The sequence below is a fragment of the Rhipicephalus sanguineus genome, chromosome 1 (genome assembly GCF_013339695.2).
Source record: "Rhipicephalus sanguineus isolate Rsan-2018 chromosome 1, BIME_Rsan_1.4, whole genome shotgun sequence".
Classification (NCBI taxonomy): domain Eukaryota; kingdom Metazoa; phylum Arthropoda; class Arachnida; order Ixodida; family Ixodidae; genus Rhipicephalus; species Rhipicephalus sanguineus.
In genome coordinates, this window is record NC_051176.1 from 144,389,205 (window position 1) to 144,511,100 (window position 121,896).

The 121,896-nt window shown below is 46.0% G+C and overlaps 2 protein-coding genes across 2 annotated transcripts; one reads left to right on the forward strand and one right to left on the reverse strand.

Annotated features, from left to right (window-relative positions):
- Positions 1-15,080: 15,080 nt before the first annotated feature.
- LOC119399494 (uncharacterized) lies at positions 15,081-49,511 on the reverse strand. Its single transcript, XM_037666300.2, has 7 exons — positions 49,315-49,511; positions 48,805-48,970; positions 43,851-43,948; positions 33,082-33,153; positions 31,220-31,286; positions 26,984-27,043; positions 15,081-15,226 (listed from the first exon to the last, which is right to left on the reverse strand). The coding sequence occupies exons 1-7, from the start codon at positions 49,471-49,473 to the stop codon at positions 15,123-15,125; spliced, it is 726 nt and encodes a 241-aa protein (XP_037522228.1). The 5' UTR covers positions 49,474-49,511; the 3' UTR covers positions 15,081-15,122.
- Positions 49,512-49,776: 265 nt separating this feature from the next.
- Positions 49,777-115,857, forward strand: LOC119399505 (serine/threonine-protein phosphatase 1 regulatory subunit 10). Its single transcript, XM_037666311.2, has 11 exons — positions 49,777-49,797; positions 49,927-50,149; positions 50,697-50,768; positions 93,680-93,777; positions 103,889-104,078; positions 104,630-105,968; positions 107,317-107,563; positions 108,411-108,486; positions 109,284-109,719; positions 114,640-114,915; positions 115,410-115,857. The coding sequence occupies exons 3-11, from the start codon at positions 50,766-50,768 to the stop codon at positions 115,529-115,531; spliced, it is 2,787 nt and encodes a 928-aa protein (XP_037522239.1). The 5' UTR covers positions 49,777-49,797; positions 49,927-50,149; positions 50,697-50,765; the 3' UTR covers positions 115,532-115,857.
- Positions 115,858-121,896: the final 6,039 nt, after the last annotated feature.

Sequence of the window (121,896 nt, forward strand, 5' to 3'; positions counted from 1 at the left end):
TATGAAAAGTGGATGTGTATGGTGTGCTGAAGTAGCCAATAATTCACGCGGCTTATATGAGTGACCGCAACAACTTGATTCGGTCCGCAATAAACGCGAGTAAACTCAGCGTCGAAAATTTATATATGCAACAGTGAGGACATGCGTGGGTGAACAGGTATGTACGTATGTTAGTGATCTTGCTTGATTGTTTGGTCACTTGCTTGACGACTGACATAGGAAGTGGGAGGAAAAACAGGAAAGTGCTCTCGCGGGAGCTCTTTCGGTCCCTTCAATCTCTATCTTCCTATGATAGCCGTCAGGCTGCCGACCAAACATGCTGCAAAGACAGTTATAATAGTTTACTTTATATTTCGAAAGTCCAGAATTTCGAAAACGCCGAAAAAACAAAAACGTATAGAAAACGCCTTAACTTGGTATTGTCAAAACGTCTTTTAAAGACGTCAACTAGCGGGACATTAGCACAGCTATCAGACGTCGAAAAGACGTCTACGGCTACGGGAATGTCTTGACCAAGACGTCTATTAGCCCTTTTTGGTAGCCGTTCAGACGTCTTTTAGACGGCAAAATAGCTTCTTTTGTGTTACATGGGAGACAAGCGCGCGTACGTCTGCGCCCAGCCGAATCTTTGTTTAATCGTTTTTTTTTTTTTTTAGTTTTGTCAGTGCCATGACACTCGGCACTTAGCCACTCCCCTGTGCCGCGTACTACAATGCGTGCGGCGCCTTTCGCACACATGCTGATGCCGCTATAAAGTCATTATCGAAGTTCGTCTTGTGTGATGCTTCGTTACGAAGTCTGAAGAATGCAAGAATGGCGGGTTGCTTTGCCTCTCGTGGCTTCCACACTTCGGCGGTTTGAATGATCTCGTGAATGCATTACATGCAATGTGATTGCCTTATATGCAAATAAGATTCTAACAGATATATGGCACCAACGGTACCGATGCTGAATTTAACAGAACAAGCATTCACCTAACAGACGCTATCTTGGCGTACGTCTGTTTTTCTTTTACTCAAAGAGTCTTTAAAATCATTATTTGATAGTTAGCAGAAGTTATTTCTTACTGTCCTTCTTTTCCATCCCGTACATTACATATGTCTCTATAGTGTTTTCTTTTTCTGCCGGTCTGCTTACTGCAATATGCCTTTAACGTGCTGCCAGTGCAAGCTCTCTGCTTTATTCCAAGTTAATAATAATATCTGGGGTTTAACGTCCCAAAACCACGATATGATTATGAGAGACGCCGTAGTGGAGAGCTCCGGAAATTTCGACCACCTGGGGTTCTTTAACGTGCACCTAAATCTAAGCACACGGGCCTCAAACATTTTCGTCTCCATCGAAAATGCAGCCGCCGCGGCCGGGATTCGATCCCGCGACCTTCGGGTCAGCAGTCGAGTGCCATAACCACTAGACCACCGTGGCGGGGCGCTTTATTCCAAGTTTTAACTGTCTGCGTCATTTCTGCTTCCGTTCTTCTTCAAGTGGAATATAAGTTTATACTTATATTCCATGCAGTTGAATTTACTGTTATGTAAAGGTGATGTTGAGAACAAATATATAATAATCCGGGCGCGCCTGGAGTATACAGTAACGATAATTCTGCTTGCTGCTAAGTAAATTAGCAAATTTGAGTTTGCATTATAATAACGGTAAATTATTAGGCGCCAGATTAATACGGTGGCAAAGATATTCGAGAAACACTGTTATACCATATGCTCCATTTTTCTCATGAGCGTCCCAAAGAGTCGTTTTACGCCATTTTCCATAGGCACTGAATTTAATTGTCGTATCCATAGGCGTGCGCAGGGTTCCCCATCAGGAGGGTCGTGCGAAGGTCCATCGCAGCGCCCCCCCTCCTCCTACTAAGTCAATGTATGGGGCAGATTTCGGCCCCCCCCCCCTTTCTTAGGTGACTAGAAGGATCAATGTACGGGGCAGATTTTGCGCCCCCTCTTTGCGCCCCGATTTGCGCCAGTCCTCTGCGGCCCGATATTGCGCCAGTCCTCTCTCGTGTGTTTGGGGTTGGGGGGGGGGGGGGTAGATGGAGAGAGAGAGAGAAACATTTTAATGAAAAGCTGGAGATATTTGCCTGGCTATTCGGCTGACATGCTACTCCAGGTGCTGAGTGACGATTATGATATATACACTGATAAACGAATAACACATACAGCCACACAAGTTTACAAAGTTTCGTTCAGGCTCGTGGTGGGTTTGATTGGCACGCCCAGCCTATGTGGTAAGTGTCGCCACCTCGCCTCACAATTGGCGCTATCCGGACCCTTACAAGGGTCCGGATAGCGCCGGTGCTCCTTCTTGTAGTAATCGGTGATGTCTTTGAATGAAAATGGATGAGAGCCAGAGCGATAGCAATCTGCTCCGCGTGTGTTGCGCGCTGTAGGTTTTGAAAGTGAGCCCGCTTACTGTTTTTGTGTTGCGTACGACTGCGGCCATATACCACCCCCCGTGGTGTGGGCCGGCAACGTCCGTAACACACGTGCTGTTGGTGACCAAAGTGTCGCTGCAACGCTTCCACGCGCGCCTCGCGACGACCGCTGCAGTGTGGTCTTCTCTGGACATGTTGCGGGGACGGGGTCGGACCCGGAGGGCGCGTCTCCAGGGCTCTGGCACTCTCACCCTTTCCTCAGTGTGGTAGTTGTGTTTGATGTGCAGCCGGTCCAAGAGGCGGCGACCGGAATGGGTCTGTGCAAGACGCGTGTATTGGTTGACGAGGTGGGCTTCTCGAAGCTCCCGGAATTAAGGTGTTCACCACGCCTAGGGCCAGAAGTCTCTGGTTGGACGTGTTGATCGGGAGGTCGAGAGCCCGCTTGATGACCTCCAGTTGGTCATCATCATGTCTGCGCAGGTGCAAGGAGTGGGCCGAGTAGAGAATTCTACTCGTTACAAAAGTGTGGGCACCACTCTGGCCAAACTTCGCACTGTGGGAGACCAGGTGGGCCGTATGGTCCGCCGAGTCACCAACAAGCGGGGCGGATTACGAAGTGCTCAAGGTCATGACGCGCGCTGACGAAAGGACGCATCTTCTTGCCCCCTTCTCATCCCCTTCCCTGCGTACTTTTCAGCGCGCTCACTAGTACGAAAGGAGAGAGAAAAGGCTTGAAGAGTGCGACAAATCCCTGTAATTCCGCTCGTACTTGAGGGATTACAAAAGTTTTTCCGGAAGTCGATTTGTGAGGCAATAAGCTCTTTTAATGAAGCCATTCGACGATTACTTAGAAAAGTGTTGCAGCAGTAGCGCAGGCAGAAACTTTTTTCGGGGGGGGGGGGGGGGGGGGAGGGGCCACGCCCTTGATCCGACATGGAGTCCAGGCAGGTAAGTGTGATCGAGTGTCGTTTTGTGCTCTGTGTCCCACGGGAGAAAAAAAAAATTCGATGGGGGGGGGGGGGGGTGTACGGGCCCGGTGTGCCACCCCCTGGCTACGCCATTGTGTTGCAGGGCCCCTTTCATGGGCAAAACAGGGTGTTGACCCTGCCGGTGGTGGCTTGACGTGCTCTTCTAGGAAAGAGGGATGCAAAGGAAGCCAGCGAGATCCTAGAGGCAAGGTCCGATGCAATCCGCCCTAAGTATCTCTGCAAAAATGTTCCAAGAGCCGGGTGAATTCATGACAGTAAAAGGTGCTCACGAAATCCAAATACCGCACACCTGCGGACGATCAGAGATGGGTCATCTACAAAGTACGCGTCCTAAGGTGGACCTTGCTGAACACTGCTGGTGAAGTAGGTGGTGAATTTTGGTGAAGTAGGTGTTTTTACCAAAATAAATAATGAAAATAGATGTTTTTCTAGTCATGGTTTTCAGCAAGTGCCCCCCCCCCCCCCCTCTCCGGGCCTGGCTGGAAGACAGGGCATAGCTTTAACCTAAACAATGCGACGACGTTGTCTCGGGAACGAAGGTTGGGGAAAAGAAAACGCTTGGAATTGTGGCTCATTCGACGCGACCCCTAACGCACGTTTACAAGGACGTACGTGACTAAAAAAAAATATGACTGGGTCGACCTCCGCACCTGCACATGTGGGGAAACGTCTATATCATCTTGCTTAAAATTGTTCGGAGTAATAATAAGTCGGTGTAAACCTTTTACTATCAGTATCTCTGCCAGACGAGCGGGGAGCAACAAAGTACAGAAGGATCAGCTCGCGAGGTTTGGCGCCGTCGCACCGTCAGTACAATGCGCAACAGCCGGCAGAAAAAAACGTTGGGCAGATGCACCTGGATGTGCCTGGAGGAGCAGACAGCCGCCGTTCCGGCATTTTGAGTGACAGGAGTCAGCTGGCTTTGGCCCACCGTTACTTTTTCTGTGCAAGTTAGTTTTCCGGTGTTTTTTCTTTGGCCACAAATCAAAGCTTTGATTCAGCGTAAACGGTCGGAAAAAGATGGAGAGGCGGGGGGGGGGGGGGGGGGGGACTGCGAAAATAAAAATACAGTACATTCTTGTGTGAAAAAAAAAAACGCAATCTGGTGAGCTCCGAATAAAAAAAAAATCATATTACAGCGAAACTGTCTTAGTCTACCCAGTGCCGTCGTTGTAGTCGTAGTAATAGTAGTAATAGTAGTAAGAAGCGTCACGCAGGTCACGTGTCCTGAGGTGCGAGAGTGAGGCTCGGAGGAAAGGGCTGCGCATCACCGAGAGGCGAGACGCTCGCTCGGAGGGGGAGAACGTCGTTGTACGCTCGCTCGGCCGGATCCCCGGGGAGAGGGATTGAGAGGAGGATAACCAATGGCGTTTGCGGAAAGTGGGTCAACCGGAGAGTCGGCGCTCAGTGGGTGTGACGCACGCAGTGCTGCATCGTCTGTTCTCGCACACCGTACACGGCATTACGAGTTGCCGCCGCGGTGGAACGAAACGATAGCAGCGCGGTAAGCATGTCATGGACAGCAGCAACGCTGCTTGCGTTCCAGCCACGGAGGAAGAAATATTTCCAGCACAGCTGGGCGAGTGCGCGGGAGGAATGGGCCATGGCCCCACCAGAACGCTACCGTAGCGTTCAAGCGCAGCCGTGAATGAGCATTTCGTCGGGCGAGGTACACATGGCTTAACCGGAAGGACAAAGAAACAACAAATAAATTCTTAGTAAAAACTTAGAACAAAATGTAAATGCCTGACTAAAGGAGCAACAGCTTCGCTGTCTGACGGTTTTCACGGCGTGGAATTTTCCATCGTGTAAGAAATGAGACACAAAAGAAAAAATAGCAAAAAATGAAAGGCACAATATTAATTATTACGCTGCAAAATTACCAGCATGTACAAGAATAACAAGTTGGTTTTGGCTGTTTTCAGTGAAGAGATATTTTTCACAGAAACCATGTTTATTCAACCGGTACTGCTAGGGCAAATTCATTAACGTGCACAGTTACCACAACAAAGTGTCTATATAGGTATAGAGTGCATAGTTAGTACCCTTACATTAGGCTCCCCCAGAGTTGCAATTACAACTGGTTTGTGACACATTCCTTTCAGGCGCAGAACAGCTGTGGTGGTTGCATTCAAGTAAGCACTGCATCGACCTGTTAGGTAAGATTCTACCACTGGCTTTCCAAAGCTATTGATTGTGAATGCGTTTCTATAAGATATACTCGACCAGTAGCTCTAAACCTGCAACCTCCACATTACAAATGCAGTGGTCCATCAATAGGGTATATTCAAAATGTGAAACACCATCTATCCATATGGCTTTAATCAACAATGCAGCACAGCACAATCCATCATATCTTAGATATGGTAAAGCAAAACGAAGCTGCTTAATGGATGTGGTGGTGACTGTCTTTCCCCTCACTTCCCTAGCAGTCGACATACATGTGTATGTAACCCATAGTCAAAAGTGGACAACTTGCAGATGACGTTCTGTGGCAACAAAGTGAAACTTAAGCAGCATTGACACCGATGACTGACAGAGGTTGCGTGATAAGCTATAACTGGTGACTAAGGAGCTACTAAAGGGTCACGGTGACCGATGCATATCAGCAAGTGCGACCTGCCTGTTGCTGCACCATAGTGACTCACAACTGCTGATATTCACATCTACTTGCACATACATGGCCATGTAAGCAATTCGTCGTTATGTTCTAACATTATGCTTCTGAACCACAGACTTGATTCACCAACTTTGCGACTCCAGACGTGGAACTAGTCAATAGGCCACTGATACTGAGCATTTGATGAAATAGGTCCCTTTCTGACCAACTTGGTCATGCCATGTCCATCAGTTACTGATGTGAATGCCACCGTACAGAAGGTAAAGCGCACTGAGGTGTAAGAGTGCTCCTGAAGATAGTCTCACATTTTTAATCCATGCTAACTTAAAGTATGAGGAAGAGAACACTTCCTTGCTACAGCAATATAAAACAAAATAGACTACTGAGTGTAAAACTTCGTGGTTAACAAGGACAAATGTCGTAATTTTTAAATGCGAAGCATTTCTTAGCGAACCTCTGGCACTTTGAGCGTTTCTATCTACGTATCTATCTATCTATCTATCTAGCCGCCTACGTCTGGGTGCTCTCATGATCGCCTCCTTAACTTGGTGTAGACCAAAATTTGCATGAGAGCGTAAGAGGATTTGGCGAATATGACTGCCGGGTCATGACATAAGTAACGTTAAAATCTTGTCGCGTACGTCGTCAAACCCTTTCCACTAGACAAGTGTGGCACATACCCGTTTACCACGGGCCGCGGTGTACGGGTATGCGCCACAGGTGATTGACAGTTTATGTCTACCCAGGAACTGCGAGAACAGACATTGGTAACTTAAATGCTAGAGAGTTAAGTAAAACCCACATCGGCAGCGTTGACTCAACGAATTGAAATAATGAAAATTAGGATCCCAGCAGGAATCGAACCCAAGTATTCTGCGTGGCAATCAGGTTTTCTACCACTGAGCCACGCCAGGTCTATAAATTGGTTTGGAAAAACAGCCTACGCAGGCGTAATATCGGTGCAACGTCAATTGTGGTTGTGGTGCTGGCTATCTGATTTTACAAGAAAGCAATAAACACTACATTATACTCCTACGATGTGTACTCCTACGATACGGGCGTCATATCAGATTGACGTCTGTAGTTCCAGTGTTGGCTCCGATTTTATAGCAGTCTAATAAACATTACGTTTGTATTCCTATGGTTCAGGAAGCTATATTGAAGCATTGCTCGACCCCGGAGGAATACATTAAAGAAAGTTACATATGATATCCACATCACCACATCGTAAAGTGCACTTCGTCCACCAGAACGATGAAGTGTCCTCTTCATTTCTTAAGAGGCTGGGCGATGGCCTCATGCTGACCGAGGATGATGTCAGATTGATTGACAGCCATTTGTAGACTAGGCTACGTAGGCCACATACGCCTAGGTAGTCTACGAATAGGACAAACACCATCCACTGATGTTGGTCTACGTAGCACTATCCAGGCCTACCAGCCTCGACGGCCTATGCCTCACCAACGCGAAAGGTGGCTTCAGGTTCCGATATGTGGCGGGATCTGTCGACAGACAATTTGTCGACGAAATGACCGAGGCATCTGCGAATTCCAACAGCTCTACAATACCACATACTTCAATACAGATGGACCCCTCTTCACCACGATCACAACCGGATCCTATAACAAGTCATGACCAGCTGCCGGTGCTCACTGATCACGCTGATGATGCCCTTGTTCAAGAACTGTCAAGAACACTTTGCACACATGCACACGGGTTCGTGAAACGCGCGTGCGTTCTCGGGACACGTATAAGCGCTACATATCAGCTTACCGCTTCTGGTGTTGGTAATACCCACGTTGTCATTGGCAGCGTTACGCAACCGTAAACAACTGCTTATATAACACATATGCAGCTCTTCAACATATATATGTGTGCGTATAAAATATATACAAATCTTTAGCGTCATTTTGTAACGTGTCGCTCAGTAAAATAAGTTACGCCACAGTCACCTACCAGCCGCATGCTTCGCATAAGATCTACTCCCACGGTACGTGGGATCTGCCGAATTTTTTACATGGTTGTTGAAGCAGGAGCTTTAAAATGTGCAAAAGAAAAGTTTGTCTTGCTCCACCCATATGAGCACGCCGAAAATGTGGGTGTGAAAACAAACTACGTCATCTTCGGTACCTTTGGCGGAGCCGCGCTGCACTCCGACGGAAGGTTCCTGCCGCTCACTGTTCTGAACTGCGAGCACGCTATATATTTATGTACCCAAGGCTCAAGTAAGTATAGAGCCACTACAAGCTCTGCAGCAGGATTAAAATATCTGCGATAATGACAAACAGCCAAGCGCGATGTGAACAAGCGTCTCGTATCTTCAGCCGTGGCCTCCGTGACTAACTCTGCCTGCGCGCCGTTGCCAGTGGCCCCGCTTTAACAATGCTGCTTTCTCAGACCGCGTTCGCTCAGCATCTCATGCCTTGTGGCCGCAGCCACTGTTTTTTTTTTTACAGCGAAAGCTGTTATGAGGTCACAACAAGGGCTGTTTTTGGCGCCATAGTTGTCCGCCGCCGGTGTCCGTAACCACTATCGCTCAAAACAAGAAAAAAAATTCCACGATGGAACGAGGTTCGAACCTGGGCCCTTCTGCGTGGGAGCCCAGTATTCTACCACAGAGCCACGCCGGTGCTTGAAAATGCTTTGCATAAAGACCGCATACAGGTTTCATGTCGGGAAGTGTCATGGTCTCATAGGTGGAAAACACGACACAGGAACGTTGCGGATCACGAAAAATCTTTATAACTGAAAAGCGTAAATATGAAGAACCCCAGTATCCAACAAGGCATGCAAAACAGCTATAAAACTCCCTTAAAGGGGCCCTGCGACACAATTTGAGCATGTCTTTTTCATCGGTTCTTCTGGTACTGTGGAATGCACCGATATTGTTGCGCAAGTGGCAACGCCGAAATCGAAGCGGTTATAATTTTAATTCACGGGATAAACTACCTTGATTTCGCACTATGGTGACACACATCGGCTATTTCTGTTACAGGAAGTGACGTGATATCATGTGACAGTGACGACAAAGACCGTTCGTTTTTGATTGGCTTGACGCGACACGTGACGTGCAATATTCATATGGTGGAAGCTTATTACGGAGGCCTAAGAGGAACAAAACCCCTTTTTATGCTTTCTCAGAAACAAATGATTCCCGTTTCTAACTGACATATTTTCAAAACAACGAACACGACGCTAGATGCGCTGTGGAATGGTAATCAAACGATACTCTTCCGCGTTTTGTCTTTTGCGGCATCAAGCGACACCGGCCACACCGGCACCTGCGAAACACGCAACGCTCAGTTCGACACGATGCTGTCAACGAAAAAAAAATCTAAACGCTTACCGGCCGACGCCTTCCGCGTCATCGGGCGTTAGCGTTTCGTCTGGGCCCATGGATCCATCCTCGCGTTGCGCGGGGCTCAGCGACGCACTTTCATTTTGCAATGGCGTGCACGACATGCAAGCAATCACTTCGTCACAAGAGCTCGCGCTCGAGGTCTGTTAGGTTTTCCAGACTCATTTTGAGCACTACACGACAAATCATGGGAGCGTCTGCTAACTGGCGCACGTGGTCTGCCGTAAGCATGGTAACAACGCCGTCAAAAAGAGCGGTAGTAATGTACTGTGTGAAGGCCACCATGAGGTGACATTTCCGGTATGTCTTTATAAGACGCGCGCGGTGATTGGAACCGGTCTTTGACGTCAGCGGGAGAGTGAAATCCGAAAAAAACGTTTCTCGTCGTCGTCTGCTTGAGTTTTGAACTTTGAGGACTAATAACTTCACTTCTCGTGTACCAATTTGCATAATTCTTTTTGCGTTCGTCTCGGCATTCATAACTACACGCATCTGCGGTGCTAAATAAGGCAGTCGCAAAAGTGTCGCAGGGCCCCTTTAAGCAGCCATGTACAAAAAACTAATAGTCATATTTACAGTTCGTCACAAGCACGTTGCCTTGACGTAGCTGCTGCTTCGGGGTCACGTCGTACGGCTCGTCGCGTCAGCGATGTTCGCAGCGTCGCTGGTGTACGTCCATAAGCTTTACCGCCGATGTAGCTCAGGAACGACGTCGAAGTCAGCTCTCCGCAGCGGCTGTACCACTTGTCCCCTCTGGTGCGAGGCCTACGGGGCGTAGCCGTAGGAAGCCTGGCGTGTCCTCACGGGGATGACGTCGTCGTGCCTGGGCTCTGCTCCTGGCCGTGCTCCCGCAGCTCACAGGACGTTGCTGCGAAGGCTGGGGTGCGTCCTTGCCAGGTGCACTGCTAGCCGTCTCGGGTCGCACGTCATGCCGCCGCTGCCGCTCGACCACGCCTCTCCTTGTTTCAAGGGCGCTCTGTCCTCTGCCGGCCACGTCGCCTCTCGTGCTTTTGTTTGTTTGCAGCCTTTGCATATTGGCACCTTGCTTGCTTCTTCTTCCTCAGGTTCTTTTCTTAATTCCGTCTTCATTATGTATTCTTCTTTTTCTTTCTTTCTCCTATATTTCTTCATCTGCGTCACACAACGTGAATTCCGTAACTAGGCGTCACACAATGCGAATTGCGCAACGAGTGGGTTGTTGAATGCTTCCAACCCATTACAAAGAGCTCTGCCATAATTCTTCATCGTCATCAGCCACTGCATCAGCAAAGTGCACATAATGCCTTACAGGTGTTTAGCAAGTACCACGGTTCTCCGCAGAATGATGAAAAATTGCATAGTGGCTGCTTCCCTACTTCACAAAAATTATGCTGATTTATAGCGTGGTGCACTTGTATTGGTTGCCAAGGAAGCCCATAAAGCCGCCATGATCCATTTCCTCAGGGTCTGAATAAAGTTCTTTCCTTCTCTCTCTCTCTCTTTCTCACGTTAACGTATGTTATATAGCGTGGTGGGAGAGTGAAATAGTGACCGGGCGTCGCACAATGCGAATTACGTAACCAGTGGGTCGTTTAAAGCTTCCAACCCATTACAAAAGGCTCAGTCATAACTCCTCATCGTCGTCAGCCGTCGCATCAAGAAACTGCACATAATGCCTTACAGATGGTACCTCAATTCTCCGCAGAATGATGAGTAATGTCGTGGTGGGTGCTTCCCAACTTCACAAAAGTTATGATTTGTGGCGTAGTGGGTACGTTGCTAGTGTACTTGTATTAGTAGCCACAAGAGAGTTTATAAAGGGCTCTAGAAATGCTGCTCTTCGAGCTTTCGCTGTGTCTGTGCTGCGTTTTCCGCACAGGCCTGGCGTTTTTTTTGCTAAAAAATGCTATTTGTGTTCGCTTTTGAGGACTCTCACATCGGTTTTAGAATTCAGCATGGGTCAATGTAATTTTTTTAAAGGAGTACTGACACGATTTAGACATCGAAAAAGGGACATTTTTCATTCCCTTGGTATGTAGTGTTAACGCTCGCACCACACTGGAGTCGGAAAACACGTCTAAAATATTTTACTTTGATTTTAAAGTTTTTGTCACTGAGCATCTGCAAGCCAGCCCCACCGCAATGGACATTATCCCGACGAGTCAAGACAGTTCCACTGAGTTTGCGGACTGTGCGTCCTACATGCAGCCTAAATCACAGAAATCACTGTCGGGGTCACTGGACGACAATTCACTCATCGTTGCTAACGTGCATCACGAACAGATGACAGATCTGCCGCTAGTACGTCGCGTGTTGCTGTCCCCCCCCCCCCCCCCCCCCCCCCCCAAGAAAAGGCGCGCGTTGCGCAATAAACAGTTTCAAAACGTACATAGTCGTTTGCGTCCCATTTCTAAGGAGCTTCGCTCTTCGGTTGTATTCGTACACGGAAATGCTGATTTTTTAAAGTAGCGGTATTAAAAATATATTGGATGCATTCCCAGGCACCACAATACTCTCTTTAGGGTTCCTGATACCAGTGTTTTTATCTAAAGCAATAATCCAAAAATATTTAAAATCCATGTCAGTACTCCTTAAAGGGACACTAAAGGCAAATAACAATTTATGTCAGAGTGAAAGCCCAATGTATGACAACTTCTAAAACGGCAATATTATCAACAGCAGTGCACTACCTACCGAGAAATTAAGCTAAATGCAGCTAAATGTATCACATGATGAGCGCCACGAGTGGGACATTTTCGAAGTGATCCCGATGACGTATGGAAGTCGGCCTACAATAAATCACTAGTAATCAAACTAGCAGCAGTAAAAAAAGAACATTCCGAGCATCAAAAGACGTAATAAAATGCTGTTTGTTCGTTTCCGCTTGATTCATGGAAAACAAAACCTCCGTGGCGTTGCCATGGGAAACGGCGCGCGTGGTTCAAAGGTTCCGTTTTCGCCGAACTGCGCCTCGCCCGTCTCAGTGGTAGTTTCGGGATCGCGTACTGCCGTGCGTGTTTTGCGCGCTCGTGAAAGTCGCTCTGACAGAATGTTCGACAAAATGCCGCATGCGTGTGATATTGCCGGATGCCGAATGGTGCACAACGCCAGTGCTGCAGCAAGGAAACCGGCGTGTTTTTTCACTGGGTGCCGCGGAATGAACCCTTACGCTCGAAGTGGCTTAGTGTCATGCCATTGCGCCAGTGTGCTAAACAGTCAAAACCTCTGCGTGTGTGCTCGCTGCACTTTCGTACTGAGGATTACGAGACCAACCGCAACTTGGTGAAGGCTTTGAATGTGCCCATCCGACCAAGTCTTTGCCGCAGCGCCCGTTGTTGCTACTGTGGGTCCCGCTACTTCCGCTCGGCTGCTACTAGTGTCGGTGGCCGCGCAGTAAAAGCGGGCAACGTTGGGCACGGCAGCAATGACGTATGAAAGTCGTATTTTCAGGCGGGAGATTTGAAGCGCGCTAACGCGATGCGGACCACTAAAAACGTGATTTTATTTCAAAATAAGCACTTCCTTGGCACAAAAGCAGCACTATGAGGTTTCTGGACCGCTATTTCAACAATCAACGTCGACTTAATATTTGCCTTTAGTGTCCCTTTAACAGTGTGCTTTTCTGGGCCAGTCTTCTTGTGCTTGCATTTGAAACTTGCTGGAACCCTTCACTTGTCATCATTTTTTAAAAAAAAGGTGCTTCAGCTTCCTTTTAAGGGACCTAAGGCATAACATAAAAGGGGGAGAATTGACATTTTTTCCAATTTCTTGTAAAAATAATACAATAAAAACAATAACAAATAAGCAATAAGATCGAAGAATACAGTTTAGTTATACTATTTTTTTACAAATACAAAACAGCATGATGAAGCTAAGCTCACTATCTGTACGAAAACACCAAACAGCAACACATGTGCATATGCTGCGCCTCTGCATGTGTCCCTGCACTGAAAAAGAAAGCTGTCGACGAGTATGGGTAGGATGTGCTGCTTGGGCAGCACTGGGGAAATGCCAACCGCCAGTGCCTTCTAAAATGCATTTGCAGATTTCGGATAGTACAAAATGTGAACACCTGCTGGTGAATGCAAGGAGCTGCGGTATGTCTACTAGTCTGAGCTGTGCTAGCAATTCTGGAGAATTTCGTGCATGGGATGCTTCATAGCATTCCATCTGTCGAGAAGAAATCAAAGTGCTGTGCCCAATTCATACACAGTGCACGAGAAGTAGACATTTTCGCTTAAGTGCTACCTTAGAGCATGTACCGGACGTATTGCTTAAGTGATACTACCAAGCTGCAGTGGCACACTGTTGTGATAAGTGTCCATTTGCCTAATGCCCAGCAACTCACATCTGCCGTTACTGTACAATAATGTATTGAGCTAATTAACCTAATAAAAGAATAAGCAAACACTGACAAAGTTGGACCAGTTCACATTGTTCAGACGTTGAGTTTTTGGGCTACTGGACACAATGATGTTTATATGGCAAGCACACATTTCTGGGCAGTGGCCATCTGTAAATTGAGTGATCGCGTCTCCTTGACCTTTGTGTTCACAAGAAAGAACATTGTTGATAGGGATAGACAAACGTAGCCACCAGTTTGATATTTATTTACAAACAGCATCGCAAGTGGCAACAGACCTTTGAACACAATTTTCCATATATGTTCCCCTAACTTCATGCTGTAACTGACTGCCTGTGCCACGTTAGTCAATTTTGTTTTACCTGCCCTCTCAGCAAAGTGTTCTGCAACAGCTTATGCATGTGCCACTTCAATACTATAAATTCCATTAAAGGGTTACCGACACAAATATTTTCAGTTGTTTTATTGCGTCAAATGAAAGACCGCGTCCTCAAGAGCCTAGAAAATGTACTGGTAAGCGCGAGTGCACCTTGAAAAATTACATGTTTTTGAAAGCTAATTTCGGTTCCTACTGCACCCCAACAGGGTGTGAGCATCTTGTTATATGCTCGCACAAGATATTGCGATGTTTCCGCGGCCGCTAGCTGTGTGGCTCCATTGGCGATGCAAAAGCATGGCAGTTCTTAAAAAAAGTTTTAAAAAAGATACAGCAGTGCCAACGTTTGTAGGGATTTGGGTGTATTTTTGCTCCAGCTTTCTATATGTTTGGGCATGCACTACCGGCAAGCTGAGACACAGCATACTGTCAGCAAACAAGAGTGCATTTTCTGTAACTATTCACGTAAAGCAAGATGGGTAGCCTGAACACACAGAAGAAACAGGCGAGGCTGGCCAGATGACAGTGTAACAGAATGTGAAGAGCTGCGACTGGTACTACCCAGCCGATTTTGTCACTCACCACGAGGTTGCAGCACGCATTTGAAGTGCGAGCATTGCTTAGGGGTCAGAAAAATGATTCAAAACTGTAGGTAACCATGTGAAATGTGATCTTGGGAGCAGGACAGTTGCTAATACAACAAATACTCTTACATGATGGCACCAAGTTAGTTACACTTAAGAATTTCACCATGTGCTTTGTGAGAACAATCATGTGAAGGAAGTGATTTAATTTAATAATGCAAATGACAGAGAAGAAAAATGGCCACGTAAGTAAATGAAAGTGCATGAGAGATGAATTGTTTTAGTGAGAGAAAACTATTCCACAAGTAGACCATACAAAGAAGCTATCTATCAGCGTATTCTATGAATAAACATTTGCTAGGCTTTATGCAAAGAATAAATAAGTAGCGATCTCAGAACTAAAGTGAAAGGCATACAGGAGACTATGTATGACCTTTATTACAACTATGCGAAACTAAGAGTGCCCTTTACTCTGGCAGATTGGCCCCAACTTCTTCCTTGGTATCCCGAAGCTGTGGGTAGTAGTCCTTGTAGTCATAATGCCTAAATGGCACTTGGTAGCTGATCAAGCCTAAAGGCATGGATAGAAAAAGCAATAAAGCTTATGTTAGAAATGTAATTAAGATACGAGGATGCAACCAAAATAAGAATATGCTATCACACCCATGTTGTGGATTTGCTGAAGCAATCTTGCACCTACAAATTTCCTTGTCACCCCATCCAACTCTCTGCCACATTTTAATGTATTGCAATATTACTTTTTTCTAAACATTACTGAAATTCCCACTTCGAAGTCTCCCTTCGAAATCCTTCCCAACTAAAGCCATTAAGCATGCATCGGGTGACCCATGACCGCTGTGCCCAATTTTAAGGCTCCCAGTATCATCATGAACTTGCTCTGCCATCTATAACATAGTCTAAGGCGTAAATTTTCTGAGCATATATTTGTTTTTTGCTAAGTGACAGTGACTTTCAATGAGCACAGCACACTTTGTAATCATTAGGATGACAGGCACTTTTATCACTAGGCCCTTGTGTGAATGTTGGTCATGCGACTCTGTTGCATCCTCAAATGATCGCTTGGGTGCTAGTATTAGCAGTAGTGCGAGGACAATGTTAGATTATGGGATGTGAGTCATCTAAAACCAGAATTTTTTTGCCTGAGCTAACAAAATGCCCTTAAAAATACTTATATATGTATGCGGTAAGAACACCGGGAATTAGATTTACAGCATTTACTAGAGTGGAAAATATATGAAGTCTTGCTTAATGAAAGTTGAAACCAGCAACTAGCCCAAAATAATGCCTATATGTTTGCACGTCTTCCCACTAGGCTTGTGCGAATAGTAAATTTTAGGTCCGAAGTGAATTCGAAGCGAATAGTGATTTGGTCGAATACTTTCGAAGCGAATCCGAATAGTATATTGCCAATTCACCCCGTCCCCGGTTCGGACAGCGACCACCCGAAATTGAAGATTTTATCGCTCGGCAGCGTCTACCACCCAGGCGTCAGTCGCGTTCACCATCACCACGGTCGCCATCCTATTCGGGCAACAGGAGTCGGATGCCGCAAGGACGATCTCCGAGCCCTCACCTGGAAAACTGACGCCAGCGACCTTTCGAGGCGAGGCCGCTGATTATCGACGTGATGAAGACCTCGACCTCCAATCGACGAGACATCGGACCGACGGAAATTCGACGACACATGTATCCCAGCCTGGCGACATTTCAATGGACATACCTGTGCTTATCGACGGTCGGAATGTAACTGCTCTAGTAGATACTGGCGCTGACTACTCGATTATTAGCGGAAAATTGGCCAGCCTACTGAAGAAAGTTATCATGCCTTGGACAGGGTCCCACGTACGCACTGCTGGAGGACATGTTGTCACGCCGCTTGGTGTGTGCACTGCGAGGCTACAAATACGAAGTTCCACGTTTTTGGTCAGCTCCCTCGTGCTACGCGAATGCTCCCGCGAATTAATTCTCGGAATGGACTTTCTTCGGGAATACGGTGCCATAATCGACCTACGCAGACGCTGCATTTCCTTTTCTACAGTCAAGGCTACGTCAAAGGACACCTGCCGCCGTACAGCCGCCCTTCGTGTTTCCGACGACAGTGTGACATACCACCTCGTGCAAGTATCATGATTCAGGTGTCTTCCGAAGGAACAAGTGATGGTGAAACACTGGCAGAGTGCAACGTCTCCCTGTTGCTGGCGCTTGGAATTTCTGTGGCACGAGGCATCGTTGACATTAGGAACGGTCAAGCCGAGGTCATGATCACGAATTTCACAAATGAGCATCGTCACCTGTTCCGTGGCACTGCCGTCGCCTACGCTGAAGCCTTGGAGGACGTCATTGAGTGTTTTACGTGTGAAGACAGTAGCCGCGAAGGACAAGCCGTAACAGATGTTGACATCAACAACGCACTGTCAGAAGAGCACAAGAAGGCCTTGCGAGAGCTGTTACTTGAATTCAGGACGTGCTTTGCTCAATCCTCTAAAGTGAGTCAGACGCCAATCACGCAGCACAGGATAATCACTTACGATGACGCAAGACCTATCCACCAACAGCCATACCGTGTCTCGCAGAAAGAACGCGCAGCCATTAAGGAGCAAGTCAAGGAAATGATCGACGATGGCGTTATCCAGCCTTCGAACAGTCCGTGGTCATCACCCGTCGTCCTGGTCAAGAAGAAGGATGGTACGCTTCGCTTCTGTGTCGATTACAGAAAGCTCAACAACGTCACAAAAAAAGACGTTTATCCGCTGCCGCGTATTGATGACTCTCTTGACCGGCTACGGCGAGCGAAGTATTTTTCTTCCCTTGATTTGAAGAGTGGCTATTGGCAAATCGAGGTTGACGAACGCGACCGTGAAAAAACAGCCTTTGTCACGCCGGATGGCCTCTATGAATTTCGAGTGCTCCCGTTTGGTCTCTGCTCTGCGCCAGCTACCTTCCAACGCATGATGGACACTGTGTTAGCCGACTTAAAGTGGCAAAGCTGCCTTGTCTACTTAGATGACGTGGTCGTATTTTCAGCCAGCTTCTCCGAACATCTGAAGCGACTACGACAAGTACTCGAGGCAATCCGGTCGGCTAACCTTACGTTAAAGCCACAGAAATGCCACTTTGGCTACGAAGAACTGAAGTTCCTTGGGCATCTTGTGAGCGCGGAAGGCGTTCGTCCTGACCCCGAGAAAACCACCGCTGTAGCAGCCTTCCCGACTCCTGCCGATAAGAAAAGTGTTCGGCGGTTCCTTGGGCTATGTGCATACTACCGGCGCTTTATAGGCAATTTTTCGAAAATTGCCGAACCACTTACTCGACTCACTAGAGCCGACACACCATTCGTTTGGAGCTCTGAACAAGAAACTGCATTCACCGAGCTTCGCCATCGCCTGGCATCACCTCCTGTTCTTGGGCACTTCGACGAGGAAGCCGAAACAGAAATTCACACCGACGCCAGTAACATCGGTCTGGGCGCGGTACTCGTGCAGCGGCAGGAGGGAGTTGAAAGAGTCATCGCTTACGCAAGTCGCACCCTATCACGCCCTGAGTCCAACTACAGTACCACGGAGAAGGAGTGCCTTGCCGTCGTATGGGCACTTGCTAAATTTCGACCGTACCTCTATGGCCGCCCATTCAAGATAGTGACGGATCATCACTCGCTGTGCTGGCTCGCGAACTTACGAGACCCTTCCGGACGACTAGCACGGTGGAGCTTACGTCTGCAGGAGTACGACGTCACTATCGTGTATAAGTCAGGTCACGCACACGAAGATGCAGACACGTTATCACGCGCGCCAGTTGAACCTCCCGCTCAACACCTCGAAGATGACTGCCCTTTTCTTGGAGCCGTAAGCATAACAGACTTAGCTACACGGCAGCGAGCAGACGCTGGATTGCGACCTATAATGGAACATCTAGAAGGCCGCAACGTATCTCTGCCCCCGAATATCGCCCGCGGATTGTCATCCTTTTGTTTGCGACAGGGCGTGTTGTACAAGAAGAACGCTGCTGCCAGCAACAAAACTTATCTATTGGTCGTTCCAGCAGGGCTTCGTGACGAAATTCTATTTGCCTGCCACGACGAACCTTCATCTGGCCACCTGGGCATCACCCGAACCCTCGCTAGGGTACGCAAGTCATATTACTGGCCGAAACTTGCCGCTTGCGTTAAACAATACGTTCAAGCCTGCCGCGAATGCCAGCGCCGAAAGTCCCCATCTGTTAAGCCTGCGGGGTTACTTAACCCTATCCAGCCACCCAGAACACCCTTCGATCAAGTCGGCATGGACCTCCTGGGCCCGTTTCCCTTGTCGTCTTCGGGAAACAAGTGGATAATCGTCGCTACAGATTATTTAACCCGCTACGCTGAAACGAAGGCTCTTCCCAAAGGCACAGCTTCCGAAGTCGCTCAGTTTTTCACAGAGAGCGTTGTACTACGCCACGGCGCTCCATCCTGCGTCATCACAGACCGAGGAACGGCGTTTACGGCAAGGCTCCTTGAGCAGGTTTTTCAGCTAAGTTGCACCACGCATCGCAAGACAACAGCCTATCACCCACAGACAAACGGACTGACCGAAAGGCTGAACAAAACGATAACTGATATGCTGTCTATGTACATAGACGTACAGCACAAGACGTGGGATGAGGTGCTGCCTTACGTAACATTCGCGTACAATACCGCTACGCAAGAGACCACACGCTTCACGCCGTTTCGTCTCCTATACGGTCGTGATGTTCAAACGATGTTGGATGCAATGCTCCCCTGCGACATTGACAACATCGACAATCTTGACGAAGATGCTGAGTGTTTTGTGCAACGAGCCGAGGAAGCACGCCAACTGGCCCGCGTGAACATCAAGAAACAACAGGACGTCGACACACGGCGCTACAACCTCCGCCACAGACAAGTCGATTACCAACCGGGTGACCAAGTGTTGGTATGGACCCCCGTGCGCCGCAAAGGTCTTTCTGAAAAGCTTCTCAGTCGGTATTTCGGCCCTTACAAAGTGCTACGACGAGTGAGCGACGTCAACTACGAAGTCCTTCCGGACGGAAGCCAATCACCACGACGCCGACAGCCACGACCCGAGATTGTGCACGTGGTGCGGTTAAAACCATACAACACATTGTGACATTGATGACATTAGGTTTTCGTTTATGTTTACCGTGAATGCTTCGTTGAGCATCGAGGCGATGCTCCTTCGGGAGGAGGGGCAATGCCACGCGCTTAATATGCCAGCGAGAAAGAGGCAGACGAAGACGCAGTAGCTCTCGCGCCAGTGCCTTTGTTTTGGCTGTGCTGTGCCGACCCCGTTCGGGACTTGGGGCCTTGTATCGCCGCCTTGTGCATGTCGCCTTTGTATTAAACGTGACAATATGTTACATATTATAAAGAAAAATGAGCATATTTGTCCTGACCGCACTAACCTGCACAATATTTTTAAATTTGAAACAAGGCATATGCAAATGTCATTCTTTTTGGTTCAAAGGAAAGTGGAAGCAACTTTGAGTAGTAGCAGGATTTGACTTTCGGTAGAATGCAAGTGATAACCTGTAAAATACATTTCGTTTTAAAATTTACTATACTTAGAGCATATAAGCCGGTATAACAAGATTTTAAACTTAAAAAATGATGAATCAATGTGAGGGTAATACAGTAAAACCTCTTTTATGCTAAATCGGTTATTTCGAAATCCCGCTTAATTCGATGGATTTCTGAGGTCCCGTATTTTCAATGTAAATTTGAGTGGATAATTTGAAGCGGCGGTCAGTACCAGTCCGGTTAATTCGAAAACTTTAGGTGCCTTGTGCCAATTCTTGATCCCGATTTAGCCGCAAATCCGCAGAAACGATGGTCCTTAGGAGCCACAAGGCAATGCAATGTAGCGATACTAATGAGTGACAAGTTCAGCACCCCAGCCTCGCTGCTGCCAGAGCAAGAAAAAAAAGCGGTCTCGTGGCCAGATGAAATGTGCACATGCGGAAAAGAAGCCGTGCTTCACTACAAGACAGCAATAACACATGAGCAGCATGACGCATGCTTCTGGCAACGTCAGCGCGTCATGATTTACCCATTCTTTTTGGGGAAATAGAGCAATTAATAAAGGACGGTCCGACGGATTTCGCGATGCATACGGAACTCCGACAGGCGGTTGTTCCGGCAATTTGCGCACTTGCACTGCTGGTGGAGTACTTGCGAGCAATGCCTGCTTCGAAGACGAAGTTCGAAAACTTCAATGATCATCTTTTCCACCCAGAACACATAGCTAATTCCGTCACACTAGTCATTATTAAATTCTTTATTTTACCAGAAAGAATGGGCGAATGGTCGCATCATGACGCGCTGATGCTGCGAGGAGCAGGTGACATGCCGCCTGCGTGTCACCATTGTGTTGCAGTGAAGTACGTCTTTTCCACAGGCGCACATTTCAGTTGACCACGAGAAAATTTTAGGAGGTTTCCCCTTTTTTTTTCTTGCGCTGGTAGCAGTGAGGCCCACCGTTTCCCCGGTTTAGCGGCAAAATTGGGACTGGGTATTGCTGGAAAACATAACCCTTGGAGCCACAAAACTAGCAGGCACAACAAACGACCACCTTTGATTACTTTCAGTAATTCAAAGTTCCTTGCATCCCGGCATTTTGTTTGGTTAATTCGAGAACCCACTTAAATAGAAGATTTTTCACAGTCCCAGTCATAGGCGTGCGCAGGGTTCCTCATCAGGGGGGGGGGGGGGCGAAGGCGGGCGACGGTTCATCGCAGCCCCCCCCCCTATTAAGTCAATGTATGGGGTACACTTTGCGCCCTCCCCCCCTCTTCGGTGACTAGGGGGGCGCCCCCCCCCCCCCCCGCGCACGCCTATGGTCCCAGTGACTTTGAATTAACAAGGTTTTACTGTATGTTCATTTAATCTTGAAGTGTGGCTTCGCGGCTGTGCGGATTTCCCTGGATAGGTGTATTCACGGTATAGCACCCCTCCACTGCAGTGAAACCACCTTTACACGGGGTTACATGCGGTTTATATTCACGGTATAGCACCCCTCCACTGCAGTGAAACCACCTTTACAGGAGGTTACATGCGGTTTATATATGCCTATTCGTCCATTCTAATATTTCACGATTTCCTAGAATTTAAATTCGTGTAGAAGCGAATTCAAATACTGTAATATTCGTTTGAATATTCGAAGTGCTCAAATTTTCGCACAAGCCTACTTCCCACGTGAACTCTGATTTTGCAGGTTAACCATTTTTGCATCTTACGACAGTTTATGAGACAGACAGTAGAGCAGAAATGACAAATTTTATACACCTGAACAGGTGCAGCCACACCAAGTTTCTTGAAGTGGTTGCATTTGTTGGAAACACTACGCCCAAGGTGTTTTCCAAGCTACAGATGGCAACACACTAAAGTTTCTTCTTTGGATGACCACACATGACGTGAAAATCAGGATATCCCTTAAAGGCACCGACAACTACCCAGAATATGAAATGAGTTGACTCTACTGATGTAAAGATTGTCCGTTGCACTGACTCAAACCAACCCTGTTTTTTGCGTGAGAGATGGATTTATATTTTTATTTCTTAATTGAAAGTCGCGAAAAATGACACTGTGGCGCCTCTGGCGGCAAAAACATGAATGATCCGATGAAGACGGCCACGTGACCGTTGATTGCTACACGCGGTCGACGATTTTTTTGTTAGTATTGAAATATTGTTCGTTTCTTTATATTAAAAAGTATTACTCCATAATAATGTACATATAGGCCTGCGTTAGTAGTATGCATTAAAGTGGCGCTGCCTTCGCGTGACGTAATGATCCCATGCTCGTCAGCGCGTCTTGAGCAACTTTTCAGCATGCTCATGCAACCGTGCACGCAGTTTCCAGGTCGCTAAGATTTTGGAGCGACATAGTTTTGCTACCTACACTTCGTCTCAAAAATGACGCGCGCTGCTACTCGGTGCGGCCGTGCGTATGCACAGTTACGTTTTCGATTACTTGGCTTGGCTCGTGTATCGAGAGAGTAACGACGCCGGGACAAGCCATCCATGACACAGGCGCAGGCAACCTTGGGCGCAGGCGCACACAACACTGTACAAATACCGGGAAGGTGTATAAAGCCACACATCTCATTGTAACAGCTTGATATTTCCAAAAATGGTTGGAAAGCTCAAAATAAAGGTGGTTAAGCCTAGTTACAGTAACTCCTGCAAAAGCAGAACAACGACAGCTTTCACAAGGGCTAGCGGCATCGCTATCAATTCTCAGCGTTGCTGGAGCAAGCCTCCATGCGTGTTTGGAGCCTTCCAGATCGAAAAATACTGCTTATAAAATAACTACGTGCGTTTCGGATAAACCACTGCAGCTACAAACGCTACGAAGGGTGAGCTTCCTGTCTCGCTGTAAAAAAATGGATCGAGAAAAATCAGTTGTCGGTCCCTTTAAGTGTCCAGTTCAAATCTATGAGTTCAGATTCGGTAATGTGCGAAATTGTGACAACAGGCTAGGAAAGGTTAGTTCCGACAATGGAGACCAAGTACCAGCCAAGACATTCACCAGCTGTTCAGCAGCAAGTTTTTTTTCCTGTCCTTTGATGGTTGGCTAATTTGATGTGCCCATTGAGACACTGTAAAAATGTTAGCAATATTATCTATCTAATTTACAGTTTTTCTTTGGCATATACTGGGGATCTGCTACTCTTGAGGTCAGCAGAATGCAATTTTTTGCCCATTATCTGTGGCACCAATTCAAAGGAAGCAGTTACCACTAAATAGAAAAAAATAGTGTACCATGCACAGCTTATGAGCTAGAACACTGAAGCTTTCAATGGCTGCAGGAAACTGGAGTCAAGACATCTCTGTACATTACAGCATACAGTCAAGCATACATACAACAGTCCCACTTAGAGTGAAGTTTCAGCTACTACAAACAGTTTTGCAAGTCCCTGAGAGGACTGTCCACTCGAACGAATTTCAGGGCAGCAATGTCTCAACAAGTTGGAAGAACGGTGCCTCTACAATGCATGCCACACAATGCAGCCAATGAGTGCAGCACAGCAATTCCACTTTTTCCTTGCCATTTTTTTTTATGCTTCCACAGTGCTTACATCGAACAAGCATGACTACATAGTGCCCCATTGTAGTGTATGTGTGTGTCTTATTGCTGATGGTTCTTAATGCTAATAAAACTCAAATCCTGGATAACTACTCAGCAGATCACAAGAATTATTCAATGGAAAACCTCACAGACATTCCTGTATCAAATACGACTGTTAAACTACAGCTACTTGACATCCATGTCACCAGTAAGTAAAAGATCCCGAACAGCACTGGTTGAAACAAAAGATGAATTTATCAGTCAAGCGCATGGAGCATGTTCCCAGGGTTCTAGAAGCCAGTGAAATGCTGCATGCATCATGGAAAAAGCTCAACCTACAGGAGTAAAGAGCTGCCTTTGCGAAGCATTTCCTTTTGCTCTGAGAATGTCTACAAAGGCTTACTAAGCCTTGCAAGCAAACATGGGAAGATGTCCTTGTTACTGATGGTGCTTCAGAAAGTATTGTTATGGCATTCGGTGAAAGGTATGAGAAGTTATGGAAGCAGGGGCCCCAAGTGATGGCAAGGACGGCCAGGAACCACCTAGCTTCCAACTGTGCCCCCAATCCAGTCTCAACATCGCCTCCCTAAACTTAACAACTTGCTGAAGACTTCTGCAAATGACAGAACTTTCAGTAGATTGATAAAGTTGGAGAATAATATTGTTGGGTTGGAATAATATTGGGTTTACACTGCTGAATGTCAATTTCCACCAATCAAAGTAACACGCATCATTTTTGAAGTGAAGTTTCTTTAGCTAGCCTCCCAGGTTTGATGTGGCTACTGTTGTTGGCTGCTGCTGTGTTGGTCAGAATCTCAATGGCCTTTGCTCACATAAAAATTATTTGTGTACGGAATGCAAGTAGCAGCAAAGAAGCGTATGTGTGCAGCCCTCAGTATGCTAACCATCAAAACAGAGGAAGTAAGTGCATCTCCGTTCTGTATCAACCCCAGAAAAAATACTTTCACACAAAACCGGAACACTACACCAACCTCGTTCACTCTAAGACAAAATAGAGTATTTTGGGAGTGTTTCTGCCACACAACAACAATCGTCATCCACCTCGCGTGCTTTCCTCGCGTTATCACCGCGGTCGCGACACTCTCCGGTCACGAACGGCGCGCGCGTTATCAGCGTGACATAGCATTCTTGACAGGAAAGTGACGAGAGCTGGGTTTTCAAGAAAGGAAACGCGAGCAAGCCAGATGACGATTATTGTTGTGTGGCAGAAATACTCCCCAAATACTCGATTTTGGCTTAGAGTGTAGTGGAATAGCACATTATAGTCAACAAATTCTTTAATTTAGGCCTTTTATATGTACCATTAGGTGTCTGCCCACACATGGCCCAGCCTACAGAATTTTCAAAACTAGATAGATATATGTTGCATTTCTCTGCACATCCACAAGTGAGTACCATTCTTCCCTCAACAGGCAACATACATCACCTCTGTCCTTGTGGCATTGCTGCATAGATGTCAGACAATGCACATGCACCTGGTTTTGGGTTTTGATTTTGTCACAGCTTATGAGTGGTGTAGTGCATAAACAAAGATTATGAGAAATAAAAGTAGTGACCTTTGTTATGAACAGAGCATGACATTATGGATTACACTGGACGAAAGTAAACAAGACTGTAGACACTGTGATTAGTTGTACAGAATTTAATTAATGACTTTAAGATAGCTTTTGCTTCACAGATTGCGACAGATGCATTGGATCTCCGTAATTTTGAAATAAAGCGTCTTTTCTGCACTTTGTTCAGTTTACAATCTATGTAAGGTTTTGAGAGCAAGTCCATTCGTACTAAACTTCTTAATAGTAAACACACTGAAGAATGACTTAATTTATTTTCTTTATTTTAACAGCATATCATTGTAAACATTTCCAGAACTTTTCAGCAAAGGTCATTTTTCACTCATTATATATTACATTGCCTCAGAACATGTGCTTTTTAATTCATGCCATTGCAGAGTGCATTTATTTAGCTTGCAATTTACATATGCCATGTTATTATAGCCTTGACGGTATACATTCAATAAAAAATTCTCACTACTACCTTCAAAAAAGGGCTATCTTTTTTAAAGGGGTCATGAAGCACCCCTTGGGCTTGTTGAAAAAACACATCCTGTGGAAAGCTGACACGGCTATGAACTGCTCTGCCAAATATTACAGCCGTGCGCGCCGCGTAAAGGCCACAAGCAGAGCTCGAAGTTGCCGTTTCCCCAGGCACCCTCTTTTCAAACAGAGGCCGGTTCTCACTCTCGTCGGTGGGCGCCGGGGCGTCTGCACGTTGACGTCGCGGATCTGCCAGTTTACGTCGCAAGAGACATAGAATGCTTAGTGGCCGATAGCCGACGTAATTCGAGAGTGGCGTTCGATCAGATGCGCTTCTTGCCACAGGGTGCCGCCACTTGCCGGCGCCGCACTCCTCAGTACATGGTAGCCGCACTCGAGCACGCGAATCACAGCGGGAGAGCGATTGCGTTTCATGACGCGTGCTGACGTAACTTCTTTCCCCCGTGACATCCCTCCCTATGTAGCTTCCAGTGCGCTCGTCGGCACGAGAAAAGAGAGAAAGCGCTGAGAGCGTGCGCCAAACCCCCGTAACTCCGCTCATTCTTGACGGATTCGAGAAATTTTTGCGGCAATCGATTCGGGAGGCAGTAAACTCCGATACTGAGGTCATTAGATCATTACTTGGAAAAGTGGTTCATGACCCCTTTAAGGGATAAAGAGATGACAAATAAACATGTTAAACTCTCACTATATCCCCATTCTAAAGAGGTAGATTGCTACCTTAAGGTTATACGTGCACATTTCGTTTCCATAACCCAATACACTTGCAGAAAGCTGCCAGTAGCAATAGCCACTAATGGCAATACTGATTCTCTGTAACCCATGTTTATAAGTTGTAGTGAAAGAGCTTTGGAGGCACATAAAATGTGACAATCACCACTGTAAGACCTGGCACATCTAATGGGTTGAGGCATGTGCAGCTCTCTTTTCAGCATTTCGAAAACCAATATGAATGCACAGTACGGAGCCTGCACATCCAAAATGAGGCCCATTCAGAATAAAAGGAATATGAGTAGCTCTTAAATGAGTTTGTACAAAACAGAAAAAAAAAGGGATTAGTGACTAAGTAGAAACGTATTAGCACATTTTAGTAAGCAATGGTCACCAATACAATCAACTTTCACTTTGATACAGAGATGCTCACCTAAATCTTTAGCTTTCAGGATGGCCAGATCAAGCTGGAACTGTTTCTCTCTGCACAAACCTGCATGAAAACAGATTTTAATGCATACCTGCCAAGTTTGGAGAAACGGAATCCGGGAGATCTACTCAACGGGGGGAGGGGGGGGGGGTATTGCGATAGCAATTATATGGACACTGTCAGCAGGATTTTGCGGTTTCCGCTGATCTGTACAGAGTCCAAACCGATAACATCGCTTACGCATCGTCTGTTTCACGTGCGAGTAAAAGTGTGCCAGCGCTAGGGACGAACGCGGTTGAAGCAGAGATGAAACGACCCGGCCGTCACCATCGCGCGAAGGGCACATGCGATAACATCGCTCCGCGTGCGAGGCCTGTCGTTGCTTGCTTACCAGTTATTTTGTCGGGCAAGAGGCAATAAGGGGCGCCGTTGAGACGGGGACGGTCGCAAGCGCTGGCGAACACGCTATCTCGACAGACATCGGTAACAGGTACCCTTTTATGTGCTGGGCTCTCCACTTAAAGCAGTAGTGACACAAAATTTTGAAGGCGAGACAACTTGTGGGATAGATTTGTGTGTACACAAACGCATCATCTACGAAATATTAACGGCTGATATAACCTATAACACATTTAGGATCAATTTTTAAATTGCTTGTAGCGCATCTGTACGCGAAACGTCCTACCTCGCGTCACCGTGACGCATGGGGCAATGCACTGGACGCGCAGGGGGAAAGCTGGATTTCCGGGAGATTTTGCTATGACCCGTACAACCGGGAGAAACGTTCAAAATCCGGGAGACTTGGCAGGTATGTTAATGGGACACAACATTCACAATAAATAAGCACAGATAAATAAACAGTGAGTACATCACCTAAACAAACCACATGTGAATGAGGAAGTATGCACTGTCACAAGTTCTTGTAAGTTCTTACGATACATTATGGCAAATACTTTACACAAATGATATGACCAATTGTCATACAGCAACAACAAAAACATGCTTTTCTACAAGGGTGAAACTAGCTACATCTGATTAACCACTGCTTTACACATCACCAGTCACTTTTTCCAATTCATTTATTTTCTACAAAGTTAATATAATGTAATCCACTTCCAAAAATGATTAAAGAGTTACTGTTGAAGTAAATGATTTGTAGAACACCTTTAAAGCAACGCTAAAGATAAACACTAAATCAGCTAAGACCAATAAAACATTCTTTGAAAATTGTATGGTTAATACCATTCAAATGGTTATTAATGGAAGAGAAAATGATATTCAAAAAGTCATCTCTTGGATTTGGTAATAAAACTATAATGCTGCTACATAAGGAACAAACTAGTCAGCCCACCTTGCCATCTTGCACTGGTACATCAGCGCAAAATCACGGATTTGAAAGCTGCTTCTTACTTTTTTTTTTCTGCGACATTCTCTCAGTAAAAGTTCTTGAAACTTGCCATGTTCAGTCTTTGACTCCTTTAGAACACAATGTAATCCTTCTTAAAAATAACAAATCAAACAGGCTCTAGCAGACTTCCTTAAAATCCATGATGTCACAGACAGCTGGTGTAGGAACTTCATGTGCCTTTTCTGGCTTATTAAACATCTCCTTACCATAAGATCCACCATCTTGCCTCCACAAGGGTATGATTTACTACAAAAGTAAGATAATCTAGCCAATGCTACAAATATCTAGCCAAAGCTCAAGGTAGGGCTAAAAGATAAGCAAGTTTTGCTATAGGGCTTGGCCAGGATTGGGCCCAGCAGCCTGGGGCTCGATTCAGCCTTAGTTGGGCCTGTAGTAAGTGCAAGTATGCTATTCATAATTTCCCATTTGTGACTATTTCTTATCGGCTGTGATTGACACAGCACAATGAGAAATTGACTACACTAACTTATTTTAAAAATTTTGGCGAGAAATTTTCTCTTGTAATATTTTGTCATTTCTGAAACAGGGAAATAGAATAACTGACACAAGTTGGAGTTTAAATGCATACCTGTGTGAACAAATTATTTAACACATTACTGTAGGATGCTCCGACACGAAACAAAGTTAACACCAACATAAAAATTCGCCAACTAAAAAATAGCACTCGCAAAACAGCTGTGGCTTAGTTTCCAAATGTTACTGATTAAGAGTCTGGGAATTGCCCAACGCCGCTTGTTTTACTTTATTGAAGTCATATACTGGCACCAGAAGCATTCGCCAACGCCGTGAACCATGCGGCCATAGCTGACTTTTTCGTAAGATTGGAGTAGAGAGCTCGCAGTGCTTGAAACTAACGCATCCTAAAACAGGGTGGCTAGATGCAGTTGAACTGCATCTAGCCACCCAGGTGGTCACCCTAGACAAAACTGGTCGTCTGCGCTGCGGCTCATGAAGGCTCTATGTGGCTGATGCCATAAAGCCACGTCTCAACGAGATTTTTGCATATAACTTGCACCCATATCTAACAATTTCTTGAGCCATTTGGCAGCTGCAAATAGATTTGCACTGACATGGTTTTAAACCATAACTCTGGTGCTGTGCCCAACAGCCTCTCTTTTCGGGATGACCTCTGCAAAAACTATAACTTCTTTCTTTCATCTTCCAGCTTGTTGCATGGTTTGTGCACTGTTTTTTGCAGGAATCCACATGTTGTTCACAGTGTTGATCGCTGTTTGCATGCTTGAGGTGTTTGTAGGTACAACTCTTTCAAGGAGAAAAAGGCACGAACCTGTACATTAAGTTTCAGCTGCTCTTGTGACATATACTGACACAATAGTTCGTCCATATTACAATTGTTGCTGCACAATTTACACAATCTTTGTTTGTCCAAACAAAACAAACACTTCGAGTAGCTCATGTAGTGACGATCATGTCTACAAACCGTTACATCAATGTTAAACTGCACGTAATGTGTGTCTATACCATACAGCACATTCGCTCAGTATTGCGTAGGGCTGCACAGATTCTGCTGGCTTGCCAAGCTCATGCTGACTGCAAGCAGCAGGATATGTGTCCATGTGATGTTGAGAGTACAAATTGCTTAAACCGAGTTCAGCATATTGAGCCAAAGTATTCTTACCAAAAGCATCAACAAAGCCAATGGTGATGAGCATAATCAGCAGGCTGTGTTCACTATATGTACAGGGTCGTCCACATCTAAGGTGAACACCTCATTAGTATTCAAGGTATCATAGACTATGTTTAGTACATAATTAGAAAAATTATTATTGCGTTTATCGACACTGAGATTAGATATAACAAGCATTTCACTAGAATTCAAGCAGAATAAACGCTCTGGTTTTTCCGGCTTCAATACTAATGAGGTGTTCTAAGTGTGGTCGACCCTGTACACGCTCTGTTTTTTTCACATTAATACAGCCAATCACAACAGCTCTGGGTTGTTGTTTTGCTCACAAACAGCAGTGTTGACAGTTGTGCCAAACTGCCTCGCTCATGAAGGGCGATTTAAATTTTAGATGACGAATACAGTCCGTTCATCCCTGCATTTTTCTTCAACTAAGTTGTTTGTTAGCACAAAACAAGAACTGCTAGAATTATGGGAGGGTATTTTAAGTCTACATAGCCTTAACATTTGTCTTTAGTTTGTCTAAATGGGACATTGCACAGTATAGAGCCATCATCACTTAGGTACGGTAAAAAAAAAGTCTACTCGCAATTTCTGCACACAACTTTATGTCCAATATGTCACAATGCCCCCCCCCCCCCCCCAATTAGTTCTAGCTATATTGAATTTATTACTGGTTAGGTTTAGATACTATCTCTAACACGTAAGCCATGCTGTGCCTTAGCTCTGAGAACTCAACTTGCATGTCGCAAGTTATTGCATGAAGCCTCCTGTTGCCTTTCTCCATATGTGTGATAAGCAGTGGTAAAGCCCAATGCTCTTGGCCACCATATTTGGAGCACTGTTCCTATTGCAGTGGAAGGTTCACTTTAAGCTTGAGAGAAAGAAAAATTAAATTTTCTTGCAATAGATTACAATAGTATCAACAATGTAAAATTACTGCATTTTCGTTGCAATTAAATTTTATATGTACGCATGTACGTACTACCTACATACTTCAGGAGAGAGCTCTGATCATTGATCAACACAAAACAAGCAGCCCTTATGCAAACAACTTACCTGGGGTTCTACAACAAGCACACTTCTACTATATGCTGACAGGGTGCCTCTTAGCACAATTACACAGTGCCTTCTGTATTTACATTATTTGCTCAACAACACTCACCTGTCTTTTGTGGTTGCAGGGTTTCTCCTGTGTGTGGAGAGATGAACTGAGTCAGCAATTTGGTGTTCTGGAAGAGACCACAGATGACAGAAGCAACGAGGATTTAGAACCAAAGAATGTAGTACTTGTCCATACAATAAATTGTCTGAACTTAACCACATTTTGTTAGCACACAAGTTAACAAGGTGGTTTGTTAAACCCTAAACTGGCTTTATTGTTATGCACTTGTGCACTTGTAAATGTCTTGACAACAATTACATCAGAAAATTACACTTTTACACTACATACTAGCAAAGCCACTCCACCATGCGAGGAGGCTTGATGAGCCATAAGATATGCAAAAATGAAGATGGATAGAAATGCCAGTGATGGAAGTGACACTCTGCTTTTTGCAGCAGATTCTGGAGCAGAAAAAATGCTAGTGTGGAGCAGCTATTAGTGTTTTCGGAGCAGATGCCAAAATATTCCAAACTACTCCTGTAGTTTGAAGCATCCTTTAAGCATCTCATAAATATTATTATTTAATGTTAATATTTCTTATTAAGCATATTGCACATACAATAACCACTGCAGATTGCTAGAAACAAATAATTAAGCAGATGGATGGTCATTGAACACTAACGAAGATGAGCTACATATATTTAAAATACTAGTACTTGTGGCAGAAACAATATAAAAATAAAAGCGATAAAGCTGAGCACCAAATTATAAAAGTAGCCCCAATGACATGCAACTATCACCAAAACAGCATGAGATGAAAACAATACGTTATTTTCATGTTGCAGCAATATAGCCAGCATTGAAAATAAATAAAAAAAACACAGCTAAATGAGCTATACACTTAAAATGCCAGTTCTTGCGGCATAAATGAGGTCAAAGCTGATAAAGTAGTAAATTTCATCAGTCACACATCAAAGTCGTCACAGCAGAAGTTAGTAATCAGTACGATATCGAACTAGCGTCACATACATTTCACCAAAATAGACTGCTTGCCAGGTACAATTATACAGCCAAATCAGATATATAGTATAGTGCAGGCCCCTAGCCAGGGGGAGGGGCCTAGGAGCACCCCCCCCCCCGAAATTCTGGTGAAGCATGTGTTTTTACCAAAAATATATAATAAAAATAGGTGTCTTTCTCAAAAAGTCGAGTTTGTCTCAGCAAGTGCCCCCCCCGAAAAAAATTCCTGGCTACGGGCCTGGTATAGTGCCAGTACTTGTGGCATGTCAGTATGCTAGTACGCAGCTAGTATGCAAGCTGCATACTAGCATATTAGGATGACAGTAGTATACAGCTTGTTATTAGTTTTGTTTAGGCTCACTGGATAGTCACATGGTTAAAGTTCATTGTTTTCAGTTTCCCAACGCCATTTCGGAGCAGGTTCGGAGCAGTTACTAACAAATATTACACATCGGAGCGGCACTTCCATCATTGCAATGCTACCTTTAAGTTGCTGCACTATGTTGCTGTGATGTTGTGGATAACAATGGGGCGCCCTGTTCAGCCCCAAATAATTTTCAAATTGTAGAAATGAGCCACATTCTATTCTATGAGGTCTTAGAGAAAACTTTCCAAATTTAGAGAACGTTTACTGTGCTACTATGGTCTACGAGAAACAATTAAAAATCTGTGACGTTGCAGTTATGTACTAACACAGGCGTTTCAGCACAAAAAGACGCATCTTTGGCATCGTTTCTGTTAAACAACTTCATACCACAGATTTAAGGAAAATAATGTTTAAAAGAATGCACTGTCAGTTTAAACTGATTTATCATTTTCCTTCAGTTACCCTTTGAGCTCCAAGATTAGAGCCACATAACAAATGCAACAAATCTAACGAAAGGTTTAGTTTAGCAACTTACAGTGTGGTGAATGACAAGGTATTCATCTCTGCATATAGGGCAGGGGCTGCCTGTGGCGATCATGCCCTTTTTCTGAAAAGTGAAGTACATAAGTACACAGCTGGAATACACAAGCCAACATTAGTCATTTTAAGCTCCTACTTCATTATTTCACACAATCTCAACACTTATCCCAAGAAAATTGACTGTTAGCCCACCAGCACCTTCAGGTTGGCATGTGTTTAAAGGGGTGGTGCCATCAAATTTGAGGCTTGTGCATTCTTTATTGCAAACGTTTCTTATTGCTCAAGGAAGTACGATACACGCTCCAAGATTGATGTGTTCTTATTGGATCATTTGGTATCGCCTCATTTATACGAACGACTTTTGGTTTCAGTTTCTGCGTGCAGAGTTGGACAGTGACGTCACTATGTAGGAAGCTACAACGCGAGGGCCCACAAAACTGTGACGCACGCAGTGCTGGATCATCTACTCTCGCACACACACACACACTAGCAACCGTCTGGATGCCTTCAAAACTCGCCAATATTCTTTAATAGAGAATTTTAGTGAGTGAATGAATTCCTGTATATGCAGAGATCTTTGCGGAGCACTGGGTTACTGGCGACTGGCGAAAAAAATGTTTAAATAGGCAACGCATTCGGAACTGCATCGCTGCCGAGTATTTGCACCCCCAGAGAAGCAGAATGCATTAGATTTCTGCAACAATTCTGTGCTTGCCCGGTTCGTCTTAGCGCTGCCAGGTGGCCCCACCTATCCAGTCTCGCATTTACGGCTACGGTAACCCAGTACACTAAAGCGAAGATTCATACGAAAAAAATAATAAACTCTCCAGCCACTTATAGTCCAAAGGTGCTAAAATTAAAAATTTTTTTTTAAGAACTATAAACTGACCCGACGTTTCAGGACCAATTCGGTCCCTTCCTCAGGGGCGACTGTTCGGCCGGCTCCGAAACTAGCGACATTTTTTTTTTGGTGGTGTCCCCCTCTCCATCGTCCTTCTTTCCGCCGTTCTTGTTGCTGAGGTCGACACTGAGATCGATGCTGAGATCGACACGGAAGGCAGCCACACAAAAAGACAGTTCTGGCATATCCTGGCATATCCAAACAACACCTGAAAATGTTAACTGCTCAACTAGAACCTTACCGAGTGTGTACGTGCACGGTCTACAGAACCAGTGGAAAAGACACCTCAGTAACAAGAACGGCGGAAAGACAGACGATGGAGAGGGGGACACCACCAAAAAAAAAAAAAAAGTCGCTAGCTTCGGAGCCAGCTGAACAGTCACCCCTGAGGAAGGGACCGAATTGGTCCCGAAACGTCGGGGCAGTTTATAGTTCTTAAAAAAAATTTTTAAAAATTTTACCAACTTTGGACTATAAGTGGCTGGAGAGTTTATTATTTTTTCGTATGAATTTTCACCCAGCCAGACAGATCTCTGTCGAATATGTTCACATTTAAAGTAAAGATGTGTGACCTTCGCAGGTTTGCGTGACGATGCAACTTTGCAGAATGCGAGAAAGTTTGGCTACTTTAGCAACAGAAAAAATAGGTAGGTTCGCAGCCAATGCTCTCTTGGCTTGGCTGGTGCAGTGGAGCTGTGGGTCATCGCTCATGACACGTCACTCTAATATGGTTCGACTTCACTAAAACTTTCGTTACGCTTCCTACACAGCGACGTCGGTGTGAGTCGCGCTATCAATGGGTCTCCATTGCGAGAATGAGCATTTAAACACACCTTGGAAGCGAATTAAAATATATTCAAAATGTTTGCTGCATCCAACACTTCGTGCAGTGTGTCCTTGCATACAGAAGAAGCCTCCAGCAGGCTTTTTATACAGGGTGTCTGCCGAGTTGACATTTCTAAATTCCCCGAGTTTTGCAGGTTTTCCCTGAGTGTTTTTGCGAAAATTCCCTGAGTGAAACAGAACTTTGTTTTATGTCAAGATGGGTAAAGACCATATCGCTTGGTGATGTCACTCCCTAATACGCACGTTAAAAAATAAAAACGACTTAATCCCATTTGAATAGTACATAGAACAGTTAAACCTCAATATAGCGAAGTTGGTAAAAGCGGCAACTCCCTTTGTTATATCGAAACTTCGTTAAACTGAAATTCGACCTTTCATGCAAGGCATAGTTACTGAAGGATTAATCTTAAACTGAAAATGCCACAAGAATGCTCGACTAATATAGCAACATGAAACAACTTTTTATTTTTTTGCGTGAAAAAAAATCAATTTTGTTGAGCCTGAGATGCAGCAATCACAGTTAGATGCCTTGCCAGAGTGTCACATGTAAAGAAGAAACAAATGCAGGTTTAATGCACTGTGGAATGGCGCTTGTTCTGCTGCTGCGGGTTCTTGTCAAATCCTCATGCGTTGCCCAGAGCAATGCAACGCCTTTGCTATCATGTTGCCCAAACGAACCATTTGCTCTCCACGAACGCACAACATCGAAAACCATCCCACGTTAGAAAAAAGTCAGTTTCACCGCGAGAGCAAAATAGTAAATCCAATAGCAACAAAGAGGAGTTGTATATGAATATAGGCTAGCAGCTCACTCCTCCAGGAAACGCAGCCGCTGCACTAAGAGAAGTGCCCTACGGCTCAGGGGCGGATTCAGGTACATAATATAATGGGGGGGGGGGGTACAAAGGCTGAAGCCACCGCTCAGCAGTGCATTTTGGTGGGTCACGCATATTTACAACAGCCCAGAGGGGATTATGGCGGTGCCTAAAAAGTAGGCTTGTGCGAATAGTAAATTTTAGGTCCGAAGTGAATTCGAAGCGAATAGTGATTTGGTCGAATACTTTCGAAGCGAATCCGAATAGTATATGTTACATATTATAAAGAAAAATGAGCATATTTGTCATGACCTAACTAACCAGCGCAATATTTTTAAAGCTGAAACAAGGCATATGCATATGTCATTCTTTTTGGTTCAAAGGGAAGTGGAAGCAACTTTGAGTAGTAGCAGGATTTGACTTTCGGTAGAATGCAAGCGATGACCTGTAAAATATGTTATGTTTTAAAGTTTACTATAGTACTTAGAGCATATAAGCCAGTACATATAACAAGCTTTAAACTTTAAAAATGATGAATCGATGTGAAGGTAATACAGTTAAACCTCATTAATTCAAACTCAGTTATTTCGAAATCCCACATAATTAGAAGGATTTCTGCGGCCCTGTATTTTGCAATGTAAATTTGAGGGGATAATTTGAAGCGGCGGTCAGTACCAGCCCGGTTAACTCGAAAACATTGGGTGCTTGTGCTAATTCCCCGATCCCGATTTAGCCGCAAATCCGCAGAAACGATGGCCTTTGGGAGCCACAAGGCAATGCAATGTAGCGATACTAATGAGTGACAAGTGAAGCATCTCAGCCTCGCTGCTGCCAGCGCAGGAAAAAAACAAAACAAAAGGCGGTCTCGTGGTATGCTGAAATGTGCGCCTGCGGAAAAGACGTGCTTTACTGCAACACAGCGGTGACATGCGGGCAGCATGACGCATGCTTCTCTCAACACCAGCGCGTCATGATTTACCCATTCTTTCTGGGAAAATAGAGAAATTAATAAAGGGCGGTCTGACGGAATTCGCGATGTACGCGAACCTCCGATTGGCGGTTGTTCCGGCAATTTGCGCATTTGCACTGCTGGCGGAGTACTTGCCTACAACGCCTACTTCGAAAACTCAGTTCGAAAACTTCAATGATCATCTTTTCCACCCAGAACACATAGCTAATTCCGTCACACTAGTCATTATTAAATTCTTTATTTTACCAGAAAGAATGGGCGAATGGTCGCATCATGACGCGCTGACGTTGTGAGGAGCAGGTGACATGCCGCCTGCGTGTCACCATTGTGTTGCAGTGAAGTACGTCTTTTCCACAGGCGCACATTTCAGTTGACCACGAGAAAATTTTAGGAGGTTTCCCCTTTTTTTTTTTTCTTGCGCTGGTAGCAGTGAGGCCCACCGTTTCCCCGGTTTAGCGGCAAAATTGGGACTGGGTATTGATGGAAAACGTAACCCTTGGAGCCACAAAACTAGCAGGCACAGCAAACGACCACCTTTGATTACTTTCAGTAATTCAAAGTTCCTTGCATCCCGGCATTTTGTTTGGTTAATTCGAGAACCCACTTAAATAGAAGATTTTTCACAGTCCCAGTCATAGGGGTGCGCAGGGTTTCTCATCAGGGGGGGGGGGGGGGCGAAGGCGGGCGACGGTTCATCGCAGCCCCCCCCCCCCTATTAAGTCAATGTATGGGGTACACTTTGCGCCCTCCCCCCCTCTTCGGTGATTCGGTGCCTATGGTCCCAGTGACTTTGAATTAACGAGGTTTTACTGTATGTTCATTTAATCTTGAAGTGTGGCTTCGCGGCAGTGCGGATTTCCCCTGGATAGGTGTATTCACGGTATAGCACCCCTCCACTGCAGTGAAACCCCCTTTACAGGAGGTTACATGCGGTTTATATATGCCTATTCGTCCATTCTAATATTTCACGATTTCCTAGAATTTAAATTCGTGTAGAAGCGAATTCGAATACTGTAATATTCGTTTGAATATTCGAAGTGCTCAAATTTTCGCACAAGCCTACTTCCCACGAAATGAACTCTGATTTTGCAGGTTAACCATTTGTGCATCTTACGACAGTTTATGAGACAGACAGTAGAGCAGAAATGACAAATTTTATACACCTGAACAGGTGCAGCCACACCAAGTTTCTTGAAGTGGTTACATTTGTTCGAAAACTTTAGGTGCCATGTGCCAATTCTTGATCCCGATTTAGCCGCAAATCCGCAGAAACGATGGTCCTTAGGAGCCACAAGGCAATGCAATGTAGCGATACTAATGAGTGACAAGTTCAGCACCCCAGCCTCGCTGCTGCCAGAGCAAGAAAAAAAAGCGGTCTCGTGGCCAGCTGAAATGTGCACATGCGGAAAAGAAGCCGTGCTTCACTACAAGACAGCGGTAACACATGAGCAGCATGACGCATGCTTCTGGCAACGTCAGCGCGTCATGATTTACCCATTCTTTTTGGGGAAATAGAGCAATTAATAAAGGACGGTCTGACGGAATTCGCGATGTATGCGGAACTCCGACAGGCGGTTGTTCCGGCAATTTGCGCACTTGCACTGCTGGTGGAGTACTTGCGAGCAATGCCTGCTTCGAAGACGAAGCTCGAAAACTTCAATGATCATCTTTTCCACCCAGAACACATCGCGAATTCCGTCACACTGGTCATTATTAAATTCATTATTTTACCAGAAAGAATGGGCGAATGGTCGCATCATGACGCGCTGACGCTGCGAGGAGCAGGTGGCATGCTGCCCGCGTGTCACCACTGTGTTGCAGCGAAGCATAACTTTTTTTCCGCAGCCGCGCATTTCAGTTGATTACGAGACCGTTTTTTTTTTCCTCTTTCTTTTTTTTTGCGCTGGCAGCAGCGAAGCCCGCCGTTTCGCCGGTTTAGCTGCAAAATTGGGACCAGGTATTGCTGGAAGACATAACCCTTGCAGCCGCAAACTAGCCAAAACAGCAAACGACCACCTCTGATTACTTCCAGTAATTCAAAGTTCCTTGCATCCCGCTTTTTGTATGTTTGGTTAACTCGAAAACCCGCTTAATTAGATTTTTCAGTCCCAGTGACTGAATTAACGAGGTTTTACTGTATGTTATTTAACCTTGAAGTGGGGCTTCGCGGCAGCGCGCATTTCTCCTGGAAAGGTGTATTCACGGTATAGCACACCTTCACTGCAGTGAAACCACCTTTACAGGGGGTTATATGCGGTTTACATATGTCTATTCGTTCATTTCGAATACTTCGAAATTCCCTAGAATTTAAATTCGTTTCGAAGCGAATTCGAATACTGTAATATTCGTTCGAATATTCGAAGTGCTCGAATATTCGCACAAGCCTATTAAAAAGCCTTCGTTTTAAATGTGCATAGGGAAACAGGAAAGAGTAGAGCCATGAGAGAGGTAGAGCGCAGGGACAAGATTCTCTTTACCCCTTTTGGGCAGTGGCAGGCAAAGCAACCTGACAAAGGGGGCAAACTCAACAGGCAGCCTGACAAAGGAGGTGAACGACAGGCACTGAAGGGAAGGGGCGGGGGCTGGCTTAGGGGAGGGGGGGGGGGGCGATCGCCGCTACCCCCCCCCTTGGGATCCACCACTGCTATGGCTTCAACGAAAGTTTTGCAATTAGAGCACAACACCTACAAAGGTATGAGCCGTCTTCTGATCCCCACTAGAGATACCGCGGCGCACGCGACCACGCCCGCTGGTACAAAGTACGCACTTCCTGTTGGACTCACGCAGCCCCCCCCCCCTTGCCAACGCGCCGGCTCCTATCTACATGTGCCCATTGCGCGAATGAGAGGGTCGGCTCATTTCTTCTCTGCTTAAGCCCCGTTAGCCCCACCCCCCCACCTTGCCAACACGCCGGCTCCTATCTACATGTGCCCATCGCGCGAATGAGAGGGTCGGCTCGTTTCTTCTCTGCTTAAAGGGGTACTGACACCCTTTTTTGAAGGCGAGTTTACTCTGCCATACAAATCTCCTTTATGCAGAGACGGCTCTGAGTAAGTGTGAAGCTCAGCAAACGATGATAAGATATTTTATTTCGATAATAAAATCAAGTTTTCCATGGCGCACCTACCGACATCGACACTAGCTTGACGTCAGGCTACAGTACTAATTCTGGTGACTTCACGCAGCAGTCTGGCTAGTTGTGATGACGACGGGTACCAAAACTTCCAAGATGGCCGCTTGTGCGTCACCAAAACATTCAAAATGGCCGCTTGTGCGTCACCAACGGAGCCACGGTGCGGAGTGGCCGTGGAAACGTCACCATATATTGTGCGAGCACGTGATGAGAAGCACATACCGTGTTGTGACGTCAGGGTACAGTAGGAACCGAAACTAGCATTTAAAAGCATACTGTAATTACTTTTTTCAGGGTGCACTTGCGCTTAGCACTACCTTTTCTAGGCTTTTGAGCGCTTGGCTTTTCATTTGACGCTAAAAAACGACAACTGTAAACTTTGGTGTCAGTACCCCTTAAGCCCCGTTCGTCGGCAGCGCTCGCGCACTTTCACTCGCACATGGATCATATGACGCGCGGGGGGATGTAATCGCTATTTGGACTTGATAAGGAGGATCATGGCGAAGGCAAAAAATTCGCGTAGGAGTGCCTATATAATTGCCATCGCAAAAAAAAAAAGCAATGTAGCTGCGGGCTAAGATCGCATGAAAGCACGGCACCAGCCTGAATTACGGCACATCCGATCATGGTGGAAACGTTACTGTTTTCCGACATCGCGCGCAGGATCGAGCAAGTGGGACCCGTGCCGGTGTCGCGAATTTCGGTCGCCGCTATGCCTTGGCTCTGAAAAGTTTTGTAATTCGGCTTTGTAGCAAACATCCACGTGCTGTGGCTTGTAAGTGCGAGCTGCAGCCCCCCAAAATATCAGTCGACTGCCTAAAACTTGTTTCAGCAGTGCCCTTATCGGGTAAAAAAGAAAGAAAAAAGCTTTCACTTGCTGTGAATGGGCCCGTTAATTACGCTAGCTCTCGCCTGGAAATTTATTCTATTCTTCACGGAGTCCTAAATAGCATCTTTGTAACTCGGGATGAGAGCGAGTTAGCTCTCCGATAACAGCCAACAAGCGTCGTCTTTTTTCTCGCCGATCGGGATGGCTTGCCAGGTACCAGCCTTGTCGAAGACATCCGCTTCCTGAATGATCGCGATCGCTTACAAGATAACTCAAGCTCGTTACATCTACTGCTACCGCTTCTATAACTAATCATGCTTGTTACTTGACATGCGGCGATAACAAAAACACCATACCGGGCGCTAACGCACAGCACGCGCGAGAAAGATTACAGAACTACACCGCGTTGTCACGGAACACCCTGACAACATTGCGCGATACGATGTGTCGTGGTTCGCGGTTCCCGCATGCCACGCATTAGCCGGATTCTCTCCCACTTCACCGCTCCAAAGGCAATCACAGCATCGAGGTGCGCCACTTCCCCGCAGCCGCAGCGGCCGTTTGATTTGAAAAATGCGTTCACAAAATATCGAGCCAGCGCCAGCGCGACTTTCGTCGCCTTTCAATAAAGTTAGTGTGGATTTTCCCTGATGGGAGCACAATTTCCCTGAGCTTTCCCTGAGAATTTCCAGACTACCCAAAATCCCCGAGAATTCCCGGTTTTCCCGGTCGGTAGACACCCCGTAATAGCGTCAAAATTTTGTGTCACCTCCCCTTTAACGAACCTGTTAATATGTAAGGGTGTCATTTATAAAGTTCCGTTATCTTGTGGCGTAGCATAAACAAGACAAACTGTGCACTGTATTAATATGCATTGGAAGAAACATTTCAACTTGTTAAGAGACATCCCTGTTGTGATTATACTGTATGCAGTACTATGAAGGAAAGAAGGGGAATTTTAAGGGCTCGTTTTTCTTTGTTAGACACAATATTAATGAGAACTAACAGACAATAATGCCAAGGAAAGTACAGGAGATGTTATTTGCAATAATTGGAATATAAATGTGAAGAAAGTAAAGTGGACGAATAGATAACTTGACGCCGGCAGGGACCGAACCTGCAACTTTCGAATAACGCATCCGATGCTCTACTACTGAGCTACGGCGACAGTCACCTCCTCGTCCACTTTATAGGGTATATATGTGCATTTAAACCTAGGAGTGTTAGTCAGCGCCGATCGCAGCCATAGCGGCGAGTGTGGAACACTTTTTCTGCCTTTGGCGTCACGTAGCACATGATCTTTTTACGAGCTGGCAACTGACCAATAATCCCTCGCATACTACCTGAAGACATCAAGTCTGCCAGAACGAGACCCTTGCTATGAATGAAGGAAAGAAGATGGCTTTTTTAAGTGGTTGTTTTGCTTCGTTAGACACAATATTAATGAAAACTAAGAGACAATAATGCCAAGGAAAGTACAGGAGATGTTATTTGTAGTAATTGGAATATAAATGTGAAGAAAGTAAAGTGGACGAAAAGATAACGTGCCGCCGGCAGGGACCGGTCCCTGCCGGCAGCAAGTTATCTTTTCGTCCACTTTATGTAGTTCCCTCTCTTTGTCCGTGTGTCAGTCTGCGCTAGAAAAAGTTATTACGTTGTCTGTTAGTTCTCATTAATACTGTATACTGTGACATTTGAAGCTCCATTCTTGTGTCATCAGAATGTCTTGACACATTTTACATCTTGTGGTAAGCAACAATGCAAACGGAAAACGAGGGTCACAGTGCACAGTCCTGTCAATTTTAGTTGTACCCTTGCAACCCAAAAGCTTTGAACGTGTTACATACTAGCAATGGTACATTAATGTATTTTCATAGTAAATGTCTTGTTTAACGAAAATGTGCAAGAAACAATGAAAAGTCAATGACAGCAGGGTTATTCTTTTGATTTCATTGCAGCTTTGCGGGTGGCTTTGGTCAAGGTGGGTTATTTGAATTACCTGTTGCTGCCACAAAATGCCAGAGAGTGGGCTAATACATGCAGCCGAGTCCACATTTAACCAAGATATAAAATTATTTCCTACATTAAACAGTTGAAACACCCCTTTGGAAACCCCATACCAAACTATAGCACTGTCCTATGTGTATCTCCATTTTCGGCGGAGGTGAAAATGCTTGAGGCCCGTGTAATTAGATTTAGGTGGCCGAAATTTCCGGAGCCCTCCGCTATGGCGTCCCACATAATCATATCGTGGTTTTGGGACGTTAAACCCAAACAATTATTATTATTATCTGATGTGTATCTTCAACTCTCATTACATTTAACACATTAAAAGCTGTGTCACTACAAGTACACTCACCTAACTGGCCTATTATTACTTGGGTCATTTGGAAATAGTCATGTTAACGAATTAGCAGTGTTTCAGAAGACTATTATACAGGGTAATGGACAGTAAGGGCTGTGCAAGCCATGAAAGAAAGTGAGCATGGTGCATGCCTCAATATATAGACAATTCAATCAGCAGGGATTTTATTTATGCTCCGTAATGATTGAGTTGCCTTAGTAAGCTTTACTGCAACACCGTTGCACAAGGCAGCAAGAAATACTATTAGCACAACTAACTGCCATGCAGTGAAGCAGAGTGAAGCATAATGCATTTCCAGCGCTTAAAAGAAATAGAAAAAGACAAAAAACAGAGACAAATTCTAAAGAACAGCATAAACGCTGCTCTTGAACTGATCTAATTACAAAGAAGGAACAGGTTTTAATACTTACTGATCACATGCAAACAGATGCCGGAACAGGAACTGTGGCGCATGCATGATGCCACTCATCCATAAATGCATAGCAAACAAGTTTTTAAAAAGATTATCCGTATCTTTTGTTGACAGTGCGATGGAGGCTGTGGTAAGACAATTTTATTTTTTGATGAAAAAACCTTGTGAACTAAATGGTATTTTTCATCCTTACATCGCCGAAGAACTTGTGTGCTGCGAAAAATTCGCGTGCATTGTCACTGCTTACAATTTTCAGCTAAATGACTGGCTCCCGCTATTGCCTTAACCTGCACACAGTGCTCTGTCAATCGGTCTTTAATGCAATGACTGGTATGGCCAATGTAGCATTTCCCAGGTGAGAGGGGGATGCAATAAACGACCCTTGTATTGCTGGTTTCACAATTAATGTGGTGGAGTTGAACATCGCTGTAGACCAACTATATACATTCAGCTAGTCACTACATGACAGCCGATGGTTTCCTGCACTACTCACTATGCATGTACGCCGCGTTTTTGCCGGTGGAAATTGGCCCTTGAAATTTCTTCGGTACATGGTCCACACCGGGTCATCACCATAGGTGTCCTTGTAGGCTGCAAATAAATGTTCACAGCTACTTAATAATCTTCAAGACAAGCGATACCTCTGGCATGAGTGAAACAATCGCAGAAAAGGACTTAAGTTTAAGCTAAATTTATAAGCACCATGATTAATACTTTTGATGCAAGTTGTAGATTAGGTGGCCTAAGCGCCGTTTCACCCCACTTCAAAGTTAATTCATGCATAAAATTTAGAAGGCGAGGGCACACATGATGACGCAATTGCCATTCGTGTGCTGAATTTCACTGTAACCGTGATTGACTGTTCATTCTTAAATAAAACGTTATGTCCATATTCATGAGTGAAATGCTTCTAAAAACACTAAAGTAAAAAAGCCAAAATAATGCGGCAGGTATAACTTCAGGATTAATTTTGCTTTATTCTTTTTCCTTTCTTATTGTTATAATAAATGAAGTACTTATCTACTTGAATTTGCTTTATTCTTTTCCTTTCTTATTGTTATAATAAATGAAGTACTTATCTACTTGAATTTGCTTTATTCTTTTCCTTTGTTACTGTTATAATAAATGAAGTACTTATCTACTTGCATTCGAATTAGGTTTGCAAAAGGTATGGCTACTGCCATTATACTTATGTTTTAAAACTATATCTGGTTTGTAAAAGCTCCTGCTTTGCTTTGGAAGCTTTTCTAAGGCTTAAGTGGAACTTTTTTTTTTTATGAAATGGGCATTTCATAACTTCGGTGTGTAGTGCAAAATGAATTGGAAAAGCCCTGGTCCAATGTATTCCGAAAGGTAGGGGAACAGCTGATAATCCCAATCAGCCATCACTACTATCCACAGCACCACCACATACTGCCTACATGAGCAACTGCAGTGGGTCTGTAAAGTGGCCGTGAAGAAATAATAAAATCTGTCAAGATCGGCAAAGTATTATTTCAAAAAATATACTGCTTAATTTCAGGATAATAGCATCCTTATCTGACTATAAAGTCAAGGTGAAAGCTAGGTTCTTTCAATACTGTGCTGCCACCCCAGTGCCAACGTAAGTCAGTGTAACACTGTCACTCTGCGAAAGTTTCATACGACCTGAATGAAATCCAACAGATAGTGAAGCCAAGGAAGGTACAGGGGACATTAACTGTATTGTTTCAACTGTTTTGTAGTAATTATGACATAGGTGTGAAGAAAGTAAGGTACACAAAAAGACAACTTGCGAGGGCTTACTGGTCAGCTGTCCACTCATTAAAAAGATCCCGTGCTACATGCCGCCAGCTGGGTAAAAATAAAGTGTTCCACACCCACCGTCATGGCTACAAGCAGCGCCAACCAACACTCCCAGGTTTGCGTGCGCATAAATAGTAGAGCTGTGCGAATAGCAAAATTTCGGGTGCGAAGCGAATTCGAATATTGAGGTGTGAGTGCGAATTGAATCGAATATTTTTCGAATATTTCTCGAATATTTCTATAATGTTTTTCGAATACTTCGAAGTGAAATTGCAGAAAAAAAAGTTAGAGAGGATTCCTAAGCATATTCTTATGAGATAGCAACATGAAAGCGTTTCATTTCGCCAGGTTGAAGCACTGGCGGGGTGGTGTTTCATAGTTGTCTTATCAAGAATGAGGCAATGTAGAGGTCGAATTCTATTTATGTACATGATTTGGTGCAACCAAAGTGTTGCCGACAACCTTTACACGTGATAGGCAAAGATGCCATTTCCTCAGCCTCTCCTCTTTGAACTTCTGTGGAAGCCCAACTGATGTGGCGGTCAAGGGTGTGCTCCCTTCAAGTCCGGAGTTCCAAATCTGCCTCGTAGACGTCGATATATAAGAACATCTGAAATTTTGGATGCTAAAAAGCTTCGGCGTCCGATTTTTTGGACTTCCTGCCCAAATTTCAGGCCCAAAAATGTATTAATTGAGCCCCCAACTCTGCCACATCTTTCATCTCCATGTTGGAACCAGCGTTCTCTTGAGGTCATGCATTTGCGACCGTAGCGGAGCTTAAAAGAGCTTTGCCGCAATATCAGGGTGTGATGAGGTGAAGCATATTGAAAAATCTAGGGACCACTTCCAATCGGATGTTCACTGTGTCTTGGCAAAGTTCGACCACAACGGAGCTGGAAAGACAGCTTTGCCGCAATACGGGGGTGTGATGAGGCGAAGCATATTGAAATTCTAGGGATTACTTCCAATCGGACGTTGACTGTGTCTTGGCAAAGTTCGACCGTAACGGAGCGTGAAAGGCAGCTTTGCCGCAATACGAGAGTGTAATGAGGTGAAGCATATTGAAAATTTGAAGGGGTCACTTTCAATTGGACGTTGACTGTATTTGTTTTTGGGAAGTTCGAATAGTAAAATTCCAATGCGAATCGAATCGAATAGCAAACACTATTCGAAAAATATTCGAAATTTCGAATATTCGCACACCCCTAATAAATAGCCGATAAAGTGGACAAGGAGACAACTGCCGCTGTAGCTCAATAGGTAGGGCATCAAGAGCATTATCCAAAGGTTGCAGGTTCGGTCTGCGCCAGCGGAAAGTTGTCATTTCGTTCACTTTACTTTCTTCACAGCTATATCATAATTACTACAATACACTTAAAACAATACAATTAACACCCCCTATATCTTCCTTGGCTTCATTATCTGTTGGTTTTCATTACGGTTGTATCAAACAAAGAAACAAGCCCTCAAAATTCTCTTCTTTCATTCTGCAAAAGTTTGATACTTCATAAGGTCAACTTTTGGCCTTCATATAACACCACATGGCCTCTCTATACCAATAAATCATTAAAGGGGCCCTGCAACACTTTTCCAAGTAGCCATGGAATGGCTTCACTAAAGGAGCTTATTGCCTCACAAATCGACCACCACAAAAGTTTTGAGAACCCGTCCAGTACGAGCAGAGTTACGAAGATTTGTCGCACGCTGTAATTGCTTTCTCTCTTCTCTCGTCCCGACGAAAGCGCTGGAAGCTAAGCAGGGAGGGATGGTACGGGAGAAGTAGCTACGTCACGTGTGCCTCGTGATCTTGAGCACCTTTTATTATTTTTTTTTCTTCGAATGCACAACATACTTTCAGTGTTATTGCGCGGGGGCAAGTGGCGGCCTCCCACGGAGGCCGCAGTAACTACCGAGCGCGCCATGTTCAAATCAGCCAATGGCACAGAACTTGAGTCAATGACGCAGTAATTTTGAGTAAATAACATCATTTTTCAAGAGAAGAGGAAGCGATTTTTAGCCAACTTTGAGAATTTATTGTAAAGCCACGCTGCGTGCTGCGCTATACTGTTTGGCTCGCGTGCTCTCAGGAGCCTCGACTACCAATCGGCAGCGTTTTCTGACCATGCTGAAAAAGTGTTGCAGGGCCCCTTTAACTAAAACGCACTAGTGTGGAGGCCTCACCGCCACCTGTCTTTCTTTTCTGCATGTTTTCTAAGGCTTACCAAGCCCCTAAATTCTCATAGCAAGAGTAGCTCGTTTTTCACTGTGAAAGGGTAACTTACCAATAAAGCTTAATTTTCTCTGTAGTGTCCGTTTAAGAAGCGAACGTTCAGTGCATTTTGTCGAGCGCATAAAGACACAAGCCTTCATGCAACTGTCTAAAGTATATTCACATTAATTCTTCCCTTTCCTGATGAAAATGCAACTTCTTTTGAGAAAAAGGTGGAGCATGTAAAATATTTAAAGCCAAGACTGCACTTGCTTTCTTTCTCAGTGCAGAAGGCCACGAAGGAAAATCTTATACTCTCCCTTGATGGCAGCACCAGCAACAACATGTCTTGCTATTTGGTCCTATAATGGCTGTTGCAAATAACGATTGCTGGGTTTTTTACATGCCAAAACGACAATATGATTATGATGCCTGCCATTGTTGGGAACTTTGGAATAATTTCGACCACCTGGAGTTCTTACCTAACTTTAAGTACAGCCCCGTCCACATCTGTGTAGAGCGTACATGCTGCCGGCATTGTTGACGGGGGTGACACCTTACGGTGGTTGTGGGGTCTGACGTGGTTTGCCCAGGAGCATGCGCGGCCTAATAGACATGCAGACCTGCTATGCACGAGTGGCAACATTGAAAAGTGTCCTTGTTTAACCGAATATGCAGTCAACCACAGGGGGCTAGCAGCATGTAGATGCCAAAGAATGAAGCATTTGGGCTGATAATACGCACCTGACTCTTTCAGAACAAACGATGCGTGCTTTCTGGCTGTTAAAAGATACGCGGTCACGTGAAAGAGTGATAACCTTGGGTAATGTGCACAGCCAGCAAAACAAAGGCCCTTACCAACATAATTTCTGGTTTAGAGCAATGTGCGAGATCTGCATGTTTATTAGGCCGTGCATGCTCCTGAGCACACCACGTCAGAGTCGGCAACTGCCGCAAGATGCCGCCCGTGGGGCAAAGCCGGCTGCTCGCGCGCTCTACACAGGCATGGACGGGGCTGTAGATGGGCGTTTCCGCACTTCGCCCCCATCGAAACGCGGCCGACTTGGCTGCTAAGTCACCGCGGCGGGTAAACCTCTCGGATACTAACTGTGAGAAAGAAAATATCAAAATGTTTTAAGCCTATGTCACTTTCCGGGTGAAACTTAACTAAGGCCCCTTTATCAGCGTCAGGGATAACAGGGCTTTAGAATAGGGTACGGAAGCTATTTTTCGAAGCATTATTCCTGACTTAGGGCTGTCCCTTTCGCCCATGCTATTTTTCGAAAATAGCGTGGGTACCCAAGTAACCCATGGTCTGGGCACGCAATACGAAAACTCTTATCATCGTTTAAGCAGCGCTTGCTTACCATGGTAAAGAAGCGCTGCTTTAGGCAGCTTTCCGTTTAGAGCCATGCAAGAGCGCTACCAGAAATGTAACCGTACAGGCACAAACCTTTGCTTTCTAGATACTCGATGCTTATTTCAGGTGGGTGAATCGTCACTTTTTTTACGTTCAGCTTGGCATCTGCGCCAGCCTTTTCAGTATCATCTGCGGCCTCTTCATTCTGCATATCCTCCTCAGAAGAACGGCAAACTGAAGTCGACAACCCTCTGCAGCTCTGTCAAAACAATTGAACAATACAAAATGCAATAAACATTCCACTATAACCACAAGAAGAGTTTATTTTTGAATGCGCATTAAGTTTTCGGTAACTGACATTGTAACTGAACTTCAACGAAGTTGGTTTCCTTTACGTGGGATGCCTTCCCCTCGCAGCAAAGACATCGCATGGAAGCACACACACAAAAAGTAAATAACTCTGTATAAAATAAAAAGAAACAGGTTCCGTGTGCTGGCTCAGCGGATTCGCTTTACAGAACCAAGCAGCACGTTACGAAAGTTGGATTCTTGAACGCTCATTACAACACATGCTCAAGTCTTATTCCAAATATGGGTACTAACCTGACGCGAACCCAAGGAACAAGCAGATACATATTTCGGCGATATGGAAGGCTCAAAATTTAAGGATTTCTTTTGGAGTGATTCCGACTGCTTCGGTAGTGAACTCAAGGCAGCACGCAAACTCCTGGCCCAACACGTTTGACGCATGAGCGCAGCCATTTTAAAAGCGGGTTTGTCTTGACATCTTGCTTGGCTTGGCTTTGTCCCATGAGTCAATTGTACGTTGCCCAACGTCGCTAGTAGCTGTTCAATGGTACGTCAAATAACACTATAACGTTTGTCTGCAAAAGGTCAACACATACTTAACCGAAGCTTTGCAAAAATTAAGTATAATACTGATAAGTCTCATTAAGGCTTTGTTTGAAAACGAGAACGAAGAGTGGCTCCTACTGGCTACCATGGCAGTGACCTCGCACCTCGCTCAGCCTCGCTCGCGTAAGCAACCCTGATCACGTGCCACATTCCATTCTTGCGATCGCCGAGGTAGGTGTCGGGTGCATGTTGTACGTCTTCCCGAGATTGTGATGTCCCTTTCGCCCTTGTGTTTGAAGCTGTGACCTTTGCTGGTAAATTCGACGTTTCTTATGTTCCCATCCATGTTTTGTTTTGCAGAGTACCTGCGCCGTTGCCTGAAAGACTGAGGACTTCGAAAATTGACCCAGGAAGAGCTTACGGGATTACCACGAAAAGAAAAAAAATACTGTTCCTTTGAACGACTTGGAGACCCCGGCTCTTCTGAACTAAACACGGTCTTTTTCCTGTTCGCGGGTTGTATAAAGGCAACGCCAGCATTAAACAGATCGCGTATTCATAAATATACCATAAATTATAAAAGGTACGCATCGTTTTATTCTCTCTATGTGTCGTAGGAAATTATGAAAAAAGTGGCATGAACAATTCAACGTTCTGGTGATTATAACGCGATTTAACGCGTGGCAACGTAACGAAATAACGCGTTAAGCCCGCGTGGTGTGCCAGCCTGCAAGCTGTGTGCCCGCGGTGCCAGGTCACGTAATTTTGTGCCTGATACGAAAGAAACCACAGTGCATGCACGCTGCATAAAATGACAGCGTAAATTCTAGTACCTCTAAATAATTGAGCTGGGGACAAAAGCGTGTAAAGCGCTGCGTCACCGAAATACCAAGATGGCTGCCCATGCGGCTGCCGACGCCCTCCTATGCCTTTCGTACAAGATGGCGCGGGCGCGCGCATCATGGCCTCTGAACAGGTCGCTTTCCTAGCGCCTGCGTATGCGGGCTAGTTTGCTAGTGTGTTTCAATATAAGCTACGAAGGGCTTTTGGAAGTATGCGATTTTGCCACGCCGCGTACAAAGCGTTGGTTGGTTCTGCGTGCTAACGTGTCGCTTCCGGCTCTCTTCCAGTATGTGGACTATGTTGCAGAACACCAGCTGATAGACGACTATTCGCGTTTCCTGAGAGCGAAATCTGCGATGGTGAGTGATTTACTACGCTTCTGTTTTCGGCTTCCGCCGCGGCGTTGACCCAAACACTGCGAGGCTCGTGCGAGCTCTTCGAAGCTGGCGTTTAGTGTCGCTGCCCTTATCCTTGTGGGGTGAATTATTTCTGCTTTCTTCTATGCGACGGCAGCCTTGGATCTTGGAATTTTTATGCGTTTGCTGTGCGTTCCCTGTGCCATCCATTACGACATGTTCATTACTACCGCTGCCTATTTTTGTCTCACACACATGACACGCCCAGTCGGGAGGTATGGATTTGGCATTTAAATGTAAGGATAGTAGCACAGGAAGGCATTAAAAGTTCGTAGTATTCACTTAGCATTTGACTCCACAGAATCGGACTGCCTTGCTTAGTTTCATAAATTCAGGCCATGCCTTTACGATCTGGTTCTATTTAAGTGAGGCCCACAGTGTAATGTTTAATGCAGCTTTCATAAGAGCAAACAATATATTTTGCCACTCGGGCATGGGTAGCAGTAAACAATGATTTAGGGGAATTGTTAAGGTTTGATCTTTTTCCTAAATTTCTGATTGCATCATTGACCCGGTAAATTAAATATAACGCTTGGTTTTAGGCTTCCCCATCATGGTTTCTCCAGATTTATGTCAATTTTTCAGCACTGGTAATTGCATTGTATTTTTATATGCTTGTAGCATTCAATGCAGGTGCGAAATGTCGTTTCATACCTCTCTGCTTGGCATCTAATGTTAGTTAACTGCCTTGAAACATTGTGCAGGCAAAATGTTCCACTTAGTCATGGACATTTTATTAGACAGGTCCATTTTTCATGCACTGATGCTTTGCAGTCTGCTGTTACTTAACAGTTTTTTTCCCTTGATGCTTAATTGCTGGCACTTTTTGAGTATGTAACCTGCAGTGGCATTCTAACATTTTTTCAAAGGTTCTCTTAAGCTTAATTTAAGAGCAGCTTATAATGGACACTGCATACATTAGTTTAACACATGCATGACCTTGTGCAACTTCACTTGCAGCTAGCAGTCATAAGGCAGGCTAAAAGAGATACTAAAGGGAAACACAATTTCACTTGTGCTTATCCTTCCAATTTTCTTGCTTCTCTGCTCACCCAAGTCTGCTGGGGCCTGCATAATTAATTACATTCATTATTTTGTCTTAAGTCAGCCAGAGACTTAACATGTGAAGTTTGATCAAATTTTATTAAGATTATGTAACCAAACCTGTGACTTCGCACGGCATTAAGATGCTGGGGTATCTGTGTGAAATTAAAAAATGAAAACGTTTACTTTCCTTCTCCTATACTGAACCTGTGTTTGCAAAATTACAGTTGAGTCCCCAAAAGTATGATTTAACAGTCCAAACTGGTACAGCATTTCAATTTAGTGTGCCCTTCATTCATGTTTATTAACCTGCATAATTAAGAATTGTAAAACTGTGTGAAGGAAACAAGCCCTGCTGAACAGATACACTTTCCATACTTATTTCAGGCCATACCACATGCTGGCATTAGCTACATGCTCTAATAATTCAACACTGTACAACAGGAATTGATGCTATGAGCTGGGCTTTTTTTTTTTTATACAAAACACTGCACTGACTTCTTTGGTGCAGCTCTTTCAATAATTTCCTGTAGGATTGTCGATTTTAATGAGATTGTATTTATGAAAGCCAGGAGGATAATGGTTTGTCTTTAGGCTGTCTATTATTATTCACACATATTGGTTTGCATGCAGTAAAGGACTTGCTTAACCTGTATCATAGCTAGTGCTTTATATTAATAAGTTTTAAAATAACACAGCATTCAGCGTTGAAGTGACATTGTACAGTCGTGAGCAAAATTTTGGAGACCGCAGGAGCGCATGCCAAACTGCATCACTGCGCCTTGTGATGGATTCACGGCTAGCTTCGAGAGTACACTCGCATGCGCAGCCTTTTCTACCTGGCGATCTGCTTGTTCTCTTGCTTCAACCGTGTACAGCGAAACACGGATGAAGCGCAAGGTGTCACTTCCGCAGTTACGTGGAAGTGCCTGAGCGGCAGGCCCGTAGCCAGGAATGTTTTTTTGTGGGAGGGGGGGGGGTTAAAAACACAAATAAAAAACACATATTTTTATTAATTATTTTTGGTAAAAACATGTATTTCACCAAAATTTCGGGGGGGGGGTGGCTACGGGGCCTAGGGCGCCCCTCCCCCTGGCTATGGGCCTGCTGAGCGAGGTATCGTGATGAAAATACCTTGTTTGTAAAATTGAAGTGCCTTCGTAACGATATCATCTCTCAGTGCTTCCCCATCGATTGCGTTAGTGGCACCTTGCCTACTCTCCCACGTTTCCATATGCGCACAGTTGAAACGAGTGAACGAGCGGACTGCCTGGCAGAAAAGAATGCGCATGCACTGTACACGCTCTTGAACTTGGCCGGTAGGCTGCAGCGATGCAGGTTGGCACATGCTCCCGTGGTCTCTAGCATTTTTTGTGACTGTACATGTATTGGTTAATCAATTGGCGAAGGTCTCATGCACTGGCATTACAATCGGAACACTAAGGTGGGCTAGTTGGCTGCAGTCATTGTAAAACATGATTTTATGTTGCCAGTTCAGGTGGGACATATTGGAATGCGCATTACAGACTCCAAACTTCAGACTGACATTTACTGCAAAACAGTATTCAAGTGTGTCCAGACAAAACTAGCACCACTAAAGCATGTTTTGTGATAGATTGGCAGTGTACTCTTATACATAATGAACTGCACATGTCAGCAGGCACGTGAATAATCTTCTATTTGTAGGTAAGTTGCATATACTTCCAGATATTGGTCTCCAAGTTTGGAGTTGGTTGCCTGCGACACACCAAGGAACTTGCATACCATACATGCAGCTTGTAGAACAATTCGTAATAGTACTTGTAGTAACTTCTACAAAAGCATTTTAGGTGTAGTAGTTTTGCAGGTTATTTGCTTTAATGAAGCGCATGTTGGCAGTCACACTGATACATCACCACTACTTGACACAAATGCACTCCTCAATGAATTACCAATCAGTGTCCATATGTTTAGTAGGATTCTTGAGGTATTCTCAGAAACAAGGCATCTTCACACGGGAGATATTGCATTTTTAGGCTTTTTTCTAGCTTCTGGTACCTTTCTGTGCCACTTTTTTTTTTTACAGATATGTCATTGCACTTCTTGCATGTTATTTTTTTAAAGCACAACCTTCCTTAAAGCACATTCAAATTGGGTTGCTGTTTAAACTGAGCAAAGCACATGGCGTGCATGAAGGTTTGACCTATGCAGGGAGGTTCAACTTTGGAAAAGCCAGTATTGTTTGCTGCATTAAAATGTTTTCCTGATATCGTTTCCTTGCAGTCATTTTTGCTCAAGTTTTGAATGCTACTTAGGTTTTTCTTTTAGGCATAACATTATAAATTGCATCTGCGCCACAATTGATTGTATTGTACCACAGTGTGAACTCTTCTGCAGCTCTTTCACTGCATAAATTGCAGAACTAGTGCTTTTCATCTTTTTTTTTTTTTTTCTTTGAAGGAAGCATAGCTGTAATAATGCCTCCCACAATAATGAAAATATTGCCCCAAGTGGAGCAGTGCAATGCATAGTCTTGCAGCATGAGGGAAGGAGAGGCTGGATGTCAACGCATCCTTTTAAACTCTCCTCCATGACAAACATTTTACTCTACAGCACACTCAGTCGCACATACAAGGGTCCTATATACCAGATGCTCAACTGCACGCAGAGGAAATCGGTCAAAAATTTGCATCTGAGCGCAATGTTCCTGTAATGAGGGGTGTGTCACCAGATTATCATTTGGTGTGCAGGTGTCCTACCCCGGTCATCGTTTATCTTGCCTCTTTAGTACTATTAAATTTAATATTGCATATCTGGTTCTTCAGAAAGTGCAGTCCTTAAGGTGTTTCTGAATGGTGCTATTCCAAGTTTGTAACACAATGTATGCAAGATATAAGAACACTGCTTTGATTTTGGCCACTGCCAACTGACTGGCATTCGAGATTGTCATGTTCAGTACCTTGTCTACATGAGGACTGGCGAAGGAGGAAAAAAAAAGCCAACTTTGCATTCATGTGGGACAAAAATCGGCAGGACTGGCCTGCTTTTCCTGGATTTCATTCACCTTTTTTTTTTTTTTGCTAGTTATCCCATTAGTCTGGTTTTGCCACTTAAGGACTACAGATGAAAATTTGAAAAATTTTCATGCCGCTTTAAATAAAAACCCTGGTGTCTGTAAACACTGCTGTCGGTAACTTGCAAAATGTCTTGGATTAGCTGCGGGTACCACATCTTGCCAGCCCTCGTGTTAGGTTCGAAATATGCGCGAATTTCCGCAAGTATTTTTTATTCAACGGCGACGTGGCAGTTCTATAATTCAGGTACTTTGCGAAAGCATTATATGCCCCATGAAGCTGATAAACTGGCGTCCGTTGGCATTCCATCCGATGGCAAGAAAACGCGTGACAAGTGATGGCGTCACATTGATTTGCCGCCCCATGTGAAAATTAAGTTTACCCGCGTTCAAGCTGACTTGGGTCGCTCCCGAAATCGATGCCCGAATAGAGCACATGACCAAAGCACGACCATAGCAGTGCCGGTAATACATTTCAGTGTTACTTGTTTACAGCAAGTATGGAAAACCAGCACTTATAAAAGAAACCTGCTAGTCGGATTTAGTGTGGCCGCCGGGCCACCCGTCTCGCGTGCCCTTAAAGATTAATCGTGTGCAGCACTAGTTGTGTGCAGTTGCGCATAAAAACATACCACGCGGTTTCACGTTACAGCTTTTAAATTTGTATATTGAATTTGATACTGTCATCTCGTAAACGTTAAGGTTTCAAGCCTTTACCTCTGCTTCGGTTAGGCTCCTTCCTCTTGCTTCTCACGTGGCCGAGAATTTCCGCTGTGTCGTCTCTCAAACTTTCGAAACAAGAGAGCTAATGTAGTTGTCAAAGCACTGTTAGCAGTTATCTGAAAGCGTTAGGGTTGCCAAAGCACGGATACCTTGCTGTAAAAGAATTTTGATTATAATGGATTTAACGTCAGTGAGATCGGTTCTGACTGCAGCCCCATATTTTCTTGTTTTTTTTTTTTTTTTTTTTGACAAAGCAGATTTTTATAATTCTATGAAAGTCCGCCTCCTGTCGTTTCCGCACACGAATATGTCGATGCAGAAATACTTTACCGCAACTAAAATGACACTGTTGCAACTAATTAAGTCTCGTTAACTTTTAATTATTGACTTTAGGGCAGTTGTTTATATTACAAAGTTGTAGTGCATGAGAATTTATGGCATAACCATTTTTCTTTTTGAAATCACGAAAGTTGCGTGTAATTCGAGATATTCATCATCGAATTTTAGGGAAGATGTCAAAACTGATCGCGCCTGGCGCGCACGAAACGCGACAACTGTGTTACATCAGACCGGAACTACCTGTTACAAGGAAGCAACGAGCTCCGAATGAAGGCGTGTTGAGGTCGTATCTTTTCTCGAAAAGCGGCAAGTCATCTCACTTGCGCCAGCGGATCGCCTTACCTTTGCGTGTGTATTTGGTGCTTATCTGTTTCTTTCAAGCTGTGCGCAAGAAAACCGCAATATCAACAGTTTCTTTCTCTCTAAAGCTTAAAACTCGAGGGTAGCCACTGTGGCAGTTCTACTTGCAGGCGGCCTGTTTTTCGTGCCTGTTTATACTTTAAGAAACGCATAAGCACTACACATAAAACCGTAAGAATAAGCTGTCTACTTGTGTATTTCAGAATGCTTGCCGATTTTCCTGACCAAATTCTGCTTCAGTGCGCCTTGATTCAAATTTTGTCACTTCCTAGTCGCGTGTAGTTCCGGTCTGACGTAACTGAGAGGCCGCGTTTCTTGCGCACTGGAGGTGGTCAGCTTCGATATCGCCCTTAAATTTCGAAGATCAATATATCATATTGCACGCAACTTTCGCGATTACTAAAAAATGGGTACGTTAAACTTCTCGCGCACTACAACTTTCTAATATAAGCGACTGCCGTAAAGCCAGTGATTAAATGTTAATTAATGAGTTTTTGTTAATTAGTCGTGTCGTGACATTTTAGTTGCAGCAAAGTATTTCCGCGTCGACATAGAGCTCATGTGTAAAAACGACAGGAGCCTGACTGTCATAGAAGTTTAATCAAAACTCTCTGTAAATGCCTACTTTAAGCAATGTCATACCTGCCAAGTCTCCCGGATTACCCGAGAGACTCCCAGATTTTGAACGTTTCTCCCGGTTGTACGGGTCATAGGAAAATCTCCCGGAAATCTAGTTTTGCCCCGCGCGTCCAGTGCATTGCGCGCCCCGTGCGTCACGGTGACGCGAGGTGGGACGTTTCGCGTACAGATGCGCTACACGCAATTTAAAAATTGATCCTAAATGTGTTATAGGTTATATCAGCCGTTAATATTTCGTAGATGATGCGTTTGTGTACACAAAAATCTATCCCACAAGTTATCTCGCCTTCAAAATTTTGTGTCACTACTGCTTTAAGTGGAGAGCCCAGCACTTAAAAGGGTAGCCGTTACCGATGTCTGTCGAGATAGCGTGTTCGCCAGCGTTCGCGACCGTCCCCGTCTCAACGGCGCCCCTTATGGTCCCTTGCCCGACGAAATAACTGGTAAGCAAGCGACGACAGGCCTCGCACGCGGAGCAATGTTATCGCATGTGCTCTTCGCGCGACGGTGACGGCCGGGTCGTTTTATCTCTGCTTCAACCGCGTTCGTCCCTAGCGCTAGCGCGCATTTACTCGCACGTGAAACAGACGATGCGTAAGCGATGTTATCGGTTTGGACTCTGTACAGGTCAGCGGCGACCGCAAAATCCCGCTGACAGTGTCCATATAATTGCTATCGCAGTACCCCCACCCCCCCGTGGTCGGCATACTTCATACCCCCCCCCCCCTGAGTAGATCTCCCGGATTCTGTTTCTCCAAACTTGGCAGGTATGCAATGTTATTTAACAGATGAATACATAGCTTTTATTTCGTTGTCCAGTTGACATTTGATCCTGTGTCGTATTCTCTAGACACTACCACCGCGAGAGCAAAGGTTTGCCTTTCAATATGCTCTTCTCGTGCATCCAACCTTGTCATGGATTCTTATTTATTTCTTTTTCAAATTAACTGCAGTGCAGTAAATTAATATTCGGACAACTTTTCTGAAAGTGCAGGTGCAGCTTCATGCAGGCAGCCTCACGTGTGTGAATTTAACTGCCTGTGAGGATACCATTTATTTTTATGAACAGTGAAATATCTGACCAAGAAGCCTCTTTTGTTTAAATATTTTAATTGATTGGTTTTGAGTATGGTAAGCCAACATTTCCTTTGACGTCTATAAATGTAAACACGTGATTTGAGCAGTAGCATGTTTTTTTTTAGTACTACAGAATTGAATGCAGTTTTGGCATACCTCAAAAACATTCGCATTTCCCGTTGCTCCGGGCAATGTATCCATGTGCCGTGGCATCCTTAATATGTGACCACTAGACAAAAGCTTCGGGCATGCTCGTGGCTGTAATGTGAATTTTAATGGCCTGCCATTTTTATTTTCAAGGGGTTCCTACTGTGGTGCCTATCTTTAATACGCTCAAGGCTGCAATATATGCAGCCTGTCTAAAACTAGTAAGCAGTGGGGTTTTATGTCACTTTGGCTGGCACTGCATTAGCTTGGTGTGACCAGCATGTGAATATTTTTTTGTTAACTATATACATACTTACCGTGTTGTGCATCTGTTCAGAGTTCTCGTGGATGAGTAAACCTGGGGTACTACTGCATATTAAGGCTAGGCCTTTTCTTGCGCGAATGTGTAATTTTTATACTAAAGCCTTAATGTGTGGCATTAAATGTTGCCTCTTTTTTTTATTTTGACCGTACTCGCACACTTTGACCTTCAGTCAAGGTAGTGGTGCTACAACTTAAATGGCGCGGGGTTACTGGTGTATTTTAGCACGTTACATTTCACAATAAATTAAGGGCGTTAAACGATCACTAAAAGATTTTAAAAAATTCGTATTAGTGAGTTACCCTTTCAAAATACCAAAAGAACCAGGCTTACCGCGGGAAGGACTCTTACGTAAACGAGAAAGCGCACTGAAAGAACATGTGGTGGCGATGCCACCTGCAAGTTCCCGCACTAACTCTCTGTGACGTTGCAGATTTTAATGCCGTTTGCTAGGGCCTACAGTTCTTAATCGGTAAAAATGAAGTGCTGTGTCCCTGGAGGGGGCCAGACACTGAGGGGGTCCGCTCTATGCACGGCTGGTGCAGAAGCCTAGCTCCGGTCCCAGCCGCCAATAGTCGTACCGTGTCAACGTCCCCTTCCCGTAGCGCGCGTCATCGCAGCTACGACGGGTTCGGGCGAATAAGGCAACAGGCTAGAACAACAAACAACACTTTATTGCTACGTTAGCAATAACGCGTAAATGTCGCGTAGAGGGATAGTTCGCTCTCGTAGAAAACAAAGGGTAACGCTTACACCTTCGGTCGATGATCGGCTGGCAGGTCTCGGGGCGGTGAGGTGTTACTTCGCAGGTCTGCAGGGCACGAGAGAGCGTCTGCTTGTATGCCCGGTTGTTTTATTCACCTCCCGTCTCCCTCCCCACCACGAGGGTTGTTTCCCTCGCAGGGCGAGTTCCCTTTCCCGCGAGCCGGGAAGCGAGGATTGGCGCGCGGAGTGACGGGGAAGAAGGGGTTGTCCGGCAGGAAAGGGCGACGGTGCTCCTCTCCTAGTGGTCCCTTGGCTACCACCGTCAGTTCGCGATCGCGCCAGCCTTAAGGAAAGGAAATGTGCGCGTGTGCTCTCCCACAACACTTAATGTATGAAGTTCTACGAAATTTTGTTGCCCCTCCACATCTTAAAAAAAAAAAAAAAAAAAGAAACCTCCCCCCAATAAGAAAAACAAAAAAAAAATTGCAGCATATCCTCGGGTGAATGATGAAGAGCTTGGGCGAAGCTCCTGAAGCAATCATGGTCTCGGGATTCGCTTCTCGCTGAGCCCGTTTTGCAGCGGCGTCCTTGGCGCGCATCGTCACGGGATCCGCCTGGCTGTCGCCAAGCGAACGCCCGCCGCTGCGCATCGTCCGTGCTCCGCCAACGATCCGACACGTACGGCGACGATCGAGGAGAATGAGAGAGGCGCTCGCTCCCCGCGCATACCCGCGCAGCAGCCAATCGGACAGCAACGGCACTTCCAGCGCCATCTAGTGTCGATTCACACAAGCGCCATATTGCACACAATTCTATTGGACCAACGCCATCTAGGAAATCGGACGAGAAATGGTGATGACGACACAGATTGTGTACAGCGCCATATAGAATATCGTCCCTGAACTACAGTTTGTATGTACTTCTATGAGACAGCGCCATCTATTGCATCATATGGGAGATCCGCTTACGCCGGACAACGGAGACTTGACAAGGTTAGAGTAACAGGAGCTACACCCCTAAAACTTCGAAATGTGTGACGTCACGCTGACGTGCATGTGCTGTGGCTTAGGCGCGAGATCGTTTAATTCATTGGTCTATTAAACCTGTGATGGTGCAATTTAACGACAGCAGTGTTTTCAAATTACAATTTGTCCGCTTAAATTGATTGTTTCACTTTAGTGTCCCTTTAATGTCGGCCTCACTTTGTTTTAACATAATTTGAAGTTCGGACTCTTAACAAATGCGTTTTTTTTTTTTTTTTTTCAGAACAGCTCGGAAAACGGGACGAAGAGCACACAGCTCTGCGTGCTCTTCGTTCCGTTTTCTGCGCTGTTCTGCCACAATGTTCATGAACCAACTAGCCCACCTTGTTACAACTCTCATGAAATACGCTTCTTTTTTTTTTTCTCGGTGTCGTTGTTGTGATGACATACATCAGAGGCGGGGTGAGGCGTAGTAATTAACGTGTTAACAAAATGAACGTTCTACAATATGTAGGTGCCTCGGGAGCGCAGAAGTCATATCGGGTTTGCAGAGCGCACCTAGCCTCGCCATTGATCGGATGTCGTACATTTCATTGAGCGGCAAGGAGCTCGCGCACCACAGCGTGTGACCTGTGTCTGTCTCCCCCTGCGCGGCATTATATTTTTCATTACTGCTATCGTCGCTTCACATCGGGCACCATTTCGTACCGTAGGCAGATGCCATCGCTGCTCGTAGATAAGCTTGTCCTGTGCCGGGCCAAGCAGCGACTTCAAGCCGTCTGTGACTAGTCGGCAGCGTTGTCATATCGGCAACAGCAGGCCTATACGCGCTGGAGGCCGTCGAGCGGCGTATCCCAGTTGGCGCGGCTGCACGCGCGACCGAGAGTGGCGCTACAGATGCATGAATTTTTCTACGTTAATGTAGTTGTCATGAGTTGAGCTGTTTTTAGTAAATTAGCATGTTCATGCCACGTCTGACACGTCCGCAAAGGTTTGACTGAAGGTATTTTTTTTTCTTTATTTCAGAAACGTTTTTACAACTGTGACAGCACTGCATGTTTCATTGCATTTGATTTTGAGCATCTTTGGAGCAGGACAGACTTGAAATTTGTTTACTTGTAACAACTAAACCACGGCTTAATAGCCTTGTTTGTTCTCTGCACCTTTAGAGGGTGTTTTTAGGCAATTAAAAGGGGGGGGGGTGATCATAACGAACTCGTTTTTACTGAGTAGTTCCTAGCTCCGCTTGAGGTGTAATTTGTCGTTTTTTAGCTTTGAGGATAGTCGTTTATGTTGGTAAATTTGGAAGCAGTGACATTTTGAAGCACGCACCCAATTTTCAAAGAAAATCTAGAAAATTGCGCCAATTCAGTCGTCGAATGTAATGCTCAATCCCGGTAATACCTAAACGGAGTGCACCCCCCTCGTACGTAAGACTGAAACGTCCCGTGGCTAAGTGGGGTGCAGTTTGAATGGTCGCTTGACGCGATGGATGCGTGCCAGGCAAAAGTTAACCAGTAGCAGCTGCGACTGGCCGCGAACTTCAGCTGCAAACTTTGTCAGCCTTTTCGACTCTTGCGTTTCTGTCCCATATGACTGGTGAAAGGGACTTTACCTTTCCCGCGCTTCCACTGCACCTGGTTTATATAGACTGTTTTACGTAAGACATAGGGCTGTTAGACGAATGTTTTATTTTTGTATGTTGTGACGTGAATTGATAAGGTCTGGAAATTCCAAATGCATCAAACCAACAGTTTTCATGCGTATACGTCCACCGTAACACTGTTCGTTTAGTTGTTCAAGTTGCAAAACGGCAAGGTTAACAGCGCAATATGGTGGCACAGAAACCCATCCGTAATATAGTCTATAGTTCCTAGATTTAATGTTCACGTTTGATGAATGCTTAAATTTGGTGCGATTTTTCATGATCATAACGAAATGGCCTTAAAACTCGCGGTTAACGTCAAAGCGTGTGTCTCGCCTACGAAGTCCTGTAAAAGTGCCTTGTTTGCGTAACTTTGAGCTTTGTTGATAAAAAAAAGTATTCCCTAAAAAAACTAAATAAAAAGCGCCCTCTATGTTCCTTAAATACTTCCGTTTTTTTTTTTTTTGTGATCTAATAAATGGGCTTCAATGCTTGCAAATGCAACTGAACTCTTCATTCTACAAATCAGAACGAATAATAGAACACATTTCGCAGTAGTTATTGCCTTTGACTAATTGAAGGTCATGTGGCGTGGCAAGCGGATTGCTTTGGCAAATTCTGCGATCTTTTGACAGTTCTGGGGATGGACTAGCACGGCGTGTCTGGATTTTCTTTTCTCTCTCTCTCTCTCTGCCGTTCATCTATTATACATTCACTAATAGCGAAACATTTAGCTTGTAAACTTCACCCTGTCACAATATTTTAATCGGCTTTCTTGCCGATAGAAAGCCTCTCATGCTTATCATTCCTGTGTAAGTGATACTCCGCTACGTTCATTTCTGCTGTCGTACGGAAGCAGGCCTAATGGCAATTGTGCGAGTACAAAGCCCAGAAAAGCCTTGCAGAAATTGTACATAGGTTACCTGCACTCGCAGTACCTGCCAAGGTTACCATGCAGCACCGTTCATTTCGTGTAGCCCTTGTCAAGCAGCCAGGGCTTTTGCATCGTGCCACTACGTTATTTATGAGCATGGATGACGCTACTGTGCGGGCAGTTCATGCATGCTTTGGCAACCTCACTTTATGTAGGTGCCGTGCACCGGCATTGTTTCCGCCGTGGCATTAAGAAAAATTTCTAGCTTGTTCACCACTGTAACAGTGGAGTGGTTTACGAAATCACTTGTATAAATAGTAAATCTGCGTGATTCCGTCGACCACGCGTTCCCAAGAATACCTATACAGAGTGGCAGTATGTCAGCTGAAATGTGTATGTGCAGAGGCTAAGTGCTTTTGTCATGCATTTTTCCTAAGTACTGGGCTATGGCAGATGCCTCATTACAATTATATAACGACAATGCTCTTTGTTTTTAACAGTGGTTACAGGATGGTAACAAAGTAACATGATTCTCGCCGTATTTAAATGGCCCGAACATGGAGCTATTTTGCTTGTCACATTAAGTGTGTACTGAGCGGCGATAATATCCCAGAAGAAAAAATCAATAGGGATTGTTACTTACTAGAGTATTCTGCGTTTCCATCTAGTTTGAAATGTTCGTCCAAATGTACACCCCTCTCTCGGTGCCCGTACTGGGCGCACGCGAAAAATTCGTGCTCAAGTCGTCGTCATTCGCTTCTCAATCTCGCACACTTTCACTTGAGCCTGCAGCGTGTACAGCGTGCCGGGTGCTGTGTGGTTTTATTGCGCTTGGATTTCACGCAGAAAAGCATGGCGAAACTTTGTAAATTTGATTTGGTGTTATTATGATCATGATTTTTGAAAAAAAATTAGATCAGTTTATAGGACGTGAGTTAACACTAAGTGATTGATATTATAGTACAGTTGAAATTCGATTTAACGAAGTGATGACAGCGCTCAAATGATTTCGTTAAATGGATAATCGAAAGGAATTTTGTGGTCCTTCGAAATCTAAAATTGTAATGTAGCGACACCCGAAAGGCACCACGCATTGTTTTTGCCGTTAACCGACGCCTGCGCGCGAAAAGTTCGCGAGGGCGGCCCCGACATGGTGCCTCCCATGCTGCCCTGACATAGGGGGCTCCACGACAGGCCGATGCAGGCCAGGTAGACGGTCACGGGAAGCTATGACAGGCTACTGATATGCGAAGGCGCAGAGAACGAATACAGTAATTTTGCGAGGAGGCCGAGCGAGAAAGTTTTGGGGAGTTTCGATGTGTGCTATCTGTTGCATAAACCATTAAGCAACGAAAACAATCACCGCCGCCCCTAGCACCACCCGGTGCGTAAGAGCGCTACCGACTGCAGAGTCCCTTGTCCCGTGCATGGGTGCGGCGGCGTTCAGCCTCCTCAAATAAAGCTGGCCCGGTGACTAGGGCGTGCCTAGATCTTTTAACGCGATAGAGTTACAGCACATGCTCGGAAAAAAACCTGTCGCTGTCAAAATTAGAAGAAAATCTTGGCTTGTTTTACTGAACCTTTTCAGTAAATACTTTGTTAAATCTGGTTTGGTAGCCAAGTTAGTTTGTTAATTCGAGTTGATGAAAACACTGAACCCTGTGGGTATTTGCAGGGGAATGGAAGTTTCTTCGTTAAATCGGGTTTCATTATATCGAGTTTGAACGGTAGTACTCTGCGAAGCGATGTCTCGTCAGATGCGTGGTCTTTAGTGTGTGCACTGTGTTCTTCCTCCGGCAGTTCTTTCTTTTACCACAAAGGAAATTTAATTACAAATAATGTTTTAGGAACTGGAGGTAGCTTTTTTTTATAATTTTCTTAATGGCTTAACTTTCGTTATTTTCTGCCAGTGCTTCATATAGAAAGCCCCCCCCCCAATCCCTTCCCATTATCTTCAAGAGTTTACTTTGGATTTGCTTTTATTCCTCTTTGTCGACCGCAAACGTAGAAACCATGTTCTGAAGATTCATCGGGTAGTCCAACAAAACAAGATAAAAAATAAACAGATTGGGAGCAACTGCTGCTTCATCCTGCTGAAATTGAAGGTTATTTATCGAAGATCGTGAAGATCGCCGTTGCTATCCAGTTCTCAGGCTTCGCATTGTGCCGTCACTTGCAGCGGTTACTGTACTTTTCTGCTCAATGCACGACTAGCTTTTCATTGCACTAGCCTTAACATCCGTTGTCGGTCCTTTTAACATGCGCTTTCATCAAGCAACCGCGCATATTTTAGATATTGCTGGCGTTACATTACCTGTTTTCTGTTACATATGTGACCTCTTGTAAGAGGCTAGAGGTTGCGCATATGAATGCGCGCTTCTTCAGGGTGGCTGCGCACGTAATGCTTCGGTGTTTGTGGGAAGGGCCCCTTTGTCCCTTCGCCATAGGACGCAGTTTATTGCGTAACCACCACGCCTTGAAGGATTGGCTATTGCATGTAAATGGCTAAATGGCATGTAAATGATCACAGCAATTGCTGCAGTTAAACCAAAATTTAAATCACTTGTCTTACGAAACCTGTAAGTTCATCAAATATTTTTTTCTGTACGTATACGCAATACTTTAGTACTCTTTTGCTTGATTTGGTAAGGTAACCTCACAGTACCGTTTGCTTCACTTCCCGGATGTATATCCACAAAGTGTACAAGCTGCGAAATACACTTAAGATGAGTGATTCAGACTCCCATCTCCATTATTCCATAGCATAAATATTTGTTGATTTAGGGGTAATGGGTAGGAAACCGGCTTATCATCAATCCCAGCAATCGCCCAAATAGCAAAGGTGCAACTGATAAGAAGCACACCCAACGTCACGTAAAACCCTGCTTTAATAATAATAATAATAATAATAATAATAATAATAATAATAATATCTTTCTAGCACACGTTGCCTCATCTACGAGGCCCTGCACCCGCCCGATGGCGGGTGCAGTGGCGTAGTCAGGATGTTTATTTTGGGGGTGGGTTGGCAGCTACGCTTTTGGGTAATAAATGTGCATGGAACACATCGACTCATCAGGACAACTAATTGAAGAGACCGAGTACATGAAGTTTTTGTGCAAGCTTGTGCGTTTTAGCGTAACGCCAGCTGTTGGAGCACTCGGCGATGCCTCGATTCTTAATAGTTTTTCAACGACACCACCACCTCGATGCTGGCATCATTTGCCAGACACAGCGTTCAGTTACGTTTTTCTAGCCGAGCTATGGGCGTTCGCTACCAGCATTCAAGTGCTGCGCCATTGCTTATAGCGTCAAAATAAAATATCAGCATTTATGGAGCTCCACACTTGCTCAGTTATCTCTGTATACTGTAGACTTGTATGACAGTACATTCAGCCTCGAAAAGGGGAGGTTGTGTATGGCATTTTCTCCTTGGATGAGGCTGGGCGCTTAGTCGTCATAAACCAAAACGCCTTCCATCGTATGGACGCGCAATTTGGTCGTTACTGGTGATTTATTTTTATATTCCACTGTTTTGCATATCACGCCTCATATTTCTGCGGCGGCTCTTGCGCCTGGCAGCGGCGGACGTGAATTGTTAGATGATCAGCCGGTGCGATAATAAACGAAATTTTATTGTTTTTAGAGGTTTTGTAGTTGCCATACTTAAGTAGGGCCAATACTCGATGCGTGACCTCTTGCTTGAAACTGTGTGCCTTGTTTAAACTCGAATCGAATCCCGGCCGCGGCGGCTGCATTTTCGATGGAGGCGAAAATGTATGAGGCCTGTGTACTTAGATTTAGGTGCACGTTAAAGTACCCCAGGTGGTCGAAATTTCCGAAGCCCTCCACTACGGCGTCTCTCATCATCGTATCGTTGTTTTGGGACTTTAAACCCCAGATATTATTATTTTAATTGCTTAAACTTCGAGGAAGTATTTTCAAGATTTGTAGTGAAGTACACAGCTATTCAGTGCGATTCTGCAGTGAGGAGAAACGTGGTACAGGAGACGTTCCTGGAACAGCAATGCATTGCGCGCATATTAAGCTCTTTTCTTGAAACTGGATCTAGGCGCGATATTCTGGCAGAAGTTTAACATTAGTATTGTCTCTCAGTTGTACAACTAATGACATGGCCCCTAGACTAATAAAAACCACCGAGTGAAGCTTGGAATTCGAATTGGCAGTTGTCACGCAATGTTCCGACTTCGCTGCTGTGTTTTGGTGAGCAAAATATTTTATCTCGAATCTTGTTTTTAATTATCTGAGTCGTCGCAAGCACGTGGTATGAGAAAATACTGTGCGCTGTTTTATTACTATTTGGCATGTGTACTGCCTTTGCGGTAGCTGGAATTTTCGTGGGCACGTGTACATGCGCTGCCGAGGTGTCATTGAACTTTGGACCCGGAAAACGACGATAACACGTGTGTTTCTAGCATTGGTTGCGAAAAAGATTGGGGGCCCTCTGCATATCAAGCTTTCACTTTGTAAATTGTTGCTGCTGTCCTTAAAGGTCGACGCGTTCGATCATTAATACACCGTGGGTGCATAACTCAGTGGCGCTCACTGGCGCTTTAGTAGACCGCATAGGACCGTTCGTTCGTGAGTCGTGAAGCATTGCCGATAGTGTGCCAACTTGATTGAATTCGCTGAAAATGCGGACTGTAAAGGCCTGAACACACGTACGCGTTGCGGCGTGTCAGCGCGTGACTTTCTGACGCGGCGTCGCGCCCTCTCTCCCCATAGGGAGAGGGCGCGGCGCCGCGTCAAAAGGTCACGCGTACGCTGCAACGCGTACGTGTGTTCAGGCCTTAACGCCGAATAGTTATATCAGGTTGGGGGAAGCTACAACAAGGTATCGAACACCGAGTCAAGCTGTGTGCAGGGCATGTCATAGTCACTTTTAGACACCAATTCACTGCCCACCGAGAATGCAACCTCGCGCGACATCGCGAGAACCGAGAGTTCATTCTTCATTGCAGTATGCTCACATGTGCATATTAACGTTGCTACGCGAGATGGTCAAACCGTTTGCCTGCTTCGTCCTGGAAAGTTTTCACAAACTCGTAGACAAATAACGTTTCCGTCGTAATGTTCACCTTTTTTTCCGCTAGATTCATGTCTGTTCCCCACAGTGATGGGCGCGCTTTGTCTTTTCGTACGGCGAATTTCGGCTATTTTCATGATCCTTTCGGTCGTTCTGGCGTGACTACAAGTAGCAACTTTAGCAGAGCTGTGCGGTCATCAAAATTTAGGTTTTACGTAAGTTATTGCTGTCTTCCGCGAAAGAACTATAGCAGTGTGAATATTGACGTGCTGGTTTTAGCGTGTACCAGCCCTGAAGGCCCCGTGCATCGTCGTAGGCCTGCAGCGTTTTTGCGAGTGCTTTTCGTATTCGCTGTGTAGTGGCATTCTCCTGACGGCGTAGTGCGAATGCTCGCCGCTAGTGGTTTGTCCTTGCATAATAATACCGCTACCCTTTGGGCCACTAAGCCATCCTAGTGAAAGTAAAGCTCTGATCATCACAGTGCTCAGATGCGTTGGAAATTATAATTGTATTCATGTCTCATTACTTCAGTCGTAACCACACATTTCCAATTCCAGCACATCGTAGTCATGTGTTGGCACTGCCAAACTGCGCCAAGACGCGAACCCTGCTTTATACAGATACAAATGGGGACAAAATAAGCACAATTTGCTTTGAGCTTGCGCTATCGTTTTCGAAGTCCTTCTAATAAAGAGAACACTGCAAGCGCATGGAATCTTATCAGTCCCCCGCGATCGTAGTTCCGTTTTGAGTGGTCGTTGATAGTCTACTGGCGAGTGATTCAGAGTTAATCTCTGGAAGCCAGTGACTTCGCATTGTACAAAGGAAAACCTACGATTAATCAGTTAGCGATAACTAGACCGAACGCAAGTTTCACTGCAAGCGAAAAAAAATGTGCTCGATGGTGGTGAGCAAACAACGTTGTCTTGTCGCCGCGTAACAGCTTTAAATACAGCTTACCTACATAAAGCTTACCGGGATAGGCTACTCCGCCGGGGCAGGGTCACGGGGTGCTCTGGTCTGTTGCGTACCATCAAGCCACCCTGTCTGCCTCCTGGTTTTCCTCCAGTCCCAAGTGACCCAGCTTCCGTTTTTAAGTTGGAAGGCAACTGCGCTTTCGAGTAGCACATTTAAGATAATGCGGTAATTCTTTACCGCAGAGCTTTATTTGAATAGCAGGTGTGCAACCTAATATCGAAATCAACAAGTTTTTATGCCGTAAAGCTACAGGGACGGTGGAGTACCAGTTCAAAGTATTGTTCTTGGTGTTGAATGTGTTTTTGCGCACACTGTTTGTGGGAAGTGTGAATTTTTTAATGAAGAAAGACGGGCTGTACTGCGAAAATACTTCACGCAGTCGTGGTAAAAAGAGTCACTTCAGTTCTAGAGGGGAAAAAAAAGTATTACAGGTCTGGTAAGACATTTTTGGGTACATAATGGGGTTTTAGCGTAATTCATCTCTTATTTCACTCACTACAATACCACAGTGCCTGTGGAATTGAAATAATCGCTCTATCGAATCGAGACCACGACAACTAGTATCCTGTGTGTGCGGAATGCAAAAACGCGCTTTTGCGTAAGTGCACGTCAAACAACGTGTCGAAATGAATCCAGATCGTTCCGCTACCGTAGCATTCGTAGCGGTACAGGAAAAAAAAGGGGGGGGGGGACGCTTAGCAGAGAGTAACACGAAGGGTGCACGGCTTGCATCTTGAGCCGCTCGCTTAAAGCCTCACAGAAAGCATCCTTGAAAAAAAAAATGTACTGATACGCATTATGTTAACTTGTTTTTACGGTAAAGTAGCTGATGCCTTAAGATTGAATGCGTGCTGGGTTATCGCCAATGCGGGGACAGTCGCCTCCTGTCAACCAGTACCTTTAGTCTCTCATGTTTCACGGAATAAAGAATTTTTCAAATTATCTTAGTCTGTTCACCGAAAATTGAACAGCATTAAATGAATTTCACCCTTTCCTGCACATGTGCAGATGTAGATTCTTGTTGCAAAACGTGATTGTACTGTTTTCGCTAGGCTACACGTTTGTACACGTAAGTTTACTGCTGGTAACTGCTCGAAGTGGCTCCAACCAATCGCATCGTACAAGTTTACTGTCATAATTCATATGCCGTGAATGTATCATGCCGAGTAGCGTCAACTCAATAAGCGTTGTCAATGTGGAATTTCCTATGTTTGGCGAGTGATGTATTTATTGAGCAACTCTGATCGGGACATAACATCACAACCGCTGCGATGGCTAGGTTCGTTAGTGCCAGGTGTAGATACAGGCTAGTTGGTATTACGTTGATGTGTCTGCCGCGCATGCGAAGACAACAGGCAGACGTCGTCGTCGGTCTGTGTACCTGTCGTCTTTACATGCGCTGCAGTCACGTTTGCGATTTTGTTGGTGCCGACGCGCGTCTTTCTCTCCAGTCAGCGAGTAGCGTACATCATTTTACTGTATTGTGCACGCCTCAGCTCGCACGCCGTGTACCTCGCAAGAATTTCTTGTATTGTTATGACTAGAGGTGCTTTCGTAGTGCATGTGATTGTCAACGGTTAGTGTCCATGTCTGGCCAAGCTGAGAAGACCCGCGGTTGAGAAGGGCATAGGCGTGCGCACAGGGGGGGCAGGGGGGGGGGGCGCCCCCCTAATCACCTAAGAGGGGGCGCAAAATCTGCCCCGCACACTGACTCTTCTAGTCACCCAAGAGGGGGGGGGGGGCGCAAAATCTGCCCCATTGACTTAGTAGAGTGGAGGGGCGCTGCGACGAACCTTTGCCCCCCCTAATGGGGAACCCTGCGCACGCCTATGGAGAAGGGTTATGATTTTTGATGATCCTTTAGCTCATATCAACAAAACGATGAAACTAAATGTTCTACTTCCCTGGCACGCTCCCCCACTCCCTCCCTCGTACAGTATCAGCAGTACATGCCAAATAAATCATTTAATGTCTTAAAGGTTCGATTAAAATAAAAAAAAAACACTTACAAAAGCCAACAAATTATTTCAAAGTGTTTGCTGCATCCAATCTTTCAAAACGTTTTTCTATAGTTTCTCACTTACAAAATAAAGTTCATTTTCATACACCGAAATGTTTACATCATTTGGGGCGTTTCATGTCCCCAATCAATCATTCTTTTTGTCGAGAGAAGAGCGAGCGATATCTAGCTGACTTTAAAACTTAATTTTAAATTACCTGCCGCGTGTTGCGCTATGTTTTGGCTCGCATATTCGCAGGAGCCGCGGCTGCCGATCGGCAGCATTTTCTGACCTTGTTCAGAAAGTGTTGCAGGGCTCCTCCATATTAACTTAGTGTCACGAAAGCGCAAACCCGAACGCATCTCGATGACCGCGAGCACACTAGCGCGAACGGCGCAGACGGGAGAGCAATCGCATCGCGGCAATCGCCTCAGCGTGCCTCCGAAACTAAGATAACGCGACCTCCGACGTAAAGGCGCGCGGAAAGATGGCGAACACTAAGCGGGCGATGTGTTATCTGGGTTCCCCCGGTCTTTGCGCCTGCCGCAGATTGACATTGCCCCTCATGATAGGGCGCACGGGCCGTTTTTCGCTGAGCCACTAATTACCCCCTGAGGTGGTTCTGGGGAGAAACGCAAAAATGGAGTTCCCACCCTCTCCCTCCATCCTTTATGGCTTACTCGATGATAACTACTGTCTTTGACACCTTTACCGATTAGAATCAACGAGGCCCAAGCAAACGCTCATGTAATGGATGAACTCCCGGCTGTTTGGTGTGGAAACTTCATGGCGATGTCGCCAGCAGTCTCTTTTCTGTCTTGCCATACGTTTTTTTTTTTTTTTTCAGGATAAGGGCTTTTTTTTTTTAATTTGACATATTCTAGTGGAACTCGTTCTTGGCCTAGTGTGTTAAACATACTTGAAATTATAAGGTAGCGCGAAAAAAAAAATACGGTCACATGGAAGGGTTCTAGCTGCGCATGTGTAATTCTCGCATCTCATTCTTGGTTTATGGCACGAATAAACAGTCTGAGTTTGCGCCACCTTTAATTTTAATTTATTATTACGGTTGAAGTAATCCTTTGTAGGGCCTGTTTAAAGAATAATAAAACTGAGAAATAGCCTTCTCAACTTGGGCAATCATGCGCACGTGTTTAAGCCTGCGTCACATTTATTTATATTACGAAAACCTCAGTATATAGCATACCTATACGCAGACGTTATAATAAATTTCTGTGAAACAAAAACGAGATTTATTTTCCGCATCAGTACAGGGTACTACATAAGCTGTTGGCGCTGACAACCAGCTTGAACACGTTGGCGGCTTCTTTTAGGAATGCAGTTGAAATCTTACAAAACGTATCTCTCCTGAACCTTTTTTTCAACGGCGTTCCTTTTCGCGCTTCGTCAGGGGTCAGTCCGACGCTCTGGCTACTTTCGTTATCAATGGGATCAGCCCGCGGCGGAAATGTGGCGTACTCGCATTGATACACCTGACATCAGGGCCACGACTATGTAGCAGCGAAATTACTGACAGGATGACACTACCTCGAAGACGGCGTGTGGCTACTGTGACGCATTCGCCGTAAGAGCAGCGCACTGTCAGACAACGTCCGGTCTTTCCTCTAAAGCACTCACGATTTTTTATTTTTTGCTGAAAAGTGGAACTGGGCATTGCAGCTTATGACCTTCGTTATGGCTGCACGACGGCGCAAGCGGGAGCCGATGGGTGATAACACACACACACACTATAACTATGACCATGTTGCCAATAGCTGAACACACTGGGCACTCGACGGGGGACTCAGGGGCGTAGCCAGAAATTTTTTTCGGGGGGGGGGGGGGGGGGTTCAACCATACTTTATGTAGGTTCGTGCGTGTGTTTGTATGTGTGCGTGTATATATACGCAAGCAAAACTGAAAAATTTCGGGGGGGGGGGGGGGCGTTTCAACCCCCCCCCCCCTGGCTACGCCCCTGGGGGGACTCAACGGAAGAAAGCAGTCGGAAAAGCCAATTCGGCAGGTTTTGGCAACACAGTCGCTATGTGGCCTTCAACTACCGATATGATTGGCAGGAATCTTGTGGCATGGCGGATCCGCCACTTTTCCATTACGTTTTTTTTTTTTTTTGCTCTGTCGTGCTGTTATTAACGCTTGTTTGGACAGATCGCATAAAAAAGTGCGGTAAATTAGGACACTTGGGAAATCTAGGCTTCGTACAGTAATTTTCGAGACTTGCACGTGTGCAGTGCTGTGTCTTTTTGCACCTATGGTCACACACACACACACACACACACACACACAAATTGACATCAGCAGCTCTGAGAGATCTAATGTAACCACGTGGAACGCATCTTCACACGCATTATAAGTGGGAATAGGCATTTAAGAGCATTATTGCGAGCCGTGGTCACATCTTGCGTAATCGGGGTAGGACATTAGACCCGTCGGGCAAGTGCTGCGGTGATCTGAGAGGGGCCATGAATAACACATAGCTGAGCTAGTTGGTACGTATTCATGCTAAAAGACTGCGCGTGCAAACACGGACACAATAGAGAAGTCGGGACACCACAAACGCCGTTTGTGGTGTCCTGACTTCTCTCTTGTGTCCGTGTTTGCACGCGCAGTCTTTTAGCAAGAGAGAGGGCAAAATGTCATTCTTAAAAGAACGTTTGTCCTACTGCTTTATGAGAATGCCAGTGGGCGAAAAAAGTTATGTAAAATTATCAACAGCTGTGCCCTACAAATTAAGCTAAATGTATCACACGATGAGCGCCACTAGCGGGACATTTTGGAAATAATCCCGATGACGTGAAAGTCCGACTACAATTAATCACTCGTAATCAAACTAGCTGCAATAAAAAAAAACCTTCCATGCATCAAGAGACGTAATATAATGCTGCTTGTTCGTTTCTGTTTGATTCATGGAAAAAAGAACCTCTTTGTCGTTGCCATGGGGAACGGCGCGCGTCTTTCGTTTTCACCGAACTGCGCTTCGCCCGGCGCCCGGCTTCGCTCACGCTGTCGCGTCGTAGTGGTCGTTTCGGTATCGCTTACTGCTGCGTGTGTTTTGCGCGCTCGTGAAAGTCGCTCTGACAAAGTTCGACAAAATGCCGGATGCCCGAATGGTGCACGCCGCCGCGCAGTAAAGGCGGGTAACGTTGGGCACGGCAACAGTGACGTGTGTAAGACCGCTTTCAGGCAGGTGATTTGAAGTGCGCTAACGCGATGCGGACCACTATAACATGAGTTTATTTTTCCTTGGCACAAAAGTAGCACTACGAGGTTTGTGGACCACTGTTTTCACAATCAACGTCGACTTAATATTTGCCTTTAGTATCCCTTAAGGGACGGATCGCAAATGTGAATTGAAACCTGACTCAAGTGATTTTACAGCTCACATGGTTTCGCATAGTGGAAAGAAGGCATGATAACGTTCTAATTAAATTTCTACGCATGATACGTCGCTTACCAGTTGCAATTGCACCAAAGGCCACGGATCCCTCTGTTGGCGTGTATCTAAACGACGAAGTTTAGGTTGACAGCAGCAATATAAAATATATCGCCAAGTTACCTTACCTAGCAGATAGACATCAGCTGCTGAAACCACCTTTGCCAACAGTCTGAGTGTACACTAGCTTCTCTTCAGAGCGTTTAATGTTCTCAGTATGCGAAGTTTACGAGGGGGTGCTGAAAAGATCCTGACTTAGTACAAACAAGTGTATAGTCACAGCTTTGAAATTGCACAATCATTCAACGTAATCCCTCCTCAAGCAGATACCTTTTCTACATTGTTCTTTAATCTTTTCTAATGCATTAAAAAAGCACGCGATAGGTCAAACCAGCTTTCGGCGGCATGTTTGACGTGAACAGTGTCGTCAGAATGATGCCTCTTCAAGTTTTTTTTTTTTTTCGAATTCGACAACAGGCGGTAGTTGGAAGGGGCCAGGCTAATTGAATACGAGCGATGGTGAGCAAATTGGAAACCCAAGATCTTCATTTCGCAGCCACAACTTTGGACGTGTGTGAATGCTCATTGTTCACTGTTCAAACATTTCGGCACCCACATTGCTGAAAGCTTGCGCATGTGTAGAATATTTGTGCGGATAGAACCAACATGTTCCCGGCAGATTCCCAGAAACTGGGCTATCTTTCTGGGTGATATTCGCTTATTATCAAGAATTACAGCACAGCTTGTTACCGGATCCCTCGAGGTTGTTGGGCCGCCACTGCGCGGTTCATATTCAATGGTAAATATGTCTTGAAACGAGAGAGCCAGCTTTTGAGTGCACTATAGGAAGGACACTTCTCCCCCTGTTTTTCTGACATTTCAGTCTTAAAGGAGTACTGACACGATTTTGAAGTGCAGCAAAACGGACGTTTTTGGTTTCCTTGGCATGTAGTGTTAACGCTCTCCCCACACCGCATCCGGGAAACACGTATAAATATTTAAAGGGATACTGAACAAAAATTTCAAGAAGCTACGAAAACACTTGCATTCGACTCGGACGACACGACTGTTCCTGTAAACAGCGTTTATTTCACGTAATTTCCAGCAGTTGGCCGTATTTTTAGTGGATTGTGAGAGCGCGGCGGCTGCACGCCAGTGCGCTTGTCGACGGCCGTGACGTCGAATGCTCCAGCAAGAGGGCGGCAACCGGCACGCTCTCTCCTGCCCTGCCACTTCCCTTTCTCCACCTCTCCTCTCAAGAACACCTTCCCGACCGTGAGAACACGTTTTGAGAGAGACGCGCGGCAGCGCGTGGCAGCTTGCGATGTCGATTGGTAAGCGATATTGCAGTGAGCACGGTTGGCGAGTCAGTATCCGCCGAGTTTCGCGTCACTTCCTCTCTAGTTCACGGCGCAGCCGCTAGACGCGCCAATTTGTGAAAAATGCATTAAATTCAATATTTTCTGCTTGTCTCTGGCTGAAATGAAGGTTGTTTCAACAAATTTCAGCACCCAATCTTTCAATTGGGCCATTTATCTCGGCGGCGAAAATATTGTTCAGTATCCCTTTAAGTTTGATTTTAAAGTTTTCATCTCCCAGCATCTGCAAGGCAGCTTCACCGCATGGAGAGCCCTATGACGTTTCAAGTCAGCTCACTTGGTTTGCGAAGTCTGGGCTCTGCATGCAGCCTAAATCACAGAAATCGCTGTCGGAGGCACTGGACGACAGTTCACTCATCATGAACCACGTTCGACTGACAGCAAAGGACAGCAGGTGCATATTTCCTGGGTTGCAGTCTGCCCGTGACGTTACGGGCAGACTTGACACGTCACTATGAAGCCGCCCTCTCGAAACCCAAACCGAAACTGCTGGTTGAAAGAAGCGGTATTAAAAATATATGCAATGCCTCCCCAGGAACCACGACACTCTTTTTAGGGTTCTCGACACCGGTGCTTTCATTTAGAGCAACAACCCGAAAAATTTTAAAATTCATGTCAGTACTCCTTTAATGACCCTTTTAGACTTTCCTGGAGAAACAAATACTTCATGACGCCCGGTAACTTCTACAGGAAATCTGCTTATGCCTCTGCCATCTCACGTTCCGTCTGAAATTGACACTAGTTATGAAAATCGGACACCTCTCATACATGCACAATTACTTAACATGATATCAAGCTTTCATATGGCTCTGCGTTTGTTTCACTTCTAAGCGAAAGGTGACAAAGCCAGGAACTTTTCAGCACCCCCTTGTACGCGCACACACATATACCTCACGAATATATAGCATTTTATTGCGATATCAATTATATAGACACTTTCGGATTATTTTTGCCGTCGCCGTCATGTCTCGGATATGTATATGGCACAAAGAAAAATAAACCAGAAGAAAAAATTCTGAAGCAGCCGGCCGGGGATTCGAACCAACGATTCCTCGCTCCCCAGCGCGCTGCGTTAGACAACTCACCCACGCGCCATGCTTGCGCCATCGAAATAACGGCGAGCTATTTATATACACCATTCACCGCTGGTAGTAGGCAGATCTCAAAGGAGCTTGAACCTGTTTTCTATCACGCCACGCTCCTGCATTTTATGTCAATTTGAAAACTGCCCTTGAGACGCGCGCGACAAAATGGCTCCTTCGAAACGAAAAAAAAAAACACCGGGCACACCTTGCGCCAGACGCCCCCGTGTGGCAGGAGACGCAGAGGGGTCACTCCACGCGCCGCTGTTTAAAAAAAAAAATTTCTAAGAGCGTCTGATTTTTCATTGTCGACAATTCTCGCGCCGCAGTTTAAAAGAAAAAGAAATATCTAAGAGCGTCTGATTCTCCATTGTCAACAACTGTGACTGTTGTTAGTTCACGCTTGTCCTGTGTATACCTGTGCGTTCTTTCCGGGCGTCCTTTATGCTTCAGCGGCACGCTGCAAGTATCGAGCTGCTTGTAATTCCTCGTGTGACATTCCAATTTCTTGCGATCGCATTCATTGCTTCGCCCTTACGGGTGCCTTACGTTACTTCCAATCTGTCCCTGTGTCCAGTCGCTAGGTTATACAAATCCATGATTTATTGGAAATCACTTTCCACAGCCTGCGTTCAGCCTAAACTGATTCAAGTTTATATAATTCCATGATTTATTGGAAATCAGTTTCCACAACCTGCGTTCAGCTTAAACTGATTAAGTTTACGTTGGCAGCTTTTCGATTTACGCCAGTCTAGTCTGCTAAGCTAAGACCAGTAACTCCCTCGCCGCACTATGGGAGAGTTGCACAGGGCTACCGAGCCGTGGCGACACCGTTTCGAGTGGGCGTGTTTTTGAGACAAGCGCAGTGGCGGCACTACAGACCGTAGCAGCACCGCATTCTGGAACTTCGGTGGAGCCCCACGTTGGTTAATAGGGCCGTTTTACCTCATGGTGGGCCGTGCGACTGAGGTGGCATTCTTGAGTGACGATGCAGTACAAGTGCTGCGGCCTGGGGTGTTCGTCGAGCTGCGAAGGCACGAAGCATGTGCGTATGGGTGCGAAGTACTTGTCTTTCGGCGGTTTAGTTGTCCGTGCGCGTTATTTGCGGTGGCGCCGAATTCTGTGCCATGACTGCGGTTAGGGATATACGCCTCCAACCCCTTCTAGAAAAAAAAGCGTTAAGTTAGTAACAACTTCAGGGCTACTTGGTTCATAATTAGAGCCGATGATGAAACATCGCTATTTGAACAAGTAGAACAAAGGAACGAGGACCTTATTTCTGACGTGAGGTAACTAATGAAGTAACGTCGCCGGTACGCCTGTTATGAAATGCTGCACCAGTATTGAATCGTTGGCATGACTTCTACTCTGTGATCGTCTGTCGCGGACCCGACAGCCTCGCAGCGAGCTCGCTCATCCCAGCCATTGGCGGCCGTATTTTCTCCGCGCTACCGACGGCGTCGATAACTCCACTCGTATAATACTTGAAGCACAGCGACAAACATAATAGCTTTATAATGAGCTGTGGAGAGATCGCGATCGGCCATGGATAGGACAGCGAACTACGCCTGCCGGCACTCGGCGATCATGCATAGACAGGCGGCTGCAGACAGCGCGACGTGCTTTTATGACACTCTTTGTGGGCAAGGAAATAGCTTTGCTCACACATATTTACCTTTTTCACAATTTTCTGCGGATATACAGTCGTCACATTAATGTGACCACCATATACTTTCGACGTGGACAAATAAACAATCACAGGTGGCAGCACAGTGCAGTTGAGCGTATGTTAAAGGGGCACTAAAGGCAAATAACGATTTATGTCTGAGTGAAAGCTCAATGTATGACAACTTCTAAAACGGCAATATTATTAACAGCAGTGCCCTACACCAAGAAATTAAGCTAAATGTATCACATGATGAGCGCCACGAGTGCAACATTTTCGAAGTGATCCCGATGACGTATGAGAGTCTGCCTACAATAAATCATTAGTAATCAAACTAGCAGCAATAAAAAAAAACCTTCCGTGCATCAGAAGACTTAATAAAATGGTGCTTGTTCGTTTCCGTTTGATTCATGGAAAAAAAGAACCTCTGTGACGTTGCCATGGGGAACGGCGCGCGTGGTTCAAAGGTTCCGTTTTTGCCGAACTGCGCTTCGCCCGGCGCCCTGCTTCGCTCACGCGGTCGCGTCTCAGTTGTAGTTTCGGGATCACGTACTGCCGTGTGTTTTGCGCGCTCGTGAAAGTCGCTATGACAGAAAGTTCTACAAAATGCCGCATGCATGTGATATTGCCGGATGCCCGAATGGTGCACAACGCCAGTGCTGCAGCTAGGAAACCGATGTGTCTATTCACTGGGTGCCGCGGAATGAACCCTTACGCTCGAAGTGGCTTAGTGTCATGCCATTGTCAAGTTCTCCGTCCACATCCATTGCGGCGATTGCGGCAAGCTTCGATGGCCGTTGTTGCTGCTGTGGGTCCCGCTACTTTTGCTCTGCTGCTACTATACTCTGTTCCAGAAGTTCCGTGCAGCAGAGCCAAGGCTACACGACCCTCGAGTGCAGGTTGTTGCGAAGCGAGATGTAGTGCCCCATATACGTAGCCCGTGGTTTGTCCTCATGACTTTTGCTAGCGGTCTCGTCGGAGGATTTTTACTTGAAGGCTTCTCTGCGTGTTGTAGCTGTGAGTTGTATGACGATTTTGTCGCATTTTCTGTATAAAACAATTTTTGTGGCTCCATGATACTGAAGAAAGTGTTCTTGCTTGTACGTGTTATAACATGCAAATGACGAAAGAAATAACGCTGTTGTGGCTCGTATGTGTTATGTTTTTACTTATAAAGTACGAAGGAATGGTACGACGCTGTCTAAACTTTTATGAGTAGTCCGCACAGCCCGAGCGTCCACAGCGCCGCGGAGGACCCAGTCTTGGGTTGTGATTAGTCCGCGGTGGCAGATTTGGTCACTCCTTAGTCAAAATGGCGGCGCCTGGTTCACCTGTGCGATATCGTGCAAGTATCTCGAAGACGCGCGCTTTTATGGTGCCGAGGAGAATATTTAACCGCTTTCACAATTACAGCTCATCTCACTGCGCAGTTGCACAGTGTCCCGAGACGCTCTTGCCGCTTTCGCTGCAGCGCTCGTCGCTAGCAGACGACAGGGCGCGGAAGGATACTTAGATGTGCTCGCCCTCCTGATTGGTTGAGAAGGCCTGTAGCTTCCACAGTGCTGCACGGAACTTCGGGAACAGGCGGGCAACGTTGGGCACGGCAGCAGTGACGTATGAAAGTCGGATTTCAGGCGGGTGATTTGAAATGCGCTAACGCGATGCGGACCACTAAAACGTGATTTTATTTCAAAATAAGCACTTCCTTGGCATAAAAGTAGCACTACGAGGTTTCTGGATCGCTATTTCAACAATCAACGTCGACTTAATATTTGCCTTTAGTGTCCCTTTAAGGGCGTGCGAGGGCTTCGGAAAACATTGCAGTCGCTGGCATAATGCAGAAACTGAGTGATTTATCCGACGTCCATCATTAGCTTTCGTTTCAAGGGTTGAAGAATTTCCGAAACGGTGTCAACTGTTCGCGTGCCGCCGTGGTAAAAGTGTACCGTGCATGGCAAAATGACTGTTCAAAATCAGCGACGTGGCAAATATGGTGCACCACGGGCCATAGATGACAGAGGTCAACGACGGCTGTGGAGATGCGTTCGGGCGAACAGACGTGCTACCGTTGAGCAACTGACTGCCCAGGTGAACCAAAGGGCTACCAACAGTGTCTCCCAAACTACTGTTCAGCGAACGCTGCTGCGTCTGGGCCTCCGCAACAGACGCCTGGTTCGTGCACCTATGCTGACTGCTGTTCATTGGGCATGAAGGCTGGAATGCACGCCAGTACCGCAACTGGACGTCCAATGAGTGGCGACAGGTGTCGTTTTCCGTTAAGTCACGTTTTATGCTCCATCGGACAGATGGTCGTTGGCGTATACGGCGTGAAACCTCTGAAAGCAAACGCCCTGCAACCATTGCCGGAAGGGTCTAGGCTGGCGCGCAATTTACGCAGCTGGCCACGGCATTGGAGTCGGCATGGTTCAACATCCCAGTGAAGGAACCTAATTGACTTCCTGCACGTCAGCAGTCCGCTCTGCGAAAGGTTGTTATTCTGGATTTTGACAGGTGGTCACATTAATGTGAATGGACTGGGTATAAATGTATTCCGAACGCGCGTATAGTTATGCAGGGCACTTGCATGCTACCAGCACTTGAATGTTGGGTAGTGTTGGCAATCCGACGATGTAACTGCAACATTATCTTAACTTTCAAATGAGTTGTCTACCAATTATTCACTGTTATCCTGAGCTCGTCCTAAATCGCATGGCATGATCAGATATTAGTTAAGATGACAACTGGTATGTCTAAATTGCTACGAACTAAAACGAGTAATGAAACGACGAGCGCCAGAAATGAAAGGGAAAGCCACCTGGAACTACTGCTGGAGATGGATGCCCTTCGCACACTGCGGCCTCTATAGCTCCCGGCTCTGGCTCTATATGCAACAGGCCGGAGTTCCATGGGTAAGTGTGGAGGAAGGAAATATTTTCTTGCCAGAGCTGCATCCGGCTGCCACCAGCGTGACCTGGTATCCATGCGAGGCGCACAGTGCAACCGGCCTTTCCGCGAATTCAGCCGGGAGTAGATCTTCATAGAGTGAGTCGATGTATGCATGTAGTGTGTTACGTGAAGGCAAAAAAGTAGGCTTGAGGACAGCGTCGCATGTAGTGGATATCGCACCACCTTTAATGGGTCATTACCTGTTGGGCGGTAAATGTAGGCTGTGGTGGTATGTGGGCATGCAGTATTACTACTTCATTGCTTGAGCGTCTTCACTGAGGGAGGCGTCTGTGAAGACAGCGTGGTGATGGGCAGGGGCGTCGCGAGCCTGTCGGCGTTCACGTTTTGTGGAAAATGGTGCTAAGGTAGACTGGTGAAAACATTCATGGCTTCATGGTTAAGTGGCTCAACAGTTTGCCGCAAGTGCAACGAAAAATAAACTTGCAAGAGCGCGTGAGATGGGAAGAGCATTCACGAGACGACGGAGTTCGCTCCTTACTGTAACAGGTTTGAACGCGATGCGACGAGTTAATCAGATTCCGGGACCGAGTTTTGTGAAACCATGTTTTGCAAAGGTGTTTGCGCACCATCGGAAGTAAGCGAAGATTGCGACGCAGACTTGATGCATAGGACTACAAAATTAGTTTTGTCCGCAGGAGGAGGTGTTCCGACACCCTTCGTCCAACTTCGATCGACGTGAAGAGAGAGACTTGGCACGCAAAGCTCTTGGACGAAAAAAAAAAGGAGGGGGGGTTGCTTCGAGCTGTTGTGCAAACGTGTCGATCCATTCATTCCACTGTTCCTACAGGTGGCAGACAGCGCGAATTCGACAAGGACAAACGCATAGAACATGAAGGAAATAGCTTGTGTTACGCGTTCAGTTCCTGTGTTTTTGTCGAATTCGCACTGCCCGTCACCGTGGATTCGCACCAACTAGCCCGGTCGAATTAGGGTGTTTTGTTGAATAACGGGATTTTCCTTAACAGCGAGTAGTGGGATTTACCATATTTCTGTGCCACATACCCGTTGTAGGCCGCACAGTGGTATGTGCCACTGTGTGGCCTACAACGGGTATGTGGCACAGAAATAAGGTAAATCCCACTACTCGCCACTGGTCCACTAAAAATGAAGAAGGCAACAGTTAGCCCAACAAATGGCTGCGAAGCTACGGCGGCGAGCCGAAGGCCCCGAGTACGTACACTAAGGAACGCGAAGCGATGACTGCAAAGCGATGGAAGGCCTGCGCCAATGACGACGTGCCCATAGATCTATGAGAGGTGCGAACTCTTGGTTTCAGCGCGAGTTTCTGTATCTGGAGTTTGGACAACCGTCTCGTGTCTGTGACTGTGGCTTAACTCGAATCTCTCTGCGATGAGAATCAACGTAGAAACAACCTAGAAGCAACCTAGAACCTGCATCGCCCAGCGAATGCCTAGAAACAACCTAGAAGAAACTAGATTAGTCTTCAGAATCGTCCAGTTTCGTTGTGTCAAGCCTTGTGCGGCTTAGTGCAAGCTTCGCAATTTTTTTTCGTCTATCCGGCTTAGTCTGCGAGAGACCAGGGGTGTCACTCTAGAGATCAGTCATACGACTTGAAGACAAACATGCACTTAGCTTTAGTATTTCTTTGCTCTGGTTGTTTGAATGAACACATTTTGTGGGACGTTGGCCTTAGCATGAGTTGCAGCCAATATCGACGTTCATTCGTGAATTTAGCAGTAGTGTACTCAAGAAATTGCATGCAGGCTTCTGGCTGGTGTTGCATTAGTCTGTTGGCAAACGCTGGGACCAATGTTGCCCGACAGTCGCCAAATCTGGTTGCTATATTTGCCCCTGCAGTTCCAGCTTCCACAAGTGTCTGTACGGTCCGTTGACATCGGCCTTTTTCAGTGGGCGTATCGTTTGAGGAGATGCTTAAGAGAATTTAATTTACTACAGTAAATTACCTCTCTCGATTACCAAAAGAATCACTCGTTACGCGAGAAGGGACCTGCTGAAACAGAAAATAGAGCGAAAAAGAATAGTTAGGGGAAAGTAAACTCAATTTAGTTCCTAAGAAGTGTAAGATAAAACAAGCCGAGCTTAGGAAACTATTACCACAGTTCCCGTGCGGCCCAAGTACGAAAAAAAAATTGGGGGAGCTACGCGCTAGTGGTGCGCAGGCAGGAAAGAACGGAGCTTCGGGCCTTTCCCTTCTCTCCCTCACATAACTCCTCACTTCCCTTTCCCACCCCTTGCTATACGATGCTATACAAGGCTATGCTACTCTTCACCCTCTTCCCTCACTTCCCTTCCCACCCCTTGCTATATTATACTATACTATACTATACTATACAAGGCTATGCTTTACCCTCTCCCTCATTTCCATCATCCTCGCCCTCACACCACTCCTGTCCCTCAGATCCCTTTCCAATTCCTTGTTATACTATACAAAGCTATGCTATGCTTTACCTTCTCCTCACCCTTCCTTTTCCCACCCCATGCTATACTATACTGCTAACCCTCACGTCCCTTTCCCATCTATTGATATACTATAAAAGGCTATGCTATACTTGACCCTCTCCCATCTTTCCCTTTTTTCTTTCCAACCCTCTTGCTATATTGTACTATGCTATGCTTTACCCTTTTCTCTCTTCACTTCCATTCCCCACCCCCATTGCTATACTATACATGACTATGCTATGCTTCCACTTCGCTTTGCACAGCTGCGCCGAGTTTTGAGCGGTCGCCGGCCACGGCTGGACTCCAGCTTAAACAGCTCCGCTTTTAAAGGAGCACTGACACAAAAGTTTTGCACCTTGTTTTTTTTTTTCTTGTTGTTGCAATAGATAGCTTATGATCCACTTATCACGGCTGCAAACCTCGTTTGCGCGTGTGCGCGACGGTTATTTATTTAGAGACGTTTTTAGAGCGCCCAGTCACAATTTCGGTTTCAAAGAGCACCGAGCTATAGGCAGCACTACTTCCGGAGGACGGGTAACCACAGCTAGCCACGTGAACACGCAAAATTGTGACGTAGCGGCGCGCGAGCGTGGGTGTGGTGGGCGCCGAACCAGGTCAAGTGGCGCCAGCTATGGAGTATTAGAAACAACTAACAAACGCGTAATCTATGTCCTCCGAGCATTCGGGAGCGCCCATCTCGACTCGCTAAGCTTACAGCATCGATTTTTGACTATGGCTCTCAAAAACGGCACCGAATCGGGACGAATACATTGCTGTCGAAGCTTAAGGACATGAATCTAAAGCAGATGGAAGCATCAGTTCGGAACTTACACGTTACAGAGCGCACGGCGCCCACTTGATAGATTCGAAGTGGACGACAACCGCTTTTGGCAGTGCTGCGATGTTTTTCGGAGGCGCGAATGCCTCGCCGGCGAAGCTTGTCGTGCAAGTTGGACAGCTGTCGCGCGTGCGGCGACGGCCGACGTTCTGCGGCACCGCGCCGTTGCGGCAGGCTTGCCGCTAGCGTGAGCGGGCCATAACATCTGCCAACGGGCACGACGAGCGAACAGCGGAAGAGAACACAACTAGCACACGCAAAGCCGCAGGCACGGAGGAAGAAATGGCACAAGCGCAAGGGCACAACCAGCCACCAGCCAACACAAACTCGTGACGTAGGTTTGTTTACACATCCGCCGCGTTGATGTCGGCGTCGCGAAGCGCTCGCATCTCGCACAGTCGCGCGGCATGCACTTTAAAATTGATTTTAAATATGTTCTACGCTATATTGGCCCTTGATATACATAACTTGCAACTACGCCACACCTCGGAACTCTGGGATACGATTTCGCGGCATGCGCCGCCATTACCGAGCACATCGCAGCAGACGACACCGAGTCAAGCTGTGCGGCTCTCGCATTTCCCGTCAACGCTGCACATCGCAAGGGCGATTTGTGCGATATTTGGCTGCTGCACGAGAAGTGTAAATAGTAAAAAAAAAGAGGCGAGACGCGGGGACGTACTGTTTCCCAAACGTGATCACCCGTGAGACCGAACGAAAGAGCTATCCGAGAAGCAGAGCACATGGCTCTGCTTGCACGCGTAACCAGGAAGGACATGCGCGTGTAAGCAGGAAGGACCTCAGACGCTGCACAACGTTTGTGTGTGCGGGTGTCACTTCAAGTTATGCTTCCGAATCTCCTCACCTTTTTGCCGAGTGTATCACCACGGAGTTATGCGCGAGATCAATTTTTGTCCAAACGTGAAGCACCGAATTGAACACAACGATCACGCCTTGGTTTTCGGGAGGCCCTCTTAGCTCTTCGGTGAAACGAACACCGACTGCAGGCGCCAAACATGTTATTGGGCCATGGTTAATGCAGCAATCAGCGACGAAATCTGTGCAAGTTTGAGAACCGCAAAATGCAGGCGGCGAAGAGCGCCGCTGTAGGTGACTCGTGCGAAGTTGTTTCAGCCATTACGTGCGACACCACTGACGACACTGCAGGCTGCATAATACCCTGAACGATTCTCGTTTGTCATAAGCGCAAGGCAAACGATCAAAACACGTGCACTACGCCGAACGATCCGCGCACGAACGTAAACACAGCACGGTCACAGAGACGTATGTGCTCGGTGATGGCGGACGGAAGACAGGAACTGACGTCACTTGCAAGTTATGTATTTCGTAGACGTGTACGGTTCCACATACATCTATTTCACTCATTATCTCGCCTTCGAAATTTTGTGTCAGTGCTCCTTTAAAAAGTTTCATGTCCGTTACGTCACATTGGCATGCAGGCTTGGGGTATCTGCGCAAAAAAAAAAAAAGAAAACCATGGGACTTACGACGTCGACTCCCTTCGCGTACTTGGCCTTACAATACATAGACTGCCCTAGCTCACCCTAACTTCTGAAAATTCGGAAGACCTTAACGCAAGTCACCTCATTCGGCGAATCACCACTCAAAGAAGAGGACTCAGTGAATTCAAAACCATCCAAATAATATAAGCCCTCCTGAAAGCCGGATAACATATGGCACGTCGTATTTCCTCAAGAAAGCTGAAATTGGAAAGCTGAACATCTTCATCAGAAAAGCAATTAAGAGCGCACTAGGACTTCTCAGCATGACCTCAACCACTACACTCTTTAAACTTGGCCTCCATAACATCTGGAAAGAAATGAGTGAAACGTACAGGGCCAGTTAGCTGGAGCTCCTTAAGCTGACTCAAACAGGTAGAGCAGTACTGACGCGATAGCCGGATTACCGCTGCTCCGTTTTCTCGCAACATACATGCAACACACAACAAAGACAAGGCAGGCAAGAATTAGATCACTAAGCAAGAAGTCCTCGGAGGACCCAGACACGGTATATACAGATGCGGCAATGTACATAGGTAGAAAAGCACATGCAATTAGTGACCAAAAACCAAGGTATTGAGCTGGTTCTGCCACCGTACCAACCGAGAATCCAGAAACGGTGAAGGAAGTCGCCATTGTCCTTTGCATTGCCGCACGCATAGACACAGCCATCATCACGAGTGGCCCAGACCGCATGCAGAAATGCACAAAGAAGCCGGATCTCTACCGTAGCAGCCAAGATTCTCAAAGAAATTATGAAGTGACAAGAGTTACCCGACACTTACGTCTTATGGGCGCCTGGCCACGAACACTTGGCAGGAAAAGCAGAAACACGTGCTGTCGCCCGAAAGCAAACCAGCCGGGATTTTCTGCCGCTAGGGCTTCAGAAATCGACGAGGGTGGAGGACGTTCCATTCAACTACTCCGCAATATTGTAGCACTACTGGCTTGAAAGAATACAGTACCCACATCCAAAATTAATCAAGGAAGAAGCTACCGCCATGTACCGGACAGTCTACATACAATACATGGTGTTGGTATAGTGCCTAGAATGTACAGGTATAGTGCCACTATATCCCAGGCACCATAGTGTTGTAATACCCACTCCGCGCGAAAAACGATCAAAACGAAGCTTCAAGACCCCGATGGGCCGGCCAAGAAACGTGGGAGGAATGTTGACGGTTTAGAGCTTGAAGACCGGATGAGTCTGGCGGGCGAGGCACAGGACGCGGCATTAGCCAACGGCTTTCTGGACTGAGAAAGCCGCCCACCTCGGTCGAAAAAAAAAAGCTTTCTGGCTGTTTCTAAAAATAAACGGCTATTCCTTCTCCTGTACCTATGATCGCGAAATTACCCTACAGTTTGGAAGAAATAAGCCTTTCTAAAAATAACCGGCTATTACTTCTCCTGTACCTATGATCGCGAAATTACACATACAGTTTGGAATGAAATAAGCCTTTCTCTTTAGTGTCTGTTAAAAACCGTAGCTTCCGTTACCATCTTCGCCGTAATCTAAATGGATCTCATTTAATGGCTAGACGAGCAGGCTTGTATCGGCGTTCGCTGAGAACTTGTACCGAAATTCTCGCATGACTGCTCTGGCGGTTCGGTACTGGACGGTACTTCTCGGAAGAGATTCGCTTAAAATTAACCCTTGCCGTCACTTCACGCCAAGGATGCCACTAATATTAAGCCGGCGGTGGGAGATGCAAGCGAGTGAGGCGTATCAGCCAACAACTGGTCACGTTGCTCGTCTATTCTGCCACGTCGGCGTCGCTTGGGCGCTCCGTTTGGGCACCGTATTGTTGCAGTGGTGTTCCGGCATTAAGTAGGTGCTGCAGTGCTAATTAAGAAGCAGCCTCTTAGAAAACTCCCTCACATGCTGCCATTATTTATGAAACGAAACAAGCAGCTGCAGTTTCAGTAGAATGAGGTATTTTTCCTTGCCGTGGGGCGACACTAGTTCACTAGAGTAGCTGTCTCCGCCGGTAGCCGTGTGGGCACTCAATAGAGTCTTTTAGCAAGTTACGGAAATACGGTACGCAAATACGGTAAGGCAGTACGGTAGCGTTCCTCCTTTCCTGCTGGTTGTGCTTTGGCCGCTTAACAATCGGGAAAGGAGGAGCGGTACCGTACTGCCTTACCGTATTTGCGTACCGTATTTCCGTAACTTGCTAAAAGACTCTATTGACGGTTTTTTCTTCCCTTGGGCTAACCTGTTCACTTGTACCCAACACTGTGCATATTTTAAATGTAGTAGCAAAGTACGGTGTAGGACTCCAGGTGATACGCGTGCTGACCGAAGCTGGCGTGCGAAAAAAATGCCCTTCGGTTGAAGATGCTATGCAGTTGGTTGGAAATGTTCGTCATAGCGAATTTTTCTTGCTTAAGAATGGAATCCCGTTGTGTTACATGCAATATAAGCGAGGTGTGGCCGACGTCGCGGACTACCAGGGACCATTCTAGCGGAACTTCTCATTGTGAGACATTTTAAGGCGCTATTTTCACACATTGCCGCGTCAGTCAACTGTGATGCCACGAAAGTGGCTTAGACTGGTCTTGGTGAAGCTACATGCAGCCACTCAGTGGTTATGAAATGAGAAAAACGGCCTTTTTTATTCCTGAAAATCACTAGAGTACACAAAATCTGAACCAACGACGTATTTGTAAGTGTGGAAGTCCTAGGGACCCCGGACTAGGGATTCCTCCCATGCTTTTTGTTCTACGTACATAATAAAGATGTTTCTCTCTCTCTTGAAACAACTTCAGGACTTTGTCCCAAAAACGGCGCTTACCCGCCTCAGCTTTCCCACCTCGGCGTCACCCAAGATGCTTCAGTCAAGCTTCTTTGCGACTCCCAGCTCCGGAAAAATGCCAGAATGGTGGTGTGGATCGCAGTGGGGATCGTTGAAGAAATACTCCTCCAATAATGAGCAGTTTTGGCTTCGTTTCCGAGGTGCTAGAGAAAATTTTGCGTCTAGGCAGTCGCGCCGATGTGCACTGTAGGCAAGGGTGTTTCATGCCTCAGACTTTTCATGCCTGCGGTTGCTTACTGCGTATAATATGCTAAAGGTGCTCCTCGTGCTCCGCTTCATATTTAGAGCAGTCATGACATGAATAGCTGTTGCCAACCTGACAACATCTCATCAACGGTGACAGATTGCGAAAACGCCCTGCATTTGCTCTGCGTAGTAGGCATAATTCCTAGAGGTAATAAATGTTATGATTTCAGTGTAACGTGTTTATCGGTTTGCTAAATCATCGAGTGTGCTCTTGCGCAAGAAGTTATCGGACTTTATTTCGAAGGGTTTTGCTTGATTTGAGCACTTAACGTGGTTTCACACGTCGGTGCAAACTGGAGCCACATGCTTTGAAAGGATTGCGTCTACGGTTATGACGTGCATATCATCGACCGCAATTGGTTATAATGATGCGTCCGATCCTTTAAAGGTGTGAATTGCGTAGACGGCAGGATGGACCGATAGATACAGCAAGAACGGCACCGATAGTGGCACGCAACCCGAAGAACGTAGAAACTTCAATAGACCACGAAAAAAAGTAATAGAAAATTACTGCCCTCTACATTAGTTTCGCGAGTTCACGTGCCCCCCGGCGCTCGACCACTGACACGCGCGGCGCCTCCCCTGGCAGAACTCGAAGCGACCACTAGCTCAGAAGTTTCCGCCCATGGTTGCCTCTTCTGTGTACTGCATCTACCACACCGTTAACATAGTAACAGCGTGTAGCCGCACTGCATGGAAAGGGTGAGACAAAACAATGCGCCGAGATGAAAACATTCACCGCTTGATCATCACTTGATCACCGCTTGATCAGTAACTGTACAAGCACGTACAGTACTCGGCGATTTAAACACTATACTGGGAGCGCGTGCTGTCGGTAAGGACGAGAGCGTTCGTGACGCATAGTGACTGCATACGGTAAACAGTCGTTCAGTCTGTGGTTCTCGATGGTGCCGGCGGAGCGCTGCTATCCTTCGTAACGCACAATCGCTAGCTCCAGCCGTTTCGCGCGGCTGGTGTGAGCGCACTGTTCTGAAGCTATGGCAAGTAGTGCTCCGCCAGCGCCACCAAGAACCTCAGACTGAACGGCTAGCTACCGCATGCAGTCACCGTGCGTCACGAGCGCTCTCGCCCTCACCTTCACTGCCAGCAGCCACGCGCTTCGAGTATCGCGTTTCAATCGCCAAGCACTATAACAACTAAGCTGCTTACGAGGGTACACAAACCAGAAGGGAAGCCTTCGCCTCGCGTGTGGATTTTTTTCTGTGCTCGGTGGCCTCGGGCGAGAAAGCATCCAGCGCCCCTGCCGTGTTTTGTACACTGGATGTAAAGAAAAAACATGGCTGATCCCTCCGTCATAGGAATCGGTATAACACGAAAGTGAAACGTGTCTTCACAGAAGTAGTGCGTATTGTTTAATGATGTATGAGAGCTTGTACAGTACGGTTCACTCTTAGAGGGAACACGCCAGCGCGTGGCTGACAGCCTGCGCGGCGCTGACTAGCGGCGAGATTTGTAAATGCGGCGCATGCGCATACACTTGTAAGGGCGGCGCGCGCCCGGCGTCGTCTGCTACTTCTGCGCCCATGCGCCAGGCAATTCCTGGAAAGCGCCGGCAAGCGGTTCCGTTTTTGCGGGGTGCGATTTATCTAGCCGTCGTCACTCTGCATTCAACAGCCAGAAAAACAAATATCCGCATTTGGTTATTGCTGCGCTCTTTCGCAAGGTTTAACTGGACTGGTTTCTATGCTCGCTAAAGCATCATGCGCAGATGCTCCTAAGATCGACTATTTTTTACAACAAGATTATTCTGTTACAACAACACATGCACACAATGAAATAAAGCGTGCACGGAACTTTACCTGACGGTAAAATTGACGGAGACGTCTCGTTGATTATACTTTTGCGACAGAGGATATACGGGGCAAGAACTAGCCACAATACTTTTGAAGGATGCAAAGCTGGTGTGTTGGTGCACGTCCGTACTCTTTTAAATGAAAATAAAATTCAACTTCTGCAAGAAAAACAGCACCGAGAGCTTGCTCAAGCCAGTTATATGTATTTGACACACAGCTACAGCAACTGGCCACTTTCGATAACAGACAAGGCAATTGAAGCATGATGCAGCGAACATATATACTAAGCTTGCCCTTCCAACAATAAAATAAACGCCTATTCAACAAGCGGAAGGCAGAGTTGGTATCACTTGCTTCTAACTTCGAAAACAAAAGCGGTAAGGGTCAGCGCACGCCGAGCGCTGCCGCATGGAAGGAGCAAACGACGCGGGGCACGAACCGCCGCAATGAATCTGTACTCATGCGCAGCATTTACAAATCTCGCCAGCAGTTAGCGCTCCGCGGACAGCCGGCCACACGCTCGCGTGTTCCCTCTAAGAGTGGACCGTACTGTACAATGTCTATTCGTGTTTGGCAGCTATAGCCCCGTTTGACGTGAATGCACCCATGTTGACAGCATATCTCTATCGCGACGACTAACGCCCATGAGCATGATTAAACCGTTGTGGTAGCTGACGGTGTGAACATATATTTGGACACAGCGAATCGTGAATCCCGCTTAAGGATGATATCAACAAGCTCATAATCAACACTGGTACCCGGTATGCACTTCTTCAAAACGTCGTCAATTAAGGAGAGAAACGGCACGGTGTGCGCTTTCTAGTAATGGGTAGCCGACGCCTGTGCTGCGCTTCAGCAACACGGGAGGTCGAGGTTCGTAGCCTGAGCCGCAAACGCGTGCGTCCCGCTGGCCTCTGTCTCGCAGGCGCTGCTCTCGCTCCACCAAGGCACGACATTCACCCGTCGAAATCGCGTCCTTTCTGCAACGCATATTGCAGCAGTTTTGTTAGTGTCGGTGCTCTCGCAATTCAAGCAGTCGGCGGCGTGGTTGGTGCACGTGGAAGCTGCACTACTCCGATGAGCCGACGCACGCTAACACGAAGCCAAAGGCAAAGAACGTAACTGCGTCAAGGGTGCCTCGGCGACGCCAGCGCGGCCAGTCTACCTTTCTGGTATCGAGACGCTTTAACCATGACCTCCGATATCGCGTGCAATCTCAGAGTAAGCGCTAGTAAGTGTCGATCGTGAAGCATTACTTCTTTTCACGTCTCACAGACGGCGGCACCGCCCCGCTCCGCCCGCCGCGAAAGAGAATGTGTGAAAGATATAAGGCGTGTTCGCGCCGTGTCTAGCATATCCCGAGTTAGGTTAGTCGGTAGGGCGTCGGGCGCTTGCCGTCGCGGACGCAACGTCGTGGGTTCGATTCCCAGCGGGGTATCTTTTTCTTGGTTTTTTCTTTCTCACCCGTTGGCGTCCATTTTATAACGTCATATCCGTGACGGATGTACTTGGTGGACCCCGGCATAAAACACTTTCGTGTTAAGAATAGGCACTAAAGTGTAACTTTGTTAACGCGATAGCGTTAGAGAGCTCGTGTCGCAGAAATTCCGGTGTCGGCGTCGGCACCGTTGGTTGTGAGCGAAAAATCGTCCGTGACCGAAAAATCGAGACAAAAGCAAATAAAAACAAACAACAAAAATCTTCGGTTCCACTGAAGATCGAACCCGGGCCGTTCGCGTGGCAAGCAGGTGTCCTCCCACAAAGCCACCATGTAACTTGCAGCTGCTTCGGAAAAAAAGCACTACATAAATGTCATGTAGTGGAAGGAGTCTCCTTAACGCATTTTGTTCGGTAGGTGCATAGGCGAGGCCATCAAACTACGTCGAAAAAGGCCGGAATAGTGCAGCCATCGCCGCTAAAAACACACACGAACTTTCAAACAGCTCTAAAGATGGACAACTATGTCCATCTAGCGGAAAACATTTCAAGCCAATGCCAGTTTTTTAGAGGAGGCGTTGATCAAGAAAACAGCAAACGCTAGGTAATGTACTGCCATCTGTGAGGCATTGTGAGAAATACGTCTCAATCCTTTATGGCCTCCGAGATGGCGGACGCGCGGCGCATATCTTGGAGGCCATGTGACTCTTGCTTTAGGTCAAAAACTTGTACCATTCGCGCGCGCGTGTCTGTGTCTGTGTGCGTGTGTGTGCAACAATACACATTAATAAGTATGCACTTAGTGGTTGAAGTGCGCACTAGGGGCCGGATTTCGCTATCGCGTTCAACTCTTAAAGGCGAAGCTTAAGGGTCCCCCAATTTTTCTAAACAAATTAGTAACGAGCGCTAGGTGACGTAGTTTCCGTGAGAAATGCTTCTGGAGAGCGCCACTGCGCGCTGATGCAGTCGCCAGCGATGTGGCGGTTCCTTTGCGTGAATAAAATACTGTGTATTTACATATCTATGTTTAGACCTCTGCTGAAGGCATCTTTATCGATCATTCTACATAACCCGCAAATTAAAAGAAAAAAAAAAGCAAACGGGGGCTTGAAGAGTTTTGAACTGCGAGGGCCCCTTAAAGTAAAACCTAGATTCAGACGTCACATGGTGTGCTACTACCACTGGCCGTACTGAATTTGTAATACTTTCCACATGTGTAGCCTCTTCGTGTCCTCTTCCGTGCGTGCTTTTGTACTCAAGAGGACTTCTTGTCTACTTCCAGGCTCCCATTGATCCGCTGCAGCTGCTAAAGGCACTGTCTCCTCTGTTGTCGCCGCAAGGTGGCATCCGCAGTTCCGATGAAGTGTCCAGGTTGTCTAGGTGAGGACCTCAGCTTACAGTACTCGCTGGCTGCTACTCCTGTGTAATGACTGCACTACTGGCTGCTCTCTGGAACTTTTGGTTTGTGGGTGGTTCACCGTGGGTGCTGGGATTTTGTTGTCCTTGCATCTATGAAACGCGGGTCTTGTTTTTCCAGGACAGGGAGGGCCCAGCTCGCTCTCCGACCCTGGAGGAAATGGCGCCTGTCCCGCCGGACTGGCGCCTCTGTGTGCGTTTCTCTTCGTTCCCTTCTTTCCTTCCTCTTTTCCCCTTCCCCTTTTCCCTCTATGAGCGCTAGCGTTTTGTGCATCGCCAAGGCGACCTGACAGCCCGAAGCCGTCGGTGGGCAACGACATGTGCGGCGGGCAAGCCAAGAGTAAGGACCCTGCGCATCCACGCCGCTTGCTTGAGGCTGCGCAAGACTTTGGTCGCTCTGCTGCGGCGCCATCGTGCGCGCGTGGGTCTTGGGGGACTGGACTTGTTACTCATGTGCGTTGGGTTGGGTGTGCGTGTAGGGTTTCAGTGCGAAGCTGAGGGTGCCTTGCTCTCGACCCAGCTTAGGCGCGATATGGCAGGGCGGAAGACGAGATTCTGCCTTCGTCTTAGCCGGCCTGCCTACCCTCTCCGAAGCACGAAGACGTTGGGGGGCTTTTGTATGGAGCCCCCCGTTGCATTGGCAGCTGCTCCATATTCACCATCCGATGTTTCTATGAAGACTTTGCAGGTAAGTGGAAGCTGGAGTTTCTCGGGGAATCGACTGTAGCGATGCTGTTTGTGAGTGAAATAACGCTAACTAAAGGAGAACAGCTGCCCTCGGCAGCTTATAGTGTCGCCGAAAGTCAGTCAGTAGTAGGTCTCAGGAACCAAAATTTCGTTTAGTGCATGGCTAATTGCTCATCCTTTCACGCGGGAGATATTGATGTGCGCGGCATGTTTGATTCCTGTAATGGAGAAAAGGAAAACTGTACTTTTGTCTGGTGCCCAATAAATGAACATTCATGGAATTTTGGGCTGTTTCTTTGGAAGCAGTCTCCCATCTCAGCTACACTATCCCCATCCTCCGAGGCCATCGAATTTGGTGGCATATGTTAAGCAACACCTTGGAAATAGACCAACGTGGTCGGTCATTGACTTGTTTTTTATCCAGCGCCCAGGAGTGCAACGCGTTTTAACTGGGCTTCCAACATAATAGCCGACGTTTCTACCAAGTACTGCATGACTGCATTGCAGATCCTGAGCGCCGCAGCACTGCTGCTGGCACCCTGGCGGCGACTGACACCGGCTGTCAGTTCAACAAGCTGCATGTAATGGGTGCTTCGAACGAAAATGACAGGCTTTGGAATCTGTGCCTGTAGATAAAAGGAAATGACGAGAACCAGCGCAGTGAGGCACGTAACCAGAAATTTCTCGCTGGTACCTTTCGTTAACGTTTGTCTGACCAGGCCGATGTTTAGGCAGGCTGTACTGGAATCCTGGGTACATGCCTCTGCGCTGCACTTCTTTTGGCTCATTTGTGGCCAGTCCGATCTCATTGCGCAAAATGAACATGAGTGTAGCGATACGGCTGGTAGTCGTGAATCGCGTGCACGGTCAATAATTGATACAGAAATCGCCAAGTGCGGTGCCATGGCAGCTCTTAAGAGCCGTCGCTGATAATTTCGGCCAAGCTTGGCATATATTAAAATATCGATTCGTCTGAGCTTCAGGTGGAAAGCCTACAAACACTCTGCTTTCTAAACACTGCAAGTCCGTGGTATATTGAATCGGAAATGTGATCTACCACAAGGCTGTGTCGACCCCTATCGCACAGCAGTACCTTAAGTGTACTGGATTCCCCAGAAACGGGGTAACACCAACAGAGCCGCCGCCGAGAGACGAGCTGACCGCGTCTATACTCTGCTGCGACTCCGGTATATATATATATATATATATATATATATATATATATATATATATATATGGTGGGGTGAAATTCAATGGATCCGGTGGAAAACGCGGTAGAAAAACAGGTCGACAAACGTGCGAAACACAAGTTTTATTAACGTTTCGGCAGGGCAGGAGGGCCTGCCTTTCGGCCAAGCTTGGCATATATTAAAATTCACTCTGACGAAGGCAGGCCCTCCTGCCGAAACGTTAGCAAAACTTGTGTTTCGCAGGTTTGTCGACCTGTTTTTCTACCATTATATATATATATATATATAAACCGGCTGCCATTCCTACAGCACTTGTTACAGTCCGCAATCGTCGTTCGAGTGAGCAGCCGAAATACATCATACTTGCGTGCAGCCCTTGTCTTCTTGCATCCCAGCTGTTTACATCTTAATAGTACATGCGAAGGGAGAGGGGCTCGTTAGTCGAGTTGTTACACGAACGATTGGGAGGCTTCACTAATAGGGCTTCGAGCGGGCTTTATATGGCGGTAAACCACGCACGTGTATATGCACAGTTAGGGCCCTTCGCTCAGCCGTCACGCAAGCTAACTCAGCTAAGAGGTTGCCATTACTTACGCCTTTCCGCCAAGCGTGCAACCTTGACGCAAGTTACGCGCTGCAGAAACGGTCCTACGAAGTTTAACTGCGTAAGCCTTTAAAAGCTGTTTTTTTTTCTTTTTTTTTTAAGCGAATGACTGCCAATCCCAACATGACGGAAGCATACCGGCCGACTGGCGCTGCTATGGCTCGATAGCCATGGCCACTTCACCTTTTCGATGGGTCTACTTGGAACGCCTTCGAGCCGTAGCAAGTTGTAAAGTGCTTCTCTGTGTAGAATGCCAAGAAGCCAGCTGTGGCGGCAATGTAAGGTGTTCGTTTTCATGACACCGCACTTACCTCATGGCGGACATCGAGCGAGTTTCCAAAATTTGTCAGCGAGTCTGAAGGGCTACAGAGGACGCGTCGAAATTGCGAGGCAAGCACATAATTGTACAAATGCAATAAAGTTGGGAGGAAAGTAGGGTAGTCGATTACTGCGAAGCAAATTACTTTGGAGCAGTGATTCAGGGGCGTAGCCAGAAATTTTTTTCGGGGGGGGGGGGGGGTTCAGCCATACTTTATGTATGTTCGTGCGTGCGTATGTATGTGTGCGTGTATATATACGCAAGCAAAATAAAAAATTTCGGGGGGGGGTTGAACCCCCCCCCCCTTGGCTACGCCCCTGCAGTGATTGGTAACTGCAATCAGTAATCTCCGTCAATTTTTTATACCCTGCGTCCGTTTACACATGCCCTAAAAGCTTTTCATGCAGCTCTCAGGTTTGTATCCCGTGCTATGCGCGCCAGGTTTCGCCCACTACTTTGAACAGATAAGATATTGTGTGGAACAGATGCTAGGCAAGCGGCTGGCGTGACATGCCTACTGCTTTCCAGTACTTTGATTGCTTTACGCCTGGGTGGAGCATAACACATCATTTCATTGAATGCTTTCACAATAAAATAGCGCTTCTTCACACGGCACTGCTTTAAGAAACTGGTGACCCTTTGTGCATGCACACCTCCCACTTGAGTTATTAGACTAGACCCATGCAAGCTGGTTGAGATGGGCGGCACTGTCTACTGAGAGACCTTGGGCGCCAAATATGTTTGCTACCCGTGTCAGCGGTCGGGGTTAGTTGTGCTGCTGCTCTATTGGCCATTCGCTCCGTAATCTGCGTCGTTAGGGGAATGCCCAGTGAGAAACCGCGATTCCAACTGCATTGCAGAGTCCTGAGGTCTCGCATTGCTGAACAGGACAGTGTGCGATAAGCACTAATCTGATGTTTTTGCTATTGCACCTAAAGCTGGGCTCACAAGCGCTTTGCCATCTCGCCCCCCATCCGAATACGGGCACAGGAGATCAAACTTTGCGACTTCGTGCTTGGTAACCAATGCCTTACCTATTAAGGTACCTCGTCTGGTTATGCGCTATTATCTCAGCCTGTGAACAGCAGATTCTCATCGTGGAGCCTTGCATACCTTAAGCCGCCTTCAAATTTGTGAAGATTAGATTGCTCTCAGCTGACTATCTTGAGCAGCGGGTAACGCTGCATCTGACGGCCAACTGGTGACTCATATAGTGACTTCTCGCAGCCTCTTCGACATTGTACGCAACAAATAAGTGTTGTACGTACTGAATGAAGCGCGTTATGCTTGTGTGCGAAAGCACGCTGGTGCCACTGTATGAAGACGATGCGCTTCGATTTTTTCTCGGCCGCGTACCGCTTGGATCAAGCAGGTCGGGGTTATTTTCACTGCGCCTAAAGGAGCATCTATAGTGCACTGAGACGACTTTACGGGTTATTAAACCGTCGGTCGTGCAGTGGAAGCTGTTTAATTGCGAAGCTAGTCCTGTGCAGGCTTCGTTCTAGGCGCCTCGGTAGCACTACAGCACTGAAAAATTTTCAAACGACAGTGCCGCCCGTGCCTCCTCCTGGATGCTTGACCATTCGGCGTCGTTTCTGTGAGCGTATTTGTTTCAGGGTGTATTAGTACCAGGCTTCAAGCAACCTCAACTTCATCTAGTTTCCCATGGTTCCGCCACGAAATGGCGGAACAACACCGCTGGGCTCGCATAGCCTAGCATTCACGGGACGAAGAAATGAGGCCTCGACGGCGACCAGCTCCAGTACTACCGGTTTACGAGCCGGTGGGATACCTACCTTATGCAGACAACCTAGAGACGGCGTTGTACGTACTCTTTGCAAGAGCATTCGCCTTGACTGCGGGTAGAAGCCGGCGAGGTAAACGCCGCCCCAAGAATTTGCATGACTGGATCAAACGCCTAATGGAACAAGTTTCCTTAATAGTGGTCGAGTCCGGTAGCTGCGGTCGTGCGCCAAGGAACCCCCTGTCTTTTGGGTAAAGTACGTGGAAACGCTACATTCAAAAAATCGCCTACCGTTAATGCGCCTTCGATCGTATGTATCGTGGTTAGCAGGCCGTGGCAGGGAGGTTGCAGAACGTAATGCCAAGTTAAGACCGGGTGATACTTCGCGTGTTTGGTCTCTTTAGACGTGCCCCGCTCCTTGAGCATCGTATGACTGGAAAGTATTGTAATGACAGTGCAGCATATACAAGGCTCCTCGGTAGTTTGAGGAATATTCGTGAACCTGAAGCTGTGTTTACATGAAATGTACAAATCTTAAGTGATTTGATATTCTGCGTGGTTAAGCGATGGTGGCACCCATATGTTGAAGCCGCTGGAGAAGTTTCGTATTGACCCTGGAGAGAGGATACGTCCTTGAACGCGACATAACCACCGGCGTCGACATATTGTAAGCGGCATAGTTCATAGGTAGCTGTCACGAAGATCATAATCCATCGCCAGCAAACGGCATGCTGTGAGAAACGGGCCTCTTGCATTCCGCCTTCATCGAAATGCGGCCGCCGCGGCCGGGATTCGATCCCGCGACGTTCGGGTCAGCAGTCGAGCACCGTAACCACTAGACCACTGTGGCGGGTATGCTTTCAGAGTTCTTTGTAGACGTGCTTGCCGTTTGATCTCGCAGCGAACCCGATCCCGCCCGTCAAACACGTGAAACGCACACATGCGTTTGAGATGCACTGGACAGATAATTTTAGCGTTCTAGTGACTAGCGAGCATTATTAATTTGGCATCTGGAAGATCCTGCCAAAAAAAAAAAATCGAGGTTCGGTAACATTACGGAACTGTGAAGTCTGCAAACGGCATGCGTTCGAGCGTTGCAAGCGGACTAATTCAATGTTTTGGAAGCGGTAGCATAGAATTCAGTCGTTTTGTCATTGTCCAGTGAGTGTCCAGTGAGAGTTGTAAGTGCGAGCTTTCGGAAAACGAAACTATCAATGACTAAAAAATAAAAAGTAAAAAATGGCACAAGCAGTCGGCTTCCTGTAGTCGCCTCATCAAATTCAGTGCAGTGGTTTCCGAGAAAATTTTCTTCGTTTCCATGTCTGAAAGATTAAAGCCCCCATCCGTGCTAAAGCTCTTCAAACGAGAATTCATTGCGCAGGTGAGCGTAACGTGGCGGAGTTACATGCATCGCGCCGCTAGCGGCTTGTCCTTGCTGCGTTCGGGCGTCATGAAGTCGCGTCATGCTCGTCGTCTGAATTGTCCGCCGTGTCAACGCTTTAAGCGAAAACTGTACACAAGAGCTCCGCACCGCTTCGCGACCTGGGCAAGCAGCGAGAAAGGAGCTGCGGGATAATCGGTGAGAGGATAGTACCTGTTGTCATAGCAACGCTTTCCTCCTCGGCTGCAGCGAGAGAAGGGAAGCAGCGACTACGGGGCTGGTTGGAGGGACAGGGGGTGTTTGATTGGCTCACTTCGCTTCGACGGGCTACGGGCATACGAGGCGGAGGAGGCGTGTTGACGTAGTAGCGCTGTCGGGAGGTCGTATGGGGAGGAGGAATGCAGTAGCGATACGGCATTCGCGGCGCGGCCAGGTCGGAGAGGCGCCGCTCCGAAGGCCTTTCGCGCTTGCCGCGTTTCTTTTCCTTTTTTTTCTTTGTATCGGCTTGCACTGCCGTGCCTTGAATGCGGTGCGCGTTTTCGGTATTTCAGTGGCCGCCATCAGGGGAGCAGTTCGGTCGAGGCGAAAATTAGATCGACGTAGTGGGAAGGAGGGGCTCCGACAGCGAGGAGGAGTTGGTTGCTGTTCGGAAAAGAAAGGTCGGCGCAGAGCCGTGCTTCCGCAAGGGTTGCAAAAGATGGCGTCCTTTTCCTTTTCTCCTCCGAGAACCATATCAAAAGAAAGGTGGCGCCATGTTCTGTAGCTCATTAGGGTGCACGGCGCAGCGCCACGGGAACGGGGGTAGGGGAATAAAAAAAGTAGAGGAAGGAGATTTGAACCAACGTTTAGAGCGGGCGTCCAGGGCGCATAGCTGCAAACGCCATCGACCATACAGTGAAGGCTGCTTCCGCTTGCGACTGCCTGCAGCTTATAGGGAGAGGGGGATTTTGCGAGCATTGTGTTTATACGCACGCACGCATGGAGGTGTCGGACGTACCACAGCGGTGGTTCAATGGTTAGAGCTTCTGCCTCTAATGCGGGAGGTAGTGGGTTCGATTTCCAGTGTCACCGGGCACCCCTCGGCATTTCTAATAGGTAGAGAGGTACCACGGCCTGGCGCTCGATGTTGCGGGTACTCTTTTTCTCGGGAAGGTGCTTTCACTCGCCTCCCCCACCGATGCCGAGTCGTGTACCTTATGTGGTGCAGAAATGAGTCTTTCTCATCCTCAAAACACTAATAATGTAGGATCTCTGCTCTCCCGTAGTCGTCTTGAAAAGTTTCAGGACATGGGATTGTTCTGAAAAGTTTCAGGACATTGGATTGAATCTTTAATCACGTTTTATGATCCTTTGCGTAATTTGTTGTTTTCACTTTCAGATATTTCATAAACCTGTTGCCTAAAGTGTGTTTATGCACAAAGTCCCATAGATGTGATATTGGCAGTAATGTAAGTGGGGCTGTGTGAGCGTATCCACTGGGTTTGGTATCAGTAGGTTTTTTGTGTGTATGACCTTTTTTTTTTTCTCCTCCACTTGTCATGCCGACAATGGCACCCAGTGTCAACCTTATTTGGCTCTATGCTTGTGGAGTGAAAAACAAGCACTGCATTTGCAGTGCATGTTCCACAGTAAAGGTGGCCTTGTTTATGTCAGCAATATGAGGCAGATTTAACAGAAACAAAACTTGAGGCCATGCCAACTATATGCAGTGGGTTTAATGAGATGCCATAGAGCATTTTGCATATATATGTGGGATGTAGTGCTAACATAAGATGTAACATGTATATGGTGAGTAGTATTGTGAACTTCTTATACTGGATTTCAATTACATGTCTGATCATACTTGGTCAGACAGAACATGCCTCTTCTCCATAACTGTTGGCTTGGGTACACAACTGGCACCTGTAGCCTAAAGAAATGACATACTTTGTTTAAATATAAGGAAATGTTTATACAAATGCATATGTTGTAATTGTTTTAACAAAAAAGGATGTTTTCTCAGATATTTGCAGTTTTATCTATTTCACGAGAAAAGGGCTCTCATATTGTTAACTTAAAAAAGAAAACTCATTTGTTGTTATTTGATGGCAATGTCCACTGTTCTTGGGTGAGTGATGACTTGTAAACCTTTCGCTGAGCTTAGCTACTGGATTTCTGTGATCTCCAGAGATATGTATTTGCATTTGACTGTGCATAGCAACTTTAGATACATTTACACACAGAAATCAATGTTTATATTAATCAAATATATGTGCTGTTGAGACCCGACAAGTATTCAAAGCCCTAATATATAAAAATACTACCAAGCAGCTTGGCATGATGCATGATAGGTCGTAGCCTTTACTAAATGTCAACCCCCAATATTGGAAAAATGAGCAAATACACTCTTGGCAAATTGTCATTGGTGTTTGATGCAATCAAATCAGTGGATTGGAATTCTTTTATAAGTCTGACAAAAGCTTTAATTTTTGTTTTGAAGCCTAAAGGAAGTTGATGGGTATCACAAAGAAATTAAAATATATATATATAATTGTTTTTGTACATTGTCATTGATATGATGGTGACCTCTTGTTATGTTATAGGGCGTGCTTGTGAAAGCAAGTTTTTAAACTGTCTGTCATGTGCATTTTGCTGTGTGATTGTAAGTGTTCTATTGTATCTGTGGGTTTCCTCATAGCCACAGACATGAAAATAAAGGTTTGTGAACTGAAAAATTTTGTGTTCTTTTCTTTTTAGTGTGTTTCATAAAGATGGCGGCATGAAGTCGTCATTTCACAAGAGTTTGAAGAAAAGCACATTTAAAGCAGCAGCCAGAGTGCAGAATACACACGAGTAGCAGCAAGTGCTGTAGCTAAGTTAAAGAAGTCTAACAACCTCACGTTTTGTGGCCAGTGTACTTTCATAGTATAAGTATAGTTTCATTCATTGTGACTAATATTTTGGGACGTGAAACCCCAGATATTATTATCATTGTGACTAATAGACCACTGTGTTCACCAGTTGAATAAAAATTGTCAGTTTGTGTGTCCATACAAGCTGCCTGGCACGAATCGTGGGCTTCTTAGATTTCATTGTGTGGCCTTGAACGTTAATGCAATTGTGCATGTTATAGTTGAGCATGCCTGGAATGCCTTTTTTTTTCTGCAAAGGCATTGCAGGACAGGCTTCGTAGCTACCTCGCATGACACCATATTGAACTGAAAAAAAGGCACAGAATCTGCTTTGACATATAGCTTATGTAAAAACTATAGGAGTTATGTAGCAAATTGGGCTAGTTGGAACATACTCATGACAGCCAGTACAAACAAGACTAGCGAGGCCTGTGTCATGTACTTTATTCTGTCTCTTGTCTTGTTTGCACTGGATGGGGGTTTTCTGTCGTGTGCAGAGGAATTCAAAAGCTTTTTGAAAGCCTTCATTCATTTGTTTCCACTTCTAGCATCAGAGTAAGGGTAACTGTGTAAGTCATTAGTTGGGCCGCCTATGGCAATTGTTTTTAGTGCTGGTTGATGCCTGCAGAATTACTGACAATTTCAACAGAATAGGAAATACCCAATTGTGTTTTAATGAGTAGGCATCATCTTCATTGTATTCTGGTCCTTGAGTGCGATTAGATCATACAAACAAAAAAGCTAATGCACTGAGAAGGCTCTTTGGCTTAATTATTAGATGCTTGTGTTTGTTGCAAGCATGTCCCTCCTAGAGTGGTTTTCATTTATCGGCTATCCATTCCTCTACCTATGCAGTTGCCCATGGGAGTTCTTGGAACATGGAAAACACAGAATAGCTGTTATTTGACTGCAGCATAGACGCAATGCCTAAGATAGACAAGAAGCAATGCTTCGGTCATGGAGACGAGTGCAGTTTGCACTGTTCTATGGCTGGCTGCATGCATCTTGGTAACAAATACAGTGTTATGTGGTCTCCATGTTCCAAAATGTGGGTGCTTGTGCATATTTTGTAAGTTCATGAAAGAAAACTTGCACCATGCCCCAACTAGAAGCCTCCACTGCCACATATCTTGTAGACCGCGATAAAGCTGAGGGTTACGCATTATTGCACTAATACGTGCACCAGGAGAGTTGAACAAATTGTAATGATATGGCTAGATTGTATTCTAGACTAATTTTTCTCTTTTGTGTACCTGCAGCCTTATGAAAAAGTTTTCACGTAAGCTGGTGAGCCGGTGCATCTACTGCAATGTGCTGCATGCTACCTCGCCAGACATCTTGGAGGTGTTTCTAGAGCTGGATGGTTGGTCTACAATCCACATGTGGCTGCAGGAAGCTAAGACTGCTGAGAACATGCCATTTCTGTGTGAGCTGCTTAAGCTTTGCCAGGTATGAAACTGACGTTGTCATATATAGGTTATTGGAATAGCCTGTTTGAACAGTGCACATTAGTGCACCTAAAAGCTAGGTGAGAATTTGTGTCCATCTTGGTAGGAAGCGCGCAACTTTTACAAAGGACACAAAAGAAGAGACACAAGATGGATCCATACCAACTGGCCCGGTATAATTGTTTATTGAGAATTTGTGATTTGTTTGTCGGACTGCTGGCTGAAAATAGTTGTTTGTTGCTGTTAGAAGAGCAGGTTGTAGGTCCTACTCTTAGTGCCTAGAGTGGTGTTCCTTATGGAATGCACCTCTTCAATGCAAATTCATTGCTAACTACATAGCAGTTGTTAGCGTAGATCTAGTCAGATAGGTTCGAAAACCGAATTCAGGTGGAACATAAATGCACATGGCAAATGCAAAGTGAATGAATAAAGTGAATATGTAATCTAATTGGATGTGTTGCATACTGCACATTTTTAATTTGAGCAAAGGCATTTCTCAACATGCATGGCTCAATGCTCAAATGTAATTTTGTCTGTGCACATCTGTTTCAGATTCTTCCAATGTCACTGGAACGACTCAAAGAAAACAGTAGTCCTAAACTTATCAAGAGCCTGATGAAAAGCAGTGATGAAAATGTGCGTTTAACAGCTGAGAAGGTTGTTAGTGGCTGGATGAAGCTGATCAAGGGCGATTCCAAGGAGGCTGTCAAGCCTGCCCGGGATGCAGATGCCACTGTCAAGAAAAAGAAAAAGTCGTCGTCGGCATCTTCAGACACTTCAAAGGCTGCTCCTGTGAAGAAGGATCGTTCAAAGGGTTCCATAGATGAATCTAGCAGTGAAAGTAGCACTACTACTAGTGGCAAACATGGCCCTTCTAAGAGCTCTTCGTCTGCTGGATCCTCTGAAAAGGAGACCACTTCAGCACTGAAGGAAGTGCCAGCAAAGAAGCCAAAAGTTGCTGATCGTCCTAAAACAGTGAAGACCTTTCAAACACGATTCCGATCCACAGGCCTGGAGGAGGCACCTCTGCCACCACCTGCAAAAGCTGGCACCAAGAAAGTTAGCCGGCCAGCTGTTGACAAAAATGCCGTTCTGTCGGCACGACAAAGGCTTGCTCCAACGGTGCATGCTGAGCGAAGGGTGAAACCCTCAAGCCTTGTGTCCATGGGTGGTGATGGACGTGAAACGGCGGGCCCTGGAATTCGGCTCATTGCACCAAAGCCTGTTCATGTGCTGCATGAGGATGGCGGGTTCATGGATGCCTTGACAGCAGCTCCTGCTCCGTCAACTGCAGCAGCAGTAAGACGCAAGCGCAAGCCATCCGGAGCTGGCACAGCGGCGGGCCCTGGAGGGGCCAAGAATGCTGCTTCCAATTCTCCCACCAGCCCCACACCTGCTACGCCGAAGTTTCAGTTCTACAAGGACACACTGGAGACAGCAGAAGCTGCAGGGGAAGCGGACAGTGACAAGACAAAAGAAACTGCAAAGACTGAAGAGGAGGATGAGGATGATGACATTGGAAAGAGAGTGAAGCGGAGGAAAAGGGGACAGGCTGCAGCAGTTGAAGGTAAATCTGATAAAGAAGGTACTGAATCCCCTGAGGGTGAGGATTCACCACCAACCCCAACAGCTACAGCTGAGGAAGAAGGAACTACAGGAGAAGGTCAGGAAGTCAGCAAGGCTTCTTCCGAAGGAGACTGCAAAGAAGAAACGGCCAACAAGGAAAATGAAAGTGAAGAGAAGAGCGGTGAGGTTGATGCTTCATCATCATCAGACAGGCCAACTTCAATACTTTCAATGACAAGGAAAAAGACCAAGAAGTCTGTGCGCTGGGTGGAGGAAAGCAAGCTGAAGCAGTTCCACTACTTTGAGCTGGATGAGACTGAGAGAGGTGAGTTTACCTTCATCTCAGGGGTGTAGCCAGAGGGGGTGTTGTGGGATGGGTTCAACACCCCCCCCCCTTAACGTCAATTTTGGATATGTGTATATACATGCACACATACAGGCGCACACACATACATAAAAGTATGGTTGATTCCCCCCCCCCCCCCCCATCCCCCCCAAAAATTTTCTGGCTAATCATCTACCTATTGATTGTTCAAAGTTTATTTTGAGCTTTTATTTTTTTTAATGTTCAGTGCCATTATAAACTTGAAACAGCAGGGTAGATTTGGAATCGAATTTTTGCTCTGTGTTGTTGCATTTGCAAGTATGAACTCCACGTTGAAATCTGAAGAATGCATGAGGTGTGGGAACTGTATAAACTGTTTCATGTGAATTGTGCTTTGAAAACAGTAGTCCAATTAAGAAATTGGCATAGTTTAAATTGTCATTGTCAAAAAGTAGGAAAGGGAAGAACCAGTTACATGATAACATGCTAGCTCTGCAGCAGAACGACAGGTATATTTTATAGCTCATTTTAGTCTGCGCATGTGGTGCATAATAACAAATTTTAGTGCGCGGGTCTGATCATAAGCATTTGAAGGTTTATGAAACATGATCTTAGTGTAACATTGCTTAATGTTCCTCATTTTTGGCCATATTATTAGCTTGTACTGGTCCACTCCTAGTGTGAATAATGCAAATGCCTGGCTTTGTTTCGTTGAACGCCAGTGCAGCCAGAATGACTGTAGACAAAAGCAAGTACGCATGTGCAGTGGCGCTTAGAGGCAATGATCATGGCTGCTAAGTAGGGCTGACAGTTGGGCGAGTTGGTACGGATGCACGATTAATAAAACGGCGCAACAGAAAAGAAATGGAAAGACCACGTGACAATGAAGAAAGCAAATACTTAAGCCATTACAGATGAAGCTCTTTATAGAGCGAACTTGTGCGCAGAAAAAGAATGGCACTCAGAGCGCAACAATATTGGTACACGCAGTCGTCGGTCATCGAATAATGTGATTGTCGGCGGAACGTGTCATTTTTGATACATGAGTGGGGGAACATTCCAGTGTCAATGCTGGTGCTTGCATTCGCTTTAGAATAAACTCCACTACTCGTGTAATCGCCGCACTCTTTTCAGAATAGCCTAATACAACCAAGAAGTTTCCCAGGCATTGCAGCGCAGCCTGCTCCAAGTGCTGGTAACAGTGTTACATGGGTGAAGCTCGATCACATAAAAATAAAGAAATAAGCATGCGTAGCAATATAAGTGTTGTGCTATGATGTGATGTTCAGTGTAGCTAACATTGCAAAACTGAGTCATGAGATATTTTTTTCTTGTCCATTTTCTACAGTGAATGTTAACAACCTACACAACTTTGGTGACATGAAGACCCTGGAAATGAAGCGTGAGAGGCAAGCGGTCGAGACAGCTCGTAGGCTGATGGGTGACCGTATGGAGGAGGCCATCCCATTTCGACCACCTCGGCGATTGACGCTGCCAGAACCTCTTGCTGAACCGGGTGCCAATAGCCAGGAAAAGGAAACTCAGAAGCTTCGGCAGCAAAAGACATTGCAGGAGATCTATTTCTCTAAAGAAATGTACGTTAATACACTGAACTAATATTTTATTGTTGAACAGTGCTAGTAGGATCTGCATGTTCATGTGTCTAAATTACATGCTTACCTCTTTTATTCAAATTTAGTTTTGCAAAATTTGTCGATGATGTAGTAAAAACGAGTATCACTTGTAGCCTAGCAACCATTGTGTCACGTAATATGCTTGTCTCATAATATACTGTGAAAACTGCATTTTCAGCAGGCTAAAAAGAGGGTCCAGATGGTACGCAGTTGTTTCTTAGAACAACAGAAAGTTGAGCTAGTTGGTAGGGATTCATCCTAGGTATGTGTATACAGACCTGCAAGAGAAGAGAAACAAGTACAAACATTGATATCAACTGAGAGGGTGTGCTGTGGCAGAAAAGAAGGTAGACATAAAACTTATCTGAGCATGCTCAAAAATGGCAGCGCCACTTGTCGATTTGGCACATGCAGGTCTATGAAAATGAGGGAACTGTTTGAGCTTAACATTGCTTTTGTATGCAAGGTAATTAAATGCTTGCATTGTCTATTTCTCTTCTCTGTCCCTATCTATATGGCTTATCTTTTACAGTGAACCTCTGGCCCCATTGCATGCACACCAAATTCTGTGAAGTTGGTTATTTGCTATGAAAGGGATGGATTGATTAAAGAAAGGAAAGGTGGGGATGTTAACCAGAGTGAAAAATCCAGTTTGGTACCCTGCTCATTTAGGAGGGGTGGGTGGGTACAGAATATGATAAGCAGAGGTAGAGAGAGAGAGAGAGAGATAGCAACAGGGCACGTGGGCACATCTACTGTTCTTCGTATAGCACACGATAACACTTGTTATGTGATACATTTTTTACAGGATTCCAGACTCTGCATATGAACCTGACCCTGAACAGCTGTCTTCGCAAGAGCCTAAACTCATCCCACTGGAAGATGTAAGAGAACTTGTTTTTTGGCTCCACAAGTTTTTTAGATTTTTTGTAGGTGCCTTTTCCACTCTTCTGTTTTTCTGTGCCTCTGCCACCCTCTTGAGGCATATACCACAAACGCAGCCTTCTACATACATATATACAACATTTACCTTAGTGATTGTGTAGTAGCCCTCGCAATGACTTTTCCAATTTTGTTTGTACTATTTATTCTTCTCTCCCTCTGCCTTGATGCTGCACAAGGGGAACTAAAAGTGAATCATTGATGAAGTACATACATGTGCATCCCACATGTGGTGTTGTGCTCAAGGCAAACTGTGAAACAAAAGAAACTATTCTTTCAATGTTGTTCTAGTAGTAGACATTTGCTCATGTGACTTTTCTGCTGCCACGCATGTTCTTAAATGTGGGATAAGAGAAAAAGAAAAATGAAATAATGCAGATTATCTGCAACGGGAATCGGTGTACGTGAAGCTTTCATGTGCGGGAGACAAAATGGCACATTACGGCAAGAAATCCTGCAGACTTGAGTGATAAGCATGTATCTGAATTGTCATGGTGGACCCAAACATTTCTAAGTGCTGGCTTGCATGAGGAAAATCCATACTAGGGGTGAATTCCGCCTCTTCAGGCATGCGTTGACTACCTAGTGATAAGAGCATTGGGCTTCTTTGCTGCAAAATGGGGTAGCTATCACTTGCATAGTACTACTGGCAGGTGGTATGCCCATGCATTTCACATCAAGTTGTTTGGTTTGGCCAGTTAACATGCAGTGTAAGTGATTGAGAATGTATCCAATGCAGGAAAACAGCCCGGGAGGCACATTGGACTACTCACATATGGAGCTTCCCAAAAGCAGCAGCCTGCCACCTATCTTGTCAAATCTGGTGCTATCCATAGCATCCAAGGGGCAGCCGGCTCAAGGGAATCCTTCTTTGCACCAGGGTGTGCAGCAACCACAGCAGCAACTTCAGGGTGGCCTCTTACAAGGCCAATTCCAGGGTAGTGGTCCCATGCAGCAACAGCAGCAGCAAGGAGCCCTCCTCCAAAATTTGGCTGGCCTGCATCATGGAAGTGGCCAGATCGCTGCCGACATTCAGCAGCAACAGCAGACGTTGGCCATGATGGGTGTAATTGGCCCAGATGGAGGGCAGGCTGGGATGCACCTCGGAAACATGAGCATGGGAGGAGATCCCAATGGGCCACCTTTCATGCATGGAAACTCCATGCAGAACCAAGGTGAGCCATTATCTGTACCACATTCTATTTTCAAAGTGAATGCACTATAATATACAGCACAGTCTTTTTCTCACTTGCGTTCACATCTTCTGTTAGAAGCAATGTTTGCCTAAGGAATAGCTTTCAAATCCATAAATGTCCCAGTGATGCTTATTGAAATAGCAGGGGCCTTAGTTATGCACTAACATTTTACAAAAGTGCTTTACATGAGGTCTGACTGTACCACATAAGATGAATGAACTTGTATATGCAGTTGAACTCGCATACATCGAACTCGCTAAAGAGCGGGAATTAGTTCGATATATTGCATACAGTAAAACCTCGTTAATTCGAAGGCCTCGGGACCGAGAAAAATATCCCAATTAAGCGGGATTCCCAATTATCCGAAACAACGCGAAATCAAAGAAATCAACCAGGAAACGTGATGTACGGAAGTCACACCTTTATTGTGGCAAGTCAGCCTACTTGGAGAAAAATTCCTCCATGCGTGACTGACGCGTTCGGTAGTTCCCAGCACTGAAAGTCATATTTTCCAGCCTGTCAATGAGGCGCAGCATCTCAGCCTCGCCGCCGTTGCACTCGACGAAGCTGCGCACAACACTCAAGGCATCGATGACATCCGCCAAAGGGGGTGCTCGGGAGGGCTCGTCATCGCTGTCAACATTAGAGGCCGAATCGGTCGATCTCGCAGCTATCTCGCTGTCGATGTCGGCGTAACACGTCTGCACTGTGCACTCGACATTTGCGTACTCGGAGAATCCGATTGGAGTGCACTCCTCGTCCGCGTGCAAAGCCTCATATCGAGCGCAGAGAGTCTCCCCTTCTTCATCAAACGGGCAAGTGACAGCGGTGACAGCAAACTCAGCGGAGGTTGCCTCTTCTTTCACAAAACCGGCGTGCTCAAAACACCGTCGAATAACGGTGGCCTCCACCTGCCTCCATGCGTGAACAATGAGGCAAATACCACCGAGGAGGTCAATGTTATACTCCTTTCCGTTGTCATAGCAAAGGAGCATTCGCTTCAACAGATTGTAGCGATATATTTTCCTGGTATGGTGTATGACGCCCTGGTCCATCGGCTGCGATAGCGACGTCGTGTTCGGGGGTAGAAAGACCAGCCTGATTGCCTGCAGGTTCTGAATGTCGCCGTGAGCTGGGCAATTATCGACGACGAACAAAACGCTGCGCCCTGCGGCCGCAAACTTGCGGTCAAGGTGCCGCACGTATTCTTCAAAGAGTGCAGCCGTCATCCAAGCTTTCTTGTTGTTTTTATAGATCAGGTCATCCTTGGATGGCAGTCGTGCATTTTTGAAACAACGAGGCTTTTCTGTCTTCCCAATAACAAGCAGTGGCAGCTTGTGCTCACCGCACATGCTTGCACCAAACAAAACAGTGATTCTATCTTTGTTCTGTTTCCGCCCCTTAATGTCTGCCTCCTTCAAAGCGAACGTCTTCGTAGGCAACATTTTGTAGAACAGAGCAGCTTCATCAAGGTTGTAAACATCTGCTGCTTCGTACTTGGCGAGTAGTGGAGCCAAGGTGTGCTGCTTCCAGCCGTCGACAACAGACTGATCCGCGCTGCCACTCTCGCCACAAACAGTCACGAATGTCAGGTTGTTGCGCTCCTTAAACCGGCAAAACCATCCATTGCTGCATTTAAACTCAGAATGTCCAAGTTGCAGCGCCAGCTGGTTGGCCTTCTCACGAAATATGGTCCCATTCACAGGAAGGTGTGCTGCGTTGGCTTTCTGCAGCCAGTCGATCAGAGCTGCTTCAACGTCGGCGTATGTAGGCGGGCGTACTCGTGTACGCTTTGACGAGTGCGTCTTGCTGTAAGCATCGAGAATTTTCTCCTTATTCTTGATGATGTTGCACAGCGTTGACAGAGGCACGTGGTGCTTTTCGGCGAGAGCCGTTTTCGACGCCGTCGACTTGCTGGCCTCTTCAATTAAGCACACCTTTTCGTGCAGGGACAAGCTCTTGTACTTCGGCATCTTCCTTCCAAGCACACCTCAATCAACTAATTCACAGGGAAGACACTCAAGCGGAGACAGGAGACAAATGGAGCAGTCGCACCGAATCGCACAATGCTCGCCAGCCGACATCCAAATGGCACAAAGACTCCACAAAACATTCACTTCACTAGAGTGGCTAACATCGCTGTTGAGATGATGATGATCATGATCGCAACCGCACGCATCGCCGCCTGGCAATTGCTAAAACATGGTGTCTACGACGTATTTCCGGTAAAAAAAAACATGGCCTTCGAGATCCGTACATCAAAAAAAAAAAAAAATGCATGTTTTAGTTACAGCCTCCGAGATTCGCAACACTCTTTGCATATCTTGGAAGTCGCGGCCAAGTGTGCCAATTAACCGGGAAGTCGCAGACTGGCCGCACCAATTATCCGGTTAAATTTACATGTAAAAATTTGGGACCGTGCAAATAATACAAATTATCTGGGATTCCCAATTAACCGAGTACAAATTACCGAGGTTTTACTGTAATTCGATATAACACTTTTAAAGAATTTTCCGTATTTTCAAAGCGAACCTTGGCGTGCAAGTTGGCTTCAAGGGACTGCTTCACAATTATGCAAGGAAGGCGACTTAGGGCAACACAGGGGGATTTTTTTTTTAATTCTTATTTTTTCTTTAATTCTTATTTTTGCGCATTTTGTAGTTGGTGGTGGCGGTCATTGCAGGGGTGGGTTGTAGGCGAGAAAATGCGGTATCAATACGTCCTTCCTAATCCCACCGTTCACTCTCCCAAATGCATACGGGAAAATCCCCTTCCGTGGAAAAAAAAAAAGAGAGAGAGCCCGTTTCTTGTGAGGGAAAGCCAACTTGTTGGGGTGTTTCGCACTGCCTGGTGTTCTATATATCAAGTGTTCTCGCTATTTTTGTTCGATGTACAGTCGAACCCGGGTATATCGAACTCGCCAAAAAACGTTTATTAGTTCGATATATGGCATAATTCGATATAGGCCCGCTATAGGATTTAATGACACAAAGGCACATACAAATAAGAAAAGTACTTTACTAATATGGTGGCTTACTTGCGTGCCCTACTTTGGAACAAAATAGTCCTGGATTTTCTTCTGTTTCAACAACTTCGCTGCCTGCGACAGCACGCACGCCTCTACGTCCAACTAGTCGGAGCAGCCTTGTATATTCACGCAATAGCGCCGGACCAATGCAAGTGCACTAATCACTTCGGAGGATGTAGGCAACGGGCCATCATCAATTTCCTTATTGCTGTCGCTTTGGCTCGTGGTCGGCACGACGTCTGCAACGTATTCCTCATCTTGTAGCTGGCTCATGATGGCGACATCATCGTCCGCACTGACGAACTCGTCGAATGTCGATCCGTATGCGGTGGCGACGCCGGACTTCTTCTCACCGCGCTCGACTCGATTTGTGATTTCGAGTTTCGTGGCGAACGGCAAATTCTGCCTCTTTGCACAAGCCATGGCAACACCACCAGCACGGACCACGCTGAACTCGTGGAAAAGAGGCAGCAGCAGGCACGCAAGCGTAAAGAAAGAAAAAAATGGCGCTAACTTGTACCGCCTCCACGCCTCGGAGAAAGCGCGACGGCCTCTGATTGGCTGTAAGCGCTGCGAGCAGGCCAGGATCATTTTTTGCAGGGGGGTGTTCGGCCGTGCACAGCCGGGTCTAAACCACTTTTTCTAGGGTGGCGCCGGCAGTTTTCCCCGCCACCGCGAGGGAAAGCCAACTGCTGGGGCACTTTTGAGGCACATGGAGTTTGATATATCGGTTGTCGTTGCTATTTTCGTTCGATGTAACAGTAACTTTTGCTCTATATTCTCTATGTAAATTTACCGTGTTTAGAAATTGTTCGATATATGGGATAATTTGATATAAACGGGTTCGATATAGTCGGGCTCGACTGTAGGTGTAAATTTTCCTATGCATTGACGTCAAAGCATTGCCGTGTTCTAAAATAGTTCAATATACAGTATAACTCGATTTAGCCGAGTTCGACTGTAGTACATGTATATAATTATTGTTTGGGTACATTTATTACATTTTTTGGGAACTCTGCCCCTTGATTAAGTTTTTTTAATGGCAAAAGAGATCTGATAGTATTTCATAGTACTACATTGTACAATGTGATAGCAAATTATTCTCACTATTTTCTTGTAAATTGTGCTTTATGTAAATTTGCATACGTTCCAACATTTCTGAATTATTTCTCTCTTTTTCTAATGTTTACTAATTTGGCTTTATTTTAAAAAGGTTGGCTCAATATTTACAAAAAATTATTGTTTTCAGGAAAGAATTTCACCTGCTGTCAGACTTTTTGATGTAGCGCCTGTGTTTTCACCCATAAGCAGTGCAGCTCATTCAGCACATACAGGCAGGGTAAAAAATTTACGGGTTGTAGGATCTGAGAAAAAGGTGAATATTTACTAAGCCTTGCCACAGAGCCTGGATTTCAAATGTGCTATGTGTTCTAGTAAGCATGACTAACATTGTATTGTACAATTTTAACAGCTGCAGTCTATAGCAGGGCCAAAATTTGACTTATTCGAGGAACTCACAACCTATAAGCTGTTTGTTAGACAAGCTGCCAGTGATTTGTATCTAAAGACCTAGAAGGCGAAATTGGCTCTGCAGAAACCCCACAAGGTGGTGAATGTTCCACCTTTCTCTACGTTTCAGGTTCTTGCAGAATTAATTTGATCATACCCTGCAATCTGTTAACCTTCTGGTTAACTCGATGGTGTTGGTCGTAGGTTTCATCTGTAAACCAGATTTTCCTTTAGCCATGAAGCTTTCAATGAAGGAAATTGAAATGGATATTCTTTGTAGCTTTGTGCTGCTGTAGAATGGAGCACAATTTTTATTTTCATCAATAAAAACTTTGATGTATTGTTCTTTTTTTCTGACCTAGGCATTGGCATGATGGGTCCCCCAATGGGCATTGGTGGAGCTGGAGGTTTCCCCATGGGAGCTGGTGGTCCAATGCACCCCCACAGTGCAGGGGCTAATGCTGGGGACTGGGGCATGATGCACCCTGGCATGCCTCAGGATGGGGCAGACTACTACAGCCGGGGACACCATCCAGGCATGGGTGGTCCACACATGGGCATGGCAGGACCACCAATGGGAGCCGGTGGCGTAGGAGGCATGATGGACATGCCTCGTGGAGGACCACCTCACGGAAGAAGTGAGCATGGCTGATACTATATGAATCATCTTTATTCGATACATTATTAATGCAATTAAAAAATCTACGACGATGGAAATGCTAACATAAACTAATTTTCACTTAGTTTTTTTGCAGCTTGCCTGCGAAATAAACCAACTGTGTAGCCCCTCGTTTATAGCAAACAAGGTTTCTTAAAAAAAAAATCTAAAATAAAAAAGGAAAACAATAGAAGCATTTTTCATTGGGAAGGCAGCACATCGATATGTCAGCATACCATCGGTTTATCCATTTGACCGATAGTTTTCATTCCTAATTAATATAAGTAACACGGATAATGTCACAAGTGTTACTGCACATGCATCCTATTTCTTTCCTGTGGTATAAGAACAGCTTGCCTTTTGGTGTGATTTTCTTCACAATTTGTTTTTGTGTTGTGCTTTCTACATCAAAAATATGTGCACATCCATCAGTAAACCATTGGGTAATAAGCCTTTTGTTTTGCTTTATTTCAGACTCTCGCATGAGAAACCATACACCCCGTGTACCCTGCAAGTACTACATGACCTCACAGTGCCGGTTTGGTGCCAGCTGTTCATTTTTGCATCCTGGTGTGAATGGACCACCTCTGCAGTGATTGAAAAACTTGTTCACTGAAGTGTGTCATTGTGTAAAACTCAGTGTAAATAGACACCTGTATTATGTGTAAATATGTCCACAAACAATGCTTAATGTCCAGAAATGGTGATGCTTATTTATTTTCAATTTCATCATTTTCCTTGAATGGTGCATCCATTCCAAGTAAATGAAGTTGCGGAAACTGTAAATCATGGCTGTAAATAATAGCTTATATTTTGCTTATACATTTTCATTGTGCTGCAAATTTATCGTGCATTATATATACTCATGTGTACATACTTGTAAATATGTACAAAGAAAATCATATGTAAATAGTGCAAGCTTTTCTAGATGAATTAAAAAAGTTGTTAATTTTACAATCCTGACTTTGCTCATTTTATTCTGCATGCTTTCGTATATGTCTTACTCTATGCTTTCTGGGCACAATTTGAGCTCTTACATTCTGTCGGCTGTATTAAAATCATATCAATTACTAAGTAGTGTCCTACACCTGTGCACCTATTGCAAAAAGAAATAACGAAACTGATTTGAATGTTTCTCATAGGCTAGTATAAGTCTCGGGATGCTTAACCTAGTCTGCAAGATTGTATGATCTATCAAATTTAGGTTGGGAAATAAGGCCATCTTCTGTTGTGAAACGGATTACACAGCTAACAGCAGCACTTCTGCACATGCACAGTGTACAAAAGAGCTGTGTAGAAACAAAAAAAGTTGCACATGTGAGTGTTCCGTAATTTCTGTAAATGGAGCTTCTACTGAAATGACAGGTTTATGCATGTGATATTCCACTAACAAGAAAGGGTACCCCGTGTGGTCCAAGTGATACTGGAAGTCGTGCACTGGTTACCTCATTTAATAATAAAGGCACATTTTGCCCAACAAATACACATACGTACAAGCTTATTTTGGAAACTGCAAAAAAATACAAAAAAAAACTTTTCCTTTTAGCCCACCTTTCTGTGCAGCCGATAGCATTTCTTGACGCAAGCATGCTTTGGAAAGCTCCGAGAACATAAATGCAGCATATTAGGGTATGTATGCATAGTGGGCGACATGAATTGGAGGAGCAGTGTTCGTGACCTGTTTGTAAGTAAACTAAACTGCATTAAATTCTTGTGTTGCATGACTGTTCCATATTAAAAACGAAGGTGCGAAAATGCCCTCCTAGTGCAAAGCTGAGGAAAGGCTTATCGACGTCTTCTTGTGCAGTGCAGTTTTATTGAGCACTACGTCGGAAGATGTCGCCATCCATGCTGTTCAAGCCATGCCTTCTGGTGCGCTCTAATGGCAATTCGAATTTGCAGTAACCAATTGTGGTCTTGAAGTTTAATCTACATCGGGCTTGTTGACGATCTTTGGTGATCCATGTGCCTACGTGATCTGTGTCTTTTAAACATGCTATAAAGTGACGAATTCTGCCTTACTTGAGTAGAGGGACTAGAGGGCATCGTACCGCCCCGCCACAGTGGTCTAGTGGTTATGGCGCTCGACTGCTGACCCGACGGTCGCGGGATCGAATCCTGGCCGCGGCGGCTGCATTTTCGATGGAGGCGAAAATGCCTGAGGCCCGTGTACTTAGATTTAGGTGCACGTTCAAGAACCTCAGGTGGTCGAAATTCCCGGAGCCCTCCACTACGGCGTCTCTCATAATCATATCGTGGTTTTGGGACAGGGCATCGTACCAAATGACTCGTGAAAAGACAAGCAATTGGCAGCAGTAGGCTGAAAGTAATAAAGAAATGGAAAAAAGTAAGCAACAAACGCATGCACAGCTAATATTTTTTAAGGTGAAAGTCGTCTCTTGAGCCGCCAAGTCCATTGTCAACAAAAACTGCACCAAAATTGTCACTTGATGCCAACAATTATGGCATGTCACGTGATCATGTGGTGTCATTATGATGTCACGAATCTGTAAAATATGTGCTGTCATGTATGATGTCATCACATGACATTGTTGCTTGGTCAAAAGTTGGCCGATCCTGGAGGTGGTGCTACACCGTGTGAAGTGCAGAAGGCTTCATGGACAGTAGGGGTAGTGAGTGTACGCTGTACGCCAGGGGCGTAGCCAGACATTTTTTTCAAGGGTGGTTCCAGGCCCGTAACTAGGGGGGGGTTGAGGGGGTTCTGACCCCCCCCGAAATTTTTTTGATGCTTTAACTTTTCGGGTGATACTAAAATATTTACACGCCTTCACAGCGACCCCCAGCTGCCAAAGTTACAGTGCAACTTTCCTGGCATTGCTTCCCTCTTCTTCCTTTCTTCAAACCTACCAGAACACCTCAGCGCTCCCTCCCCCGCACGCGCACCTGCCCTATTTGTACAGCTTTGCACTTCGCCCTCGCGTTCCTTCGAGTCTTTTTTTTTTCGTCTTTCACCCCGTAGCAGCTCCTTTATTGATTCCAGATGCTTTCCTTGTGCATTGCCGCTGGAGAAGTTATCCGTCTGTGCGGACCGCACGTGTCGGCTTTGGGTTTCTACGAAAAGCGCGTCTCCTTCTGTGAAAGTAAACAGTTCGACAGCAACGGCAACACCAACACGACGTGCGCAAATTTGCCAGGGAACGAAACCCCTAAGCGGAAAAAACTCAGCGGCGCATTCCGAGGACGCAGGCTGCAGGGTAAACTTTTCTCAAACTGTAGTCTTCGCCACCGAAACGAATCATCGAAGATGACATCTACTGAAAGACTGGCATATCCGAGCAACTTCGAACAACCTTAACCACACGCAAGGAAATCTACCTCTTCTGTACACACAAGGTATATGCGCCTCCCTACAAAGCACACAAAGCGAGGATACAGCCGGCACACAATCCGGCACCAGCGGTCAACTTTCACAGGAGAGAAAAAACGCCGCCAAGCTGGGCTGCGCGCGGGAGTACAGAGGCTGACGTCACAGCCTACAAAGTGCATTTTTGGGGGGTCACGGCTATTTAATTAGCGCAGCCCAGAGAGAATTATGCAGGCGCCCAGGGAGCCGTCTGTGAAAAGGTGACTTTTTCACAGGAACGGAGCAACACCTGCTTTCTGGACTGTACCACGGGAGTGCAAATGTCTCGGCAGTGCATTCTTGGGGGGTTCACGTATATTAAGGGGAGTATGGAGTGCCCATGGAGTCTTCTGTGAAAAGGTCTTTAAGTAGCGTTAATCCAGTTTGCTGCAGCGGGAGTACAATAATGGTCCTGCATGCACACCAGCTGTAGCGGCGTTCAGAAAACACATGCGCCACGCGGGAGCCGGCGCGTTCATCACACTTCTACATTCTAGCCACTGTAAAGTGGATAAGAGAGGAAGAAAACATCGCCCGCCGTTCACGCCAGGCAGTCGAAGCAGTCGCAAACGTCTTTTTGGAGCCACTGGCCACTTCTGTGTGCGTGCACAGGATTGCGGCAGCAAAATGAAAAGACACTCTGCAACAACGAAGCAAAGGAGTCTTGCGTCTTACTTCAAGAAAGTTCGAACCGATGAAGCGGACGGAGAAGAACCGCCTCCTTCGAAGGATAAAACTTCGCCCTCCTCAGCACTGGTGGAAAGCCAAGCACGTCGGAACTTCTGTAGCGACTCAGGAGAATGCACCGGTTTATGTGAATCACCTGAGAACGAACACAAGCAGGACACCCATGCGCCGCCGGAAAATGATGGTGGCCGCAGTGCAACTCCAAGTGACCTTTGTTCTACAGTCAACGCTGGGCAAAGTGACGCCTTTACCACTGGGCAATGCCCAAGGAAGGTGAGTGGCATGGCACCTACACATTCTGGTTCGCCTCCCCTCTGTGCGACGAGTGCGAATATTTTGGACTTGGGACTGTGTCTCGAAAAGCAATAATGTAAATGATCCAGAGACGACGGAGAAGCTGCTGCTCAATCCGTGGACCCCTCCGGCTAACTATGATTATCCAGCCACAGGGAAAAGGAATCTGAAGTTCCAACCTCACTGGGTAGATCGTTACCCATGGCTTGTTTATTCAGAGAAGCTTCAAGGAGCATTATGCAAATATTGCGTAGTCTTCGCAAGCGAGTGTGCAGGAAAAGGGGAGCACCAGCGCTTGGGCTGTTTTGTAACTAAGGAGTTCACCAATTACAAGAAAGCCATGGACGCCTTTAAGAGCCACGCATCCAGCAGTTATCACGCCATGTCAACAACGCTATCGGAGAACTTTTTAGCAGTCCGGTCCCGCTCACAGCATGACATCTTAACACAACTTGACCACGGTCTTAAAAAGCAGGCGGAAGAAAACCGCAAGAACTTGCTGCCAATAATAGAAACAATCCTTTTCTGTGGCAGGCAAGAAGTACCGCTTCGCGGCACAGACGACTCTGGTCCGATAAATATGTCTGAAGTGCTGCCATTGAAAAATGATGGAAATTTCCGCGCACTGCTTAGGATGAGAGCAAAATGTGGAGATGCCGCCTTGAGAGCTCACATGGAAACATCTCCGGCGAATGCGCTGTACACGAGCCCAAAAATTCAAAATGAGTTGATCACCCTCTGTGGTAAAATCATACAAAGAAAGATAGTTGAAAACGTCAACTCAGGTTCGTGTTTTTCAGTTCTAGCTGACGAGGCCACTGATATATCTCGCACCGCCCACATTTCCCTATGTGTAAGGTACGTTGGACACGACACGTCGGGAGTGCCCATACTTAAAGAAGATTTTGTAGATTTCGTTCCCGTGTACGATCTCACTGGCAAGGCGCTGGCGAGCACAATCCTGAACAGCCTTAGAGGTCATGGCTTTGACCTGAACCTACTTTGCGGGCAAGGATACGACGGCGCGGCATCAATGAGCGGCCACCTTAACGGTGTTCAAGCCTTCATTCGTCAAACAGCGCCCAAAGCGTTGTACGTGCATTGTAGCGCCCACTCGTTGAACCTTGCTCTGCTTCACGCATGCAAACTCCCCAGCATCCGCAACTGTTTGGGAACTGTATCCTCAACCTGTACGTTTGTGAGAGCTTCGCCACAGAGGACGAACCAACTGCGAGACAAAGTAGAAGATTTAACACAAGAAAAAAGAAAATCAGTTCTCTCCTTTTGCCAAACAAGGTGGGTAGAGAGTCACGATGCACTTCAGCGTTTCCTTGAACTGTACGTGCCTATTGTACAATTCCTCGAATATTTGGAAGAAGAGGCCGCGTCATCTGATACTTCATCAAAAGCTTCTCAACTGCTCAATGCCATTACGAAGCCCGAGTTTGTCGTTTCGCTTCAGATCTGTAGCGACCTCTTCTCTTTGACACTGCCACTTTGCAAGTTTCTTCAAAAAATTGACTGTGACTTGGCTCAAGCGTGCGATCACGTAAAGAATGTTATAGACGTTCTTTCCACAAAAAGGGCTAGTGCGGAAACGGAATTTAATAAGATTTTTCTGAAGTCGCTCTCTTTGCTGAAGATCACAAATGTTGAGATGGCCCTACCACGCATCACTGGAAGGCAGATGCAAAGAAGCAACGTACCTCCTGCTACTCCCGAAGAGTACTACCGGAGGAATGTGTATTTGCCTTTGCTGGCTGACTTCGAAAATCAATTAAGAGACCGGTTCGATGCCCATAAGAAGGTCGTGGTTGGCCTTAACATGCTGCTGCCGAAATTCTGCGCATCGGCTAGCCTTTCTGATATTGATGATGCAGTGCAGTTTTACCTTGGCGACATTCCTTCCGCTAATGTCATCGAAGCAGAGTTCACACTGTGGGTGAACAAATGCTGCCAGATCGAAGAAAAGAATCGCCCAGCTTGTGCTTTACAGGCCTTAGAGATGTGCAACCGCGACTTTTTTCCGAACATCCACAGCCTACTTTCTATCCTGGCGACTTTACCCGTGTCGACGTCGACCCCGGAACGGACTTTTTCCACACTGAGAAGGCTGAAGAGCTACCTTCGAAATCATATGAACAACGACAGATTGACCGGACTAGCACTGCTCAGCATCCATCGAGAACTTCAAGTGACCCCAGAACAAGTCCTCACAGAATTTTGCAAGTTGCCGAGAAGGAAAAACTTCCTCGTTTAAACTTCCCTCTATGTTTCAAGAGTCGATTAAAAGCTAAACCCAGCTAGCCCAAGCTTCAACCCTTCTATTCTTTCGCAATTACGAGGAAACTATCCAGCAAGCAGAATGTGCGAACGGTAACAAGAAGATCGGAATGTCGGGCGACTTGTTTGTTTGCTTGCATACATACTGTCACGGACTGCCATTTTTGCGACCCGGCGTAACGGCAAATTAACGGGCGCCGCACTCCCCCGCTGACCGGTGGAACCGTTCGCTCATGAAAAGACTGGTCTTTAGTGCAGGGAAGTACTGAATGGGGTGTTCTTCTTCAAACGTTAGTCGCCGATGTTTGATCCTTTGTACCTACGGCGGCGTCG

Coding starts and splice junctions, on each gene's coding strand:
- LOC119399494 (XM_037666300.2), bottom strand. CDS start 49,473: ATGGCTGCGCTCATGCGTCAAACGTGTTGGGCCAGGAGTTTGCGTGCT. Junction 43,949..48,804: donor CGAGTATCTAGAAAGCAAAG/GTTTGTGCCTGT, acceptor ATTTATTTGCAG/CCTACAAGGACACCTATGGT. Junction 33,154..43,850: donor AAACGCGGCGTACATGCATA/GTGAGTAGTGCA, acceptor TTCACTTTTCAG/AAAAAGGGCATGATCGCCAC.
- LOC119399505 (XM_037666311.2), top strand. Junction 104,079..104,629: donor AGCTGCTTAAGCTTTGCCAG/GTATGAAACTGA, acceptor CATCTGTTTCAG/ATTCTTCCAATGTCACTGGA. Junction 109,720..114,639: donor AAACTCCATGCAGAACCAAG/GTGAGCCATTAT, acceptor TTTCTGACCTAG/GCATTGGCATGATGGGTCCC.